Source organism: Electrona antarctica (assembly GCF_951216825.1).
Source record: "Electrona antarctica genome assembly, chromosome: 23".
Lineage (NCBI taxonomy): Eukaryota > Metazoa > Chordata > Actinopteri > Myctophiformes > Myctophidae > Electrona > Electrona antarctica.
The window spans coordinates 2,606,719-2,720,709 of NC_136804.1; the positions used below are offsets into that span (position 1 = coordinate 2,606,719).

Here is a 113,991-nt window from a genome sequence, read left to right on the forward strand (position 1 = left end):
ACCAATGCCTTAACTGATTGGTCAAGCTTTGCATACATTTGTGCTGCATAGCAGTGCGACTACAACTTGCAACGTTCCTGGTCATTAGACGGGCACCAGTCTATAGTTTTAACTTCTTTTGCCGATTGGACAATCTGGAAACTCCTCAAGGACTCCTGGCGGTCCCAAGCCCCCAGTGAGGCTCTCCAACGTTGAACCACTCGGCCCTACTGGTCAAAGGAGGGACTGCAGGCGGACCCGTGGAGTTATGAGACGAGGAAACCCCGTGCAGCTGGGGTTTAACATTGAGCGACGCTCGTTTGCACTTCCGCATAAAAAAAAATGCGGAAGTAGACGGTTCTTCCGGGTGCTTCAAAACGCCACTGAGCAACTTCCACCGAAATGAATAGGGGGGGTGGGGGGGGGGGCTATCGCTTACTCATTACTCCTCCCTTCTATTCACTTCCTCTCTGTTCTCCTCCCCATTGGCCCTGAGAGCATAGATGAACCATTGGAATGAAATGATTGATTTTCAAAAATAGCTCAAATAACACACTAGTACAATTCTACATAGAGCGCACGCACGCACGCAAAACACACACACACACACACACACACACACACACACACACACACACACACACACACACACACACACACACACACACACACACACACACACACACACACACACACACACACACACACACACAATGCAGAGTGCCCTCTCTGCTCTCTCCCATAAACATATTACACTCTCCCAGCCTCTGTCATCAGAGACAACAGGAGGGAGTCATGATGGGGGGGCCCTGTGTGCTGTGTTGCAGTCCGTTCAATAGCGGCTCAGATTGGGAGGAAATGGCTTCTGAAATTACATTTTCTCCAGAGTGGTATTTGTGAGAGCTCGGAGTGCAGCTTCACATTCATTTCCTCGAGGGTCGTCCGGTCAGACAGGCGTAGAATCATCATCGCATCAGTCAGGCACACATTATGGGCCTCTCCTTTTCAGCCCTATTCATTCACAACTCATAATGGGCTTAAACCGCTCTATTCTTAGTAAGGCGGAGTTGAGTTACAACTGTACTTGGACCACTTTCTTGCATCTACACACATCTCTTCATCAAAAAATTGCCAATACAAGCCATATGTTGGGGCGCCCTGTGTCCCTTTTATTCCCATACTGTAAATGGAGTTGTGTTAACCATGCCCAAGTTCAGGTGGCGTTAGTATTATGATGACTGTCTTGCGTCATAATGAAGTGCACTGTGCATGAAGTTGGATTCAACATGAATGAATCCAACATCAATGCAAATTACGTCCAACACAACATGGCCGGAGCGTGACGATCTGGTCAAAACGATCAAAGTAGACCGTGTTGATCAAATATGATTCAAGATTCTGTTCCTACACTGCCTACTTCTTGCCTCAAATGTCTTCAGAGTCAGATGCATATTTATTGCACTATGTTGATATCAAATTAGATTGTGTAGGCCTACGTTTTGTGTCAGCCATGACAGTTCATCGCCAACACTAGGCATACGTAACATACGATCGAGCACAGAGCACCGCCTGTAGCATTGTCAACGTATTTGGCGTGAATGCACCATTATAGGCTACACTACAAGATTCATGACAACATTTTGGAAAGATTTTTAAAAGACTACATTCTAGTCTACTGTAAATAAAAATAAATAAAAAAGAATCTTTCCAAAATCGTGTTAAAATCTTGTAGTGTATTATGGGAGGCTTTAACCCATTTTGGTGTTTAAAAGCATTATGTTTTACTTTAGCTATTGAAAAATGTGGTGCAAATCTTTGAATATATATTCTTTCAGAGTGAACGTTTTTAACTCGAATCTTTTCTTCTGGGGAGGTCCCTGGAACAACATATTTTCAGATGGGGGTCGGTGGCATATTAAATAAATTTGTTGGGGTCCTTGACATGAAATATTGAGAACCACTGAGAAATGTTAAAAAGATTTTTTTTGAATTTCGACGTCAGGCCTAAATGGTCAGGACTCTTCTTCCCAGACTAAATGGATGTGGGTTAACATTCTGTGCTGATTGATCCGAAAACGGCGCAGGAAATGAGCATCATTAACAATGGATAATCATCGTTCTTTGCCCCGTGGCGTGGCTGGTCATGTTCATCTTTTGGCAGGAGAGCGGAGGATAACCATTGTTCATTCAGGGTCTGTATTCAATTTAAAACACATGGCAACTTACTGATATAGGCTGCAACATCCCATTATCTTTAGGGTTAGGAAAATATAGCTACGCTCACAACACGGTGCGACATCTGCTATAGGCCTATCTCACAGCCCCCTTTCCACGCCCACTTCCGGTAGATAGTGGTGTCATTTAACATTAGGCATTTTTTTCTCTGGAGAATCTAAGTACATTTCCTAATGTTAAAATGTCAAAGACCGATAATAATATGAAGAAAACACAATGGTATAACAACTCAAATAAGTAGAATAAACCTTACCTTTACAAAACGGTAGTTTGTGGCTTGTGAAAAAAATAACACCACTATCTCCAAAAGGGGGCGTAAAAAGGGGGCGGGGAAATGCTGTGAGATAGGCCTATTTTCTGTATTTCTTTATTTTTTGAGGGGCCTACTATATGCATATAGCTTTGTGTGTTTGTGTGTATATGAGCACAGAATGAGCTGATTGGCTGTATGTGATGTATGATGTGATGTATGATGATAAGAGCGCCCGCCCCTCACTTCAGTATCACCCGTATTGCTTCCAAGATCATCGGACTTCCTACACCCACACTTTCTGATATGAACAATAATGCCATCACACGGCTAGCACTTTCGATATCAAATGACACTGATCATCCCCTGTATCGCTTCTTTAACCTCATGCCATCTGGACAAAGATACAGAACCTTGCCATGGAAAAAGGTCCGTTTTAGTAGGAGCTTTGTCCCCTCAGCCATCGCGGCTTTAAACAAACTGCCCCGCCGATAGGATGGTTCTGTACACAGTGGGGACTTCATGTTTTTGTTTTTGTATTGTCTTGGTGTTATGTGCTCTGTGTTGTTTTTGATGTGGGTGTTGAACAGATTGTGAAGACAAATATCCTTCGGGACAATAAAGATTATTATTTATTATTTCAGACGACTGTGATTTTTAACATTCATTGTGGGTTTTATAATCAACTTAATTTGTCTCTCTTGCAGAGCAGACATAGGAGATGGGGGGCATACTGTATGATGAAAGGGATTTGATACTATGCCAGCCCAGCAGGGGTTGTGGCTGCGGTTGCAGATGAAAGCAGCCCAAACACTGCACCCTCATGCAGGTCTTATCCTATTCTTTTCTTTTCAAAATCTTTTTATTTTCGTTTTATAACAGTATGGGTGTCAAGTCACAGGTTCATAGAAAAAATAAAAATAAAATATCAGATTTTAGTATCAGTGACTGAGGTAAACAAACATAGCCTACTGTATGAATCACAGAGATCGTGGGCAGACATAATGAAAAGACTGTTATTGTGCAAAACATGCCCCTTCAAGACAAAAGAAAAACATTTTCTCCCCTTCAAGTCCCAATTTAGTAAAGCCAATTCCCAATTCCCCAGCCTCTCTACAAGTACTCCATCTCTAGGTCTCATCCTATTCTAAAGATTGATTCCTAGCAATGCAGTAACTGCAATCCTCGTAATTCCTGCATTCCATTCTTCCATCACCCATTTTCAACTTCATATCTTCATATCCTCATCGTCATTACTTCATCAAAAGAAATGGGGTAAAAATAGTCCAAAAGTGAAGATTAGATTAGACGTCTCAACGGTCTATATTTAGATCTTGATTAGCCAGGCTATTAAATCAAGATCTAAATATAGACCGTATAGAAATATAGACTTTGCTACACAGGTGCCCTGCAGGATAATAGCTGTGTTTGGGGTTAGGATCACATTATTATCCAGCATGGACTGTTATTATTAAGGCCTTTGCTGTTCTATCAAGCACCTTGGAGTTGAATAGGTCTTATATTTGAGGACAGATTTCACCACATGAAGCAGTATTGTTGTATTTTGAGTCAGTGGTCCCACCCAAGAGTGTGTGCAATTCATAGTGAAATTATGACACACTGCTGCCATCTGCTGTCGGTGTCCTGTTACTGAAAAAACGTTCTTTGAGGCTACAGGTCCTTTTTGAGGTGGGTGGGTCTGGGTGAGTCAGTCAGTCAGTCAGTCAGTCAGTCAGTCAGTCAGTCAGTCAGTCTGTCTGTCTGTCTGTCTGTCTGTCTGTCTGTCTGTCTGTCTGTCTGTCTGTCTGTCTGTCTGTCTGTCTGTCTGTCTGTCTGTCAGTCAGTCAGTCAGTCATACGACCCATTGACCCCAGCAGCTGATATGGGGTCGCAGTCGGGTCACATACTGTTGAGCAGTGTTGTTTTTGGCAGCACATTTAGATTTTAGTTTTAGTCATAGTCTCTTGAATAGTTTTCATTTAGTTAATAGTCACATTTCACCTGGAATGTTTTAGTGTTAGTCTAGTTTTAGTCGACTAAATATCATAAGATTTTAGTCGACTAAAATGTATTTGAACAGCCTGCACCGCTCAGTTTGTAGTAAATTTTAAAAAATCACACCCGTGTGAACTGTGAAGTGAGGGGCACTCTTATCCTCATATATCATCTCATTCTGGCCAATCACAATTTGCATTCTCACTTTTGTCTTTGTGTTTACACTCTTTTGTCTTCAATGTTTGTGTTTACACAAACCCTCAAAGCTGGACATAGAAGGGGCTAGCACCCCTCAAAACGTAGATTCTTGTTAACTACAAATTGCGGCTGCAACCTACTTACACCCTGCATCGGATAAGATCAGTCAGAGATGTTATTTTTACATGAGAAAATAAACTCACTATACTAAAATATTTACGATAACAATGCCAGCAGTTGTGAACTGCCATACCAGTAAGAAATCTGTACAACTCAATATGGGCAAGTAATAGAATATACATAAATGAATAGGCCTATATGCACCATCAACCACATTGCAACTACATACACTGAGGATGTCTATTTATTTATTTAGGAATACATTGTAGTCAATGAGAGTCAGCTGGACCAGCTCCATTTCTATCCTTTCCATGCAGGGATAAGTCTGTCAAAACAGTTGCGAAACACCTTCGCCAAAGACTCCACTGCAAGTCCCAAATGAAGTGTGGTCAGACAGATCGACTCTGACCAAGAACAACAATTCACTGCCAAAGTGATTTGAGGAACTGTGCAGTGTTCTAAGTGTGCCTATACCTGAGAAGGTTGAGAAATAAAACAACAATAAAAGTCTGGTCAAACTGTATTGAAGCCCAGGGCCATTACTCTCTGTAATAATAATAATAATACATTGTATTTATTATTCTGTGTAGAGGCACAAGCGTGAGCACTTTCTGACCAACGTGCAGACCAAAGTGTTGTTTCCCCTGATAGCATATTTTAAAGTGGCTGTTTTATGAGTGACAGTGTGCTTACCCAGTGTTTATTTTTTTATGAAACGGTCTTTTATGTTTTTGGTTCTTCAAAAATAGCTGATTGCTTGTAGAGACATTTGAAATATTTGGACAAATATAGACCCACTTTCTATTGTGGTACTCTGGCACAAACTCTTATCAGATGGGGGTCGATATGCAGCCAAAATACAGTATGCTAATTTAAAACCTATACTGCCAAAGATACAAAATGATGCTCTCTATAGTCTAAAGTCCACCCACTCTCACACAGCTGCAGAGAGAGCGACAGTACACACAAGGTCCTTTTCAGGACACTCACAGCAAGCAGCCTGGACTCTGGAGCCAAGGTGGGACGTGTCATTTCCTGCCCTGCTGTCTCAACAAATTGTTCCGTGAGACATTGTCATATCCGCCACCCAAAGAGGAATTCTCACTGCAGGAAGGATTGAAATTGATCCTGTCCTTATTAGAGTAACACATAGGGTTGCCAACTAGTTCCCCAAATAGTCCCTTATTTGGAAACTAAAAGATGTGTTCCTTATTTAACTTATTAATATTGAACAAACACCGTTTGTTCCTATCTTTGGAAAGCAATAAGTGACACACAGGTTACAAGTTAGAACCGGTAATTTGCATATACTTTAATGCAGGTTGTTAAAGGACGACTTCAAACCTTTTCAAAGTATCTTAAATATAATTGGTTCTCACTAATGCTCATTATAATATGGTACCATTTTTAGTAGGCATGCTATAATGGAAACCATTGTCTAGTTTCCCAGCCAGTTGTTTTTGGAGTCTGCATTTTGTATTATTTCTAATGAATTCTTTTTTGTATTTTTCTTTAGTTTTTTGTTGCATTTATCGCCCCTTTTATTTGTTGTGGTCTGATAGCAAAAGCAATGTATAATATAATTTAAAGTGAAATCACATATCTGCTACTTGAGATGCTGCTACAAATCTCTTTGGCTAAAATAGCTGATCTACAAGTTCCCCACTATTAAATGGATGTTGACTATTAAATGGAACCGCAATGGGGAATCATTAGGAATATAGGGAATAGGGAATCGATAAGCAGAACCGGACTCATACAAACAATACCAATTCCTAATTAGGATACTTGGAGAGTATAATTTGAAACTATTTATAGTTTTTGTCCAATTTGCTACAACATATTATGGCTAGTTACATAGTGTACCATAACATAAAGTGCAACCCAATGTCACTATAGCACGGAGCCCTGGAGTGGCCATGGTGAGAAAAAGAACTTATCTCGACCGGTCGAGATATTATCTTGACCAGTCGAGATAATGTACTATGGTGCTATACCACTGGTGGTCACATACTCAAAGAGAACATTGGTGCCACCTACGGGTCAGAGTATGATACAACGTTGCAACATTGAAGATTTGGATCCAACTGGCTCGAGGGTGGAAAGACACTGCCAAGAAGAGTTCTGGGTAATGGGGAATACATATTAAATCCTAAGTTTGGGTAAATATACCTTGGGAACCAATGGTCTGGAGCATATCTCCTGTTTCTATAGTTGTATGTAACACAAGCTGATCTTGTTGAACTGCTATTCTCTGCAGTTCTTCCTGGCGATGCATAAATTAGGCTGGATGTACACACAAAACATACAAAGTACAACCTTAACCACACACACATGAAACACCCCACCTCCAGAACACACACACACACACACACACACACACACACACACACACACACACACACACACACACACACACACGCGCACATATTGTGTGCACACACACAATATGGAGATCTGAAGCCTGCTTTTAAGTACATATCCTGAGGCTGTACACAAACAACAGCTCTGACGTATACGACACTTTTAGCATGCAGTAGAGAAAACAAATAAATAGTAACAGCACAGAGCAACACACATTTCAAAGTGAACGTAGCAGCACAAAACCACTTTAAGGGGAAATAGACAAGTGAGTAGTGACTCTTCTTTCTGATGTGGCCCAGTGGTTCTCAACCTGTGGGTCAGGACACATGGTTTCGGGAGGTTCCCAGGTGACAGTGAAGGAGACCATTACTGCATCAAATGTCATCAACAAACTATACTTTAAAACTAGTCAGACATTGACCAAATTGCCAATAAAGGTGCAACATTCTTGGGGTTGGAGTTTGGGGGGGCATACGTTGGTCCGACGTACCAAAATAGCGACATGCGTGGCCAGTTAACACTCACCTGTGGCTTCCGTGTGCGGTTAGGGTTAGGTTAGGGTTGTGTCTCATTATTGTGAAGTCCGACTAACGTTACAGACCCGTGAGTTTGTTTGTAGTTCTGCTATTTTCACAATATATTTATCTATAATGCCTCTGCAGGTGCTTATTTGGGTCAGGGGTCCGCATACATAGTTAAAATGCACTGGTCGATGAAGATGAAAGAGGTGAAAAGTATTAACAAAGGCCTGTCTGTAACTGAAGAATAACTACAATGGATCCACTGGAACGCAGTGCATTCCTCTCCTTTTACTGAGAAGTAACCGTTTTGGAGTTTCTACCAGACAGCAACCTTGACACTGCTGCCGATGATAGAAAGATATTTGAAGCCATTTTAACACTGCTTCTAAAAGAGAATACATTGTTGTACCCGTCTTGATGACAACACCCTAACCCTTTATTTCTATCGCATCCAATTTAGTATTATTATTCTTATACTTGAACAATTCGTATTAGACCCTACCTTGTTATGTTAGCACAGTTCTGTAGAACAGGTCACATGTACTCAGTTTGTGCCAGGGACAATTCTTCAAACATTTCAAGATTGTTGGGAAAGAAATGTAGATCTACAAGCTCACAACGCATCATGATGCGACACTTTGTGTATAGTCCAACATTTTAAACATCAAACATTCAGAATCAATTTGTCACATCACATTACAAGTAAGGTGGGTGGAAAAACGTGGTTGTGCAGACTCATATTGGAGAAGAGAGCATAACATGACAATCTGGGGTTCCCCCTGGCATAGCATTTGAGAACCACTACTTTACTCCAATCCCCTGATGAAAGCTAGGCCATCATGTGCAACTGCATGCTTTCCCTCACAAACGATTTCTTCAGTGTGGTCGGCATCCCTCCCACATTGGGGTGCACTCTCCCCGTTTTCCTGTAAATACTCCTGATAGCTATCGTGTTTGTGAAAGACTTTCATTCCGTTTGCATCTCGTGACATTTGTAATGACAGCTAATGGGTTCCATGTGTTGTTAACAGTAACACAGCCCTGATGTCTGAGATGAAGACGCAACAGACTGGATGAGCCAACATGTGGAATGTGACCTTGGTTGTCCTCTCTCATATATTCACAACCAGGATTTGATTTATTTTATTTTTCATGTCAAGGACCTCCAAATTCATATGCATGAAGTACCCTTCTGAAAATATTTTGTGGCAGGGACCCCCAAGAGAGACGATTTCAGTTTCCTACAAGCTCCTACAATGCGATTCAAAATAATAAAAAGGTAGTGTTGGACATAGGCTACAGTAGATTGTGTTGATAAATTGTGTCATTGGATGAATCACAACCTTTACCTTTGATCCCCATGCTTTGATCACACATCTTCCGGTTGTGTAACAGTTTTAGACATACAAGGTTTCCACCGACAGCGGCGATATGTTTTTGATGTAGTACACATTGCTTACTCCACATTTTTCATGTTGCCCCACACTTAAAATGTCATCTCCACTTATTCATTAGACAGAAACGGCAATGAGGATGTGTAACTACAACAAAGACATACATGTCAGCATTTATTAGGCCTACTCTCCTGACACAACTGATGGTGTGTCTTGAATGCTGACTCATTGTTTACAGTATGCAATACTATGCATGTACAGTAAGTAACACGGTAACATGTATGGTCGCCCCTTTTCCATCTCGCCCCACTACTCTACCTAGCTGAAAATAACTCATAATAATTCATGTTGGTGATTATATAAAAGGTAATATCATATTAATTTATCATTGTTAAGTTCACTCTGTATATCCACGGGCATAATAGCATGATGATGCCATTACAAAACATGGGCTACATGGAAGTAATGTGTTTAATAAAAACGAAATGAACTGCTAGAAGGTCCTACATTGACTTAATTAAGCAGTCACCATCTCTGTGTCATGTTATTCTTTCTTAATTTCACAGAGTATAGAGATCGACTACTATACAATCAAATAAATCTGTATACAAGATCATTTCAGATTCCAGAGAGGGAGGGAAATACTAAATTAACTGTTAACTACATTAAAATAAATGCGGGGGTGTGTTGGTAAAGAGGCGAGTCGTTTGGTATTCAGTAACACTACTTATTTTGGGCATTTTCATTATTGTTCAATATGGTCGTAGTTCCAACCCTGGTCCTCGGGGAACTCTGGTACTAATGGTGTTCTATTCCGTCAAGAAGTTACTTTCATTTGTAGCCAGTCGGAAATGTCCCTCCTGGGCTACTGTTGAGATGGGTTGAGTGGGTTTTATCACTCCTTTGGTCCTGGTTGTGACAATGACAGGTTGCCGGCTGTGCAATGCCCCTGGTAGGTGAATATTGTATATATGAAAGTGCAGTATATTTGATTATTTTGCCTTGAGACTGACCTTTGTTTGTCACTTTAGGCACGGCTCCTAGTAACTCTGCTCCCCTGTGTGGAGCCTCCCCATTGTGTGTGCAATAGTCATGCAGACAGCGGTACAGTAAATGTCATATTTGTATAATGGATATGTCTGTATTTGTTTCCTTTGTAGACCTGACTGCCACTGCTGTTTTGTTATGTTTTGTTGTTTTACATTGATTTGAGTTTGTTTCTGTTCAACTTCATTATTTGGTGGCCCTAATAATAGCTCTACATTCTTATCTTATTTCCCCCAAGAATGATTGATGATTTAACAGGGCAGCGGTGGCCGAACGGTTTGCGGAGCGGTCTTGATACCGGAAGGTCGCCAGTTCGAATCCCCGGACCGGCACGTTAAAATTACCACCGTTGAAGTGCCCTTGAGCAAGGCATTGAACCCAAACCATGAAATGTTCTATGAGCAGGGCGTGGCTGTAAACAAGCATCTCGAGCTTAGTCCACTTACCCTGGGTAAACAAAGAACTTTGCTTTGCTTTGCTTTATATCTAAACTGTTGCTATGAACATACTGTAATCATCTTCTCTCCTCTGATGCAGGATAGGTGCAGTGACTTGGGTGGCTAGGCTCACAGCAGTGCTCCCTTCCCCCCCACTTACACTTTGGTATTGTGTATTGTGCATCCTCCTTGCATTCTACTCCGTGTAGGTCTTCTGTAGCTTGAATGTTTGATATACATTTTAGCTTCTCTTCTCTGTTTTATGACTTTTTCATTATACACACATTCACATGGTGCAATAGGTCTAATCAGTCCTCAATCAAGAATAGCGTCCCTATTTTGGGCATGTTAGGTGAACCTTTAGCTCAAATAGATGAGCGTATGACATTTTCTCAGAATATTCACCGTCAGAATAGGGGTGATACTTTTCATGTGCTTAAATGGACATTTATATGGCAATGCTGACTTATATTTCAACAAAATTAATTGTCAGCCGACACTTTTTTTCAGTTTTGTGGAGCAACACTTTGGGTCATGCGACAATGTATAAACATAGCTTTGGCAAAGGTTCCATGAGGATTCTTGAGGAAGATCTTTTCTTTCGTGCTTTCATTCCAGCTTTATTTTTTCTGGGGAATTTAACTGTTTTACTTTCCCATGCCGTCAATACCTTTCATTCACAATTATGACTATCAATTTGCAGTTAGCCAATCAGACAATGGTCTGCATTAAATATCACTTCTTCTGTACTGAACCTGAATTTTCAGGTGCAGTACAGAAGTTTCAGACTGACTGAGCGTTGCGCAACTGACTTCCTACCCAATCTCTGTTGAGGCCTCCATTGTTAAACAGGAAGGGGGTTTTGACTTTTTCCCTGTACAGTGTACACCAAACCTCTTCGAAAATTGCAGATCTACAAGCTCACAATGCGACTGCGTCACATTACAACACGTTGTGAGCTTGAGGAGCTGCAATTTCTTGCCAAATGTTTTCCAATCATGACTTGACCAGGATATGACCAGGGTTATGTTGTTAACTCCAGGCTATTTTTACAGATAAATTAGTAAATAAATACAGTTAGATAAATTAACACTTTCTTCTGTTTACAGTCCACTCCTTCTTGATGTCCAGGAACATTGAAGGATTATTATTAAGTTTAAGGTAACACAATCTATTACATGTGTTACACTGCTATATTGCATCTATATTGCATCTAAAGCATGATGAACATGATGAGCATTATTATTGCATGCATTATTTTTGCATGCATTACACTGTTATCAAATGCATGTGATGGCCTGCTTCGTATGCATGTGATGCAACTGCTTCAAATCAATGCATATTGCATGTGATGCAGAGCTACCTATTGCATGTGTTGCACTGCGTATTGCATGTGTTGCACTGCGTATTGCATGTGTTGCACTGCGTATTGCATGTGTTGCACTGCGTATTGCATGTGTTGCACTGCGTATTGCATGTGTTGCACTGCGTATTGCATGTGTTGCACTGCGTATTGCATGTGTTGCACTGCGTATTGCATGTGATGCAGAGCTACCTATTGCATGTGTTGCACTGCGTATTGCATGTGATGCAGAGCTACCTATTGCATGTGTTGCACTGCGTATTGCATGTGTTGCACTGCTATGTATTGCATGTGTTGCACTGCGTATTGGATGTGTTGCACTGCGTATTGGATGTGTTGCACTGCGTATTGGATGTGTTGCACTGCGTATTGCATGTGATGTAGAGCTACCTATTGCATGTGTTGCACTGCGTATTGCATGTGTTGCACTGCGTATTGCATGTGTTGCACTGCATATTGCATGTGATGCAGAGCTACCTATTGCATGTGTTGCACTGCGTATTGCATGTGTTGCACCGCTATGTATTGCATAATATGTTGCACTGTTATGTATTGCATGCATTACACTGTTGCACGTGCTTCCCACACACTGGATGTGACTGTAAGTTGTGTTGTGATTGTGATGTTTCTGCAATATCTGTGATCAAGTGAAATCCCTGCATGCATATGATATTAATTTGTCCTCATGGGCATTAAAGATGATCTGCTTTTGTGTTATAGGTGCCAAGATTCAGTGAACATTACACTACATAAAAGAGAAACACTGTAAGCTCTGCAAAAGAGGAGTATTATTACTCGGTTTGTGTTTGAACATTGAAGTGAAACAGTGTGGAGGGATAGGTTATCTGAGGTGAGGTACAATATCTCACATCCTCCACTATTCAGGAACGGAAACATGCCTCCCACCACACGCACACACACTTCCCGTTCCTGTCCCGTCTTAAACTTGAGAACACCGCGTTAAGTAGTCTATGCATGCACTGCCTTTAGTGTCGACGTTCCCTGAGCTTGCTGCTTGCTTGCAGAGCAGAGCAGTAATTCTCCTGAATGTCCATGTCACCGGTCACATGTCACATGTCACATGTCACCGGTCACCATCTTAAGATGATTAAAAAAAGCATCACAACAGAGGATTCTAAATCACAACAATAACAGTTGTACATAAATAACTACAGATCAACATATCCGCCTGGGTGACAGCAGACTGCTGGGCAAGCACTGGCGCTTTGGCATGGGGGGGTCAGATCAACATATGGAATGAATTGTGTACTGGCCATAAATGGAGCGTGTCTTGAGTGTACAGGGTTTGATGAGGTCAGATCAACATATGGAATGTCAGAACAGGTCCGCTCCATATATGGAGATCTAAGGGTGGCTGGTGGCAGTGGGGGCAGTGTCTTGAGTGTACAGGGTTTGATGAGGGCCCAGGTAGGGCTGGGCCTTAATTTTCAGGCCTATTGAGAATTCTAGTGTTCGCCAGCTGCCGGGCGCGGCTGCACTCATAACTTTGGGGCAGGCCCGTCTATAGAGTTTGAATGGAGCGGTATCAGTCAAAAGGGAGACATCGAAGAGGAAGGATAGATGAGGTAAGGATCAACATATGGAATGTCAGAACAGGTCAGCTCCATATATGGACATCTAAGGGTTTGAGGTGAGATGTAGAGTTGCGATGAATGCTCGCTGGTTTGAGCGCTTAGCTGTTAACTAAGTATTTGTAGGATCAAGGCCTTCTCATCTAGAGAGGCTTTAGCTTATTAAAGTGTCTGTTTTGCATGCAGGAGATGTGGGGTAGAGTCCCGTAAGACGAGTTTTACCGGCCCTTTTAACCGTAGCTAGGTCAAGTTTGCACTTATTGCCTAAGGTTTATTACTGCTGCGTTCCCTTGGGGGTGTGGCTTAGCAAGGCGTTATGCAGGGTAGAGTCCCGTAGGTCTTATCAGCAGGGGGAAAGGCCTGTGGACGTATTGGGGGAGATAGTAAGGGTCATAGCGTAGCAAATACGTAGGTAGAAGTAAAGGCTAAGGAGCGCAGTGAGGGCAGCGACTGTGGCGGTAAGGGGGAGGCCAATATTGATGACATCACGTGATGTCACAAGGCATGACCATATATGGCCATGCATGGGGTGATGGACGGAAAGGCACAATTTCATAGTTAACTGCGACCTGCGGTCACAGTATATATATAATATATTTATATTCCTAGACTGCGATGTGAAGCAAGGCCTACAGACAGTATGTGGGTGTTGAACAGATAATTACAGGACAAGTTGCAACACAATACTAAAGTGCCAGAGGGATTAATCAGTGTAGTGAAGTATGCTCTTTGTGATTTACAACTTACCTGAGAGACCGGTAAGCTGAATTTATTGTCTGGTTTGTTGGCAGAACTTCGACACTGGGACTCTTGTTAAATAAGCCTCCAGTATACACAACAGAACAGCTTGGCTCCTAGCCTTTTTCTTTGACTTCCCTTTATTACATCAATGTCGCTGTCGGGCAGAAATCTTATCTCCATATTTGAACTTGTGTCTTTTGTAAATGAATGCCCTACTTCGTTGTACAAGAGTGTGCTGCAAAAATAGCCGATCTATGAGATTGGCTATTTTTGCTACTTTCTGGCCTTGACAGCCTGATACAACCAAACAGAAATCGGATTGGATTAAACAACGTTAAACTCACTTTTCCACTCGATTTGCCATTCACTTTATGCATGCGCATAACCTCTACTGCTAGGTTGTACGTGGTTAAATGTAACTGCCTTATATACTGCCGTACTCCACAACGGTGTATACATATGGGAGTTAGTAAAGATTTGGAGAAGAACGTTTACAATTTGACTACATCAGACAGACAAGACAGACAACGCCTTCTCCCTAGGGGTAGCCCGGTTGGGAAACGGTGTTGTGTTGCTATTCTGCCTACACTGGTTTTACTGATACCATTGTACTTTTATAAAATGGTGTTGTGTGTAAATGTACAGTATGAGATGAGATCATATGTTTACAAAGAAGAACATATTACAATGTGACTTTTGGTGTGGGCATAATTTAATCTGAGCACTTGCGTAGGTACAGATTGGTCCCATCATCATAACAGCTGTAATTATCCCTAATTGACCTTAATTAAGCTGACTTCAGGACGTCATGGAGGGAACGTGAGACTGGAGTGTCACAGGGAGACATGGGGTACTTTATTGCCATGATTTAATATTGCAATTATACAGTTACCCTTATTGGCCTCATAACTATCCCTGCTCTCTGATGGTCATCGATCCCACCCAGCATACGTCACTTTGTTTTTGTTCTGTTTTTTGTGTGCGTGTGTGTGTGTCTCTTGTACAGTATGTACTGTTGTGTTGTGTTGTGTGTTGTGTGTTGTATTTGACAAAAATCTAAATAAAGTATGTTAAAAAAAACACCAAAACATGTCAAGTCAATTTCATTATAACTAAGATTGGATATTCGCTAAAAATAATAATATATATATTTTTTAATGACAGATGTAGCCACTATGCCCAAACAATGTTCCAAGAAAATCGCTAGCCTAGCAACCCAGTCGACTCCGCTCTGGGAGAGCAGCGAAACTCAGCAGTCAGCACAGCTGATTTTTATGTTTTGACCTGTGTTCCATCATGCTCGTTTGAAGCATGGCTAGATGGCTACTTCAACCAATCTGATTGCTTCCTAGAAACGACCCGTTATATAATGGTAAATGGTGCATTTATATGGCATCGACTGTGCGTATATCCACCTATTCACACACACATTCATACACCGATGGCGGTGTATGAATTGCTGCTGTCACAGCAATTCAGACAGCCAGCAATGGGTTAAACGCTCCCAAAAAAAAAGAAAATTATATATATATATATATATAGGAATACAACCACACCTCTGTCTGTGGATAAAGGACTTCCTGACCAACAGGCCCCAAAAGGTCAGGCTAGGTCAACACACATCCTCCACTATCACCCTCAACACCGGCGTCCCTCAAGGATGTGTCTGAAACGGAATGGACTCCCGCAGAACCTGCTCATCAACTTCTATCGCTCTACCATTGAGAGTATCCTGACCTACGCCTGCACAGCCTGGTACTCCAGCTGCACCGACGTGGAGAGGAAGGACCTACAGCGAGTGGTCAAGACAGCGCAGTGGATCATCGGCTCTCCATTACCACACCTGAGTGACATTTACTCAAGCCGTCTCCACAAGCGGGCCTTAAAGATCTCCAAGGACCCCTCACACCCGGACATCACCTGTTCGAGACCCTTCCATCCGGAAGGCTGAAGGTCATCAAGGCCAGAACCAACAGCTTTTTTCCAAAGGCTGTGAAAACACTGCTCAGTTCACATACACGCGCGGCCGCACGCACACACACCCGTGCACAGTGAAAACACTGCTCGGTTCACATACACGCACACACACACACACACTCGCATATGACTGTCCTAACTGGCAAGTGCAATAGCATATGGGCAAATGCAATGGGATATAGTAAATAATATGCAATGGCATATGGGCAATATATTCCCCCATGCCCCCCCCCCCCCCCCCCTACTGATGATGAATTGCACATGAACTTCAGACTCTGTTCCATCTATTTAAATGTGTGATTGTGTGGTCCCCCTTATTTTATAATTTTTTTTATTTTATTGGTGTATTTTACTACTATTTTAACGGTGCATTAGGATACTTATTAATGGATTAAGATGACTTGACTGGACTGGACTATGACGGACTAACAGTTTTATGCCATGAAGTTGCCCCATCGGTGTTTCTTTTTCTTTGTCCTTTGTGTTCTCTCTGTTGATACTGTTATATGTTGTGGTTGCACTAAACGGAATTTCGAGATTGTATATATATATATATATATATATATATATATATATATATATATATCCTTTGACATTATTGCTTATTATAGCTACTTTAACGGAGGCTACTGAAGGTATTACATTGTAGACCGGGATCCCAGAGATTAACACAAATATTTCTGTGACCTAAAATGCATATATCAAAGTGGGGGAGCTTGAACTAAAACATGTTGGGAAGCACTGACACACCCTATTCAGAAAAGTACCCATGCTACGCCAATAAGCTTTCTTATCTAGTAGCCTACAAGTAAACGAAACTAACTTAGACAATAACAGGGCAAAAATCTACCCTACGAGACTAACGAGAGACCAGACCGTAGTAGTGTCTGTTTGTCTGCCTGCCCACACTGCGTGTATCTCACCCCCCGTGTCCACAGTTCTCCAGTTTCCACTTCTCTAGACTCTGGCCATAAAAGATCACATACAAATACACCGACAGGTGATTCAAGGACTCTCGTGATCGGACATCGCTGCGTCGCTGTGGCGGATTTGCATTTTGCAGCGTCCCTGCACCGTTTGTCACACGGCCACACACGGAAACAAAGTCCCGGGAGAGCAGAGGATTGAGAATGCATCGGGACTTAGTTTGAAACCGGGAGTCGGAGAAGGGGATAAAGGGGTGACGACGAACTGATCAATCCGGACTCAGTCGGACCATGGCCTCCCGGTGTAGAGACGGCCCTCGGATCCGCTCAGGAGACACCGGCGTCGGGGCGAAAACGGCCAGGAAGCCCCGACAGCCCCGACCACCACCGGAGGAGCCGCTCGGCAGCAGCGGTGAGCCCGGCGAGGACGCCGTGGAGCCGGCGAGGGAGAGAGAGCTTCCCCGATGGATGAAGCTCTATTTCTACGGGATGCACGGCGTGACCCTGGACGTGTTCCTGTCCGCGCTCCGGAGCTTTTACTCCGACCGCGACCTCCAGCTGGTGGGCTTCTCCTCGCCGTACCTATGCGTCGTGCACGCGCTGACCCACTTCGCCCTGGAGAAGATCTACGCGCAGAAGAAGTGCTTCCGACACCGGCCCGCCGTGTTCCATCTGGTCTTCTACCCGTCCGTGTTCATCGGGCTGCAGATCCTCATCGGGAACATCGGCACCTCTCTGACCGACCGGGTGAGGGTGGTTTCGGCCACGCAGCTCGTCGTTCACTACGTCCTGGCGCTGTACTTCACCCAAGTGTTCCACCCCGGGCTGTCGAGGCTCCACTATAACCCGCACCCACAAGACCTCCTCCACCAGGTATAAGGTTTATTGTTGCGATCGTGATGCATGATTTGATTGTGTTTTCCGACTCTTTTTTTTTGCATTGGACGTTAATTGGTAACCTGTAAATTACCTAAAATAAAATGTGATCATGACGTGTTAGTGGTAGCATTTTTTTCTTTGCCATTATAAAAAGAAAAATGTTTTACCTTTTGATATGGCCAAACTAAGTGATTGTATGGTTGCAAAAAGAAAACAATTACAAGCAGGGACGAATAGTTTTCATAATCCTCATGGGGGCCGTGCCGCAGCCCCCCCCTCTCCCCCCGGGGGATTTTTTTTTTTCACACTAAACTCAAGCGTTTACGTTCTAAACACTTATTTGTAACACTTTTTAAACGTGTCAGTGTTTAGTTTATAAACAGAAGAGCATGTCTAAATGCCATGATTGCAGGCTAGTCCTGTCCGCCTCGGCAGGTTCTGTGTTTTGTCGCTGGGACGGCGGAAGGTTTCAACGGCAGGCTGGCAGCCAGTGTGTTCTTGCTGGTGGTGGACGTGGTTTCATTGTGAACAAGTTGCCTAAGAAGCAGAGTAGCCTAGCCTACTGTATGCATGCATGATACCCTTACCTACCTGGCAGGCTAAGCACCCAGATTAGCATTTCAATGCCTGATCTGCATGTGTACGGGGACAGGCAAGGCAACGCGGTCCACCCCCCACCACCCCCCGCCCCGGACAGTGAGGAAAACAGACGTGTTAAGGTGCCAGACTTGGATGGTTTATAGTGGCGCGATTATACAAAGTCAATGCAAGACGAGAATTGCGCGAACGGGCGCGACCTGATGCGGCACAAACGGGACGAACCGAGGCGAATATATATATATATATATATATTCAGGTCCAATTCCTCATGGGGGCCGAGATCCCTGGTCCAATTCCTCATGGGGGCCTTGGCCCCCCGGCCCCCACAGACTCTACGTCACTGATTACAAGTCTCTATAGTCTCTATAAGTCTTGGGTCTAAAATCAGATTAATCTGAGGTGGAGGAAATACCGCTATGAATAAAATACTGAGGTTAAATTAATGAAAGCTATTGGGTGGAAATCGCCATCCCCATGACCCCCAAATGACGCCCCTGCTGTAGGCCTACCCCCAGGTCAGTGGTGTAAAAAGTAGGAATTTATTTACTAAAAGTATCAATACCGCTGTTAATAAGAGTCCTTTATTCAACATTCACTTGAGTCTAAGAGTTCAAAAGTATATTAGTAGGCCTAAAAGTAGGCCTACTAATTATTTAGAATATCCCATGTCACAAGTTTATATCTAAATATGAAGTAGCTAAAGTGTTCCAATTGTAACGGAGTAAAAGTATAGGCCTACAACATTTGCCTCTGAGATGCTAGTGGAGTAGAAGTAAAAGTACTTAACCCATTTTGGGCGGGAACCCCTTTTGGTGTTAGCATTATGTTATGCTTTAGCTATTGAAAAATAGCAGAGTGGCGCGCTACGAGCTTGTAGGTCTGCTATTTTTGAAAAAATGACTGACATAGAAACATAGCTTTTTCAGAAAACTGTCAGGATGTAGAAGACATTTTTAGAATCTGATCTTTAATGGGTTAAAATTGGAAACATTTCCAGTAAAGTAAAAGTCACTCAATAATTATTGAATCTGCACCTCTGCTGCTCCAGGTCAAGATCACCCCGACGGGCAGCGTCAGTATCGGCAGCGGCTGCCTGCCCGGCGTCGTGCGCTTCCTGTTCTTCGGCATGCACGGCTTCCTGGACGAGGTGATCTTCACGTCCGCGTTCAACCTGGTGGAGCGGCGGGACGGGCGCATGAGCGGCCACACGTCGCTCTGGTCCTTCCTGGTGTACGGCACGTGCAGCGTGGCGGTGGAGAAGCTCTACCTGCGCCTGCACTTCGCCAGAGGGTGGAGCACGCTGCAGAGGCTCCCCGTCTACGCTGGGCTCATCTATCTGTGGGAGTTTTGCTGGGGACTGGCGCTGAGGCAGATCGGTGCCTGCTCGTGGGACTACTCGCACTATCCGCTCAACTTCATGGGACTGATAACGCTCCTCTACCTGCCCGGCTGGGTCTGCCTGAGTCTCTACCAGGACGGGCTGTTTAACATTTTGCTGAGGGTCCGATGCACCAAAGATGACGAGGGGGATGAGAGCGGGGCGAATGATGACCGGCACCACGACGCTGTCAATGGGAAAAAACATATCTAACAGGGATTTTTTAATCACTTTTATGTCATTTGTATTAGCTCAGTGGTTCTCAACGTGGGGTGCAGGGACCCATGAGGGGGTTCCAAATGTCCAGAACTCTTGAGAGTGTACAAACGGGAACTAAATGGACCCTTAAAAAGTTTGAGAACCACTGTATTGGCTTATTGCACTGGACGACAACTAATTAATAGTAGCCCAACAATTATGGGGGCATTTAATTTAATTAGTTATGAATTTGAATACACCTTATCATGATATATTAATTATGAAACCAAATGGGGCTAATAATAAAATAATATTAAAAATAATAAAACAGGCTTAAATCAAGAAGCTGTGATCGGGGCTTTTTATTTGGACTAAAGCAGGAGAGCACTGATTCCCAGTGAAATGTATCCAGAGAGCTGTCTGAAGCTGCTTTTAGCCGGGATTCTCTATAGACCTTGTTGGGTGGAATAGTGTTGCTAGGGAACAACGTGAGCTAGTCCAACTTTATTTCCCGTCGGCCAGGCCTACTGATTCTCACAAACACTGCAACAGGAAATCAACCTTTCCTGTTCAGCTACTGATATTCACAAACAGTGCAACAGGAAATAAACTTAGAAAGTTTAGGTTGTTAAAGTATGAAGGTTTTTTTTTTATTTTTTTTAAGCTTACTAGTCTAATACTAGGCCTCACCCAGGTAAAAAAAAATAAAAGCACCTTACTAACATATTAGGCAGAATAGAGTCGTATCCTCACTGTCGGCTGGAAAGCCAAGTATGTCCAAAACCGTTACTTTTCTGGAAATTGAAAATGTATGATTTAGTTACAAGCTCTTGCTAATACCTTTCATTGGTTAAATATTCATAAAATTGCACACACTTTATAACCACTTTCACTTTTAAAGTGTGCAACAATGTTGTGCGACGAAGTAGGGCACTAATATTTACGAAAGAAATCATCAAACGAAATACGGACAAATCGGACATACAAGGTTTCTGCCCGACAGTGACGATACAAGACAATGTAGCGGCCGGGCCACATAAGGGATGAAAGAAAGATCCACATCGCACTATTCTGAAAAACAAATTGACATAGATAGCTCAGACATTGATCAAGCTCAGAATTGCCAGCCATGGTGTAGGACCACGTCATGTGGTGAAGTGTAGAGTCCCTGCATTTAACCTGTGTGTCCATACCACACACAGTCCAGTTTAAAGCGGCAATACGTAACCTTTATGACCACATTTCTACTGCTCATCCAAAAATCAGTCCCTGCTTGGCCAAGGGGAGATGTTGAACTCATGAACCTCAGGCAGTACTACTTCACCAGGTGTCCTATACCGACACCAGAGTACCAACGGTCTCAATGGAAGAGTAGGGAGAGGGAGACCACCTCCCACCACTGTATGTGCTAGTTATGTTGTATAAACATATACGTCGCCATACAGTGGTTCAGTTACCGGTAATTTAACCGAGAGAGAGAGAGAGTAAAAATGGTCACCGAGTTAAATGAACAGTGCTTTCTAGTAAAGATATTGTGACCATAATATACATTTTCTTTTTAGATTTACCAAAAACATTTCAAAAGTAAGAAATAGCGGATCTACAAGCTCTCAATGCATTGGGATGGGACACGAGCTTTTAGATCTGCTATTTTTTTTTAAAAACATTTATGAAGTATAAAATAAGGCTTGAGTGATTTAAAAGAAAATACTTATGCCATATCACAATATTAATATCAATATGTCCATATAAAAGCGACACATTGTCCAACCCTACAATCCTAATGTAGTGAACAATGATGATTATTGCAGCCATTTAGATTTTTGGTTGGGATTGATTTCTCATATTTGCCAGGCCTGTTGAACCATTCAGATCATGATGGTTGAAATGAAAGCTGCTCTTTGTGGCGAGGGGAGAAGACTGTGATGTGAAAAGCTGCTGAACAGGATGTGGCAGATGGTTGATGCAGTTAAAACTACCCACATCAACTGGCATGATAAGACCTGTCGTCCCTGTTTTGGGCACATGGTTATAGGCACGCTTTAAATGTTCAAAGATTTTCAAAAACAGCACATTTCTAAGCTCTAAGCTCAAAACGCCTTGTGCTGTGACGTGAGCTTGTATATTGGCAATTTCTGTTTTAAAATGTTTGAATAAGGCTTAACCCCATATACACAACCCCACACATTCCACAATTAGCAAAAATAGCTGTTAAACAAGCTCACAATACATTTGGCACATTGTTACATAAACATAAAACATAAATGCTCAGAATAGGGACACCATGTTGAAAAGTGGTTAAAATGTATTAACTGGCATATTTAATTCTGGCAATGCCTACTATTATTGTCTTCTCTCTTATTAGAGGAAAACAAAAAAAGGAAAAATAAACCGTCATCTTGACTAGAGTGCAACTAGAGTAGGAAATGAACACCAGGCAAAGACTGCTGTCTATTTTGCTAGTCTATCTTATCCTCTTTGGCATGTGACCAGAAGGCCCTATCCTGTTCTGAAACCTGATTGGCTGTGACAGCATTGTGACCCGTCAATGTCGGTGTGTGTGTACAAACTACAAGCCACTGTTGTAGCCAGTCAAACAAAATCCATAGTTTCCTGCTCTGTGGTACAACACGTGTTTAGAAAATCCAAATGGTCAATGTCCCAGTTCACGCTCGAGTGACACCACAGTCCTCCCCTTTTGTGTTTCTCTTCTAATCTGGAGTTTTGGAAACGTGCCAGTTCTCAATTATCTCAATTATCATTCATACTCTCTACACCGGTGGTTCGCAGGAGATGAGGAACAGTTATAACCACTTTAACCCTATTTTTATTGCGACCGTAGGTCGCATTTACTATGATATGAAAACCTGCATCTCCCATTAGTTAGTCACCTACGCCATATATGGTCACGCCTTGTGACATCACGCCTCCATATATGGTCACGCCTCGTGACATCACGCCTCCATATATGGTCAAGCCTTGTGACATCACGCCTCGTGACATGTCACGCCACCATATATGGACTCCATATATGAAGATCACGACACTGACCTCATCTAACCCTGGATAACCATACATGGAGAAGACTGGATCATCACCTAGATCTGCATGTGAACCGGCCAGCAACTCTACATCTGACCTCAAACCCTTAGATCTCGATATATGGAGCTGACCTGTTCTGACATTCCATATGTTGATTCCTTCCCATCCGTCCTTCCTGTTATGACATTCCATATGTTGATCTGACCTCATCAAACCCTGTACACTCAAGACACGCTCCATTTATGGCCAGTACATAATTCATTCCATGATATGTTGATCTGACCCCCCCATGCCAAACGCCAGCGCTCGCCCAGCAGTCTGCCGTCACCCAGGCGGATGTGTGCACGCGACCTCGCCCTAAACCCTCAGGGCGTCTTACTGGTACTTGGGCTATTCGAAAATAGCTGAGCTACAAGCTCCGAACGTGTCACATCATGCGATATGTTGTGATCTTATAGATCGGCTATTTTCGGCAAAGCGATTTGGTCTGTAGAGGGAATATACTAGCTAGTACAAAGCCCTGGGGCACCCCAGTCAACTTGGGTTTAATTTAAGTGGTTAAGTTGGTGGTTAAAATGAGAAAATAACTTTGAAAATATTAATGCACAAATTATGGGTCCAACTGGCAACAACAATGGAGAATTAAATGTAAAACCAAGGGCCTCACGTACTGCCATTTCTAACTAGCTGATGTAAATTATCTAGTTAATAGTTCACATCTTCTCATGGATTTAGAGATATGAATACCATTCACTTATTACTTTTAAAAACTAAAAACTTAGGTTAACCAAAATGCATTGTGGTGTGTCTGATTTGGGTCAGACCTGTCTATTAGTATTTCAGCATGTTCTTTATTGTAAATCATAACTGCATGAAAACCATCCGGAAGGCGTTTCATTCATTCCAAAATGTCGTGTACCCATTTTTAGGGAACATCAATTTAATGAATTATTAAAAGGTAATTGTCCGTCGACAAATATGTTATTTTGTAATATTTTCAACCTGGTGAACGGGCATTATTATTATCGTTTGTAAAAAAATAAAAAATAAAAACAAACACTGGGTATGGGACATTTAGGAACGGAACTCTTCACTTGCACTCAAGCACTTATGACCTTTGAAAAATGCATGATGTGTCCAGTGATATCTATGTATATACTGTACTCTATGTAGCAAGTGCTTGCCACTAGCACAGTGCTTCCCGGGGGGGGCATGAGGCCTTAATCTGTTTGTTGCATAAAAATCATCATTGCAACATGGTTCATTACATATATTTTTAAAGTAAGAAACCAAGGAAGGAACCACTGCACTAGAGAACTGGGTCAGGACCCCATGTGTGGGTCCCTTTATTTGTTTTATGGCTTTACTACATTTTCAAAAAACATTCCCACCAAAAAAAGCTGCCTTTGTAACGAATTTAAAAAAAAAATCAATTGTTTTTTTTTTTAGTAATTTCATTAAGAAAAAAACAAAACAAAAACAAAGACATTTAGCACGGATCTGCTATTGTTATTAGCTTGGGTCCCGGGGAGACATCAAATTGCTCTTTTGGGTCACAGGCTAATACGTTTGGGGAATCACTGCACTAGAGGGATTGGACAAGCCACATCATGAGATTTTACTGTGACCTTTAATCAATCAATCAAAGCTATGCTGAAGTAGCCTGGCTTACATGCCTCTCTGGACTCTCCATCATGTTGTCGCTGTCAGCATTATAAGCCAGGCAGGGCTGCCTGGAGTGCCTTTCTGTCATGGGCAGCTCTCAACTCAAAAGAAAAGAGAGAATACCATTATAAGACCTGTCTTCATTCCTACTGGTGTTTTTCCAAAAACAAGAACGAGGATGAAAGAAGCCAGCTCTGTAAAGAGAGAGGCTTCCGTAATCGATGTGCTGGTTTCACATTAAATTAAACAGATTTTTAAATCTAGCCCTTAAATTAAAAACATTGTAACAACAATTTACTGGCATAAACATGTACCTACATTCTAACGAGGCTTTGGAATACCAGACTCACCAGAGAATAGCATCCCTAAGGCCATGTTCCCTAGCTGCCGATTCATTCATGTGCACTGAATGCGTCACTGTACTATACAAGTGAAGGCTGTGGTTAAAGTCTACACGTTTTGCAGATAAATAATGAACAATGTGCTAACATGACATAGAAACATAGCTTTTTCAGAAAACTGTCAGGATGTAGAAGACATTTATAGAATCTGATCTCAGGTCAAAATGGGTTAACTAACGCAATGTGATTTTCATAATGTTGATGATGTCTGAGGTGGGTGGGTCCTTCATGGCTACCTTCAGGATGTTCACTGACGTAGTGGACGTAGTTTTCCCTGCCGGCCTGCCCCCATCCCCGTTTTCTTCTACAGGCAGGGCACATTTTTCACAGATTTTGCCCCCCACCCCCCACGATATATGTTTTTCTTTTTTTTGGGGTGAACTTTCAGGTTGACATTAAAGAAGAGTACCGCAAATGTCCATGTATTGTTGTACTTTAATATATTTTGATGAAGAAATACTTTTCAGGGAATGTATTATTTCGGGTAAAATATACCCAATTGTGTGACAATTTTCAACACTGGTGTTCTAGGAGGACTAATAATTTGTACTCGGTTGCACAAGGCCATCACTTTCCGATAAGCTGATTTTACAGCTTCAGTAACATGCGACATGGATGTGATGCATCATTTAGCTTGAAAACCGTCATGCTAAATCATTAGGCATTAAAGCTAACCCCTATATACTTTTGGTAAATCTTGGCAGAATAGAAACGTAGATGTCCATTAATAGCAGCCTGATGACTACAACTGATATTACACTGCTATTGTTTCAGAGTTTGTTCACAAAACGAAACCTACTGTAGTGTCACCAAAACTATTGTTAAAGGACCACTTTTCAACATCTCTTCATATCATTGGTCCTCACTAATGTTCATGATAAAACACCACCATTTTTTCCTACTCAGTCTGTGTCTCATAGGAGGGCTTTGGGCAGTTCGGACACCCGTCCACCAGTGACATCATTAGGCAGATTCTTTTTCAAACAAGATTTGTTTTAAAATATATTTAGATTTGTATTATCGTGAGAACGATGGCTTCAACCTTTGCATTGCAACTTTTCAGGAAAAGAAAGCCTGCCGTTTCTATTAGCTTGGATTCACCATCGATGATGTCACTGGTGGACGGGTTTCTGAACTGCCCACAGCCCTCCTATGAGACACAGACTGAGTAGAAAAAAATTGTGGTATTTTATCATTAGTTAGGACCAATTATAGGAAGAGAAGTTGAAAAGTGGTGAACGTTTGTTGAGTCTAAAAAAAAGAATCAGAAAAATTACTGTAACTATTCCTGCTTTTCTTTGCATGGAGCATAACTTGAGTTGTTGAATGTTAACTTTGTTCAGTTTGGGCCCTTTTTTACAGCAACCATTTCGAAAGGTAATAACATTAATTTGCTACTGGTGTTTCTGTTGACTGTACAGGAGTACAGTAACTTACAGTAACTACATACATACCTACCTACATACATACCTACATACCTACAGTTACCTACAGTAACTTGAATAAACAGAAGCACAGTGCATTGTATTTACAGTAGCTGTATCACAATGTTTGCTGTGAAAGAAGTCTCTTTAAATATACTCTTATCTAAAACTAGTTTCATTACCAACAAAATAGACGTTCCACATTGCTTTGTTGCTTGCTTGTGATCAATGTATCTTTATTCACTTCCTGGTAAGGCTATATGCAAATAAGGAAAGGACAAGACTTTCCGTTTCCTTGGTTCTAAACCTGTTCTGGCTCTGGCATGTTAAGTGGTCAGTTGGGTGGGCCACATGCAATTTCAGAGTAGACCATTTTTTAATTTGAATGATCAATCAATCAATATTGTATTCCAGCTTGGATCAATGTAACTAATTTACTTTAAGTTCCTGTTTATTTGTATTACAATGAATTAAAGATTATATTTATTTGTAGTATCCTCACTGCCCACCAGTGAGGATACTACCACTTACCACTGTAATAGGAGGCAAACTGGACCCGGACGTTTGTTGGAATGCATTTCAGTCACTCAGAGCCGGCTGGACCAGCTTATGGAAATAAACAAGACTTGTTTTTTTTTTACTTCATAATCAGATCACGGAAATAAGACATTCCACACTTGTTTTCTGTTGCTTTTCTTTCCCCCGGATGTGCTCCCCATAATAATTATTGTATTGAGGGATCAAAATGAGCACAGCTGGGTAAGTTTACGACTGTCTCCTGAACTGACACAGGCAGTGTTGTCAAGACTGCTTATTATAAGGTAGTGCTTATTTGCTCGTTTCCAAAGTGAAGTTGCTTATTTGGACAAACCAGTTAAACCAGTGGTTCATTTTCATGTCATGTACACCCAACCTATTTGTCCACTGACCCAGATATACAAATATTTTGTGCCTAGGGAGCCCCCATACAAGATTTGTGTAATTAAAATGTTTCAAAGAATATATAATGTAAAAGTGCTGGGGGCCTCGTCCGACCTCCTGTGTGTGTGTGACCATGCAGACTAGTCGCTATTTTTAAGTATGGGTAACTGCAGGCGAGGAGTCATGGCGAAGATATTTACAGTAGGAGGTGCTGAACGTTTAGTAGGGGGTGTGCCCTAAAATGCATGTGCACGCGCATTTTCACGCATGACAAGTGGCTTTTACTTTCCCTCTCCACACGCATGAGCAAACTGACACAGCACAGGCAGTTAACCTGGATAAGGCGCAGATACTGTGATACAGCATATTTATTAGGCCTATAGTAACAGAAAGTGTTTCAAGATAGTTGCTCTGTTTGCATGTGCAGTCTCTCTCTCTCCAATCAGAACCATAATAATATAGCTGCAAGCAGCGATAAGGCGGGACCAAGAAAGAAGACAATACGCAATAAGAACAATATGCACAAATAAGAATCACAGGCTGAGTTGTCGTTACCCGGATTTGAACACACAACCTTGTGGTCTGAAGGTGAGAGCTCAACCGACTGAGCTATCTGGACAGTCAGTTGTTTCATTGTAAACTGTAACATCATTCAGTGTTTTGGTAACAAAACATCAAATAATAATGATAATTAACCAATAGCCTATATTCCCATTGTTATCACAAAGTATCTTTCTCTCCATTCTCATACGCCCTTTTAAAAGATTTTGTGTTATGGACCCCCATAAGAGAAGATTTGTTTTGTGATTATACAATTGTGGGTAGGTCAACATTGAACACTCACGTTTTTGCGGCCTGGAACCTCCCTCAGGGATCCCTGCACTTGAAAGCCAGGACCTTAGATCATTGACTAGGTGGAGTGACCTATATCCGCACATAACACTGGGGAAAGTCATGGGCATCACTTCCTGTTGTCAATCTATCTATTTGAGTGATCCGTGTCAGTCTACAATACAATACAAACACTGTGAGAACCCAACCTGACAGAAATGGTCATATTTGTCTGCCTACTTACCCTACAATATCTCCCTCTCTATGCATTTGATGTACCGGTATTTACCTTTCTTATTAATGCTTAATGTAAGTGACTCTGGAAAACGAGCGTCTGCTAAATGCCTAAATTGAAAATGGTAAAGTGTATTTCAAGGGACGGTGGGCAACCGTGTGAGTTATTATTCTACAGTTCAGACTAGAGCCTGCAGACAAACTGGATTGTGTAGAATCTACACAATCCAGTTTGTCTGCCGGGGCGGCGGTGGCTCAGGGGTAGAGTTTCCGGATGGTAACCGCAAGGTCGCCAGTTCCAACCCGGGCTCCCTCAGAGTTAGAGTCGAAGTGTCCTTGAGCAAGACACTGAACCCCTAATTGCTCCTGATGTGCTGGTTGGTGCCTTGCATGGTTTCCGCCGCCATTGGTGTGTGAATGGGTGAATGTAAAGCACCTTTATATAAATGCACCATTTACCATTAACTCTAGTCTGAACTGTGTTTGGCCTCCCTTACTGCAGGCAACTTGTTCACTATACCTACTGCACCAGATAAGATGACAATCATGAAAAAAGGACATGTTTTAAAGGCGCAGCTCAAACCTATGTGTTATTGAGACACACTATGACACCAATGTATTCATCCATAACATTGAAAAGAATCGCTTTAGGCATTAAACTGCCAGCCTTATTCCGACCTGTGCACATCGGTGTTGTGGTTCAGTTTATGTGTGTGTGTGTGTGAGCATGCTGTCACCTGACACCTGGGCTCTTACTACCTTCACTATGGAAACCATCCCGAAATGAACACAGGCACACAATCACACTTTGCACGTTTGTTTGCATACATTGTGTCCTCTGTGTGTGTGTGTGTGTGTGTGGGGGGGGGGGGGGTCGTAACTTTGGTAGCCTACTATGACACATGCACAAGTTGCTTGTGGGGCTTAGGCGCGATTCATACTCCTATTTTAGAGCCGAATAAAAGTCGGTTCGGCTCTGTAGAGCCTACAATGTGACGTCATTTGAGGTTCGGGGGGGGGGGCGGGTACCGTCCTAAAGTCGGCTCTTCGGTGCTACTGAAAATTTCTGACGAGCCGAAATCATTTCGGCACTACAGCGCCGAAACAGCGGTAAAATAGGAGTATGAATCGGCCCTTAGAAATGTCCGGCATCTCCAAAAGGAGGGCCAAGGAGTTACTAAGGCATCAGCTATTAGAGGAAGCCACTCGATTTGGAGGAGGCGTTTGCTTTTATCTGTGATTCTGCTGTATCTGACAAGTATGTCAACTGTAATGTTATGTAATGTTCTGCTGTCTGACAAGTATGTCAACTGTAATGTTATGTAATGTTCTGCTGTCTGACAAGTATGTCAACTGTAATGTTATGTAATGTTCTGCTGTCTATCTGGCTCTATGCATTTGTTCCATGTCTGACACTGCATTGGCGGTGTTAATGTTAATGCATTTGTGTGTGTGTTGAGGTTTAGAATACAGAGCCCAGGTGTCATCTAAAGTGCAACACACACACACACACACACACACACACACACACACACACACACACACACACACACACACACACACACACACACACACACACACACACACACACACACACACACACACACACACACACACACACACACACACACACACACACACACACACACACACACACCTCTCCAACAGTTGCTCTTTCACTCTGCTCATCTATTTCCAGGAACAGCATTGATGTTTGCGTGTGTGGTGTCAGTTACATAACCTGCTGAGACTCAAGGTCATAGTTATCCTAATACAAACACAACACTGACACTCCATGTTTTGGTGGTGCGTGTGTGTGTGTGCATAAGCGACAGAGGGAGTTTACATGATATTGATATGCATGTGTATTTTGCGAAGTACACTTTTCAAGCTATGTGCAGTTTGTCCGAGCACTCAGAGATCATAGCCTTAGGCCTATCTCACAGCCCTTCCCTTTTCTGAGCTAATGGTGTTGACGTGACGTCACTCCATAGACATTACATGTTAAAGGACCTACATTCAGAAGCCATAAACAACGTTTTTTCTGAAGGTAAACTTTATTCTATTTGTTTTAGCTGTCTTACCATCTTGTTTTCTTCATAATAATATTGGCCTTTTACATTTTAACATTTGGAAACGGCCTTAAATGGTGCAGAGGAAGCCGGTATAGGGATGTACTGTAGCTCTGGTCCATAGCCTTACTCATGGCTATTATTGTAAAATACCTCACGTGCAGTGGCGTGCACAGACATTTAGAGGGGCAGGTGCTCAAGTTAAAAAAGGGCACCTTGTGCAGCGCGTGGAACCGGCCGGTTGCCTTAATCTATTTTGGGCGGGAACCCCTTTTGGTGTTAGCATTATGTTATGCTTTAGCTATTGAAAAATAGCAGATCTACAAGCTCATAGCGCGCCACCGAGTGGCGCGCTACAAGCTTGTAGGTCTGCTATTTTTGAAAAATAAAAATAAAAAAAGAAGGAAAAACCCCCTTTTTTTTTTTCTTTTTTTTCCAAAAGGGCACATTGCCAAAAGGGCAGGGGGTGCTCTAGCACCCCCTAGTGTCTATCTGTGCACGCCACTGCTCACGTGTGGTTAACAATGACATGGCAATAAATGATTCATCCCACTGTAGCCACTTATCCAGATGATTGTACTATTTATAGACAGAGTTCAGCTTCAACCTTTTTGGTGAAGTGAAATACAGTGAAATACTGGTGCTCTGGCTCTCAATGCACTCATACAGTGTACATTATGTATACAATATATTGCAAAACCAAACTGCCAGGTCAAACGCCATCCCCGATTAAATATGTTACAGTCAAATAAGCCGGATGCTATGTGACAGGACAAGGAACCAGATTCTCAGTCACATGGACGGAAGCGTCATTTTCTAGATGATCAGATAAAGTCTCATTTTTAAGCGGTGCAACCACTTCCTTAAGTGACTATGTGTGTGGGTGGCTGGCTGGCTGGGTGGGTGGCTGGGTGCGGCACGAAAACAGCATGGTTGTTTTTCTCTACCTAACAACCTAACACACACACAAACACACGCACATATTAACTGCATATATGGTATATATATTTTGTGTGTGCCAGTACAGTACAGTACAGTACAGTGACAGTACAGTGGAGGGTACAGTAGAGGGACCCCCACACGGTAACTCTGTCATTTCTCAACCGTTTCGGACGCGGGGTGGCTCGCCGGAATCGGGCCGGCACCCTGGGTGCGATCCTGTGGGTCTGGCACTCAGGTATGATACCTGACGAAGACCCACAAGGGTTGAAAAGTTGTTCATTAATGAATTTTCCTGGGAGCAGAGAAACAGTGGACATCCCTTCCTTTTCATTTTTAAGATTCCCATTGAAAATGAACCAATTCAAACACAACGGTACTGTCTCTACACAACAGTACAACATTCTCCGGATCTAACACAAAGTAAAGCTATTAGATCATTTTGTATTTGAAGCAGTTAAATGAACAGGCCCCAGCATTCAGTCACCACCATACTCTCTTCCGTTTTCTTTGCAACTTAATAAAATGTCCTTATTTCCTGCTCAACCCTGCTGCATGCTGCTATTTCTGTTTCACCATGAAGACAAAGCAGAGATTAGATTAGAGATATGGCAACAATGGCATCTCGCCTGTGTGTGTGTGTGTGTGTGTCAGTCGTTTATTTACATACTCAGTCAAATGACTGTATACAAATGCCCTGTTGGTAGCCTTTGATTGATTGATTGAAGAATTTATTAACAGTTTGCAGAATTACAGTACATTTCAAGCACAAACTCAATACAAAGGCTGTTAACTGTGAGTGGACGACCCAATTAAGCATTACACTTGTTTCCAATAGGGTCCACCATGTTCAAATCATCAAAACATTTAGAGACGTACAAATAGACACTTCTATATAGACAAAGAACAGTACAGGAATTCATCATAATGGAGGTAAAAAGGGAAAAGAAACATATACAGTGAGGGGAAAAAAGGGGGGGCGGTGGGGGGGGATTCAGATTTTACGGGGGCCAGTTTCGAATTGCAGCCATCCGTAGGTGCCCTTTGAGAGCGGTTTTGAAAGAGTCAAGGGATTCGCATGTCTTAATGACTGTTGGTAGGGCGTTCCACATTTTGGTGGCATAGGAGCGAAAAGAATTTAGTCCCTTGTTTGTGCCGAATCTGGGTTGCACTCCCTCTGGTGTTGTGGGTGTGGGCCTTGCATAGCCACGCGATCACAGATCTCCACCTACCTTCATGTTGTCACGATGCAGACTGACGTGCGTAAAGAGTGTCAATGCTTACAAAAAGCTTCTATCCGTCAGCTGGCCATAAACAAGGACAACAAGAAAACAAATGCAAAACAGACTGACTGAGAAGCTGACGGATGTGCTTTCACTACTTTATTATTAATATATATAAATATGGTATGATACATTTTGACTTTAATAACTTTATTATTTTTATATGTAAAAATCATCGAGAAGTGAAAGCACACCAGTGACAAATATACGAGGGTCAATAATCTAATTTAATTTAAATTCCCAGGCAGATTTCTGTTTCCAGTCCGCCCATGCATGGCTGCATGGCAGTTATTTGAACCACTTAACCCCACAAAAATGCCGAAATTGTTAGAATCTTTATTTAGTTTTCACTTCGGCCTAGTTTGGAGGCCTAAAATTGGCATACCAGGGTTAAAGTGGTTAACGACTCTTCATGGAAGTGAATTCCATGACAGGCCTCCGTTTTTAAGTCAGTAAATGAGGAGGTCCTGTGAAATGTTGAAAACCATCCATCACACAGTCCCAGCTCTGTGGAATGATGTTGATCCAAATGATGATGATCCAAAAGGAAGACAACCACCGTCTTCCACCGAGTGTGCTGAGGAATTAATCTGTCTTTTTGCACAGAAATAGTATTATACCAAGGTTCCCGGTTCAAACCCTGGCTCGGCGGCCCCCACTAGGTTTAGTGCTCACGATACAGAAGTTTGTAACCAGCTCCAACCGTGAGAATCCTCCCATGGGTTTGGAAAAAGCTTCCAGTGGAAATGGTCAACGTTCTCATCTCGCACTACTACAGTGCCTTTGAGCAAGGCACTTAAACTTCGACGCACTCTCGAGTAGAACAGCTTTGTTATAGTAGGTTGTTCTAAAGGAGCGGCCACACTCACAGTGAGGTTTTACATTGACACAATCGCTCCCAAACCCAGACTACACTTTGAAGGTCCTTTTAACGTTCTCTTTAGCAAAGCTGGACTGCTCCATTATGGCGTCGAGAGAGGCTTTGTTCAGGGTCTGGGCCTTGCCGTACACGCCCTGTTTCACACGGAACGCCAGGGCTTTGACCAGCTCCCTGTACCTCCTGGGAGCGCAGGCCAGGCCCTCGTAGCACTGGCAGGTGAACCGCCGCGCGAACAGCTTCAGGTCGGCCAGGCCGGGCCTGCCCAGCGCCAGGAAGCGGCCCTGGACGCCGCGCGCGATCCGGAAGCGCCCGGGGCTCAGGTGGAGGTGGTGGTCCGAGTTGTAGTTCTTGCGGACGCACCGGCCGTTCCCCTGGCACAGGAGGTCAGAGCAGAGCTGGGCCGCCGCCGTCACGTTGACCACGTACGGGCTGAGGGTGGAGGAGAGGTAGGAGGACAGAGCCTCGCAAGAGGGCTGCGGGGGAGAGATGAGGGGAGAGATGAGGAAATGAGGATGACTGGGGAGGAGATTTCATTTTCATCGCTGCATGTCGGGCATCTCCATATTTGAACTTTTCAAGTACATGAGAGGTCAGACTCGGCATCCTATTTTTAAATGAAGTGCCATGTTTATTATTTTATCAGTCAGCCATGTCAGTGTGTTATACCAATATTAGAGAGAAGAGAGAGAGAGAGAGAGAGAGAGAGAGAGACTTAATTTAACTGACAATTTTTTGGGGGGGAATATTTAAAATGCCCTCTCTAACACCTCCCCTGTGCCAACGTTGGCACCCGTGCCTAAGGTTGCCAACCCCTGCTCTACATCATTATGCAATAGTGTCACATGAAAGTAGTGAAAATATATTTACAACGATTGGCTATTTAAAGAAAAAATGTAACGATAGCCAAATAATAAAGATACTGTTTTGGAGATACTGGAGAAACAAATGACTAACTATTTTATTGTGCAAAAAAACCCCAAATCATCAGACCAAAGCAGGTTTGCCTATTTCAGGGTAACTTTACTAGCTGCAGTGGTAACAGGTACGGTCGCCCCTTTTCCATCTCTCCCCACTACTCCACCTAGCTGTAAATAACAAACATAAAACATTTTGGTGATTATATAAAAGGTATTATGATCATATTAATCTATCATTGCTAAGTTCACTCTGTATATCCACGGGCATAATAGCATGATGATGCCATTACAAAACATGGGCTACATGGAAGAAATGTGTTTAATAAAAGGAAATTAACTGCTAGAAGGTCCTAAATTAACTGTTAACTAAATTAACACATTTCGCGGGGGCGAGTTGGTAAAGGGGCGAGTCGTCTGGTATATTCGCTGCAGTCAGGGTTGCAGGGGAACAGCCATGCGTCTGCTTTATGTCCGGTGGGGATGTTTTATTCCTGCTTCTGGTCAAACCCAATGAAATACAAGCAATTATGTTTTGCAGTAATGCATTCTGTCTGATTATATTTATATTATGTTTGATAATAGAGCACCGAAGTCTGACATCACTTTCAGTAGAGGGCACCAGTCCACAGGTTTGTGCATTTCAAAATCCCCATAGGGGGATTTTAGGCTGCTTCATATAAGAACTGTGTTCTTATATGAAATAAACCGATCATACCGGCCTTTCTGTCAGGGGGGTGGCTGTGCGTCGTTAATGATGTCCATTAATATTTGATACAGCCAGTTTCTGGAGAATTAATGTGGCTGCAAAAGCCTTGAAACTACAAGGGTATGCAAGCAATGTTGCTGCTAATATATGTCACGCCCAGCTGTCAACACATTGCGTTCCTGAGATTCCTCGTTGACGTAAGCTCAGCTGGCAGTGACTCGACTCGTAGTAAGTAAAAAAGATCCAAAAACGTAATTAACATGTCTTTAAACGTGTTTCTGTTGTGCGATGGGCAGCTTCAGCCACCCCGCCTACCCGGAAATGTAGTCTCTGGATTGTTTGACTCGTTTCTAGCGCTTATTGTGTCGCTCTTTGGGTATATTTGTACATTTCCACCTTCAGTCGATGCTTCATAACCATATGAGTGAAAAGACCGGGATGATCGGTTTATTTTTCAAGCACAGTTCTTATATGAAGATCTAAAATCCCCCTATCGGGATTGCAATGCAAATAAAAAGTGGACTGGCGCCCTCTACTGACAGTGACGTCAGGACTGCTCTATATCACAATTTGATAATACAAAAAACAATGTAATGTCATGTGATTAGCACATGACAGCGAATTCAAAATTTGTCAAAATGTTTCTTCACCCCAAAATAATGTAAACAGCAAATCTAGAAGCTCCTAAGTCATAATGTGCCACAATGTAAACTTGTATGTTACTTTCAAGTACTTGAAGGCTATTTTCACATACCTTTTTATAAAAGGTAATAATACAAAAAGGAACCGTTTGGACATATAAGGTTTCCACCCAACAGTGACAATACAGTAAACAAATTGAACCTTGACTGTAGCGAGCACTAGCCTAGCATCCATCAACATCCCCAGCCACTAAGCTGTGTGTCAGTCAGAGTGTATCTGTCTCCTGTACCAACTGATGGAAAAAGTCTTTGTTTAGCGCCCCCTGGTGCTGAGTGACGGTACAATGACCTGACCAAAGCTTTTGTATGACTGTGTTCCCTGCTAGTAGCCAGTACAGTAGCACGGTACCAGTGTTCATTTCGTCAACTAAAACCAAGGCGAAAAATGTTCGTCGACTACCTTTTTTCACTGACAAAAACTAAATGAAAACTAAGCTATGATGACTAAAACTGAGACTAAATATATTGACAATTTCGTCAACAAATAAAAACTAGAATAAAATGTTAGGAAGTGACTAGTGTAGCCTCGCGTTGCGATACTAATATACCACTGAGCTGCACTGTGGGCATATGCATATGCATTAGGGGGCGGATGAAGTCTGGCTGCGCCAGGCCAGGACTAGTGGACAAGAGATCCAGTATAAGTCATTTTACACTTGGTTTCATGCTGAAAATGGCAGATCTACAAGCTTGTGAGCTTGTAGATCGGCTATTTTCAGCAAGTGTAAAATCAGTCATTACGACGGCATCAAGGCCCGCCAAAATACATCTTAGTCGACTAAATCAACTGTAGATTTAGACGACTAAAATGATACTTATTATATATTATTTATAACTAAAACTAGACTAAAATGTGACTAAAACTAAGAGACTACGACTAAAACTAAAATAGAAATGTCCTGCCAAAAACAACACTGCACTGTACTGTACTGTACTGTACATGCTGAATGATGTGTATGTCACTGAGGGCAGAGCGTTGAGCGTATGCATGGTTTCCTTCCAAACACTGCACCAGATTCATAAAGACATGCATGACGTCACCACAGCTTGTTCCAAATCCACAAGACTCGTCCCACAGAGCGGCGCGCGTAATGAAATCATACTAGGCCGGGAAAGAGGAATGACATGATATGATATGAATGATATGAAGCAGAATAATCGTATAGCTTTCGTCCAGGACGCCAACAATTTGTCACTAAATGGGGGTCAGCAGAGGCTCTGTGCACACAAGTTGCGTGAGGAAAGCTGAGTGCAGCACTGTGTGTGTGTGTGTGTGTGTGTGTGTGTGTGTGTGTGTGTGTGTGTGACTGAGACCCTGTGTCTCTTGCTAAAGAGTGAGAGAAATGCATGTTGACTTTTCCACTATAGAGCGTCGCAGTCCCGCCTCCTACCCTGGACCAGGAAATGAAACCCAATGCATTATTCTCATAGACATTTCTTAAAGTATTTATTTAAAGACGGTTACGCCACGGACAAAGCCAACTCGAGTCGTGACAACTCATGACAACACAAACAATATTTTGGACCAAACAAATAATTACAAAGAAGAAAAAGAACAAAAAAAGTGTTGTAACCTGCCGTTTTTTTCTTCTTTCTAATTATTTGTTTGGTCCAAAATATTGTTTGTGTTGTCATGAGTTGTCACGACTCGAGTTGGCTTTGTCCGCGGCGTAACCGTCTTTAAATAAATACTTTAAGAAATGTCTATGAGAATAATGCATTGGGTTTCATTTCCTGGTCCAGGGTAGGAGGCGGGACTGCGACGCTCTATAGGCAAAGATGAGAAGAGTCAAAGAGAACAGTTCCCAAGGCTACGTTATACGTTGCATGCATGGAGTATTTACCATTGACAGTTAATTTCTTAGTCTTCAGGCTGATATGTACCGGTACCTCCTGTTGCTGATACAATAGCCGATCTATGAGATCTATAATTATAGCCTGGAAACCAGATTAATCTGCCACAGGGGGGGAAAAAAGAGATCCGGCACTCCTCAGTTTGAATTATTTCGCTCACCGAAACGGGTTGTGGGTGACCAATCAGAGCCCACTATTCAAAGTGAGACGTTTTTTTGTAACCTCCCCTTGAAAATAAATCTTCCACACCCAAGTTCCAGACTATTATCTACACAGGGTCAGGGATAATAGCATGGCCATGCCAGGCTACTATAATTATAGATGCTGCTATTTTCCGGTCCCTGTCGCTCTCATAATGATAAAGCCTAAATGTAGGCATTAGACATAACTGGCACTCCGGGAAATCCCACTGCACCCTGTATTCTCTCAGACCTGTGTGAGCACATGCCTGGCTACCCCTGGCCCCGAACAAAGTCTTTGCCTCACTGCTATCAGTCTCTATCAGAGAGATAAAGCCCCCCCCCCCCCAGCCGCAATAATAATAATATCTCAAACTTATATAGCGCTTTTCTGAGTACCCAAAGATGCTTTACATGGGGGGGGGGGGGGGGGGGGGGCTTTACAGAGGTAACAACAAAATAAAAACAACTTTATTAGAAAAAGGAAAAACACTAAAAGCTAAAAACATTAAAAAGAAAGACAGTGAAAGGGGTTAGCTAGGGAAGGCAATATTGAAGAGGTGGGTCTTGAAAGTTTGGAGGGTGGGGGCATCTCTGAGTGCCTTAGGGAGGGCATTCCACAGGGTTGGGGCAGCAAAGGCAAAAGCTCTGTCCCCCCACGTACGGAGTTTGGTTTTGGGGACGTCGAGGAGGTTTGCGTCACCAGACCTGAGGGAGCGGGAGGGGACATGACGTTTGAGGAGGTCACAGAGGTAAGGGGGTGCCAGGTTATTTAGTGCTTTGTAGGTGGTCAGGAGTGTTTTGAAGTGGATTCTTTGTTTAACCGGTAGCCAGTGAAGGTCACGGAGGACTGGTGTAATATGATCTCGGGTATTGGTGGGTAGACGGGCTCACCAATGAATTATAGAGACTCACTAGTGGTGGTGTTGTTTTTTAATAGATGTCTTTGTGTGTGTACCAGCTCAGTGGCCTTGTGGTTAGAGTGTCCGCCCTGAGACTGGGAGGTCGGGGTTCAATTCCCGGGCCTGCTTGACACTCAGCATCAAGGGTTGGATTGGGGGTATGCCCCTGTGACATACTAGCGTCATGTCCAGGGGGTGTACTTGTACATCAAGCTGCCTCACGCTACAGAAACAGGAGATCTGTAAGTTGCCTTGCCGAGGCTCGGCAAGGCAACTTACTTTGTGTGTGTGTGTGTGTGTGTGTGTGTGTGTGTGTAGTCCAGTGGAAGACGTCCGGTGTGGAGCTACCTTGTCGTCATAGTCTGCGCTGGCCCCCCACAGCACGGCCCCCGAGGCCCCCACTGCTGCACTCTCCCCTATGGTCCTGACCAGATCCCCCTGGAGGCACACACACACACACACACACACACACACACACACACACACACACACACACACACACACACACACACACACACACACACACACACACACACACACACACACACACACACACACACACACACACACACACACACACACACACACAGCATGTCTATATATTTCTGACATTTGTATACCTAGTACACTCTCATGAGTATGCAGTAATACAAGTACTCTCTCTCGCACACACACACACCACGGGAGGGCAAAAGTGAAGGATAAGGGTTTCTTTCTAAGGTGAAGGTTACACCACAGACTCCACAGTGTTCATTACACCTTGTAACCAAAACCTCTTCACAGTGGACCCCATGACACTCTGTAGCACCTCCTCCTCACTAACAACAAGGAGGAGACACGAAGTCTCACTGGTTCTCAACGTTGAGTCCGGGGAGCATCAGGGGTAACCTGACTCCGCCAGATGGGGCAGCAGAGAGTCCCCCCTCCTGGGGGGGAACCCAGTGTACTCTCTGCTGCCCCATCTGGCGGAGTCAGGTTACATCAGGGGTTCAAAACTCTGTACAAAAAGTCCCAGAGATTGTTTTTTTAAATGTATCAAATGGGGGTCATGCACATCAAACTGTAAATTCAAAAGCTTGAGAATGTTTGGATTTTCAACAAGGAAAACATTTTATATTTCAAAAAATGTTCAAAAAGAGCAGATCTATACAAGATCACAACAACGAAAATGTTGCACATCCTGCAACATTTTCGTTAAAATATGGACACAGCAGGTTCACTCGCTAGAAGTTATACTGATAACGTACTGTAGGTTTCTCTCTCCTCAGCCCCCACCAACAGTATCATAACTGTATCATTATGTACCAAATATAACAGCAAATGTCTTCTCTTAAGTACAATTTCCCTGGCACAAAATCTTTTAGATGGGTGTCCTTGGTCTAATATGAATGTGACTTGGTCCTTAACATGACATGACAATGTTTGAAAAGCTATAGTCAATATTCAGCCACTAGATGGTGCTCTAGTACTATCCACATGACAACACCTCTTGTTGATATGCAATGTGACATAGCTCTGTTTACAAAATGCTGTACTGAGTTCAGTTAGTATGTCTATAGAAGGCAGCACTCAAGCAGTTTGAACCATTATAACGTGGTGATTGCCTCCTTCTCTTTAAGGAGAAACTAGTCATGTGTAGTCACTAGTCAGACAACTATTTCTCAATCTCCAAATGCTAGAGTCTGGGACACAGACACCGGACACATCCCGAAAGCTGAGAAAATAAGCTGTCATCTGATCGTCATTTCTGTTCACAAAAATAATTAACAAATATTAATAATAATAAAAAAAAAAAAATGCATTTCCATTTTGAATAAACATTATTAATAATTTATATTAGGATAAATTAGCGCGACTGTATAGCCGAAACAGAAGCGGGGAGGATGCTTCACATCCACTTTATGCCAGGATCATTTTCAGAGCTTCCATGCACCAGACTGTATGCGCAGGACGTAAAAGGAGGTAAAGGTTTGTCGCAAAGCCGGCAGATTTGTCGCACTGGGTGGCAAACTGCAGCCGAAACTCTGGTGCAATACATTGGAGTCAATGGAGCCGAGTGGACGAGCATATGAACAAACACTATTTCTGAATGATTGAGACCATTATAAAATACTCGACTCAGGAAAATAAAAGAAGGCATATAGCACATTATGGTCTGCTATGTAATGTTGCTTTTCGATGTGTATACACTGTGTAATTTTATAGAGGTATCTAAAGAGCATGAAGAGCATGGGGCGGCGGTGGCTCAGGGGTAGAGCCTCCGGATGGTAACCGCAAGGTCGCCAGTTCGAACCCGGGCTCCCCCAGAGTTAGTGTCGAAGTGTCCTTGAGCAAGACACTGAACCCCTAATTGCTCCTGATGTGCTGGTTGGTACCTTGCATGGTTTCCGCCGCCATCGGTGTATGAATGTGTGTGTGAATGGGTGAATGTAATGCACAATCTATGTAAAGCGCCTTGGATAAAGGCGCTATATAAATATTACCAAGAAAGTATGTTTCTGAACGTGCCAAGTATCGTGAGTTACATATCGCGATACACCCATGACAGAAACGATACCTGCCGCCGTTTAGATGCCCCGAAAAGCAAGTTATTAGAAAACAAGCTGTGATATGTCTTCTTTTATACCCCGATGAGCGTCATGGCACATCTCCCCCGTCAAGCAACGTGACTCACGTCCCTTCCTTTCATTACGTCCCTCGACTGTATGACGGAAGTGTTTGAAAATCCTGTGAGGAAACAGCCTGACTCGTGAGAGACTAGCGAGAAAGAGACAACAACAGAAAGCAACATGGATAATGGCAGCCCATCAGATTACAAATGTAACTCCAACAATAGTTGTGGTGACTCTTCTCAAGTCCAGTTATCTGAGACTACAGTTAACCTGAGGTCGATTCTACAAATGTTTTCTGAAAACCCTATGTTTCTATATCAGTGATGCTCAAACTATTTCATGTCAAGGACCCCCAAAAATATATATGTAATTGGCCGCCGACCCCCATCTGGAACTATGTTGTTCCAGGGCCCTCCCAGAAGCAAAGATTTGAGTTAAAAAAACGTTCGCTCTGAAAGAATAGATCTGCTATTTTTCAATAGCTAAAGTACAACATAATGCTTCAAACACCAAAAGAAGTTCCCGCCCATAATGGGTTAAGAGGTTAAGTAACAAAGCACTGTTCTAGATTATCGCCTATAGATTCCAGCACGCGCATGCTGCCCTGGTTACTGTATATCTACCTGGCTGAGGAAGTGTCGGTTCTGGTCGATGAAGACCGGCCGCGCGTAGACGAACACCGGGGCGGCGGCCGTACCGTTGCGTCTGGGCAGAGACGACACCCTCAGCGCCTCCTTGACCCGGTTACGCACCATCAGCGCCGCCTTGTGGCTGTTTCTCAACGAGGCCTGAAAGGACATCACAACATTTTAGAAATATTTAGAAATCTTAATGTTTTTTTTTCTTTTATCGGATTCCCATTAGTTCTTTGTTGTTACGGTATTTTTCCATTTTGTTTTCTTGTTGCTCTATTATCTGCCTGTTGTAAATCTCGGCTCATTGAAAATGAGGGACCACTCCTCAACTTATTTGTAAAAAAAAAAACACGGGAACCCCTTTTGGTGTTTTAAACATTATGTTATAATTTAGCTAGTAGGTCTGCTATTTTTGAGAAATCGTGAAAATATTTATTTCAGAAAACTGGAGGATTTAGAAGAATTATTTAAAATTTCGAGGTCAGGCCTAAATGGGTTAAGTTTTAGTCGACGAAAGCAACAGTGTTCCTGAGCACACAGAGCAGGACACACACATGCAGGTATATGGAAGGGAAGAGGACACACCTGCAGGTATATGGAAGGGAAGAGGACACACCTGCAGGTATATGGAAGGGAAGAGGACACACACTGCAGGTATATGGAAGGGAAGAGGACACACACTGCAGGTATATGGAAGGGAAGAGGACACACCTGCAGGTATATGGAAGGGAAGAGGACACACCTGCAGGTATATGGAAGGGAAGAGGACACACACCTGCAGGTATATGGAAGGGAAGAGGACACACACCTGCAGGTATATGGAAGGGAAGAGGACACACACCTGCAGGTATATGGAAGGGAAGAGGACACATACCTGCAGGTATATGGAAGGGAAGAGGACACACACTGCAGGTATATGGAAGGGAAGAGGACACACACTGCAGGTATATGGAAGGGAAGAGGACACACCTGCAGGTATATGGAAGGGAAGAGGACACACCTGCAGGTATATGGAAGGGAAGAGGACACACACCTGCAGGTATATGGAAGGGAAGAGGACACACACCTGCAGGTATATGGAAGGGAAGAGGACACACACCTGCAGGTATATGGAAGGGAAGAGGACACATACCTGCAGGTATATGGAAGGGAAGAGGACACACCTGCAGGTATATGGAAGGGAAGAGGACACACACCTGCAGGTATATGGAAGGGAAGAGGACACACACCTGCAGGTATATGGAAGGGAAGAGGACACACACCTGCAGGTATATGGAAGGGAAGAGGACACACACCTGCAGGTATATGGAAGGGAAGAGGACACAAACCTGCAGGTATATGGAAGGGAAGAGGACACACACCTGCAGGTATATGGAAGGGAGGACACACACCTGCAGGTATATGGAAGAGAAGAGGACACACACTGCAGGTATATGGAAGGGAAGAGGACACATACCTGCAGGTATATGGAAGGGAAGAGGACACACACCTGCAGGTATATGGAAGGGAAGAGGACACACACCTGCAGGTATATGGAAGGGAAGAGGACACATACCTGCAGGTATATGGAAGGGAAGAGGACACACACCTGCAGGTATATGGAAGGGAAGAGGACACACACTGCAGGTATATGGAAGGGAAGAGGACACACCTGCAGGTATATGGAAGGGAAGAGGACACACACCTGCAGGTATATGGAAGGGAGGACACACACCTGCAGGTATATGGAAGGGAAGAGGACACACCTGCAGGTATATGGAAGGGAAGAGGACACATACCTGCAGGTATATGGAAGGGAGGACACACACCTGCAGGTATATGGAAGGGAAGAGGACACACCTGCAGGTATATGGAAGGGAAGAGGACACACCTGCAGGTATATGGAAGGGAAGAGGACACACCTGCAGGTATATGGAAGGGAAGAGGACACACCTGCAGGTATATGGAAGGGAGGAGGACACACCTGCAGGTATATGGAAGGGAAGAGGACACACACCTGCAGGTATATGGAAGGGAAGAGGACACACACCTGCAGGTATATGGAAGGGAAGAGGACACATACCTGCAGGTATATGGAAGGGAAGAGGACACACCTGCAGGTATATGGAAGGGAAGAGGACACACACCTGCAGGTATATGGAAGGGAAGAGGACACACCTGCAGGTATATGGAAGGGAAGAGGACACACACCTGCAGGTATATGGAAGGGAAGAGGACACACCTGCAGGTATATGGAAGGGAAGAGGACACACCTGCAGGTATATGGAAGGGAAGAGGACACACACCTGCAGGTATATGGAAGGGAAGAGGACACACACCTGCAGGTATATGGAAGGGAAGAGGACACACACCTGCAGGTATATGGAAGGGAAGAGGACACACCTGCAGGTATATGGAAGGGAAGAGGACACACACCTGCAGTAGGGCATTAAGCAACTAGTCGACTAGTTTACTAGTCAACTAGTAAATCCACTAGTCGACCTTGTCAACTAGTGGTATTAGTAGTATTTTTTTCCCGATTTTGTAGGCCTCAAGATCAGGTAGATTATAGTTATAGTCACCATGTACACAGTTTTTCAATGTACAAATATTTATTTGTTTATTTTTTTAATTTATTTTATTTTTTACATAATAGGTAGTTAAACAACTAGTCGACTAGTCGACTAGTAAACTAGGCAACTAGTCAACTAGTAAAAATGACTAGAAGTGAATGCCCTAACCTGCAGGTATATGGAAGGGAAGAGGGCGGTGCTGGTCTCCCACAGCCACAGGAGCTTATCGTTCTGCAGCCGGACCTCCTGGGAACAGCGGCCGTTGTAGCCGGGCTCCAGCCAGCCGTAGTTGTAGCAGTTGGGGAACAGGTAGAAGCCCCACAGGCGGTTGGGTCTCATGGCTCTGCCCAGAGACAAGGTGTCCGACATGAAACTCCTGGCCGCTTTCTGGGAGGGAGGGAGGGAGGGAGGGAGAGGGAGAGAGAGAGAGAGAGAGAGAGAGAGAGAGAGAGGGAGGGAGGGAGGGAGGGAGGGAGAGAGGGAGGGAGGGAGAGAGAGAGAGAGAGGGAGGGAGAGGGAGAGAGAGAGAGATAGAGAGGGAGAGAGAGAGAGAGAGAGAGAGAGAGGGAGAGAGAGAGAGAGAGAGAGAGGGAGGGAGGGAGGGAGGGAGGGAGGGAGGGAGGGAGGGAGAGAGGGAGGGAGGGAGGGAGGGAGAGAGAGAGAAATGAAACAAACAAACAAACACGAAGTGTTAGATGACTTATTTTTCACAGACCCAATTCTATGAAATAAATATTTTTCACGATTTTTCAAAAATAGCAGATCTACAAGCTCGTAGCGCGCCACTTGGTGCTATTTTTCAATAGCTAAAGCATAACATAATGCTAACACCAAAAGGGGTTCCCGCCCAAAATGGGTTAACCACTTGAACTTCAGCATCCTTATTCTGGGGCGGACCATTCGCCTCAAAATAGCTGATCCACAATCTCACAACCGTGTCACAAATTAAGCGACGTGTAGATCGGCTATTTTTGACGAAAAGATGTGTGTGTTTTTCACCAGCACTAGAGGGTTTAAGTGGTTACACAAAAGCAGGAAGCAGGGCATATAAGGGCTGTCAAACTGTCAAACCATGAAGTGCGTGTGGGCTCTGGCACAGCCCTTTAGAGTTTATTATAATGTTTTGGTCATAGACCAAAAAACATGTAATATTCTGACAGTAATCATTGTTATAGAGTGTTTGTTCCCCTGTCTCCCCGGCTCTTTGATAAAGACAAAATACAGTGTTCACAGTAAGTACGTTGAATTCATCGGAACCTGACAGACGACAGTGTTGGCCGACATGAAAGCACTCAGCAGCGACCATGAGGAATCCAGTCCGACCCAGCGCTGGAAAGCAGACTTTAAACCAATGATGATGATGATGATGATTGATGGATCACAGGTTATTTTTTTCAATTCAACTGAAAGGTAACAGCTTTGGAGATGAAAGGTTTCCACCGACAGTGACATAACGGTTAACACTAACCTGGAAGTGGTGTTTAGCCAGCGCCGCGGCCTGTCGGGCAGACATGAAGGGGTACCTCTACAGCACCAGGCCCACGGACAGGCTCTGGTACATCCTCTTAGAACCCCAGTTCCTGTCCCACAGGGGGCGCCATTCCTCCCAGTCCACGACAGCCAGACCTCGACTGGTTCTATGAAGGTATAGAGGGGAGATAGGAGAGATTTAGGACTGCCACCGTCATGACAATTTTACTTGACGATTAATGGTCATACGAATAATTGCGATTGACCATTTAGTTGTATTTTTTTGGCATTGAACATTATTTGGAACATATAAATGTAAATCAAATTTTGGTTTGGCTTTGGCCGATTCTAAAAAAATAAAATAAAAGTCTTCTAAATCCTAACAGTTTTCTGAAAAACCCTATGTTTCTATGTCAGTGGAGCTGAACCTTTCTCATGTCAAGGACCACCAGAATTATCTGCATTTGGCTGCGGACCCACATCTGAAAAATATGTTGTTCCAGGGCCGGACCCCTCCCCCAGAAGCAAAGATTTGAGTTAAAAACGTTTGCACTGAAAGAATATATATATATATATTCAAAGATTTGCAACACATTTTCACGATTTTTCTAAAATAGCTAAACTATAACATAATCCTTAAAACACCAAAAGGGGTTCCCGTCCTGAATGGGTTAATTGTACGATATATGGTAAAAAAAAAAAGAAGAAGAAAACAAACCAAAAAAGAAAATAAAGTCCATTAATCTATGCCCCAGCTCCTCCTGGCGGCCTGACCTGGAGGGGATGTAGTATGTGATGTAGTATGTGATGTAGTATGTGATGTAGTATGTGATGTAGTATGTGTAGTATGTGATGTAGTATGTGACGGTCTGACCTGGAGGGGATGTAGTATGTGATGTCTGCTCTGGCCTTGGACATGGTCTGACCTGGAGGGGATGTAGTATGTGATGTCTGCTCTGGCCTTGGACATGTAACCCTAACCCTCTAACCCTAACCCTGACCTGGAGGGGATGTAGTATGTGATGTCTGCTCTGGCCTTGGACATGCTGGCCTTCAGGTTGCCTTGCTGAGGGATTCCGCCATTCAAACGTTTGGTGCCGGTGCGATCCACATGGGGGTACAGACCCAGTCTGTCTGTGTAGAACAGAGACAGGAACTGACCTGGAACCTGCGAGGGAGATGAGGCTCAATCATTCAATCAATCAATCAACAAGTAAGACGCGCGAACGCGGGAAGCGAACGCAGCTCGTAAATTGCAATAACAACAATTAGAATAAATTACGTACTTTAAGGTTTTTTTTAAGTTCTCTTTTTTTAAATTATTTTATTTTGTAAGTGTTTTTTTTAAGATTTGTGTGTATGTGTGCGTGCGTGTGTGTTTTTTTTTAAAAGTTTTCTTTAAGTTTTTTTTAAAGTTTATTTTTAAAGGTATATTCAGTGATTTCACTTCATTCAAATATCACTTATTTTTTTTTATTTTTTTTATAATCCTCCCTACTATAGAGTGTGCTGACCATATAAGGAGATCCTCCCTGTCCCCAGTGAGCCCCTGGGGTCAAAAAACCATAGTTTCAGTTTTGGTGGCGGGTGGCAAAGCCTTCATCCAATCAGGATGAGAGGGGCCTTCCTCCAATCATGATCGAGTGGGGGCGGGCCTTGGTGCACATGCTGTTGGCCTGTTGCACTTCCCCCCACTGTAGAGCGTGTGCATGTGCACATTTTGTTACCGGGGCAGACTGGGTGGTTTTCCAAATTACCCAAATCACTGAATGCTCCTTTAAAGTTTTTTTGTACGTTTTTTTGTAAAGTTTTTTTTTTAAGTTACGTTTTTTTTTTAAGTTAAGTTTTGTGTGTGTGTGTGTGTGTGTGTGTGTGTTTTGTGTGTGATACAGCTGCGCCCTCTGGTGGCGGGCGGGTGGTGTTACAGCGTGACACACAGACACACACACACACACACACACACATGTTCTGCTAGGTCTCATAGTAAGTGCTCACTGCGTTCGCAATCAATCAATCAATCAATCAATCAATCAATCAATCAATCAATCAATCAATCAATCCCTCCCTCCTACCTTTGCAGGTGTGGCCACTCCTCTGAAGGTGGAGGTGTCCAGGGAGATGTTGTACCTGTTGCACACCAGGTCAGGGATGTTCCACGTGACGATGAACGGCTGACGGTCAAACAGCGGACGAGTGGTGTGCGGGAGGCGAGGGGGCGGTCTGGCGTGGCAGGGGGGCAGCCTTTTAGGAGGAGGAGATGCGACGGTTCGAGGGTGAGGAGGAGGAGAAGAGGAGGTTTGTGTGGGAAGGGAGGAAGAAGAAGAGGAAATGGAAGAAACGGGAGTCGAGGTTGTGGAAAGGGAAGTGGGGAGACCGCGGGGAGTTTGTGTAGGTCTTGAAGAGAGAGGGAGAGCAGTTTCAGAGGTAGAACTTGTGGAGAAAGGAAGTTGGGAGGTTGTGAGAGAAGGAGGAGGGTTTGAGGGTGGCGATGGCGAAAGCAATGATTTGCTGACAAGTTTAGTGTGAGGAGGAGTCTGTGAGCTTTTGGGAAGCGGGGACCTTGAAGGAGGAAGAGAGGTTAAATCGGACCGGGAAGTTGAGGGTAACATGTTGAAAAACCTGCCAAGACGTTTAGCCGGTTTGCCTGTTCCGGGGAACAACAAAAGAAACGTTTTGGAGGTTGACCGTGAAGTTGGGGTCAGGTATGGAGCTGTGACGGAGGTTTCCAGTGAAGTTGGGGTCAGGTATGGAGCTGTGACGGAGGTTTCCAGTGAAGTTGGGGTCAGGTATGGAGCCGTGACGGAGGTTTCCAGTGAAGTTGGGGTCAGGTATGGAGCCGTGACGGAGGTTTCCAGTGAAGACGTCAGGGACATTGTTGAAACAGAAATAACCGGGGCACGGGTAGAGCTCCGTGGAGACAAAGGCGTTTGTAGCACTGTAGGACTATAGGTAAGAGTTACGGGAGGAATAGTTGTGTGGGGCATTGACTGTGTGGCTGCGAGGGTGGAAATGGTGGCCGTAGAGACAGCGGCAGTAGACCAGAGAGAGGACGTGAGCGCCGGCAGGACAGAGAATATGAGAGTGGAGAGGAAGGACAGCGTCAGAGACGGGAGGAGGAGATGCCGGCTGAACGCCAGAAGCATCAGTGGACAGCCTTCGCTCTTGTGAGTGATGCAAACCATCCTTTCCCCTGAAGGAGAGGAAAAGCATATATACAGTCAAACGTGAATGAGAAGTTAGGGACCCAGAACACGAAAGCACAGTATCAAAACAAAACACTCTCACATTAGACCTGTAAAGGTCTAATGTGAGAGGGATTCATTATACTAGCTATTGTCCTTTCCGTTGAGGAAGAAAGATATTTAGTTGATTGGTATGAGCATTATTTTACACATTATGATATAGGCTTCATCACGGTCATGCATTTAAAGTGCAGATGATTGGCACGTTTATTTTACTGAAACATTCTGTAGTATAGCACCTTTATACAGCGCAAAATGTAGACACTAAGTAACAGTACAGCCACACAGATTTCTACTGTACAAAACCTTGATATCAATCCACACAGTGGAATCATCATGTCCCTAGACATCATGCCATTAAACTCCATTCTACCATCTATACACCCTGGTGCCATTTCTTTCATTTAAACCCTAGCGTCAACGTTCTGGGCGTGTCTTTATAGGCAAACATTCTGCAAAAGTACAAGCAAAATAACAAGAACACGTCACACCGCGATGCGTTGAGTGCCTGTAGGCCAGCTATTTTCAGTGAAGGGGTTTGGTTTAGAGTGAGCTGACCGATATAGACCCCTGGGGAACCCCGTCAAACAAAGAGTTCAAGTCGTTAATGCTAAGTGAAGACAGGTGTTACCATGAATGGTCCGGCAGCAGACAGGCTTCTTTTGTTCATTGGCCTAAAATATTGTCTACATACATTCATGAATCCACTTGCTGACCGGCTGTCGGCATTGAGCAAATTTTCCTATATAAAATTAAGGCAAGATTTTCACATTTTCATTATGCTTTATGTAGCATGTGACATGTCAAACTAGGGGGTTGCCATGATTCTGAATCCATTTCAAGCATTAGTTTTGCACGAAAAACAGTCCTTGGGCTAAAAACGGCCATAGCCTTACGGCTATAAAAACGGCCATAGCCAATTTGGGCACCAAATGTGCCCAAATTCTCCAAAATGTGCTGACCTCATCACATTTGTGATGATTGCAATGTTTTTAGCCCAAGGAGTGTTTTTTTGTGCAAAAATAGTTTGACATGTCGCATGCTACTTAAAGCATAATGAAACTTACATTTTTGCCTTATAGGATGTCAATGGTACAGTATGGTCACATATAAACGCATATTTAAAAAAATTGCTCAATACCGACAGCAAGTGGATTCATGAATGTATGTACATGTATATAGACAATATTTTAGGCCAAAACGCCACTAAAGAAAAATCTACCTCGCCACGCCTAAACGGACATCAATCCAACGTGCCAACACCAAAGAGATTCTCCACCGCCGGCGCCAACTCAAACTCACAGATTCATCCTACTGTCAAGGTCACGGGCCAACTCAATCCCACAGGCGCACTCTGTCATGCGCTTGGTGGCAAGGTTAAAAAAGCTGCATATTACCTGGACATCCCTTCTAGAGCCACCGTCTCGCCTCCTGATGGCCCCTGATGCTACGACGACGACGACGTGTTGTTGGATTAGGAGCAAAACTCACAACCTCAGGCAAGGAAAAGTGCTCTTCAGAGTGTGACTGGGGCGAGAAGGCAGCCTTCGTCTGGTCGTCTCTACTGAGGATGAGAGGGAAGACAGAGAGAGAGAGAGAGAGAGAGAGACAGCATGCAGGGATGCATTCTGCTGTCCGTACACATCTAAGAGCGCCATGTTATGATCACTCCCGGTGCCAAGTTTGTCTTGGAACGGAGGAGGAAGCCTCACCTGGGTGCGAGGTTCGGGAACGTGCACGTGGAACAGCAGAATGCCTTGGGAGTGGGACACTGACCCACCCCGGGTATGAGGATCAGACTGTTATTGCAGCGCTTGCTTGGCGCGCCGTGACCTCTCGGTGTGCCTGTGTGGACTGGGATGGCATTTTGACTATAGGGGGCGTGACCGTTTTGTTTAGTTTTTGCCCCACACGGGAAATTCCGTTTCAACTTCAACCAGTTGATGAGCGCTCCGGGGAGAGCTGTGGATTAAGCTTGTATAGGTGTACTAGGCCAGGAGGGGAACTGGTGACCTTCTGGTTACTGGACTGCCTCTCTAACCACTACCCAGTACCCACTAAGCTACAGGCGCATCCCTAATTGAGCTAATCGGGAGGCATCCTTTGGTTAGACATAGCATTGGTTAGATATAAGGTTGGTGAGGGGTGCGTTAAAACGACCGGATTAAGGTTGGTGAGGGGTGCGTTAAAACGACCGGATTAAGGTTGGTGAGGGGTGCGTTAAAACAACCGGATTAAGGTTGGTGAGGGGTCGGTTAAGGGTTGGGAGAGGGTTAAGGTTAGGTTTAGGTGTGCTGCCCCGTGGGAGGTTAGGTTTCTGGTTTAAGGACTTCAGTGTTTTGTACCAAACTATTGTATGAGTACTGAACAAAGAATGTTTGCTTTCGCCATCTTTGTTGAAGAAGAGTCTGGGCAATTAAGTTTTAGTCTTACTAGAAGTACTAAAAATGTCTCAATCTTATATTTAGTTTTAGTCTGGCTTAATCTAGTTGTATACCTCTGAGGTCAATGATTAAAGTGTTGATTGATGATTAAACCTTGATGATTAAACCTTTGAGGGGATTAAGTCCACCCATCAAGCCTATTAGTGTCAACCTTAGACCAAGATGGTCTGATTTTGATGACTGGTCTAACCAATGACTAGTCTAAACTAAATACTTCTTTAAAAAAAAGAATTGCCCACAATTGTGTAACCCATTATTCACCCCTGTGTCAATTATCTAATGTGATCCTGGGCTCTACACACCCTCCGCCAACCTGGGGAGAGCAACGGACTTGAACTCATGCTTCCTTCATGCCTGAGTGTCCAAGTTGCCCCTTTACACCTGACAGGGGGGGAGTTTCCCTGGTTGGACGTAGAGCGTGGAAGGAACACGTTATTCCAACCAGTGCCTTTCCCCTCCATCAGGTGCCCCAGCTGATGGAAGTGTGTGGGGGGGGGGGGGGGGGGGCAGTTTAGAGACCAGGATTACTGCATGTGTTTTGTAAGGTAATCACCTTTAAATGAACGATCATGAAAATATAATTATTGATACGCACGCAAACACAATATCATTGTATTGGAAGGACATCAAAGTTTTAGGACAGCAATTGTATAAATGCCATTTCTACCTTTGTTTTCCATTAAGATAAGATAAGATCTTTATTGTCACTGTATGAGACATATAACAAAATTCCGTTTAGTGCAACCATAACATATAACAGTATCAACAGAGAGAACACAAAGGACAAAAGAAAAAAACAATATATTGTCTGTGTGCCGTCCTCTATGGCTACACCTCAAACCTGACCTCGAAATCAATTGAACCATAAAACAGCTATTTCTCACATTCTACTATACTTTCAAGTACATACACACTCGCGCACAGCGCCACACACACACACACACACACACACACACACACACACACACACACACACACACACACACACACACACACACACACACACACACACACACACACACACACACACACACACACACACACACACACACACACACACACACACACACACACACACACACACACACACGAAAATATGAAGATCTGAATCCTGCCTTTAACCCTTTTGATGTTTTAAACATTATGTTATAATTTAGCTATTGGAAAATAGCAGATCTACAAGCTCATAGCGCGCCACCGAGTGGCGCGCTACGAGCTTGTAGGTCTGCTATTTTTTTTTTTTTTTAGAAGATTTTTTTTTTTTTTAGAAGATTTTTTTAAAATGTTGAGGTCAGGCCAAAATGGGTTAAGTGTCCTGATGCTGTACACAAACATCAGCTCTGACGTATACACTCAGAGTATAGAGAAAACAAATAAATAGAAGGAGCAGAGCAGCACAAAAACACTTTGAACACACACACACACACCTCTATTTGAGAACATTTTGTACAGCAGTGTCATGAATCATTTCTGAATGCGTTTGCTGTTAATAACTTTGGTTGCGATATGCTCACCGTGAATGACTCAAAGCCTCTGTAATGCTGGATTTATGCTCCCGTCATACGACGGTGTCACACACCAAAATATTGACCCAACACTGAAGTGCAACAGTCCTGCACGCAGCCACAGTAAACCTTTTTAGGATGTGGGATGTGTGATGGGGACAGCAATACGGGTCTACAATCCCAAAGGATTCATAATATTGACATGGTTCGTTTTTTCAAAAATAATCATCCAATTTAGAAAATGTTTGATTCATCATATTACATCCAATAAGACTTGATAATTTTACTATGCAGTTTTTTCTCATGGAGTATTGGGTAAAGCAAGGCACTAACAATGCCAGGTGTAGAGGTTCCATTCCCTAATGCAAGTCACTGTAAGGCACTATACTGTACATTGCAAGGGTTAGGGGTTACGAGAGTTGTTGTAACCAACAAGCATCGGTTGGGGGGCTAGCAAGGGTGAGTGGGTTCCAGCCAATATGGCATAACAATTAGTTTAACTACTTTGTCTATTTGAAAATAGCTGCTGTACAAGTTCACAACAAAGAACTTTTTTTCAAATGGAAGGGTCCCTGGCGCCAAATCTTTCAAATGGGGGTCTATAAATGTGAATGTGCTTTCCAGAGACTATTTAGTATCTGTATACCTTTGTTATCCCATAGGGAAATTCTATTCTCATCGCAGGCTAAGAGAGAGTGAGTCACGCTTATATTGGGAAGGTATTATATTCTTCTGGTTTGAGGGAAAGGAAGTTCTGGTTTGAGGGTTCCGGCCTGATGACTACAAAACAATGACTACAACATGACATAAGATACCATCCGCTCCCGACCGGATCCAAAAAGGAATGCTGCCCAGGCTAGGTGTAATCTAGTAAGAGATTTGCTATGGGCTATAGTTCCAAACATTGGAACTATCCCATTGAGATGGAATGAGCACTTCCGCATTCCATTGCTACAATGGGAGTCACCGCTAGTGTCGCCACTCTCTTACTAGATTACTCTGGTGGTGATGAAGTCCTTAAGCCCCGCCCACATGTTCACAGACTAAAGTTAGGACACAATGGTTTCACACCCAAGTGACACGAGAGAGAGAGGCTGCATAATACCGTAAAGAGGGAGTACATTTATTACATGATGCTCTTAGGTATTTAGCATCCAGCGTAACAGTAGAAGGCAGTGGTTCTCAAACATTCAACAAGTCAACAACCCCCAAATTTGAAAATATTTGGTGCCAGCGGAGGCCCTCCATAAGATAAGATGCCTGTTGTTAGATGAATATTAGTACAGAATTCAACTGTCTAAAAAAATAGGGGGGGGGGGAACCTATTTACAATCTCCAAACTAATGACGTTGTGAGCTTATAGATGGGCTATTTTTCACCATTTCTGAAATAGTGTTCAAATGTTGAACCATTTTGCTGGGGAGTGGGGAGCCCATAAAAACCCCTGTGGGCCCCACTTTCAGGAGCACATGTGGGGATGAGGTTCAGTCCTTTATCCCCATGGTGTTCCTAGAAGTGATATAAGGTCACTGGCTGGCCCATGTTTTCACTCTGCACTCTCACCAGTCTGTGAACTCTGGAATACCACCAAATGGGTGTAACATCTGCCTGTCCATACATACTGTACACTATACTGTACAGTGTACTGTACACCCACTCTATTCAACAAACACCGCCACAATGCAGACATTCTTAACCACTTGAACCTCATAGGGTCCATATTCCGGGGGGGCGAAGATTAGCCAAACATAGCCGATCTACAAGCTCACAACGTGTCATCATGTTGGACGCAAAAAAGCGGTCCAAATACAGAGCCAACTCGTGTCCAACCCATTTTGGGGCGGGAAACCCTTTTGGTTATGGCATTATGTTATGCTTTGGCTATTGAAAAATAGCAGATCTACAAGCTCATAGCGCGCCACCGAGTGGCGCGCTACGAGCTTGTAGGTCTGCTATTTTTGAAAAATCGAAGAACGACTGACATAGAAACATAGCTTTTTCAGAAAACTGTCAGGATGTAGAAGACATTTTTAGAATCTGATCTCAGGTCAAAATGGGTTAATAAGTGCCAGGAAACCCGTGCTGCCTGTCAAAGCCAAGAGGGCATGCTGATTATCAATGCTGCCTTTGGCATCGGCATGCTACCCAACAGCCAAGTAGTTATGTTAGGCTCATCAAAGCAGACTGACCAGCGAGTCCCCGGTGCGATTCCCAACCGAGCCGGACCATCTGTCTCTCCGTACCATCACTGTCGAATAAAGGCTCACGAATGCTCCTCCCCTCACCTCTTCCCAAATTCAAAATCTAAAATAACTTTAGTTGTTAACACCCTTTCAGCTCTCCTGTTACATGGGCTGTTCGTGGTGGTGCCTACAGGGGAGACCAGAATGTGGTGCCATGTTGTTTATTATCCCAGACTTGTGTTTATGTATGTGGTCGGGACAAACACGCTGCGTACCATTTGGTGATGACTAGTTCACGGGCTGGCGAGAGGCTGTGTGAAGACTGGGATTGTACAGTCACCTTTGACCCCCGTGTTTTTTGATTAGAGTCGCTTACGACGCCAAGTGTGAGTGTGTGTTCTGGAGGGTACGGCCTGGTGACCCAGACATGGCCCCATATTGCATGCCGTGGGAGATATCGCCTCAAACCACTGTCTGCAACCAGCAGGTCGACTTGCTACTGCCATTGCCGTTGGGTGAAAACGACAATTGCCAAAACTTTTCTATAATTATTTTATTCTAAACTTTAAAGGAGTGAAAATAGCTGTAGATCGCTTGTAGATCTGCTATTGTTGCAATTATTTAACCCATTAAATTCTACAAATGCTTTCTATCGTAAATCTGTCATTCTGAAATTATTTGAGCCAAATGATATATATGACCACATCTGAAACTATGTCGTGCCATGGACACCCAAAAGAGAAGATTTGTGTTTTAATCACATTTCAACAAATTTCACGATTTTTTTCAAAAATGCTCAAAAATAGCAGCATGCCGCTGTGAGCTTGTTATCTGCTATTTTGGAAAACCACTGTTCACAGCTGCTTTAAAAACAATGAAGTTCAAGTGATTAAGTGTGTGTGTGTGTGTGTGTTTTCTAAATACTGAACCAATGAAACAAGAGCTTGTGACCAGGCTTGTGACCCCTGAGAGCCAAGTGTCCCTGGGCCACGGCCTCACCGGCCCAATGGCTAATTTGACCCCGACTAATTGATCTATGGGAACACAGGTTATTTTTATTTTTTTTACATTTCCTGAAAAGTTTCCACTTGACGGCGACGACATATTATGTCGTCGGGTGGAAACGTTTTACTTTGTTTCCACAAAGAATAAGCATGCTAGTGACTATAGGGAGATAACTGCCTTACACAGGATTACAGCAGACAGATTGTTCGAAAATTGTTCGTCGACTACCTTTTTTCACTGACAAAAACTAACTATGGAAACTAAACTAAAAGCTATGGTGACTAAAACTAAGACTAAATATATTGACAATTTCGTCAACAAATACAAACTAGACTAAAATGTCTACAAGCCCACAACGCGTCGCAGCGCAACGCGTTGTGGGCTTGTAGATCGGCTGCATCAAGGCCCGCCAAAATACATTTTGTTCGACTAAATCAACTGTAAATTTAGTCGACTAAAATATGACATTTAGTCGACTAAAACGAAATGAAAACTATTCAAGAGACTATGACTAAAACTAAAATCAAAATGTGCTGCCAAAAACGACACTGATCCAGGTGTATGTTGCGTACTACTCACCCAATACTTTAACTGCAGTGAGTCGGGGTCAGCTCTCGTCATATTGGGGGGTGGGGGAGGGGGGCTAGTGGATCAGGAGGCAGAGCGGCCGCTTGAGAATCGGAAAGGTTCCCACTCGACGCCAGGCTCTCGCCGAGTTGGCGTAAAAGTGTCCTTGAGCAAGACGGTGACCGGCCTATCCTGATGAGCTGCAGGCTGGTGCCTCGCATGGTTTCTCCGTCGGCTGTCGGGTAAGTGAATGTGTGTGTGTGTTTGTGAATGTATTGCACATTGCAATGCGCTTTGTATAAAGGGTGCTACATACATGCACCATTTACCATGTAGTATATTTGTCATATAATATCATTTGTCACATAATATCAAATCGATTTGCAAGTTTTTGCAGAAAACATGTATTTAGTAAAATATCTCCGCTTCTCTATGAGATTCATACAGACCCACAACCTGTGTATGTGAGCAGCACTAAACACATGAACTTCCTTTAATCAAAGAGAAAATATGTAATCGCAAATTGCCAGATGTGGTTACAACCATGGTTTGACCTTGATTTTGCATGATGAGTGTAATAAAAATGTATTAGCCATAAAATAATTATTAATTTTGAACAGAAAAAGAAAATAGCAACTATATTTTCAACATAAACAGAACCATTTACATGCGGATTTAGCACCAACAATAGGTGCAAGCTAGAGTTCGGGCCACTATGTGGCCCTCACACTCAGTGCCGATCCTGAAAAGAAAAGAAAAGTCATACATTCCCACTCATTTTATAGCAGATAATACAAACTCTAAAAAACACAGTAAACATACATACACAAGAACAGAGAGACAGTAAACATACATACACAAGAACAGACGGACATGTACATTGTCACAAGATCCAGAAAACAGTATTAAATATAAAGTGCAACTAGAACCATCCACCCACCCACCCCTGAAACTAAACAGCAGCTATACCTCCTCCTGCTTCTATAGAGCGCCGAAGTCCTGACGTCACTCGCTCGTCCCCTCGATTCCCCTGGTTCACGGAAGTAATTTCTCCATGGAGAATAACATGGTCTAATCTTAAAATCGTTTCATATAAGCGCTGTGGTCCAAAAATAAACGAGCTGTCTCTGCGTTATTGTCCGGGAGTGGCAGCGGTGGCCGAACGGATTGCGGAGCGGTCTTGATACCGGAAGGTCGCCAGTTCGAATCAGCGGTCCGACACGTTAAAATTACCACCGCTGAAGTGCCCTTGAACAAGGCATTGAACCACTACGATGAAATGTTCTATGAGCAGGGCCTGGCTGGAAACAAGTTCTTGAGCTTAGCCCAGATACCCTGGGTAAATATAGTAATCATTTCATTTCATTTCAGGTGTCTCTGTATCGTTTGCGACAGTCAGTCACTCATACAGTATTACGATACAGTCTGTTTCTAGCAAAAATGTAACTAATTCAGTAGCAGTATTCTCTCAGTCAGTTGATTCTTCATATCCAGCGGCCAGGATGATTTGTTTATTTTACAAAACACAGTTCTCATATGAGGCGATCTAAAATCCCCCTATGGGGATTACAATGCAAATAAAAAGTACATGAACCTGTGGATTTGCGCCCTCTACCGATATTGACCTCAGACTTGACTTGTGCTCTATTGTTGATGGGACGAATTGAAGGGGATATGAATGAGAATTTGTACCTATTTTTTTTTTGTTGCAAGGGCCTCTAACCATTAGCCAGAAGGCAAGAGTAGTAGTAGTAGTAGTTTCGCACAGCTTGACTTTCAGAGATCTGTCTACTGGTGCCGTCTTAATTCTGTAGGTCAGAGTCAGAGGTGACAATTCAGAGATAACAAAAATAAAATAAAAACAGCATTGCAGAACCAATGCGAGGGACGGAGGAGGGCGGTCCTTCGGAATATGGGTGGAGGTATGAAATTGTTGTAGTAAAGGTGTCTTTGCAGTGGAATTAAAAGGTATCCACACCGTACGATTGGTAGGCGGAGAGATATCCGACCGTCTGGCTGTGCAATACTATAGTGGTATTATAGTACATTTACTTGTTCGCATGTGCATTTTCCAATAGTATGATTCCACAAACCCCTTGCCGCATTTGACACACTTGAAAGGTTTTTTGTCATTGTGAATTAACACGTGTCTTTTGAGGTATTTGCTTGCATTGAAGGCTCTGGGGCAGAGACTACAAACGAAAGGTTTTTCCCCAGTGTGAATCCGCGTGTGAACCGTAAGGTAGCGACTGGCAACGAAGCCCTTCCCACACAGCTTGCATTTGTATGGCCTTTCACCAGTGTGGGTTCTCGTGTGCAGCATCAGCTCTCCGGATGTCAAAAACGCCTTCCCACACTCTGTGCACAAGTAGTTCTTTTCTCCCTTGTGCATGAGCATGTGTCTCCTACTACTGGAGTGCTTGAGAAACATCTTCCCACAGATGTTGCACGAGTAACACTGTCCGTTGTGTTCAGTGCCGGGCTCTCCGCCGATGTGCTTCTGTCTAATGTGTTTCAGAAGACCGTCTTCTTGGCTGTGAGAGAACGGACACAGAGAGCATGTGTGCAGCCCGGCCGGTGGTGTGAGGTGAGCAACTCCTGAAAGACATTACATGAAAAGAAAAATAACACCTCTGGCATCAGTGGCGTATCCAGGAATTAAGTTTTGGGCAGGCAAGATATGTGTTAATTGTCGTCTCCCCGCGCACAATCGTAGCACTAAAGGTTTTCAAAGAGATATACCTGCCAGACGAGTAGGATACAAAGGCTGAAAGGCATGCATTTACAAATTACATTCCAATGGGTGATTGAGGGTCGCGCTCTACCGCAACGGCCAATCAGCTGTCCATTAATAGTTCTCAGGTCTTGTTTTTGTCCTCTTTTTTTCTCATTGTATGGATTTTGGCCAGGCCAGAAATGGATTTGGACAGGCGGACGCCTGCCCTTGCCTTATTGTAGATACGCCTCTGTCTGGCATTTAGTGTTAATAATGGTACCAGAAGTGACAAAGGTTACATGAACTTTGATGCATGCCTCACTAGTTTTAAACAACACATCTTCAAAAAACTCTACATGTATCCGGATGTATGACATTGCAGTGAATATTTGTACAACAGATTAATATCTTCAAAGGCCCTCCTCTAGTCACAGTCAATCATGGGGTCAGAGATCATGTTTCCCCGAAGAATGAAAGCCTGGGTATCGAGGCTAGAGATCATGTGATAGCTTCACATCACAACACGTGGGTGTTACCCCTGCTGTCCACAGAGTGGCGCCCTAACCACAGCTACCAGTCAGTCACAGTCACACACACACACACACAGTCTGGTTGACCTGACTATACACATGCTTTGACATAATTACACACTTCATGTCAAAATAAATGGTTTGGCTGAAGAGAGACAGGAAAGAAAGAAAGCAAGCCCTGAAACATGACTGTCATAGAAGTACGAGCTTCTATGGTTCATGTGAACCATGGCTAACGCATAGTGTATAATAATTGCGGTATGTGTACCTTCATCACCCCCGGCATCAACGTGTCCTCCTCCTTTGGGGTCGGCAGACTCGGCACAGGCGCTTCCATTCAGAATAATGTCCAGTTCTTCATAGAATGGGCATGTGTCTTTGATGTCCGCGGCCGATTCCCCTGAGCTTCTTCTCACTTTATCGCGCGTAGAAGCGTATTTTTGACGCAGTTTCTTGACCTTCCTGGTGCACTGCTGTGGGGTCCTAATGAAGCCCCTCGTTTTCATTTCATCCGAGACCTGGAGGAAAACCTTGGCGTTTCTATGAGTTTTAGCCAGTTGCCGTAGGATGCAATCTCCACTCCATACCTGGATAAGTGCAGCCGCTTCTTCGTCGGACCAAATGACTCGTCCGCTTGACGTGTTGGCTTTCTTCTTCTTGCCATCCATAACCATAACGCTCTTGTATGGTGTTTTATATAGTACAAGTACAATAATATGATTTTGGCTGCAGGCAGCAGCCAAAGTTTATTATTTTGAGCGTCCCAGGCCAGTCATTGGTCCCAGTACAGCATGTGATGATCTGTCGACGGGAAGCTCGAGGGCAAAAAAAAGACAAAAGGCGAACTATTTTACAGTAGGCTACTCAGTCATTTTGATCTATTTTACAGTAGGCTACTATTTATCTCAATTAGTTTCTATTTTCTTTTCTAGTGTACTGTTAGCTATAGCCTATGTTCTATCCTGCTCTATCCTAACATTGATCTTTTTTTTTTTTTTTTTTTTTAGCATTTTCTGGTAGCCTTGTTATTTTCCAAATGTGTTTTATTTATTTTTAACAGTACCTCTATATTGTACTTTGAAACTCCCTTATAATGTACTATTGATTTCGTTTTTTAAACGAAATCTTAAAACACACCTTTTTAGCATTGCTTTTAACTAGATCATTGCATGTCCTTTTCCTGTTTTAGTCGCTCCTTTTGTTTTTGTTATTACTATGTAGTTGTTGTGTTTTGCTCTTTCTTGTTTTATTTTTGCTCTTACTGTAAAGCACTTTGAACTGCACTCGTTGTATGAAATGTGCTATATAAATAAAGATTGATTGATTGATTGACTCAACTCAAATACCGTACCGCCGTACCGGCTCGCCCGGTTCCAGCGAGCCGCCCCGTGTCCGAAACTGTCGAGAAATGACAGTTAGGCCTACTGTGTGGGGGTCCCCGGAACATCCAGATCACCAGGAACGTGGCCAGGGGGGTGGGCTGGTTCCCGCGAGCTGCCTCACGTCCGAAACGGTTGAGAAATGATGACAGAGTTTCCGTGTGGGGTCCCTCTACTTTGCTGTACTGTCACACCCGAAATCATCATATATATACAGTGTGTGTGTGTGTGTGTGTTAGGCTGCACAACAGTGTGTGTGTTAGGCTGCGCAACAGTGACACTTGGTGGTGAAAACCAGCCAAACGCTATTTTCGTGCTCGGACGTGCTCTAGCCAGCCAGCCAGCCAGGGACAGGCCCAGCCAGGGACACACATAGCTCCGCAATAGAGCACCAAAGTCTGACGTCAATATCGGTAGAGGGCGCAAATCCACGGGTTCATGTACTTTGGGACGAGCGAGTGACGTCAGGACTTCGGCGCTCTATGGAGTGGCTGCACCACTCAAAAAGGGGGAAAACGTGTACAGTATGGAAAAGTATGGGTCAAGAGATTTAAAATGTATGGGGGTCCATGGTCTAATGCCTATCAAAGTAAGGGTCCTTGAAAGTAAAAAGGTTGAGTATTTATTTTCTTAAAAAAACATGAACCAGATATTTACTCAACACCTTTACGTTTTCTTTTGATGTTAATTGTCATTTGTGACCAGATTTGACTGAGAGCCTGTCATTGTGCAACCTCCAGCTTTTCACCAGAGGAGAAAAACTGTTTTTTTAATCCAAAATGAGTTAATAGCATAGGCAGACTCTTCACATACTAGAGCATGTCTGAAATAAATGTCTGAAATCAACATGTACATTTTAAATAAATGCTTATATACATGTAGCTATAGTTAGAGTCCACAGAAGCTGTTTTCTCAACTTGCTGTTTTCTGCTTTTTAATTGTGAATAAATATATGATCATAGTTTCAGAGTTTCAAGAGGGATTTATTTGTCACTTATAATGACATTATTGAAATGTTTACGCCATGTTTCGCAGAGACTGCAAATACAACACAATACCAAAACACCAGAACATACCAAAACACCAGAACATACCAGAACACCATCAGCAATCAAACACAAATGTTTGGTCAAACCATGTGACTCCCATTGGAAAAGCATTGTGGTGGCCTAAAAAACAAAAACAAATACCTAACATGTGTTTGATGGTGTTTGATACGTGTGAATGAGGCCTCACAGCGCCACAGACATACACTATAGTATACTATACACAGTGGCCAAGCAAGGTATCGCAGCCATAGTGATTTGACACTACCATAGACTGTGAATGGGAAAAGTTAATGGCCAGTTGAGCTTACTTATAAACAGACCTTGCACGCCGTTGTAGGATCGAATCCTGGTATAAGCAACTCAGTCAGCATATGAACAATCTTGCTCCCTGGGCTCCACAATCTGGCTTACAAGAGCATTGTAAAAGATATAGACTTGTGTACTTTGCTGTTTGCTATACGCTTTAAATGGCCTGGCCATTGACAATGCATTGGGTCACGGGTGCTTGAAGTTATATATTTAAAAAACTGCAAATCAGGGACGTCGCTGACGATTTGGTTGCCCTACTCGCATATTATGTGTACTGCCTCCCCTCCCGAAGAGAGCGCGGCGTTATCTCATGCAGATCAGCTACTTTCGTCGTTTGCGAGGACGTACACATGGGTGTGAGAAAATGGTTATTATGAAGGTCGGCTTGGCACTTTTTGGCACATTTTGTTGCCCCCCCCCCCCCGCGCTCAGCGTTCTGCCCTACTTGCATACACTTGCAGTACTTAGCGACGGCGCTGCTGCAAATTATTTCAAAGTAATAATCTCAAGCGCATGCATGTCCACAGTAAGGTGGATTTTTTTAAACTGTGAATTGAGTTTCTCTGTGTAAGTATGAAGGAATAGGGAGGGTCCAAAGTTTTATCACGTAAAGTCAAGTATCAAAAGAACGACAAAACATTTCAAATATTCATGCACACCCGCAGGATTCCACAGTAAGCTGAACATGTCAAAGTTTGAATGGAGTTTCTAAGTAAAAGTGTGTAGGAGTGGTTACAGTAGGTGCCAAACTTTACACCGTAAGATATTACGGAGGTGTCGCTTCAGCGACCAATAAGGTGAAGAAAGTCACCACTCCCCACACATACTGTACGTACTTTAGGTACTTCGGTACCTAAGGGTGTTAATGTCTTTCAAACTGCTGCAGAACAGTGACCAACTTTCTTTATAGTAGTAGTAGTAGTACTAATTTTATAGTAGGCTATACTAATTTTTACATTTGCCTGTCCGAATGTGCAATTTCATTGGGTATGCTTGGGCGAACCCCTTGCCACATTTAAAACATTCAAAAGGTTTTTTGTCAAAGTGAATGAACAGTGTTCAGTGTTTTTTTCCCCAGTGTGACTCCTCATGTGAACAGTAAGGAGACAACAGGCAATGAAGCCCTTCCCACACAGCTTGCATTTGTATGGCCTTTCACCAGTGTGGGTTCTCGTGTGCAGCATCAGCTCTCCAGACGTCAAAAATGCCTTCCCACACACTGAGCATAAGTAGTTATTTTCTCCCTTGTGCATGCGCATGTGTCTCTGGTGAGTGTGATTCTGGATCGACGTCTTCCCACAGATGTAACACGTGTAACACGGTTCACCCGTGTGTGTGTGCACGTGTACCTTCAGCGTTTTCTTGGAGCGGAACGCGCGCCCACAGAATGTGCACATGAAGGGCCGCTCACCCGTGTGCAAGCGCAGGTGGTCAACCAGATTTTCTTTGCTTTTGTATCTCTTGTCACAATGGTCGCAGGGGAAGGACCGTGGTCTCTTCGGGGCTGTGATGTGGGAATGTAGGAGATCGTCGTGTTTGGGCGCTGAGTCGGCTGCAGTGCTGGGCTCTCTGGTGATGTGCTCCTGTCTGATGTGTTTCAGACAGTCTTCTTGGCTGTGAGAGAACGAACACAGAGAGCATGTGTGCAGACCCGGTGGTGTGTAGAGACCAATGCCTGAAAGACAATGTAAAAAAGAAATGGACAAAGTGACACCATTGGTTTCTACAGACAGTAAATTAAGCCTATTTTGTAGCTATTTCAAATCCGCCATCTTTCTTTATCCAGTCCAAAATGCAACCGACGGCCATCTTGCAAATCAAATTAATGAAATGCCACACCGTTGCAAATTTGCAACCGTGGATATTAAAATAGATGCCTCATTTGCCGCTGGAGCTACATGTATGTGTGTCGCACAATTTACACTCTGGGGCGGAAGTGCGCCGGAAGTGCCGAAGGCATGCTACACCTTGCTGACAATTGAGTGACTACTGGCCAATCCCTGCGCTTCTTGTCAGAGCCGGACATCCGCTCTGTGACGCACAAGGAAGATCCTGTGAAGCAACATCACGGAAGCTTTTCTTTTTTTTCCAAGCTTAAACAGATACAGGCTTTGAGGAAAAACATATTCAATGAGCCTATCAATGATCTGCAGCTACTCAGTCTGGGGTAAATAAAAAGTGAAGGTTGGATGAATAAAAGTCGGGGTGTGGGATAAGAGTCACATACTGACTACTGAGGTGGTGTTTGTTCAGTGTCTTTTTGAAAGCATGAACACGGCTTGATGTATATATGTCTCCAACAGCCGCAGGGGGAAGGCTGCTCCATATTGCTTTAGCAAGCTTGCCCTCTCTTGAAAGCATTCACCCCAGAGCTTTTCTATGTCTACGGATGCAACCCAGCCTTTTCAATGCAAAATGTCAACATACGACTTGTCGTGCCGTCACTGCCGTGCGAATATGGTCTATTGGCACAAAAAGCTCTGGTCAGTCTCAACCAGAGTACCTAATAAGTCCCCTCACCTGCACAATTCCCAGGTTCCCAGGCCTCAGCCATTGCAACATGGTTCAAACGGCTGCTATGACAACGGGTATTGCATACAAGGTTCCCAACTTGCATCGTTCCCAAGTATGCTGGTGGCCGACGGGCACAGATCTAAGTATTCTATAACTTACTTAGCCATTGAGTTTCCTAGTTATTCTAGGCTATTATTATACAACCTGTATAATCCATGTTCTGTCGCCCCACCGCTCAATGTGTTTGGTACCCCTAAAAAAAACCTAATTTGCGAAATATATCGGTATATTTTCTTTGCCCCCCCAACCCCTGCTAGCAGAGGCAAACATCGCCTATGGCTGCCACCCCAGCGAGGGCGGGTCTTCACTTGGTAGAACCACTAGAAACCATATAGAAACATACCCTACACCAGGGTTCCCCAATAGGCGGCCCACGGAGTGCCCCCTTGTGGCCCCTGGAAGAATTTGGGGTCCCAGATATAAATGGCATTAAATGGGGGTCAGTAGCCTATGCATGTCAAACTGGGCATCCTTTTCAATTGGGGTCTTGGCCTGAAAATGAATTTTCAGGGCAAGACCTCGACCTCGCACGTGCAGACTCGGCCCCCAGCCTGGTACCTATAGTCAAAATATGGCCCTTGAGGAAAATGAATTGGGGAACCCTGCCCTACACCTACATTATCAATTTAAAAATTAATGGGACCATAATTTACTGAACGAATATGATCATTTTAAAAAGAAACGAGCGATTGAAAATAGTGTTTATGAAAATGTTTACTATGGTAATAAAATCAAGTGTAAAGTTTGCCCCAAACCTCATTGAGATACATGGAGATTATAATGTATTTGCAAACGGTACATGGTGAAATTGTGACTTTTGCTGGGCTAGGAACAGCAGGCCGAATGAGAAAATGGGTTCGTCCTTTGGTTCTGACGCAGCATGCCAACAAGTGATGTAATATATGGTTTGTTCAACTCTTCATCCATTGCAGGGGTGTGTGTAAATGGTAAAAAATGGTAAATGGTGCATTTATATAGCGCCTTTATCCAAGGCGCTTTACATAGATTGTGCATTACATTCACCCATTCACACACACATTCATACACCGATTGCGGCGGAAGCCATGCAAGGTACCAACCAGCACATCGGGAGCAATTTGGGGTTCAGTGTCTTGCCCAAGGACACTTCGACATGTAGCCAGGAGGAGCCGGGATTCGAACCGCCGACCCATGGATCATTGGACGACCTGCTCTACCTCTTGAGCCACAGTGTGTGTGTGTGTGTGTGTGTGTGTGTGTGTGTGTGCGCGCGTGCATGTGTGTAGGTGGCTGCATGCACACACATGTTGACAGAAAATGAAATGTATGTTTCTCTATGTGACAGAATGCCAATCACAGCAGCACTAAACACATTCATTCAAATGTATTTTAATTAAATGTGAGGCAGACGTGATTATAATTACATTGCATCATGTCAGGAACATGATTTTGCATCACTGTAAAGTTATAAGAACAAAAATAATACAACTTGGAAAACAAATCTATTATATATATTAAAAAAAAATCAGACCCGTCTGAAGTGAGTGGTGCTGTACTGTACTGTACAAGCCCTCCTCCCTGGCCTGTGTGTGTCTGTGTGTTAGGCTGTGCAACAGTGACACTTGGTGGTGAACAAAGGATATAACGCTATTTTCGTGCTCGGGCACATTTCCGTGCTCGGACCCAGGGACAGTGACGCGCGCGTCACTGTATCAGAGCACGAAAATAGCGTTATAGCTTTTGTTCACTAGTGTCACTGTTGCACAGCCTAACACACAGACACGCAGGCCAGGGAGGAGGGCTAGTACAGTACAGTACAGCCCAAGTACACCACCACTCACTTAGTTTTATATATATTTAGATTTTTAATATTGTATCGCATTGCAACTTTTCAGTGATAGATAGCCTGCAGTTTCTATTAGCTTGGATTCCCCATGGATGATGTCACTGGTGGACGGGTTTCTGAACATCCCACAGCCCTCCTATATGAGACACAGACTGAGTAGAAATAAATTGTGGCATTTCATCATGAACATTAGTGAGGACCAATTATATGAAGGTAGGTTGAAAAGTGGTGAAGTGGTCCTTTAACATTCGTTTGATGCTTATATCACCACTAAACACACAGATATTTGGTGCATCCTCCACAGATCTACCCACAGACAGATGTAGCCGGGGAGCCACAGGCCCTAAAGCTCAACGGTTAAGGATTAACCTGTGATGTCATGACATACTTTTTATTTGTGTTTTTTCTATTCACTTGGTCATTAAGGTCAACAGAATGAGAGGTCTGTTCTGCCGGAAACACAGCGAAAAAAAAGATATGTCAATTTTTGTATACCACACCATACATAGACAACCAATATAAAGCAAAATGTCATCATACTTTAAGTAGAATGCTGCATGTGACATGTCAAACTAGGGGGTTTTCATGATTCTGAATCCATTCAAAGCATTAGTTTTGCACGAAAAACACTCCTTGGCCTAAAAACGGCCATAGCCGTCAAGTGGATATGGCCGAATTTAGGCCAAGGAGTGTTTTCCGTGCAAAACAAATGCTTGGAATGGATTCAGAATGATGAAAAACCCCTAGTTTTAAATGTCACATGCTACTTAAAGTATGATGAAAGCAGACCTCTCATTCTGTGAACCTTATTGACCAAGTGAACAGAAAAAATACAAATAAAAAGTATGTCATGACATCACAGGTCCTCTCAAATTTTGGATGGCTGGCCCCCCCCCCGGCTACATTCATGGATTTGCGGTATTCGGATTCCATTGGTCCGACCGAATTGGCACTGCACACCCTCTGCGTGTCAAGTTTGAGGTCAATTGACCTTATGCCAGGGCTGGACTGGCCACAGGTCATACCGGGCATTTTCCCGGTGGGCCGCGACTATAGGGGGCCGCCATGATAAAGGCAGGCAGGCCAATAGGCGGCAGGCCACCAGGAAAGGTCTGGGCGTGCTGCCATTCTGCAAGTACTATCATGATAATTTCACTGTACCTGTATCAGTGAGTGACAAATAAACCCTCTACAAAGGGTTTTGTAGTTGTCTGTTGGTTTGTATCATTTATGTTGTTCTGTAAAAGTGGTGGTATTAGGGCTTGTTTGTTTGTGTGTGCCTCGGCGGAGTGGGCGGTAGAGTTTCTGCTATCTGCGCGCTGGTTGTGGTGGGCCGGCCTGGGCCAAATTCACGCGAAAATGACCGGGCCGAATTTTTGTCCCAGTCCAGCCCTGCCTTATGCACACCGCTGCCACCTTACCAGCAAGGTGGTAACTAGGGGCAATGTACGGACAACTCCCATCCCCTCAGCACTGAGTTCAAGCTGCTTCCCTCTGGCCTTCGCCTAAAAGTTCCAGGGGCCAAAAGCAATAGGTATAAGTTCTCCTTCGTGCCTGTAGCTATCCAGGCTCTAAATGCCGATAGGAGGAGGAGGTAATTTGTCACCTGACTCGCCTGTATGAATTATTAATTATTTATACTGTTCTGAAAATGCTATGAATTACAATGTTACACTGATACCGTGACCTGCCATCCTGTTTTATTTGTTCTATGTGTACTATGTGCCTTTTTACTGTGTTTTTGTGTTTCATGTTACCTGCCTGTGTTATGCCTTGCTGTAAACCAAATCGCCCCACGGGGACAAACGAATAAATGAACCTGAACCTGAACCAATGTCCCATTTACAGCCCATACATCCAAACAGAAAAGTCCTATCCGATTGTATTAAACGTCACTCACCAACATTCCAGCTGTACGAAAAGCTTGAATTATCCTCTTATGTGCAAAGTGTTTGTTTCATAAAAATCCACTGTAGTCATGTCACGAGCGACTTCCTGTCAAGATATTCCTTGCAGGCGATTTCTTTCCTAAGTGTTAGAGTTTGGAAGTGCTCGTTGAATATCACTCAATGGCCCATGCGCACCACCTGTTTTGAATTTGTACATAATGTAGGAGGCAGCAGGAGGTGGCTTTAGCGATAACGAGTTTCCAAACTCTGACACTTTGAAGTAATCTGCAAGGAATTTATTGACAGGAAGTAGCGCATAACATGCAAGCCCTCAGAATGGCTGGGTAACGCTGAAGTCGTCTCCCTACTGGTGAAAACTGGTACTGCAGTTCATGGGCCCAGGTTAAATTTATGAGGGCGTACTATGATAGGAGCCAACCAATCATATCAACGCTCGTACCACTCGAGCAGAAGTCGTTCTTCCGGGTTCTTCAAAATGAAGTGAATAGCTGTCGCTCCTCAATCCGTTCTCTAGATATATTATAGCTCTATGATAACATGTAGATCTTTATGAAACAAACACTTAGCAGATAGAGTATAATTCAAGATTTTCGTACAGCTGCAATGTTGGTGAGTTTGACGTTGTTTAGTACAATCAGATGGGACTTTTCTGTTTGGATGAATGGGCTGTCAAAGGGAAATTGCACCCCTTTGCTGGCAAGATGGCAGCGGTGTGCATAAGGTCAATTGGTCGTACAGTGTCTGAATTATAATCGACAGAGATTTTGTTAATTTAGGTTTAGATTATTAGTAGCAGTAGTTTATACTACTTATTTTTTACATTTGCCACTCTGTACCCTTGTGCAAAACCCTTGCCACATTTAGAACACTCAAAGGGCTTTTTGTCGAAGTGAGTGTACATGTGTGTCTTGCGTGCAGCACTGGTGGCGAAGGCTTTGGGACAGTGAATGCAACTGTAAGGTTTTTCCCCGGTGTGACTCCTCATGTGAACAGTAAGTGAGCTTGTGACAGGGAACCTCTTCCCACACAGCTTGCATGGGTACGGCTTTTCACCAGTGTGGAATCTTGTGTGCCGTATTAGTTCTCCCCTGTTCGCATATACCTTCCCACACTCCGTGCACAAGTATTGCTTTTCACCCTCGTGCGTGAGCATGTGTCTCTTGTGAGTGTGATGCTGGACCGACGTCTTCCCACAGATGCGGCACGTGTAACACTGTTCGCGCGTGTGCGTGCGTACGTGTGTCAACAGTGTGCTTGCGTGGTTGAACCCACGCCCGCAGTATGTGCATTGGTAGGGCCGCTCGTCCGTGTGCATGCGCATGTGCTGGACCAGATTGGATTTGTTTGGGAAGCGCTTGTCACAATGGTCGCAGGGGAAGGGCCGCGTGTGGGTTCTCATGTGACGTATCAGGTCGGCAGTTGGTCTCCTCCTGGCGGTAACGTGTGCTGCAAGGAAAAAGGACTCAGATTAACTTGGCTGTGGGAAATATGTTAAATCTCCTCTTGGTGCTAAGTCATCATGAACTGGCTTTTTTGCAGCCTTTTTTTCTCTTCTTGAAAACCATGTCAAACAGAGGCTGCTGGTGTCGCAGCCATCCGGGATGTAAAACGACTTGTGTCCGACTCCGCAGCATGCACACTGCGAGGCAGAGAGAGGAAGTGCAAATCATGTTTATGGCCTCTGTCTCATCTCAAATATTTTCATAAATAAAAACGTTCAAGAAGTATTGAAAATTGCAGATCTACAAGTTCGCAACGTGGCGATAAAAGCGATGCGTGACCTTGTAGATCTGCTATTTTAACTTGTTCGGGTCCTGGGCAAACGTCGAAATTTCGGGGTCTTGAGCTAAAAGATTTGGGAAACACTGATGTAAAGGTAACCTGACTCCGCCAGCTGGGGGCAGCAGTGAGTTACTCCTCCTACGAAGCCCTGCAAACTGGGGTGGCGGGGTCCCTTTTCGTAAATGCAAAAGAGGTGGTACTTGCAGTAAAAGGTGCATTTATGTGGCGCATTTATCCAAGGCACTTTACATAGATTGTGCATTACATTCACCCAGACCCCATGGTATTAGTGCTGCATGCTTGCTCAAAATGCAGACGTGTGTGTTTTGATAGAAATTTAGTTAAATATCTCCAGTTTTCCTTGGCATTCACAGCAGGACTAAACACAAATTGCCAGACATGATCACAATTACTTTGCACCAACATGATGTTTCATGTTATTTATTTGCATCATTGTAATTGTAAGAAAAAATAAATAAATTGGAATGCAAATCAAAATCCAGAATGTATCAAAATATATTAGCTGCATAATAATGTATTTGGCATATATACCGTATACAAACTGTGGCAAATGCATGCTAATGGTAAAGCCTAAAGGGAACATCTAAAAGAAAAAGAAATTATCACAGTGATATTTGTCAGGTGAAAGAAGCACTGGTTTCTGTATTTAGTAACGAACTCTCCTCTCCTCTCAACCGGCCGGTCAAAATCATAACATTACGTCACATATCATTGGGTGTCTCTAAAGATTTCTGTTACCTGCTTCATGTTACCGGTTTCCTGGTCATGTGACCCAAGTAAACAATACATGACAGCAGTGTGTGTGGCAGCCAATAAGGACTAGATCCCGACTAGGAGCCAAAGTCGTCATTAAATTTGACTAATTCATACGTCAGGTTTCACCTGACAAAAAAAGAAGAAAGCAAACTAACCACAGCTACAAGTTTCACCCACCCAGACACTACGATTATATCTCTATTTTAATTTAACTATCCAGCACAAAAGGTGCAAGGTCCTGATCATTAGTCCTGCAACAATGAATTACCCTTTTGAATCTTATACCAACCCCTAAACACACAAAGATTTGGTGCACACTCCACAGATACACAGACAAACAGAGGCGCCGAGTTAGGGGTTGCTCTGGTGCCAGAGCACCCTTGGTAAATTCACGGCACCCTTGACGATGCAGACTAGTTCATTCACGTTAAACCGGTTTGGGTGGGGACTCGGGAGCGCCCCCAGCCGTGTTGTAGAGGTTTCAGTTTCAGCACCCTTGACGATACAGACTAGTCCATTCATGTTAAACCGGTTTGGGTGGGGACTCGGGAGCACCCCCCGGCCGTGTTGTAGAGGTTTCAGTCTCAGCACCCTTGACGATACAGACTAGTCCATTCACGTTAAACCGATTTGGGTGGGGACTCGGGAGCGCCCCCAGCCGTGTGGTAGAGGTTTCAGTTTCAGCACCCTTGGCCGTGACCATAGATCGGTGCCCCTGCAGATAGTTGCAGACAAAGTTGGTTTTGAAGTTCTGAAGATACCGTTGGTCGGTCAATTGGTGGTTGCACACATTATGCTCAGCACAGAGATTTTGTTAATGTATGGGTAGATTATCAGTAGCAGCATTATACTACTAGTACTTTTTACATTTGCCACTCTTAATGTGCATATTCCTTAGGTATCGTTGTGCAAAACCCTTGCCACATTTAGAACACTCAAAAGGCTTTTTGTCGAAGTGAGTGTACATGTGTAGCTTGCGTCCATTACTGGTGGCGAAGGCTTTGGGACAGTGAATGCAACTGTAAGGTTTTTCCCCGGTGTGACTCCTCATGTGAACAGTAAGTGAGCTTGTGACAGTGAACCTCTTCTCACACAGCTTGCATGGGTACGGCTTTTCACCGGTGTGGAATCTTGTGTGCCGTATTAGTTCTCCCCTGTTCGCATATACCTTCCCACACTCCGTGCACAAGTATTGCTTTTCACCCTCGTGCGTGAACATGTGTCTCTTGTGAGTTGCCCACTGGACCGACGTCTTCCCACAGATGTGGCACGTGAAACACTGTTCGCGCGTGTGCGTGCGTACGTGTGTCACCAGCGTGCTCGCCTGGTTGAACCCACGCCCGCAGTGTGTGCATTTGTAGGGCCGCTCGTCCGTGTGCATGAGCATGTGCTGGACCAGATTGTATTTGTGTGGGAAGCGCTTGTCGCAATGGTCGCAGGGGTAGGGCCGTGTGTGGCGTTTCAGGTCGGCAGTACTTCTAAGCCCAGAGAAGCGGCCCCTGCGGATTGGTCTCCTCCTGGCGGTAACGTGTGCTGCAAGGAAAAAGGACTCAGATTAACTTGCTGTAGGAAATATGTTAGATCTCCTCTTGGTGCTAAGTCTTAAAGATATCATGAACTGGCTTTTTTGCAGCCTTATGTCAAACAGAGGCTGCTGGTGTCGCAGCCATCCGGGATGTAAAACGACTTGTGTCCGACTCCGCAGCATGCACACTGCGAGGCAAGGAGAGGAAGTGCAAAGCATGTTTATGGTACTGCATAGCCAATGTCTTATCTCACCTAAAATATTTTCAGATTTCCATAAATAAAAACAACGTTCAAGAAGTAGTGAAAATAGCAGATCTACAAGTTCGCAATGTGGCGATAAAAGCGATGCGTGATCTTGTAGATCTGCTATTTTAACTAGTTCGGGTCCTGGGCAAAAGTCGAAATTTCTCTTCGGGGTCTTGAGCTAAAAGATTTGGGAACCACTGATGTAAAGGTAACCTGACTCCGCCAGCTGGGCGGAGTCAGATGCACTCCGATCAAATGCTGATCGTAGCGATATGCGGCCGCATGAGACCGCTAGAGGCGGGATCAACGCGAGACTGGTATTGTAGCTGTGCCACAGCGCAAATGTAAACACAACCTAACAGGACTACAACTCGAAATTATTATGGATATATCAGATTTTTTTCCCGCTGCTTCCGGTTCATCGTTTCGGCTTGAGAGAGACCAGATTGAGGTAGGAGGAAACTTGTGAACTCAATACTGCCGCAATCTGGCGGAGTCAGGTTAATGTAAAGGACTCAACAAACCAAACCAAGCCCTGCAAGCTGGGGTGGCGGGGTCCCTTTCGTACATGAAAAGGAGGTGGTACTTGCAGTAAAGTGTGCATTTATATGGCGCATTTATCCAAGGCACTTTACATAAATTGGAATACAAATCAAAATCCAGAATGTATCAAAATATATTAGCTGCATAATAATGTATTTGGCATATATATATATATATATATATATATATATATATATATATATATATATATACTGTATACCAGGGTTCCCCAATACATTTTCCTCAAGGGCCATATTTTGACTAGGGTACCAGGCTGGGGGCCGAGTCCGCACACACGAGGTCGAGGTCTTTCCCTGAAAATTCGTTTTCAGGGCAAGACCCCATTTGAAAAGGATGCCCAGTTTGACATGCATAGGCATTAATTCTTCCAGGGGCCACAAGGGGGCGCTCCGCGGGCCGCAAATGGCCCGTGGGCCGCCTATTGGGGAACCCTGCCGTATACAAACTGTGGCAAATGCATGCTAATGGTAAAGGGAACATCTAAAAAAAAGAAATGATCACATAGTGATATTTGTTAGGTGAAAGAAGCACTGGTTTCTTTATTTAGTAACGAACTCTCCTCTCCTCTCAACCGGCCGGTCAAAATCATAACATTACGTCACATATCATTGGGTGTCTCTAAAGATTTCTGTTACCTGCTTCCTGTTACCAGTTTCCTGGTCATGTGACCCGAGTAACCAATACATGACAACAGTGTGTGTGTGGCAGCCAGTAAGGACTAGATCCCGACTAGGAGCCAAAGTCGTCATTAAATTTGACTAATTCATATGTCAGGTTTCACCTGACAACAAAAGAAGAAAGCAAACTAACCACAGCTACAAGTTTCACCCACCCAGACACTACGATTATATCTCTATTTTAATTTAACTGTCCAGATGTGCACAAAGGTGCAAGGTCCTGATCATTAGTCCTGCAACAATGAAATACCCTTTTGAATCTTACACCAACCCCTAAACACACAAAGATTTGGTGCACTCTCCACAGACACAGACAAAAAGAAGCGCCGAGTTAGGGGTTGCTCTGGTGCCAGAGCACCATTGGTAAATTCACGGCACCCTTGACGATACAGACTAGTCCATTCATGTTACACCGGTTTGGGTGGGGACTCGGGAGCGCCCCCAGCCGTGTTGTAGAGGTTTCAGTTTCAGCACCCTTGGCCGTGACCATAGATCGGCGCCCCTTCAGACAGTTGCAGACAAACTTGGTTTTGAAGTTCTGAAGATACCGTTGGTCGGTCAATTGGTGGTTGCACACATTATGCTCAGCAGATTTTGTTAATGTATGGGTAGATTATCAGTAGCAGCATTAGTAGTATTATACTACTAGTACTTTTTACATTTGCCACTCTTAATGTGCATATTCCTTAGGTATCGTTCTGCAAACCCCTTGCCACATTTACACTCAAAAGGCTTTTTGTCGAAGTGAGTCCACATGTGTCTTGTGCGTGCATTACTGGAGGGGAAGGCTTTGGGACAGTGAGTGCAACTGTAAGGTTTTTCCCGGGTGTGAGTCCTCATGTGAATAGTAAGTGTGTCTAAGACACGGAACCTCTTCCCACACAGCTTGCATGGGTACGGCCTTTCACCAGTGTGGCCTCTTGTGTGCCGCAGTAGCTCTCCGCTGTTCGCAAATACCTTCCCACACTCCGTGCACAAGTATTGCTTTTCACCCTCGTGCGTGAGCATGTGTCTCTTGTGAGTTGGCCGCTGGACTGACGTCTTCCCACAGATGTGGCACGTGTAACACTGTTCGCGCGTGTGCGTGCGCACGTGTGTCACCAGTATGCTTTGGCAGGTGAACCCACGCCCGCAGTGTGTGCATTTGTAGGGCCGCTCGTCCGTGTGCATGCGCATGTGCTGGACCAGCCTGGATTTGGATGGGAAGCGCTTGTCGCAATGGTCGCAGGGGAAGGGCCGTGTGTGGGTTCCCATGTGACGTATCAGGTCGGCAGTTCTAAGCCCACAGAAGGTGCACCTGCGGATTGGTCTCCTCCTGGCGGTAACGTGTGCTGCAAGGAAAAAGGACTCAGATTAACTTGCTGTTTCTTCTTCTTGAAAATCCATGTAAAACAGAGGCTGCTGGTGTCGCAGCCATCCGGGATGTAAAACGACTTGTGTCCGACTCCACAGCATGCACACTGCGAGGCAGAGATAGGAAGTGCGAAGCATGTTTATGGTACTGCATAGCCAATGTCTCATCTCCCCTCAAATATTTTCAGATTTTCATTAAAAAAAAACAACGTTCAAGAAGTAGTGAAAATAGCAGATCTACAAGTTCGCAACGTGGTGATAAAAGTGATGCGTTGTGACCTTGTAGATCTGCCATTTTAACTAGTTCTGGTCCTGGGCAAACGTCGAAACTTCAAGTATATCCAGTCTCACCTAGGGTTAGGAATCGGGATCCGGAACCAGAGGAACCAGAACATTGAATAAACAGAATCGGTTCCATCACATTTTGGAACCATTTCCGGAACCGGGTTTATCACACCATCAGAGATGGGATGTGGAGTTGTGGACTTCATGTGGACTTCCTGTGCCGCCTTATCCCTAAACCTTCTTGCTATTTTTTTTACTATTTTGAAAAACATTTTAAAATTGTTCAACCACAGTAGCCAATCTAGATTGGCTATAGAGGGTATGCGCGTGACATCATCATCATCATACCCGGAAGTTATGCAGGAAAGCCTACCAAGTGGCAAAAAACTACTTTCTGGCCTTCACAGCCCATACATCCAAACAGAAAATCTGATTGCATTAAACAACATTAAACTCACTTTGCCACTCACTTTATGTATGCGCATACCCTCGATTTGAACTATTTTAAAATGTTTTTCTAATAGGTTTAGCCATAAGGGGTAGGGCGGCGTGCAAGATCAATGTCTTCTATAAAATTACAATAGCAGTGGTTCCAGACCTGTAAGGGAACCCCAAATCCAGCTGTCGTTGAGCTGCAGCGAACGAAAATAAAAGCCTGGATACTGAGGCTAATGTCCACTACGTTGATAATTAATTACAGTTCCTTTCAATGGGTGTCAGCGCAAAAAAGGCGACTCAAACGGCATGCCATTCCTTTGTCATTCCTCATAGAAAATCCCATAATGGCCGACCAGGAATGGCTCTATCCAGGAGAGAGGCAGTGGGCACGGGCACATACAGTTGGGTGCCACCGATATTGTCCTTTTCTTTTTGCTGAGGTTTGCGTGATCTGCGCAAAAGGACAGTTAACCCATTTTGGGCGGGAACCCCTTTTGGTGTTTTAAACATTATGTTATAATTTAGCTATTGAAAAATAGCAGATCTACAAGCTCATAGCGCGCTACGAGCTTGTAGGTCTGCTACTTTTGAAAAATCGTGAAAATATTTATTTCAGAAAACTGGAGGATTTAGAAGGATTTTTTAAAATTTTGAGGTCAGGCCTAAATGGGTCAAATGATGAGGGACAATATCGGTGGCACCCAACTGTATATATACGATTCAAGTTGAGCGAGCAAAACGTGCGCCCAGGCAGCATTTCAGCCGTTCCATTGATATCTTCTGGCCTTTGAGCAGGCTGTGCCATCAAAGTGCCGCTTCAAAGAGATTTTCCGGTTTTCCAGACGTGTAGTAGATGCATCTATCCCATTGGTTATTGCCCATCACTGCCGGGTGATAGTTCACCAATGCTGGACCTGATGAGTCATTCTTCACGCTAGTGAGCTGCTTCAACGCGTTGTGTGTGGACCTTCTTTCCGTTTATCCCCCTTTTAAAATCGGGAAAAAATTCCAAAGGATCCCAACTAGTCATGGGTCGCGACTCGTTCGTTCAAAAGAACTGGGTTCTTTTCTGTGACCATGAAGGAACTAGTTCATTTCCTGAAACGGAAATGTTCACGATGTAGTTCATACCCTGTGCAAATTAGAAAATGGACAGTGCTGTGTTTGGGATGCACACAGATGCATGCGTACAGTAGCTTATGTGCTCCGCTGGGACCAGACGAATGGTGAACGTTTTTGCCCACCACTAATCCCAACTGTAGTCTCTACACTTGCTGCCATTTGTTGATAATGAAACAATGCGTGCGTATCCAGTGCATCATGGCGTTTCACGCTCTGTTGTCTCGTTAGTATGGAAATCACTTTGAGTAGCTCTTCTCAGAACACCCCCCCCCCCCCCCCCAAACACACACACACACAAATTACACAGATGACGTTGCATTATAAAATGGCGATTATGGCCAAAAAAACAACACGTTTGCATGCCTACATACATTTTTCTTCACCAGCTGTAGCAGGAGATGATGGTTCTGGTTGGGTCGTCACTGCAGCTGGGTCAGGCTCAGCTTGAGTAGAAGGACATAAGAGCATTACAACTTGGTCACAATCCTCTCAAACTTCTAAGTCTTAACCCATTTAGACCTGACCTGAGCTCGATTCTACAAATGTCTTCTAAATCCTGACAGTTTTCAGAAAAACTATGTCAAGGAGCACCAAAAACTATATGTAATTGGCCACCGACCACCATCTGAAAATATGTTGTTCCAGGGACCCCCCCAGAAACAAAGATTTGAGTTAAAAATGTTCGCTCTGAAAGAATATATTCATAGATTTGCACCACATTTTCACGATTTTTCAAAAATAGCAGATCTACAAGCTCGTATCGCGGCACTCGGTGCCGCGCTATGAGCCTGTAGATCTACTATTATTCAATAGCTAGTATAAGTATAATATGTTAAGTATAACATAATGCTTAAAACACCAAAAGGGGTTCTTGTCCAGAATGGGTTAAAACCAATAACATCAATATACAAACAGGCTATAAATCGATGGATCCATGACTTCACCACAGGCGGTAAAAGCCGGAAGACATATTTCATCAACCATGACCCTCAACACAGGTGCACCACAAGGCAGACAAAATAGCAGACCTACAAGCTCATAGTGCGGCACCGAGTGCCGCACTATGAGCTTGTAGGTCTGCTATTTTTGAAAAAAATGGTTAAAACACCAAAAGGGGTTCCCGCCCGAAATGGGTTAAACAATGTGTATTGGTGCAGATATGCAGGAGATTTCTGACCTGTTGTGACTTCGTCTTCCTCAGTCGTGTGTGGCAGCAGCTTCCTCCCAAAGAAGTGATTAATGTACGGTTTCAACCAATTCAGGTGTCGGATCATTGCTAGATCACTAGCACTCTGCTTCACCGGCTCTTTGGTGTGGGCTGACCGGAAACGAAGCCGTATGTTCCGCCATCTTTTCTTACACAGTTTCACACTTAATTTTAAAGTTCTGGCGATCTCATCCCAGCTGTCCTGGCATTTTTTGCTGTGCAGTGGCTCTATGACATCATACAGAGGCGCTGAACCGTCATACAGATGTGGACAGTTCCTGATCAACTCGCATCCTGGCCAACTCCCATCTTCAAATGGTTTTGCATTGTATCTCTTGAAAACTGCAAATGATACAAAGTCAAGTATAACAAGTGTTATGTTATGTCTCGTTGATAAAGTGCTGGGTGTGTTTAAAAATGCAGGTTAAATTGATTTTGCAGACGTGTTATCACTCCAATTGCCCGGGGTTATTTAATCCATTAAATCATAGCGCCCAGCGATTTATAGCAGCAGAGCACTTTTCCCGACAGACCGGATGTTATCCCGGATGTGGATGTAGCAGCAAAATGTAGCCAAAACACTCTAGAACCGATCGACAACAACGGGAGGTTTTATTAATTCTATCGCGATTAGCGAAGGATGGATTAGATTAATCTAGGGTTTCACAAACCATAAAAAGCAACTGAGAATTTTGTTAAATGCTACATAAATTGCATGTATCATTATTATATATATTTAAAGAATAGAGCACCGGAGTCTGATGACAATATCGGTAGAGGGCGCAAATCCACAGGTTCGTGTACTTTTTATTTGCATTGTAATCCCCATAGGGGGATTTTAGACCGCCTCATAAGAACTGTGTTTGAAAAATAAACAAATCATCCAGGCCGTTACGCTCATATGGATATGAAGAATCAACCGACTGAGAGAAAACGCTATTGTTACTGCTACTGAATTAGTTACATTTTCGCTAGAAACAGATCATCATATATGATTGTCTGACTGTCGCAAACGATACAGAGACACCTCCCTGACAATAACGCAGAGACAGCTTGTTTATTTTTGGACCACAATGCTTATAGTAGACAATATTAAGATCACCCCATGTTATTCTCCATAGAGAAATGACTTCCGTGAACCAGGGGAATCGAGGGGATGAGCGAGTGACGTCAGGACTTCGGCGCTCTATTGGTAAACAAAATAAACGTCCCTCACCAGCAGCAGCAACTTGAGAATGCGATGATGGTTCTGGTTGGCTCATCAGTGCAGCTGGCTCAGGCGCTTGAGTAGAAGAACCTAAGCAGACATAACAGATACAACAAGATACAATAAATAATAATGAAGGTCCAATATAATGAAAATATCCAACACTGATTAGATGTCCTTTTACATTATCCCGTTTAGACCTGAGGTCGATTCTACATAATGTCTTCTAAATCACGACAGTTTTCTGAAAAACTGGTTTTTCTATGGCAGTGGTTCTCAAACATTTTCATGTCAAGGAGCAGCATGATTGTATTCGGCTGCCGACCCCCCATCTGAAAATATGTTGTTCCAGGAACCTCCCAGAAGCAACGATTTGAGTTAAAAAAAAAAACATTCGTTCTGAAAGAATATATATTCAAAGATTTGCGCCACATTCTCACGATTTTTCTAAAATAGCAGACCTACAAGCTCGTAGCGCAGCACTCGGTGCCGTGCTATGAGCTTGTAGATCTGCTATTTTTCAATAACTAAAGTATAACATAATGCTTAAAACACCAAAATGGGTTAATTTAACCCAATCCAAGGAACGACAGGTTACGTTTTAAGCACTATAACCCCCTGTGCCAGGACGTCATTTTGCGACGTTTCCTTTTTTTTCTCCTCAAAACCTCTGCATTTCTATTGTAATGTACTGGCATGGATTGTGTTAATATATACTGTATATCACCTAGAATAGTTAATTCAGGAATCAGAATCAAATTTATTGTCACATCACAAGTGTGCATAGTTCCCATCGTGCAATTTGTTCCAAGAAATACAGGAAGGGAAGAAGAGGGGGGGGGGGGGGGGGGAGATCAAGGCAGGAAATAAGAAAGTTTGAGCGCTTTTACCACAAAAAGTACAAGGGTTTCAGACCATTTAAAAGCATATTGCACAAACTGCATAGCTGTTGGGTTTCTCTTATCACAGTGAGGGGTGCTAGCCTCTCCTATGTACAGCTTTAAACATTGAAGACAAAAGTGTGTAAACACAAACATTGAAGACAAAAGTGTGTAAACACAAACATTGAAGACAAAAGTGAAGACGCAGATTGTGATTGGCCAGAATGAGATGATGTATGATGACGTATGATAAGAGCGAACCCCCCACTTCACACAGGTGTGATTTTTTTTACAGGCTGTACAGCTGTACAAACAAGGGGTCTCTTTTCCACAAATACATTTACACATAGTACCTGAAAATGTACATATAGTGCCTGACATTTACACGTGGAGCAGTTCTGCTATGCTTTGAGGAGATAACACTGTGGATGGATTAGATCCATCTAGAACAGGCAGTTCTTAGGGTTTCACAAACCATTAAAAGTGACTTTGAGATATATATATATATATATATATATATATATATATATATATATATATATCACACCCGTGTGAAGTGACGGGCGCTCTTATCATAGTACATCATCATATATCATCTCACCTCACCTTCGTCTTCAATGTTTGTGTTACGCAATGTTTGCGTTTAAACAAACACTAAAAGCTGGACATAGAAAAACCTCAAAAAAGGTAAACAAAATAAACATGCACATTGTCCCTCACCAGCAGTAGCAACTTCAGAATGCGAAGGTTCCGTTTGGCTCATCAATGCAGCCAGTGCAGCTCCAAGCTCAGGCGCTTGAGTAGAAGAACCTAAGCAGACATAGCAGACAACAAGATGCAATAAATAATAACCGTTGCCTTTTGCCTTTTAATACTGAATATCAGCATTGACTTTGCATTCTGGCTCTGGGGCCTCAAGCAGCCCACTGATAGAAATTTATGCAGAGTACGGACAAAGTCTGTCTGTATCTGTATCCGGATCCATATGAATGGCCCATTTATACTCGGTGTAAAGTATGGCTATGGTTCACGGACACCGACTCTCCGTCCATACAGTGTGCATGCATGCAAAAATGTCAACTTGTCGGCTGCATGAAGCCACAGAGCTTAGGAATACATATTCCTAAACTAGAAAAAGTGCCCCTCGGGGCACAGGTCTCCACCAGGCCAGGTCAGGTTGTGGCCTCCTGGTGGCGCTATAACAGGACAATGTGAAAAGGGTGGGATATATTCCTCAGCCTAGTATAGGAAAGTGCGTGAAAGATTTCACGTAAATTGCATGCTGCGTTCATGATTTAAGTCTTTTTGTCCAAAACGGGACAATCCTGCAAACTTTGAAAGCCAATGTTAGCCAATTAAATGGTAAATGGTAAATGGTGCATTTATATTGCGCCTTTATCCAAGGCGCTTTACATAGATTGTGAATTACATTCACCCATTCACACACATTCATACACCGAACCGCCGACCCATGGATCATTGGACGACCTGCTCTACCTCCTGAGCCACAGTCGCCCCCGAATTAGGATGGAATATGAAATATCGGACAGATCCGTCTTGAGCACATGACTATAGAGATACTGCGAAACGATTTGCGGGATATTTGGACAGAATCTGGAGGAGTAATATAAAAAGAAATTGGTTTTCAAAAGTCGGCCTGCTGGTGGCGCTATAACAGGCCGTTCTGGAAATGTTGGGGCAGAAATTCATCGTTGGCATCCAGGGAGTGTGTGTGCACAAATTTTGGCATCGACCGGGTTAACGGTGCCGGAGATTAGCCGTTCATAGACGGACGGACACACAGACGGACGGAGTGCAAAACCTACTCTCTCCCCATGCCTTCGGCCTGGTGGAGACAACAACCCGTAGAAACTTTGGGGCCAGCCCTTTCGATATGGCCCCATCCCATGCATTTAAAGGAACAGTCCTTACTGTCACGATACATCAGTCAAATGACAGTTACAATTTGAAATAAAAATAATATTCACAGAGTTAGAAGCAGACTGTGGGCCAGAACAGACAGGAGTGGAGATCCTATGTTGCTGCCCTACATGCCAGCCGGCATAAAAGGCATTACGTAAGTGAGTAAGCAGTTAGAAGCAGAAGTGGCTGAATAAATATACTGAAGTCATCAGGATTTGGGTCATTATTTAACAGGTAAGTATTGTATGGGAAATGGGTTTATCTACAGCAGGCAGCTCTTCGGGTTACACAGACCAATAAAACAAACATATGTTGTCCCTCACCACCAGCGGGTTCTGGTTGTGTTATCCATGCAGCTGTGTCAGGCTCAACTTGAGTAGAAGGACCTGAAATAGACAATAAGAGACAATAAGACACAATAAACAACAACAACAAGAAAACTATTGCCATATAATATTGGCATACTGTGTATCAGCGTTGACAACATACCGCAGTTCTCCGGAAGCCATTCCTCGTCACTTTGCTTCCCCTCGGCACCATCCTCTTCCTCAATGCTGTGATCATCAGACTGTCCATCGTCGTCCTCCTCGGCCCCCTGTGGTAACAGCTTGCTCCCAGACCTCGTCCACTTCTTGATATCGGAGTAGTCCTGCTGTGGTTTGCTTTGAGGTAGTCTCTCAAGACAGACTGTTGCCTCGCGCCCCTGTTGTTCGAGGAACAACAGCCGCTGTTTTCCAGAATATTTGACGATGGGATTCTCAGATTGGCTTTGAGGAGACGATGCTGTGGATGGATTCGTACGCTGACTCTGAACCCAAGAACCTGGGAGGGTGGAACATTAAAGAATGCATGAATAAGTAGTAGTTAGTAGTTAGATAGTTCCTTATCTGTACAGACCATTGTTGTGGGTTTCTTCTAAATTAAGTCTTTACTTACTTACTACAGTCTCCAGGAGAGAGGTTTTAGCACTGGGCAACTCTGGTGCCTGAAATGAAACAAGGGGAACCCATTTGTACAAATAAAAGTGGAAATACAGTACATCAAATTGTGCTACAAGCTCATAACTATTTTAATAATCGAATCAAAGCGATACAGGGGGGTTTAAGCGAATAAATGGTGCATTTATATAGCGCCTTTATCCAAGGCGCTGTACATAGATTGTGCATTACCATTCACCCATCCACAAACATATTCATACGCCGATGGCGGAGGTACCAACCTGCTTATCAGGAGCAATTAGGGGATCAGAGTCTTGCTCAAGGACACTTCGACACTAACTCTGGGGGAGCCCGGGCCCAAACTGGGAACCTTCCGGTTCCCAAACGGCCACTCTACCCCTGAGCCAATGGCGCCAAATACAACATCATCAACAAATTAATAATACATAATAATAAAGTTCTCAAAACGGTTGTCTTTTTAGGCAGAGGTATTTGCGACCGTACCGTAGGTCGCATTTACTATGAAAACCTGCATTTCCTGTTAGTTCCCTGTTGCGTTACCCACGCCTCCATATATGGTCACGCCTCATGACAACACGCTTCCATATATGGCATCAATATTAAGCGGCCCATACATGGGAATATCAATATATGGCCATATCGTGACAGTGTCATGATAACCAGTGTGGTTGCCGCGACGTGAGTCACACTTGCAAATGAACCAAGTTGGTACAACACATGGATCTCCAAATGTGGAGCTGACTATCATCACCTGGATCTCCATATATGGAGATCACGACACTGACCCCATCAAACACTATGGAGCCGGCCAGCAACTCTACATCTGACCTCACTGACACCAGATTCCTGAACTCCTGTTTCTCTGCCGAATTAAGAAGCTCTGTTGTTTCAGCACGACCTTGCAAGGTCTCGCCCACAGGGCGTCTTACTGGCAGTAGAAAGCAGTTGTGGTGACTGTCATTTAGGCCTTTTTCTTACATTCTGAATGACACAGTATTATACAGAAGAGGTAGGTTCACTACTAGGAGTAGGAGGACACACTCAGTCAATAAGCAAAGATGAACCAGAAGTTCAGAACTAGCAAAAAAAAGCACCCGGTCCCTCCGGGCATTTGGCCTCTTCCTAGGCATGTAACGATACACTAAACTCACGAATCGATACAATACGTACAGTATCACGATGAGGTTCATGATACGATTTTTCACGATATTTTAAACACAAAATTATTTTCCAGACAAATTATTTATCCCCCCCCCCCCCCCCCCCAAGCTTTTCTCACATTTTTTATTTAACTACATTGCAAAAGTAGCATTACTTTTCATGTAAAATTACTTAGGTTCTGTGCAACAACTGTAAACATGCTTTCTTGTTTAGAACCTAGCTCGAGTTAACATGTAAAACAAAGATTTCTTTGATGGCATCTTAGGATAGATGTAGACCTATTTGACAGTGCAGAAACATAATTGCCTTCCTTGATGTATTGAGTATCAACGACCATCACCTGGGCACAGTCACAGACACACACAGCTCCCCTCTGCAGTATTCTACTACTGAAAGTGACTCATTTCTCTCCAAAAGCACTTGAATATGATGGAATATAATTAAAGCTCACATTTCCTATCACACACACCATAATTCACTAGCCCCCCTAGAAGAAAAAACGTTTTTTATTTTGTATTAAATCGATTCATATCGTCGGGATTCATATCAATTTAAATCGATATACGATATATCGTTACATGCCTAAATTGAGCCGAAATCAAGTGTCTTGTTTGGACTAATAGCCCGTTATTCAGCTCATTCTGCTAGAAAGTCCCTGACGCCCACCCATCTTCAAAGCCCCCCAATACAGCGCGTCACTAAGTGCTGCACTATTGATTTAGAAGGCATTTTGTAGAATCGGGCTCAGGTCTCGGGTCAGAGAGCCAGCGGTGTTGTTGAGCACAATGAGCAGCCTGCACCGCTCCGTTCACACAGGTGTGATTTTTGCAGTTTGGAGGCAAATGGTGCTTTGAGGTAACCTGACTCCGCCAGATGGGGCAGCAGGGGGGACCCTGTGTAGTGTGTACTCTCTGCTGCCCCATCTGGCGGAGTCAGGTTAGCTTTGAGGAAACCTGAACACAAACAGGGCTCTCCAATTCTAGATGTAAGATAAGATGCAAGATATGACACTTACCACATCGTCCTTTGGAACGTTTGTCACAGTAGATTGGTGGTTTTTAATGTATGGTTTCAACCATGCCAGGCGTTGGATCGTTGCCAGATCACGACCATTCTTCTTCGGTTTCCTACTGACCCGTACAAAATGGTCACGTATGGCCTTCCATTTACGCCTACACTCTTCTCCACTTAGGTTGAAAGCTCTGCCGACCTCCTTCCAGGTGGTGTGGCAATGTTGTAGTGTGTGTAGTGGCGATGCAGTATCATGCAGATGTGGTTGGTTCCTGACCAACTCGCAGAGTGAATCTGAAAAACCTGGTCCCATGATGCAATTCTTCCCCTTCTTCGCCGTCAAAGTTCTGTTCTTGGAAACTGTAAATGATAAAAGTTAGTTAAAAGTTTAGTTTCAATCTTGATCTCCTTTCCAGTGAGCTATATAGTGTCGCAGTCCCGCCCTCTTTCATGACGACGCCAGGCCCAGGAAATGAATCCCAATGCATTTTTCCCATAGACATTTCAAAAAGTATTTATTTAAAGACGGTTACGCCGCAGACAAAGCCAACTCAAGTCGTGACAACTCATGACAACAAACACAACATTTTGGACCAAACAAATAATTACAATTATTCTTTCTAATTATTTGTTCGGCCCAAAAAATTGTGTTTGTTGTCATGATTTGTCACGACTCGAGTTGGCTTTGTCCGCGGCGTAAACGTCTTTAAATAAATACTTTTTGAAATGTCTATGAGGAATCATTTCCTGGGCCCTGGTAGGGGGCGGGACTGCGACGCTCTATAGTGTCTGTCCTTTGCCGTGTTCCGTTTGCTGTGTCCATCTTTCAATGGATCAACACAACGCCCTGTACAGTATGACTCTATGGGCAGTATTATGCGTGTCTTAAGTACCAGGTCTCATGACTTAACTTAAGACCTGGAGGCGTGGTCAATGCTGTTTGGCCACTCAGAATAGCCAAATGGCATTGATCACGCCTCCAGGTCTTACGTTAAGTAATAAGACCTGGTACTTAAGACACGCATAATACTGCCCCAAATGTGGGCAAGGTTTAACCCATTTTGGACATTTTTCTGAAAAACATATGTTTCTGTGTCAGTGGTGCTCAACCTTTTTCATGTCAAGGACCCCTAGAATTATCTCTTTTTGGGCCACAGACCCCCCCATCTCAAAATATGTAGTTCCAGGGACCCCCCAGAAGCCAATATTGTAGTTAAAAATGTTCGCTCTGAAATATATATTCAAAGATTTGCGCCACATTTTCACGACTTTTCAAAAATAGCAGACCTACAAGCTCGTAGCGCGCGCTATGAGCTTGTAGGTATGCTATTTTTCAATAGCTAAAGTATAACATAATGCTTAAAACACACAAGTACCGAACAAAACTACCATACTGTATTATACTAGCATACTGTACTGTATATCAGAAAACTACGGTGTGTGATGCTCCAACAGTTTCTTTACTTACTTCCTACTCTCTCCAGGAGAGAGGGTTTAGCACTGGGCAACTCTGGTGCCTGAAAGGAAACAAGCAGAACCCATTTAATAAAAGTGGTAATACAGTGCATCAAATTGTGCTCTATACACAAGCTCATAACTGTTTGAATCATCAAATCAAAGCGATACAGGCCGATTTAAGCTAATATCAACAAATTAATACAAAATTATAATTATAATAATTTAATAATACAATTCTCAACTGAATTTCTTTTGTTAGGCAGAGGTATTAGTAGAAAGCAGTTGAGGTCATTTAAGCCTATTTCTTCCATTCTGAATGACAGTATTATACAGAAGAGGTATGTTCACTACTAGGACACACTTAGTCAATAAGCAAAGATAAATGGTACATTTATATAGCACCTTTATCCAAGCCACTTTACATAGATTGTGCATTACATTCACACACACATTCACACACCGATGCCGGAGTAAACCATGCAAGGCACCAACCTGCATATCGGGAGCAATTAGGGGTTCAGTGTCTTGCTCAAGGACACTTCGACACTCACTATGGGGGAGCCCGGGTTCGAACTGAGAACCTTGCGGTTTCCATCCGGTCACTCTACCCCTGAGCCACTGTCGCCCAGATGAACCAGAACTAGCAAAAAAAAAGCACCCGGTCGCTTTGGGCATTTGGCCTCTTCCTGCTAGAAAGTCCCCGATGCCCACCCATCTCCAAAGCCCCCCAATACAGCGCGTCACTTCGTGCTGCACTGCAAGCTTGTAAATCTGCTTTTTTATTTTTTTTTTAATGAAAGAAATCTTGAAAGTGTGAGAACTATTGATTTAGAAGGCATTTTGTAGAATCGGCCTCAGGTCTTTAAGGGTTAAGAACGGTGCCCACATGTGCCCAGCTCAGGTCCTTGCTGATGTGGACCAGAGAACGTCCGCCCCCCGCGGGCTATAACTGCAGGGAGCCAGCGGTGTCGTTGAGCAGCTCAGTTCACACGGGTGTGATTTTTGCAGTTTGGAGGCAATTTAAGGTGCTTTGAGGAAACCTGAACACAAACAGGGCTCTCCAATTCTAGATGTAAGATAAGATGCAAGATATGACACCTACCATATCATCATTTGGAACGTTTGTCACCGGAGGTCGGTATAGTTGAAGGTGTGGTATCAACCATGCCAGGCGTTGGACGAGTGCCAGATCACGACCACTCTGCTCCTCCGGATCCTTCTTAATGGCCTTTACAAAACGGTCACGTATGTACTTCCATTTAAGCCTGCACTCCTGTCCACCTAGTTGTAACTCTCTGCCGACGTCATTCCAGGTGGTGTAGGAATATTGTGTGTTGTGTTCTGGCGTTGTAGCATCGTACAGATTCGGATGGTTTCTGACCAACTCACAGAGTGTATCTAAGAAACCTTGTCCCATGATGAAATACTTCTTCTTTCTGTCCTTGGAAACTGCAAATGATAAAAGAGTTAGAGTTAAAAGTTTAGTTTGAATCTTGATCTCCCACACATCCTTTCCAGTGAGCTATATAGTGCCTGTCCTTGGCCGTGTTCCGTGTGCTGTGTCCATCTTTCAATGGATCAATACAACCCCCCCTGTACAGTATGACTCCAAATGTGGGCAAGGTTTAAGCCTGATCAGAGCAACATGACTTCCATTATAAAAATGTAAGTGAAATATTTCAATAAAGTACCAAACAAAACTACCCCTGGTGGCGGTACTTTTGTTGGCACAGATGGGTGGAGTGTTTTGAGGGATTAGCTTCCGGGGGGGGGGGGGGGGGTTGAGAGAGCTTATCGATCAATAAGCCTATCTCACAGAATTTCCCCGCCCCCCTTAATACGCCCCCTTTTGGGGTTAGTGGTGATAGTGTGACGTCACTCCATAGACGCTACATGTTAACAGGGGTAATTTAAGAAGTCTACAACTTTTGTTTTCTCAAGGTAAGATTTGTTCTATCTGTTCGAGCTGATTTACCATCTTGTTTGCTTCATAATAATATTGGTCTGTCACATTTTTACATTAGAAAATGTACTTAGATTCTCCAGAGAAAAAAACGTGTAAATGCTAATGTTAAAGTCACCACTATTTACCGGAAGTGGGCGTGGAAAGCGGGCTGTGAGATAGGCCTATTAACCAGTTAGTTGATAAGCAGCGTTTTTTTGTTTTTGATTTTTATTTGAGAATCTTAATTTCCTTCGATAATTAATGTCTAACATAAAAATCAACATTTTGCTGATATACAGAAAGAATACATTCCTTAATCAAATATGTATTTGATCATTTGAGATACAGGACCAGGCAATGGCATCTTTTATGAGGAATGAAATGAAAAGTGCACTGTCTTGTCTGTCACATCACATGCAAATGCAGAGAGATGTTTCTCTGGCTACCAAGGTGGGGGGGGGGGGGGGACTTTTTTAACCGGCCCACATGTGCGTTCCTCGGCCACGTGCGTGGGCAGACAGCATTACATTCACAGAAAACCACCCAATGATAGGATAGAATTTGTAATTCATTGTTATGTTTAATTGAAGAATTGGTTGTAAGAGCCATTTCTTTTCTGTTCATTTTCTGTTTTTTTGATGACGTCATTCCAAGGGCTTGGTCAAGACCAAGGTTGGCCAGGTTATTTAATGACACCTGATGGAATGCTCTGTTGTTGTCCTGATGTGAAGGCAAGCAGTTTTTTGACTGTGAGACATAGGCTGGTGATTTATATGGTTTTGAAATATTTTTTTGCCTTATTTAATACAATACTAAGTTACAGTGAATAAATGTTGAACTTTAAGTCAACGTTTGGACATCAGTCTTAATATATCACATGTCTAGACTAGATCCTCGGCGTTGGGCAACCAAAGTAATAGGAATTTGACGCTACAACGGTGATTCATTGATTAATGATTAATTGTTATCATCCTTAGTAATTCCATAAAGACCCATTTGAGCACTCGCTTAGGGGAAAAGGTGTTTGTGTCAATACAAACACCATATTCAGGGGAGGGAAGTGGGACGGGCAGGCTGATATTTGTCACTGAAAGTACTCCTACGGAACCGGCACATGTCAGTGGAGAATGATGAATGGCAGGAGTAGGACAGAGGCGCTACATCCTCATGGTGGCGGTTTACTCACTGGCAGGAGAGCCAGTAGGGTAACACAGAAACGTGCGGGCAGGAATTAACTGGCTTAATGACTAATTTCGGAAGAATAAAGTGTAAAAACAATTGGCTAAAAGGCGGAAAAAAAGTCTCCAGGCTTTAGTTTAGACATACAATTGGTCCGACTGTCATTTAGACTGACAACCTACCTCAATCCCTAACCTAAAACTAACCGCATGCACGGAGCAGCGCATGTTCCACCGCATGTCCGGCCGTCGGTCCGTTGGTGTGTCTAATCTGCGTGTGCATTCCTCTCTAAAGCCCATATCCGTACTATAAATCAAGTATGAACTAGCCTTAAACGCCAATTTATACTTGATGTAAAGTACAGAAAAAGATACCGACTGGGTGCCTTCATCCAAACTCTGTCTGCATACATTTCTATGCGTTGGCTGCACGAAGCCCCAGAGCTTAGGAATACGTATGTAAAAGCATGTAAAAGTCCGTTGCTCTCCCCATGTCCCCCATATATGGGGACTAGGTTGGCGGAGGGTGTGTAGAGCCCAGGATCACATTAGATAATTGACACAGGGGTGAAAAATGGGTTACAAAATCGTGGGATATATATATATATTTTCAAAGGAATACGTATGTAAGGAGCAATACCATCCTGGTGGCGCTATAACAGGCCATTCTGGAAGATTTGGGGCAGAGGTTCATCGTGTGTGTGCAAAGTTTGGCATCGACCGGGTTAACGGTGCCGGAGATTAGCTGGTAACGGACGGACGGACGGACAGACACACACATGGACGGAGTTCATAAACATACTCTCTCCCCATGCCTTAGGCCTGGTGGAGACAATGATCCTTTGGTTGGAAGCATTTGTAAAGGTAAGTGCAATGTTTAAAATGTCCCTCACCAGCAGCAGCTGTAGCAACTTGGGCATGTGATGATGGTTCTGCTTGGGCACTGGGCAACTCTGGTGCCTGAAATGAAACAAGCAGAGTTAATACAGTGCATCAAATTGTGCTCTATACACAAGCTCATAACTGTTTGAATTATCGAATCAAAGTAATACAGGGGGATTTAAGCTAATAATGTCAACAAATTAATAATTAATAATAATTAGAATTATAATAATACAATTCTCACAGCTGAATTTCTTTTGTTAGGCAGAGGTATTAGTAGAAAGCAGTTGAGGTGCCTTTTTCTTCCATTCTGGATGACACACAGTATTATACAGGAGGACACACTCAGTCAATAAGCAAAGGTGAACCAGAACTAGCAAAGAAAAGCACCCGGTCGCTTTGGGCATTTGGCCTCTTCCTGCTAGAAAGTCCCCGATGCCCACCCTTCTTCGAAGCCCCCCAATACAGCGTGTCACTTCGTGCTGTACCGCAAGCTTGTAAATCTGCTATTAAAACATAAACGGATAAATCTTGAAAGAGAGAGAACTATTGATTTAGAAGGCATTTTGTAGAATCTGCCTCAGGTCTGTAAGGGTTAAGAACATGTTGTGACCAGCTCAGGTCCTTGCTGATGTGCACCAGAGAACTTCTGCCCGCCCGCCCGCCACCAGCTATAGAGCGCCACAGTCCCGCCCCTTTTCATGACGATGGCCGGAAAAGCATTTCCCATGCATTTTTCCCCATAGACGTTTCAGAAAGTATTTATTTAACCCATTTTGACCTGAGATCAGATTCTACAAATGTCTTCTACATCCTGACAGTTTTCTGAAAAAGCTATGTTTCTATGTCAGTGGTTCTTTGATTTTTCAAAAATAGCAGACCTACAAGCTCGTAGCGCGCCACTCGGTGGCGCGCTATGAGCTTGTAGATCTGCTATTTTTCAATAGCTAAAGCATAACATAATGCTGACACCAAAAGGGGTTCTCGCCCATTAAAGACCTTTTAAGCCTCGAACAAAGCCAACTCGGATCTTGACAACTCATGGGCCGAACAAATAATTAGAAAGAAGAAGAAAAAAGGCAGGGGTACAACACTTTTTTTTAATTATTTGTTCGGTCCGAGTTGGCTTTGTCCAAGGCTTAAAAGGTATTTTTTGGTTCCTGTCCATAAATGTACTTGTGTATTTGTGTGCCAAATTTCTTGTACCCGGTTATTGTTAGTGTACTGAGTTGACATGTACAACATAGCGTCAAAAGTGTAATTATGTATTCTGCCGCTTGGTCAGTTCCCACTTGAAAAAGAGACGCAGTCTCAATGTGCTTTTACTGGTTAAATAAATACATTTAAAATTAAATAAATACTTTCGGAAAAGTCTGTGGGAGAAATGCATGGGAAATGCTTTTCCGGGCCCGTCGTCGTCATGAAAGGGGGCGGGACAGTGACGCTCTATAACTATTGTATTAATGTACTGGGGCTTCACTTCCTTCATCCAGTGTTGCCATGTCTGCTTATTATAAGCGACCTTTGGCTTGTTTTTCTGTAAAGTCGCTTGTAAATAAATTATTGGTAGTTGCTGGTTGTGTTTTTGGGGCTTTTTCTAAAGTGTATAGTAGTTTCTTATTTGGGATTACTTAATGTTGAATAAACCAGTGGTTCCCACATTTCTTCACGTCAAGGAACCCCAGATTAATATGCAATTGTCCACGGACATCCATTTGAAAATATTTTGTGCCATTTTTGTTCAAATAAAGTGAAAAAATATTCAAAAGATTTAAATTTATTATCAATATTTTTTTAAACAACAGATGTACAACCTCACAATATGTCGCTGTGAGCTTGTAGATCTGCTATTTTCATTTGTGCTTGTTTTCATAGACCTAGCCACTTGTTTCTCTGGGCAAATCTGGCAACACAGCAAGAGGAAGAGGAAGTTATGCACACAAAACGCAAAGACTTATGGGGAATAGGAAACCAGGTCAATAACTGCAGGGAGCCAGCGGTGTTGTTGAGCAGCCTGCACCGCTCAGTTCACACAGGTGTGATTTTTGCAGTTTGGAGGCAAATGGTGCTTTGAGGAAACTTGAACACAAACAGGGCTCTCCAATTCTAGATGTAAGATAAGATGTAAGATATGACACTTACCATATCATCATTTGGAACGTTTGTCACCATAGATTGGTTTTTTTTAAGGTATGGTATCAACCATGCCAGGCGTTGGATGTTTGCCAGATCATGACGACTCCGCTTCTCCGGATCCTTCTTATTGGCCTTTACAAAACGGTCACGTATGGCCTTCCATTTAAGCCTGCACTCTTTTTGACCTAGTTTTAAAGCTCTGCTGATGTCATTCCAGGTGGTGAGGAGATGCGTTTTGCGTAGTGGCGATGCTTCATCATACAGATGTGGATGGTTCCTGACCAACTCACAAAGTGTATCTCCAAAATGTCGTCCCATGTACGACGTCTTCTTCTTATTTCGTGTAAAGTTACAGGTCCACCATGTCATGGAGTTGTTCTTGGAAACTGCAAATGATAAAGTTAAGAGTTAAAAGTTTAGTTTGAATCTTGATCTCCCACACATCCTTTCCAGTGAGCTATATAGTGCCTGTCCTTTGCCGTGTTCCGTTTGCTGTGTCCATCTTTCAATGGTTCAACACAACGCCCTGTACAGTATGACTCCAAATGTGGGCAAGGTTTAAGCCTGATCAGAGCAACATGACTTCCATTATAAACTTTAGTACCAAACAAAACTACCCTGGTGGCGGTACTTTTGTTGGCAGTCGGAACAGATCAGTGGAGTGGTTTGGGGGGGGGGGGGGGGGGGGGGAGAGAGACACGCACGCACGCTTATCGATTAACCAGTTAGTTAAGCAGCCTTTTTTTGTTTTATCTGAGAATCTTAATTTCCCTCAATAATATAAAAATCTACATTTTGCTGATATAAAATAATTCCTTTAATCAAATATTTATTTGGCCTTTTGAGATACAGGGCCAGGCAATGGCATCTTTTATGAGGAATAAAAATGAAATGAAAATTGTCTTCGTCCATAGTCTGCATACATTTCTATGCGTTGGCTTCACGAAGCCCCAGAGCATAGGAATACGTACAGAGCAATACCCAAGGAAACCTTAGAGTGACAGTAGTGAATCCATGCAAGAAGCATATGGCAAAATGGAGAGTACGTGAATAAATACACGTCACGTGTAATTGAATATCAAATTAACCTTTGGTGGGAAGCATTTGTAAAGGTATGTGCAATACCTTAAATTAAAATTTAGTTTAAATTTTCCCTCACCAGCAGTAGCAACTTGGGCATGTGGTGATGATGGTTCTTCTTGGGTCATCAATGCAGCTGGGTCAGGCTCAACTCGAGTAGGACCTAAACAGACCATGAGTGACAATAAATAATAACCAGAAAACCATTGTTTTATACTAGCATACTATACTGTATAGCAGCCACCTACTGCAGTTCTCTGGAAATGGAAGCCATTCTTCATCACTTTGGTTTCCCATGGCATCATCCTCTTCCTCAATGTTGTATGTATGATCAGACTGTCCATCTTTGTCCTCCTCGGTCCTTTGTGGTTCCAGCTTCCTCCCAGACCTCGTCTTTCTGTTGGAGCAGTCCTGCTGTGCTTTGCTTTGAGGAGATGATGCCGTGGATGGAATGATGCCCAGACTCTGAGCCAAGGAACCTTGGGAGGATAGATCATTAAAGAGTTATTCTTAAATACAATACTTCCTCCTGTGTACACATCATTGCTGTGGCTTTTTATCTACTCCCCCTAGCGTTGTGAGCTTATAGATCTGCTATTGTCGGCCCAAGAAATAGCCCTTCTACAAACTCACTACTACTACTACTACTACTACTACTAACAGTGGGGAAATTCAGTCATCATTGTAAAGTAACGTTCATTGCAAATCTTGCATTTATGCAATCGTTTTGTGCCTTTTATTATTTATCAGATACCGGCACCATTTAAAAGTACTGGTTTAGCATACCAAATATCGGATAAAACCCAAACGCTATACAACGGCAATCCTATGCATACAAAATATCCAGTAGGATTTCACAACGTACATTCTATGGCATTATCTTGTTGTGTATGATGGTCTAACAGTGTCTTTAGTTGGGCTGGTTCAAACTCCAGTTGTCCACATTCTTCCAGAAGAGAGGGGGCAGCACCGAGCAACTCTGCAGTCTGAAATGAACAAGGGGAACCCATTTGAATTTACAAAAGATAATAATAATACATCAAATTGTGCTCTATATACACTAGCTCACAACTCTGTCCCATAATGCTGCAGCTTCTATTCCCAAAGTGCCCATGAAAAAGTAATTTGTAATTAGGGCCGATTCATACTCCTATTTTAGAGCCGAATAAAAGTCGGTTCGGCGCTGTTAGAGCCTACAATGAGACGTCATTTGAGGTTCGGGGGGCGGGTACCGTCCTAAAGTCGGCTCTTCGGTGCTACTGAAAATTTCTGACGAGCCGAAATCATTTCGGCACTACAGCGCCGAAAGAGCGGTAAAATAGGAGTATGAATCGGCCCTTAGACCCTCATTCTGGCTAAACCCACCAATCAAATAACATCCCTGATGGAACAGCGAGCTTGATAGCTCAGTAATTAAAGACAACGGGTTCATGTTTCAACAACGATGGTTTCAAATCCCACCACGACGCACGTGTACTTTTTTTCCTTTCTTTTTTCATGTTAGTGCAAGTATGAGGTTAAGCCTAGTTTTTTGTGAGGTTACGGTTAGGGTTAAACTTAGGTTTAGGCAAGATATTGTGAGGTTACGGGCAGTTACGGCTATGCATATTGCAAAAGTGCAAGGAAGAAGTTGAACACAAAAAAGAACAAGGAACAACCGCCAAATAATCACAATGGTTCTTACCAGAATGAGGTCGCGTCGCAAGAAAGGCATAACGCAGTTGCAAACAAGACACTCTCACTGACCACTGTATATTCATTCTGAACCAAAAGGCCGGTAAATAAGTCAGGTCTACAGTATAATTCATTATGGTACCTGTTTGATGTCTGGTAAAGGCAGCAGTTTATCCAGTCTGGAGATGAATTCCCACACCAGTGTCTGTAAGTCTGTTGCAGACACTGGACCCCTGGTTGCAGGCTGAAAATGGCCACATTGTGAGTGTGAGTATGGTCAACAACAGGAATAAGTCTTCATCATCTACTAAATCAGTGGTTCCTAAAGTGGGGTCCTTGAGGGAGTTCCAGGGAGTCCCCAGCTAAACGATAGTTAGGAACCAAATGGACCCTTGTGTCTGTAACTCTGAGTGTACAAATGGAACCAAATGGGCCTGTTAGTTCCATTTGTTAAATTAACTTTGATTTTACACATTGGCGTCCCAGAGATAGAAATGCCATTAAATGGGGGTCTGTAGACTGGGGGGGTCCTTGAAATTAAACAGGTGGAGAATCACTACTAGAGCCGTAAAAATCTTCTCTTATGGGGGTGGGGGTCCCTGGCATATCATTTCAAATGGGGGTCCGCAGGGCTAATTAGTGTCAATTTGGGGGCCCTTGACATGAAAAGGTCTGGGAACCACTGTACTAAATCACTTTTTTAAACAAAACGTCCATCTCACCATTGCTCTCAGTCCGAGCAGAAGGTCAACCTTCTCTCTGAGACTCAGGAGGTCTGGAACCACCTCCGTCACCAACTGCACCAGCTCCTCCACCTTCCCATAATGCATCACATTACAATGCTGAACCACCTGCCAGGCAAACGCTGACATCAGACGCAAGGTTGGAACCATAAGAGACAAGGTGGAGCAGGTCAGTTGGCCTCCTGGAAGTGGGGATGAAGGAGAAGTTGTCAGGGAGGGACAACGCGAAACTCTCAACATGATTACTGCAAATATTGTTGGATGGAGTGAAACTATAAATATGTTCCAGTGCAGGCCAGGGGTCTTCAATGTTTTTTTAGGCCAAGGAAGGACCACTAAGCTGAGAGAGAAAGATGAAGTAGGGAAACCTATATTGTGTTGCAGTTTGGGGTGGCACAGTGGTAAAGAGCCTTCCCAGTGCGCACCAGCATGGAAGTTGTGGGTTTCGGATGCACCGTAGTGGAACCGGCTTTGTCAGCCGTCTATGTTTGTGAACACATTTCTTTTTACAATGGGATGAATCTAGAGTTGCAAATGCAATACCCTCCATTGACAGCCCATTGATCCAAATAATTTCCGATCTTGTATTAAACAACAACTCACCAACATTGCAGCTGTAGGGCAAGCTTGAATTATCCTTTTTCAAGATGCAAAGCCTTTGTTTCATTAAACAAAAGTCCCCCCTAAAACATAATCACCAGGTAGGTACTACTATGATGATTATACTAGGAGAAAGATTGATTTTCAAGTGTACAGAATCTGTTAAAATGATGTTTTTATGGGCCACACCCACCAGTTCAGTTAATTGTCAGTGTTTCCACACTTGGGCAGACAGGCACGGCCATTTTCCACTGTCTCGTCCTGTTTTTTAGACAGCTGGTGGATGGAAATGAAGCTCCACCCATGCGGCAGAATGCTGCGGGGGCAAGCTTTTCCTGGAATCTGGCCGACCGGCATCCTGCCGCGTGGGTGGAGCTTCTATTCCATCCACCAGCTGTCTAAAAACCCAGAAGAGTGGCTCGGTGACTCGGCCACGAGTGGCTTTTGTCCACGCATGGAATCCTAGATGTGCTTACACCCAGAACACAGTAGTCTACTTCATACATGGGTAACTGGCTACCCGGGGGCCACATGAGGGCCCCCACCATCACTTACTGTGGCCCTTAGGTTAATATCAGAATAGTGAAATATTATTGATTTCAGCTGTTACAATTCCAAACATGCAAACATGACCCGCTTTAATTACTTCAGTCTATATAGCAGCTTAATGACTACTATGTCCAATGTATTTGTGTTTAGTTAATAAACATATTATAACTAAATGCATTTGAAATTAAATAAAAAGGTTACTTTTCAGGATTCCAATAAAAAAAAAATCAGGATTTCAATTCAACTATAGCAAAAATAGCTGACCTACAAGCTCAAAACGCATAATATGCAATGTGGCCCATCATCAAAGTTGCCCATCTATTCTCTGGTTCACTTGACATTACTGATATTTTCCAAAGCAATGAAGCAAACTGCATTTTATTTTTGAGGAAGCCACTGAGCTGATAATTACAGAAGCCTGTCATTTTAGAAGAAAACAAAACACTGCCATCATCACAGATCACACGAAAAAGGTTGGAACGATAATTGACACGGTTGAGGTGAGCTTGTAGATCAGCTATATTTTCTCACAGTCACAATAAAACGTTATATATGTATGGCATAGGGCCGGCCCGGAAATAGTCTACTAGTCGCGTCACTATATTGATTGATTGAAATATTTATTAACAGTTTGCAGAATTACAGTACATTTCAAGCACAAACTCAATACAAAGACTGTTAACTGTGAGTGGACAACCCAATTAAGCATTACACTTGTTTACAAGAGGGTCCACCTTGTTCAATTCATCAAAACATTTAGAGACGTACAAATAGACACTTCTATATATAGTCAAAGAACAGAACAGGAATTCATCATAAGGGAGGTAAAAAGGGAAAAGAAACATATACAGTGAGGGGGGAAAAGGGGTGGGCGGTGGATATCTCTGCTGAAACTCCAAAATGTTCATATTTCAGGAAATGAAGAAAACTTTGTATTCTGCCTCAGTCATCAACGTTGGTGTTGTGACTATATATTGGCAATTACTTGCATGAGCGGGGGAGAGCCTAGGCGGTGGTGGAGTTAGCTGTTTTAGCAGACAGTTTGAGGGTCCAATGGAGTTAAGAGGTTTTGTCCAAAGCGTTTTTACTACTTTCCATTGGTTCAATATTTTCGAAACAACACACAGACGTAAAGGGTGTTCAATAGCACTGATTTATGGAATAAAATCCAAAAACGTAAAAAATGGAGTTAGGCGGTTTCCTCCCGACAGCAACGAAGCTTTAAGTTACTATTATTATCACTATAGGATAGAATTTAAAGATATTTAGGCAGTTTCTTACCAGCAGGCGTGTTTGACCTTTGTTGCTCCATATTCCTCGTTCAAATGACACTTTTTATATATGTATTATTTACAGTAGAATCTGTTGGTGGCAGCTAGCAGCTTAGCCATGTTAGCCAGTTAGCCATGCTGCTAATGTCTGTCACACTGAAGTTTCCTTGGTTAGTCACACAACTCACATCTGTAATGTTATCAAAATGTTGTTTGTGTCTTTGATTTAAAAAAGAAAGGGGAAAAAGGTAATATTTAGCTTGCCACGTGGAGGGGTATATAATTTAAACATTCGTTGTTTACATCTCCAGCCAGCTGAACGGAACTGAAGCGCCCTTTGCCGCTCGGCGATCGCTCGCATAATCGCTCGGCTGAATTTGCACTTTGTCCCTGGAAGTGGAAACACTTCCGGGTCTTATTTTTCAAAATAAATGTTCTGTATAAAAAGATCATATCTTTAGTTTTATGCTATGGTTTTATGGTGGAAAGCCTGGTGACGCGAGGTTAGTTTTATGGTGGTTGACAACCACTGAAGTGCAGTGCATACCGCCACCTACTGTAATAATAATAATACTGGCAAGTTTTTTTTATGTTTCCAAATCAGACTCTGGGCCCATTTTGGGTTGTGACGTGAGTAAAACATTTACCTTTCCAACTGGTGTATACCCATATGCCTTGATATGACACCAATAATAATAATAATGAGACAGGTAGATCAATCCCATTAGTAAACAATAGACTGCAGGTACAAGGAAGTAGAACATAGCACAAGAGGTAGCTTAAAAAGGAACAAACTATGGACAGTTTGGACACCTACAAAAATTATAACACAAGTTAAGATATTTTTTCAGATCTGATATTTTTGAAATGGGGTATAAGTGATTAGTTCTCTAATAAGTAATTACTAATTACTTATTAGAGAACTAATCACTTATACCCCATTTCAAAAATGTACCTCCCTTTTAGCATAATACAGCTTTACTTTATTTACAATTATAATACTAAAACACATTATTGTCTATTGGCAATAAGTCTATTAGACTAATGTAACAAAACTTAACAAAATGAAAATACTTTTGTAACCATCACTGCTACACTCAATAGGCCTAGTATAAAACAGGGAGGGGTCTTCAACAGTATTACACTCACCATCACATGGCTTATCTGAGGGTGACAGTCGAACACACACACACACACACACAAAAGTTCTCTCCATAGATTGCTCTCTCTCCCGTCCCCCCCACCCAACACACACACACACACACACACACACACACACGTTCTCTCCATAGATCGGCTCTCTCTCCAGTGAGTCCCCGTCCCACCACACACACACACACACACACTTTCTGTCTCTCAGCTGTCGGAGCATGTTAACTTAATAGCTAGTAAATAATATAAAATGCTACTCACCCAAACCACTCGCCTTCCTGCTTTTGTGCTTTAAGGAGTTGAGATGCTCGACAATCGTCTGTTTCCTTATGTAATTTACGGAATGATGGCAAACTTTACAGTACAGCACTCCACCGTCCGCATAAAAGTCATTGGCAAATTCATTTGCCCTGTCTCTCGCTGTGATTCGGGTCGCTAAATGTCGACGCTTCAGCTCCTCTGGCGTATAGCGGGCTTTCGACATATTTTAGTTGATTTAAATTACTTTTCTCCTGTTTGTTCCAACATTAGCAGCTAGGCTACAACAACAACACGACATTTAATAGTCAGTCACTCAAGCTGTTGCCACACTGTCGAAAGAGCTGCGCAAATTCTCGGCTGCGCGCAGCTTAAAGCTTGAGTTTTTAGACAGCTGGTGGATGGAAATTAAGCTCCACCTCCGCGGAATACTTGCGCGACGGCCAGATTCCCGGAAAGCTTCTTTTCCATCCACCAGCTGTCTAAAAACTCAGAATTTAAGCTGCGCGCAGCTTAAGAAGTGCGCAGCTTAAGACCGTTTTGCGCTAAGGTGTGGAGACGGTGACACACAGACAATGGGGGGAGGGGGCGTGTGTTCATGTTAACCGCTGCCCTGGATAGTGGTTAAAGTTAACTAAAACATGACAGTGTTCAGATTCCGCGCTAATTCCGCGGAGTTTTTGTCGGAACACCGCGGCCGCGTATTCCGTTCGGGCCTGGTAATTACATTGGGTCGCTAATTAAAATGGTTCATGTTACTAAAATTATTTGGGAGACACCAACCTGTATAATGCAGCTTCACCACCGAACACCAGGGTTTGTTCACCAACGGCTAGATTGACTATCAGTAGCTAAAGATCGGACAGGGAGGCCATGCTGTTCGTGTTACAAAACTCAATTTATTTCTTCAGATATCCCATTTCCAACAAACAATAAATAAATCATCAATTTACTTTTTGAGTGGTGCAACCACTCCAAGGAACAGCAATGTCCCTGTGGGACTATGTCCCAATGTTTAGAGTACCAGTAGGGGCAAAAGTGGTGATTTTTTCATTGCATCTAAACTTCAGGTTCTGTCACAATGAATATTGGAAAAAAAATGACTTACAGAATTAATTCAGTTTAGCTTTCCGTATTTTTTCTTTTTCATCCTTCCATCTTTTCCATCATACACTGCTAGTTCAAACAATGAATCATTTCCAGATACAGATGATGTTAATTCTTGGCTGCCTGTAACTTCTTTTACTGTGCGTTCTTATATCCACATCATAGTTTAGCCAATATGAGTCATAATAAATCAAAACATAAACAAAGCAGATGGTCCTGATAATTGCCAAATATTTGCTTAATGAATTGCATGAATTCCGCTTCAATGCAACGGACAACGCAACATCCAAAAAAGCTTTGAAGTTCAGCCCTAGTCTTCTTCGTAATACCGAGCTACTATTTAAACTACCGTAGGAATATACAGCTGTGCCTATAAGATCCAAATAAAAGCCTCAACACGTAATGCAATGGCTCCCACACTGGGGTTCAGGCCCCCCTCAGGCGGATCTATGATAGATCAGCATTTTTTGCTATTTGTTGTATGAGGACTGAACTTAAATATATAGGAAGGGGTTATGTCTCCTTAGTGTGAAGTGTGCGTGCACGTATGGAGAGTCTCATCAGATGTAATAAGGGAAAAAAAGGTTGTGAACCAGTGAGTGGACTTAATGATGCTCTTTTGACCGGTGACAAGAAGGTCATAGGAACATGCTGGAGGATGGCATGAATGTTGAATAAAAGCTAAACTAAAATGCACGTTGAATAAAAGCTAACCTAAGAAAAGCATATTTGGAGAACATCAATAATCATCATAGTCATCATACTTCCTTTTCGGGGAATGTTTCTTATGCTTGCTCTTGCGTCGCCGTTTTTTGGAGAATCCTGGAGTGGTCTCCTTGGAGTGCAACAGCTTGTGATTCCTCAAACTACTAGAGGAGGTATACGCCTTCTCGCAAAGGTTACACTTGTAGGGCTGCTTGCATGTGTGTAACTTCTTATGCTCGCGCAAGTGGGATGAAGACTTGTAGGTTTTCCCGCAGATGTCACAAGTGTAGGGTCGCATGTTGGAGTGTAGCCTCTTGTGCATCGTTAATGTACCCGGAGTGCGGAAGGCCTTTTCACAGATAGGGCAACGGTAGGGTTTCTCCGTGCTGTGAATTACCATGTGAACCTTCAGGCAGTATTTGGTGAATGTCTTCCCGCAGACGGGGCATGGCATCTTGACAATTGGTGTGTTATGTTGCTTCTGGTGCCTCTTTAAGTCCCACATGTAGACGAAGGCCTTGCCACACTGCGAGCACAGGTACTGCTTCTCGCCGATATGGTAGCCCGTGTGGACTCTCAGCGAGCTGGGGGTCATGAACCTCATGCCGCAGCGCTCGCACATGTGCGGGCGGTCCCTCGTGTGCCAGCGGTCATGGTTTTCCAGTTTGAACTCTGTTGGGAAAGTCTTATCGCAATGCTTGCAGGGGAAGCTCGTCTGGCTGGTGTGGCACTCCATGTGCCTCCTGAAGTGCGTTGCCTGTGTGTAGCCCTTGTGGCAGATCTTACAGTAGAAGGGCTTCTCGGCGAGATGGACCAGGTTGTGCCTCCTTAGGCGTGTCACACTGATGAAACCACGGGCGCAGTGGCCGCAGGTGTACGGCATAATGCTACTGTGGATCTTCTGATGGTTGGTCAGACAGCGCTGCGTCCGGAACATCCCTCCGCATTCTGTGCACAGGTACGGCTTCTCACCCGTGTGCATGTGCTCGTGGTCTAGCATCAGACACTGCTTCCGGAAGTGCCTGTTGCAAGTTTTACATGCAAACTTTTGTAGTGGAGTCTTACGTTTCTTAATCACTATTTGTCTCATCTTCTCGGAGCCTGCTGGGGTCTTGGGTTTCACTTTCTCCTGCACCTTTTGTCCCTGCTTCACAGGGCCTCCACGGGGCCTTCCCCGGGGCCTTTTCTCCGAAAGCTTGACTGGGGGAATAGGCGGAAGAGCTGGGAGTGACAGGGAGTTAGTAGCAATTTGGGTGACCCATTGCTGCAGCGTGACCCGCCGAGTCTGTAGGCCGCTGGATTTTGCGCTTGTCACATTCGGCGAGGCAGAAACATTCTGGATCGGCATGTGGACAATCTTGAAAGGAATCGACCTTAAAAGAGATTTCTGCAGCTCTTTAGTCTGAACTCTGTCCTGGATACGTATGTACTCTTTAGTTCCGGAGACCTCTTGAGTCTTCTCCTGACTTGTGCTAGCTCCCGGTGTGGCTGCCGCAGTACGTATGTACTCTTTAGTTCCGGAGACCTCTTGAGTCTTCTCCTGACTTGTGCTGGCTCCCGGTGTGGCTGCCGCAGTGTTTGTCTCAAAAGTGTTCTCCTGATTTCTCTGCCCCGCAGGGTCAGTTGATCTAGTATAGGTGCTTCTCGTAGGAGTAGCGGGGGTTTCCGTCACCTGGTGGTCGTCCGAGTCTCCGGACATCTCTCCCGCGTCGTCTGTGTCGCTGAAAGAGGCGGGGCTTGCTGCACTCGCGGCGGCGGTCTCGAACCTTTCTGGTGACTTCGGTGGTTCCACATTGGATGAGATGGCTGTGGTGCAGAAAGACATGAGGGACGCAATAAGTTAACATGCTTGTAATGTGATTTTTAAGAAGTGCATTTGTATTTAATGAAATGACTTTTAATGTTTTATTATTAATTTTAACCCATTTAGACTTGAGTTCTACAAACATCTTCTAAAACCTAATCCAAGTTTTCTGAAAACTTAAATTTTAATACATTTTAAATAGCAACAACACAGAGATAGCTCTGTGGTATAACAACGTATAGGTTACACTTACAACAGGTGGGTTAAATGGGACCATGTTAGTGGCATGTTTACAGTATGGCTCACAGTATACTTCTGACGGTTGGTCAGCAAGCCCTGCATCCGGAAACAGTGTGCTCTGAGACCCCTTTTACACGAGAACGGTGTTCATAGAAAACAGCACAATAAAGTATCGTTCGCGGGTGTCCTTTTAGATGAGAGCGCCGTTTTCGGGGGGTGAAAACGCAACAAAGTGAAACCACCTTCCAGAGTGGAAATCTTTGAAAACGCCGTTTCCTCCAGTCTCCATGTAAACAGGCAAAACAGTGAATGTTGCAATCAGGCTCACGTCCGCTCACAACGCACATGTTAAAATTGATGCAGAGCCATATGTGATATATTTGGAGTTCCTACAATGAGCAAGCGCTCCCTCCTCGCCTACAAAACGCAGCTCATCAGCGATGGTGAATGTAAAACCATGACGTAAATAAAAAGCCGGCGGCAGCAACGTTTATGTAGCGGTATGTATAAAATATAACCATCCTGTGGCACGCCCTGCCTGCATGCCTCTGGGCTGCCTGTCAGCCTGTGTGTCACACGGTCACTCGATGCGGTTAGTAGAAAGCAGGCAGAGACGGCCACAACTTTGTTATGGTCTGGAAGCGTTATTCAAAAGAAAAATCCAGATAGGATTGCGTGAAGGGGGGAGCTACCTGGTTCTTCTTCTCGTACGTGGGTGAGTGGTCTATCTGGCATTCCGTTACCGCCACCTAGCGACATTATAGCGTTTTCATAAAGTGTGCGTTCTCGTGTAAAGGGTCAATAAAAATGAGAACGCAACGGGACTTTTACCGTTTTCTCTGGCGACCGCTCTCGTGTAAAGGTGGTCTGGGTCTAGCAGCAGAGACAGCGGTAGGGGAGGCACTTGAAGTAAGACTCACCTGTAAACTTGTCTACTGGAGGCTTGGGTTTCTTCTTCACTTTTTGTCCCTGCTTCTCTGGGCCTGCCCTCCCACCTCTCATCTTGAGTCGTTGCAAAGTGACCCGTAGCTCACGTGGCTTCCATTGGCTGCTGGCTTTTGTGGTCCCTGCATTCTGCCAGCGTAGTGCCGTGGGAGTAGCAGGGGTTTCTGTCACCTGATCGTCCGAGTCTATGAACATCTCTCCCACGTCGTCATCGTCGCTGAAGGAGGCGGGGCTTGCTGTGCTCGCAGCGGCGGTCGCTACCATTTCTGGTGAATGGGGTGGTTCCACAACGGCGGGACAGTAGGACAGTGAAGAGAAGACGCAGTCGCCCACATTCGACGAGAGGTCTGTGGTGCAGAGGGACCAGAGGGACGCAATAAGTTAACATTCTATGTAGTATTATTTTTAACCCGTAACCCGCCGGGATTAATTAATAACATGCCAGGAAATCGCCCCGTTCAACCCTTATTTTGAAGATCCAAAACACTGCGACCGGACGTTGTGTCAGCTTAATGGTGTGTGTGTTGTCGGATCGATTGTTATTGTTTCACAGGCCGAGGAGAAGCATAGGCCGGCGCCATTACTGCGACCGCTAGGCTCCGTGCAATAAGCGCCGTTTTGACCAGAACTGAATAAACGTAGGCTACGTATTTTGGCAGCGTCGCTTCCCGACAAATAACGCAGGCTACATTTTCTGGCGGGGAAACGGTTAAGTGCATTTGTATTTAAAATAATAAAATGACTTTTAATGTTTTATTATTCATTTTAAAGGACCACGATAGTGGCATGTTTAGAGTAATGACTATGAGTTTGTTACAGAATACTTGAAATGACTCATATGACATGATTTACGCTCCTCTCATTTTCCTGAAATGCAGGCAAGAGTTTAAACTCAGCTTAATGTCCAATTATCATTACAAAAAAAGGTGTAAAATAAATAATGTAATAATTGTATTAAATTAACTTAATGTATACAATTTTCATGTTAAAGGGATAGTTCAGATTTTTTGAACTTAAGTTGTATGAAATACTTCCCATTAATATAGTGGTTGCAACTGTATTAATTGATTGCCCGAGTCCTGTGGTGGGAGTTCTGCTCTGGTTTTGGTGAAATATCAAGTAGTTCCGGTCATTTTGTGGGGGGCACTGGGGGCCACGCAGTAAAAGTAAATTAATCCACAAAACTAACGTAATTTGTATTGTTGACCTATTTCTAAAATATTAGTGCAACTTTCGTTATTTTTTTACCCCTCTATCACACAGAACTATGTTTTTTGTGTCCATATCACTACGCCCAAAAAATAGTTCCATGTGATAGAGGGGTCTAAGTTGAACGAAAGTCGCGCTAATATTTTAGAAATAGGTCAACAATACAAATTACGTTCGTTTTGTGGATTAATTTACTTTTACTGCGTGGCCCCAGTGCCCCCCACAAAATGACCGGAACTACTTAATATTGACCAAAACCAGAGCAGAACTCCCACCATGGGACTCGGGCAATCAATTAATACAGTTGCAACCACTATATTAATGGCAAGTATTTCATACAACTTAAGTTCAAAAAATCTGAACTATCCCTTTAAACAAAATATACCATATACGCCTTTCGGCATTGCGTTGGGTGCCTGGTGCTTGAGGAGGGTGTTCAGGTCACTGGGGTCAGGGATGAACTGTGCATATGCCTCCATAGAGGTAGAGATCATGGCACCAAGCTGCGAGATGGAAGGAGACAGAGAGAGACAATGAATAGTGGGTATGACGTTAGTTATTCATTTAAAACAGTGATTAGCAACCTTTTTCTAATTTCAAGAGACAATGGGACCCCAATCTACAGTAAAATCCTCAGTTTGATAATTTAACAAATGGAACGAAATAGACCCAACAGGTTCATTTGGTTCCATTTGTACACAAGAGTTAAAGAACCGTAAGGCTTCATTTGGACCCCTGGTGGTCCGCGGACCAGACATGGAGAACCAAACAGTGCTTTAAAATGACGGTAGGTAACTAGTAATATGCAAAGTATTACATTTTGCACCTACCTGGGTCAGGTTGGGTACAGGCAGCAGTTGTTCCAGTTTACACACCAGGCCTCCTATCATGGTCTGTAGAGCTGCATCAAACTTAGGACCATACTGCACCGGGAAGACATCCTAAAACAACAACAATGAAATATCCAGGACAATCTAACAGTGTCATGTACAGTGTGTGTGTGTGTGTGTGTGTGTGTGTGTGTGTGTGTGTGTGTGTGTGTGTGTGTGTGTGTGTGTGTGTGTGTGTGTGTGTGTGTGAGTGAGAGTGACAACTGTGACACACCACCGGAATTAATTCTTTTTTTTCCTGATGGGTTCCCAGATTGCTAAAGACTAGACTAGATGATTAAATGTATATTCATTACATGATTAGGTGACTTCCTTCCTTCAGATTGACTTCATCATTTTACCTGGAAGAATTGTTTCCTCTGTGCTAGGTTTTTAAGCAGCATTTGCACCAGATCCGTGAAGTTAGTCTGACATTGCTGCACCTCTGCATCCATCTGCAAAAAACGCACAGTGATATTGTATTAAATAACACAACACATAGTGCTATTTTATTAAGTAACAACACACAGTAGTAATGTATTATTAAACACACTTATAATGTCCCCAAAACGACGGTGCAAACTCAATTTCATACGCAAATTATTCTTTTTTTGATCATCTATCCATTTATCCATCCATCTGGGATTTTTAGAGCCGATAAGCCATAAGCCACATCATCCTATGTGATCACCGATTTTGAAGGAGGTCTATAATTCCGTTTAACCCATTCTGGGCGGGAACCCCTTTTGGTGTTTTAACTAAGCATTATGTAATACTTTAGCTATGAGCTTGTAGGTCTGCTATTTTTGAAAATAGAATATATATTCTTTCAGAAGACATCAGGCCTAAATGGGTTAAAGAATATATTCATACAAATCCAGTTGCATGCAGCACTTGGTACTGTGGATTGTTTGTGTTGGGAAGCTACCAGATTTGAATGAGTCTACTTGTATAAATGGGATGCAGTGCATTTCTGAAAAAAAACAAAAACAAAAAATAAAGTGTCTATTCTCAATCAACTTTCTCAATCAAGTATAAATTAAATCCCATATTCATAATGTTACCTTGGTGCGACAGACGTTGAGCTTGTTGATGAGAGTCTGAATGGTTTTGGAGTCAGGAGTAGCCTCTGGTTGGAGCAACTCCAAAATTATCTATAACAGAGATTCAATGACCCGTTATAATTTTCAGACAAACACGTCAATGTTGGAATGTCACTAAAGTTAGCCTGGTACAGTAAGTTCAGCCTATAAGTTCTGCCCTACGTAGGGCACTAGGTGTGGACCTCTATGGGGACCTACCACGGGTCACGGACAAAGTCAGAGAGAGAAGGATGAGGCTGGCAGGGCACTGCGTCAGGCACCCAGAAGAAAAGAAGCGTACCACCTATGTAGACGTGCTGCGGCAGCGCGACAGCTTGGCTGACAACACTGCAGAGCTCAAGAACCTGATGTTGGATAGGAAATTGTGGAGGGCAGCGATCCAGGAATCCCGAGTTGGTGTTGGCTAAAACTCACTCTCGCAGCAACAAAACTGAGGAACAATTTCCCCTTCTGGCTTTAAACCCATTTTGGGCGGGAACCCCTTTTGGTGTTTTGAACATTATGTTATAATTTAGCTATTGAAAAATACCAGATCTACAAGCTCATAGCGCGCCACCGAGTGGCGCGCTACAAGCTTTTTTCAAGCTTTTTGAAAAATCATTAAAATGTGGTGCAAATCATTGAATATATATTTCAGAGCGAACATTTTTAACTAAAATATTTGCTTCTGGGGGGGTCCCTGGAACTACATATTTTGAGATGGGGGTCCGTGGCCCAATAGAGATAATTCTGGGGGTCCTTGACATGAAAAAGGTTGAGCACCACTGACATAGAAACAGGTTTTTCAGAAAAATCGACCTCAGTCCAAAATGGGTTAACATAACTAACATACATAGAGGACTTCCATGCCCCAGTCTCCCACTCATGTTGGGTACACTTGTTTATGGATGCCACTGCCAGTGCCCTACCGTTATGATGAGTGCAGAACAGTGGCAAGAAAAACCCACCTCCTTTTATGTTTGGTGGGACCTCATTGACCTCATTGACTTTGAACAAGAGAATCTGCCTTTTTAGGCTAGTTTTATAGCCGGCATGTTAATGTCTATCTAGCACTAGCAGCCCTTAAATCAGTGCACCCACTCCCCATTGGTGACAATGGTGGTATGTACTTGGACTTAATGTAACTTTAGAAAGTAATAAATAAAATAAAAACACTTTCTGTGGAGGACACGGCCCCTAACACATTCCTGCACTCACAAATGAATGCAGCGCATGCACCCCCCCCCCCCCCTTTTCCCTCACTGTATATGTTTCTTTTCCCTTTTTACCTCCTTTATGATGAATTCCTGTTCTGTCCTTTGTCTATATAGAAGTGTCTATTTGTACGTCTCTAAATGTTTTTGATGAATTGAACATGGTGGACCCTATTGGAAACAAGTGTAATGCTTAATTGGGTCATCCACTCACAGTTAACAGCCTTTGTATTGAGTTTGTGCTTGAAATGTACTGTAATTCTGCAAACTGTTAATACATTTTTCAATCAATCAATCAATGCAGTGGTTGCATGGCAAAGAGCTCTCACCCGTGCTCTGAGTCCCAGGAGGAGTTGAGCGGTCTGCTTGAATGTCAGGAGATCTTGACACCCAGTGTCTAACACTGTGGTAACAAACTCCTCCACCTTGCTGTACTGTCTGACGTCCCTCTGCTGGATGACCTGCCAGATGTAGGCATAGGTCAGCTGGAGGGGCGAGGCCAGCAGCCTCAGAGAGGCCAGAGGAACAACAGGTGCGGCAGACACACCTGTAGTATGGATGATATATAGATTATATATGATATATAGAAGTATTATATAAATAAGTGCAGTGCAGGCAAATATAAAGTAGCAATGGTCACATAATCAAAAACATTTTGTCCATCATTCATGATCCATCACTTCATACGTGTTGCACAAGAACGCTTTTTGAGCATGTTAAAAGGATCCATGGCTAATACGACAAATATGTCTTAAAACATTATACTCTATTACTAAAATTATACTCCATTACTATTCTATTTATTTTCAAATCGGGGCCTGTGGGTGTGATTGACCCTAACCCTTGGCCTAGCATTCATAGGCTACCAGAATTATTACCAATTACCATTATTACTGAACGACGCCGTGCCATGGTAGCAGACGTCTGCCACTATGCAGAGGATTATTTTATGTATCAAAGGTACTACCTTTGATACATAAAATAATCCTTTAAGGTAGGACTCGAATTAAATTAAAAATCAGACCAGTCTGAAGCGAGTGGTGCAACAGCACCCCCTATTGGTACTCTAAACATCGGGACATAGCTAGGGACATCGGTTGGGGGGGGGGGGGGGGGGGGGATTTAATGCATATTGTAACGAAATATTATAGTATCTAGACTAGTAGTAGGCCTATAGTATAGTAGCCTATAGTATAGTATAGTATAGTAACGAAATACATGCATATTGTAACGTTTAGCACCCTGAGCTGGAGTCGAACCCGGATCGACCAACTCAGTAGACAAGGCAAGCAACAAGCCGCGAGATCATGGCTTAGCGCAACGGCATTAGAGCTATGGATCAGAACTAGATCAGTGCTTAGCTCTGCAACGGCATTAGAGCTATGGACCAGACCAGAGCTATGAGAGAGTGAGACATTATGAGGTGGTTTCTTATTCTTACCAGCAGAATTCTTCTTAGACCTTTGTTGATCCATATTCCTCGACCACCCTCGTTCAAATTAAACTTACTATATTTGTATTTACAGACAGTAGAAACTGTTGGACGTAACAGCAGCAACAAGTTAGCCATGCATGCTGCAAATGTCTGTCACGTCCTGGTGACCGGGGTTAATCAGTAATCACAACACAGTATCCGTAATGTTGATTGTGTCTTCTTTGATGAAATAAAAGGTATAGTTTGGAGTGATCAGAAGAACTTAAGTCTTTAGTCTTATATCTGCCAGTGTTATTAGCCTCGTAACCGTTCCCAGGCCGGAGACGCCAGTGTCAACGCAGCAAATATAAGACTTCCGGTGCCCGCCTGTCAGCGGCGAGAACTTCCGGGTCTTAATTTTCAAAATAAGGTTTGATTGGTTGAAATATTTATTAACAGTTTGCAGAATTACAGTACAATTCAAGCACAACTCAACTCAATCTCTTGTTTCGGCGGGTTAATAACCTAACCACTGCGGTGCATACCGCCACCTATTGTTAAAAAAATATATAAAAAATGAATTGGTGACCCAAACAAAACATCAACAAGGGTTTGATGGAAGTCTGTTTCGGTTTCCCGACTCCCGAGCATCGGGAGTAATTTATATAAAATGTATTTTTATTTTGTTTTACCTTTCCTACTGTTGTATAGCCATATGCCTTGAATAGTACTAATAATGAGACAAGACCATTGCACTGTAGCTTCACTTTAGTGTAAATCAGGGTCTTCAAACCCTAGAGGGTCCTCAGAGATACTGCAGGGGGGCCACCAAATCTTTGTTGATTGATTGAATACTTTATTGGCAGAAATATAATCAGTACAGGGCACAGTCAAACAGAAATGTAATAAGTACAGGGTAGCAGAGACGAAATGTTTTCATTTCATTTCTTGAGACAGTGGCTCAAGAGGTAGAGCAGGTCGTCCAATGATCCATGGGTCAGCGGTTCGAATCCCGGCTCCTCCTGTCTACATGTCGAAGTGTCCTTGGGCAAGACACTGAACCCCAAATTGCTCCCGATGTGCTGGTTGGTACCTTGCATGGCTTCCGCCGCAATCGGTGTATGAATGTGTGTGTGAATGGGTGAATGTAATGCACAATCTATGTAAACTATATAAATGCACCATTTACCATTTATAATTGTCGTGGGGGCCCACCGGCCCCCACAGACTCTACGTCGTTGCAGGGTAGTCAAACACACTTCCAAAGGGATCACCGAAAAAAGTCCCTGCGGTCTGGTTTCCATTCAGGTCCTGGGTATATTCAATTCATAATCACTTGTGTGATTGGATGTTTGGTGTAGAGCAGGGAAAAGACCAGACAAAGTACAGAGGGAGCCAAACGTCAAATGTACTGTGTATTTTAACAGTAACATGAATCAAATTGATACTGGAGAAGTCACCCCAATATGTGGTGAGGGTCCCTGCTTTTCTCTCTCTCGCTCAGCTAAGTAATTAAGAAGGGATCCATGACATGGCCTGAAAAAAAGAAACGTTCAAGACCTCTGATGAAAACAATAGACTACAGGTACAAAGAGGTAGAACATAGGACAGGAGGCTCAAAAGGGACACGTACAAAATGAATAACTCGTAATGTCAAGTGAAGAAGATATTTTCTAAAATAGCAAAAACAAACAAGATTTACAA

General features: G+C 43.5%; 4 protein-coding genes across 8 annotated transcripts; 1 reads left to right on the forward strand and 3 right to left on the reverse strand.

Moving 5' to 3' along the window:
- The first annotated feature begins 16,943 nt into the window (after nt 1-16,943).
- Nucleotides 16,944-25,708, forward strand: tmem229a (transmembrane protein 229A). The gene is made up of 2 exons (XM_079494560.1): nt 16,944-18,012; nt 19,667-25,708. The coding sequence occupies exons 1-2, from the start codon at nt 17,431-17,433 to the stop codon at nt 20,207-20,209; spliced, it is 1,125 nt and encodes a 374-aa protein (XP_079350686.1). The 5' UTR covers nt 16,944-17,430; the 3' UTR covers nt 20,210-25,708.
- Nucleotides 25,709-58,347: 32,639 nt separating this feature from the next.
- On the reverse strand, nt 58,348-61,351 carry LOC306916256 (uncharacterized protein). The gene is made up of 2 exons (XM_079494075.1): nt 60,875-61,351; nt 58,348-59,958 (listed from the first exon to the last, which is right to left on the reverse strand). The coding sequence occupies exons 1-2, from the start codon at nt 61,278-61,280 to the stop codon at nt 59,387-59,389; spliced, it is 978 nt and encodes a 325-aa protein (XP_079350201.1). The 5' UTR covers nt 61,281-61,351; the 3' UTR covers nt 58,348-59,386.
- Nucleotides 61,352-67,562: 6,211 nt separating this feature from the next.
- LOC306916798 (uncharacterized protein) lies at nt 67,563-102,005 on the reverse strand. Of its 4 annotated transcripts, none has more exons than XM_079494827.1 (19): nt 101,702-102,005; nt 97,848-98,050; nt 97,268-97,369; nt 96,317-96,437; nt 95,700-95,930; nt 95,531-95,614; nt 94,378-94,757; nt 92,247-92,313; nt 89,333-89,679; nt 88,241-88,289; nt 86,777-87,132; nt 84,578-84,626; nt 84,131-84,463; nt 83,965-84,027; nt 82,439-82,528; nt 80,847-80,927; nt 79,601-79,972; nt 78,795-78,866; nt 67,563-71,098 (listed from the first exon to the last, which is right to left on the reverse strand). In XM_079494827.1, the coding sequence occupies exons 1-19, from the start codon at nt 101,922-101,924 to the stop codon at nt 70,458-70,460; spliced, it is 3,864 nt and encodes a 1,287-aa protein (XP_079350953.1). In that variant the 5' UTR covers nt 101,925-102,005; the 3' UTR covers nt 67,563-70,457. The 4 variants fall into 4 exon arrangements, with proteins under 4 accessions (XP_079350953.1, XP_079350952.1, XP_079350951.1 ...); XM_079494826.1 differs by lacking the exon at nt 67,563-71,098 and adding an exon at nt 71,844-73,744 and having other exon boundaries at nt 101,702-102,003; XM_079494825.1 differs by lacking the exon at nt 67,563-71,098 and adding an exon at nt 74,995-76,556 and having other exon boundaries at nt 101,702-102,004.
- A 570-nt stretch (nt 102,006-102,575) lies between these two features.
- LOC306916857 (uncharacterized protein) lies at nt 102,576-112,680 on the reverse strand. Of its 2 annotated transcripts, XM_079494926.1 has the most exons (9): nt 112,315-112,680; nt 111,203-111,420; nt 109,642-109,731; nt 108,940-109,032; nt 108,539-108,649; nt 108,094-108,211; nt 106,475-106,846; nt 105,036-105,316; nt 102,576-104,957 (listed from the first exon to the last, which is right to left on the reverse strand). In XM_079494926.1, the coding sequence occupies exons 1-9, from the start codon at nt 112,346-112,348 to the stop codon at nt 103,545-103,547; spliced, it is 2,730 nt and encodes a 909-aa protein (XP_079351052.1). In that variant the 5' UTR covers nt 112,349-112,680; the 3' UTR covers nt 102,576-103,544. The 2 variants fall into 2 exon arrangements, with proteins under 2 accessions (XP_079351052.1, XP_079351051.1); XM_079494925.1 differs by having other exon boundaries at nt 102,576-105,316.
- Between the last annotated feature and the right edge of the window lie 1,311 nt (nt 112,681-113,991).

Coding starts and splice junctions, on each gene's coding strand:
- tmem229a (XM_079494560.1), top strand. CDS start 17,431: ATGGCCTCCCGGTGTAGAGACGGCCCTCGGATCCGCTCAGGAGACACC. Junction 18,013..19,666: donor CACAAGACCTCCTCCACCAG/GTATAAGGTTTA, acceptor CTGCTGCTCCAG/GTCAAGATCACCCCGACGGG.
- LOC306916256 (XM_079494075.1), bottom strand. CDS start 61,280: ATGGTTATGGATGGCAAGAAGAAGAAAGCCAACACGTCAAGCGGACGA. Junction 59,959..60,874: donor TGATGCCGGGGGTGATGAAG/GTACACATACCG, acceptor AATGTCTTTCAG/GAGTTGCTCACCTCACACCA.
- LOC306916798 (XM_079494825.1), bottom strand. CDS start 101,924: ATGTCGAAAGCCCGCTATACGCCAGAGGAGCTGAAGCGTCGACATTTA. Junction 92,314..94,377: donor ACGTTCCAAATGATGATATG/GTAAGTGTCATA, acceptor GTTTCATTTCAG/GCACCAGAGTTGCCCAGTGC. Junction 78,867..79,600: donor GGAAGACGAAGTCACAACAG/GTCAGAAATCTC, acceptor CTTCTACTCAAG/CTGAGCCTGACCCAGCTGCA.
- LOC306916857 (XM_079494925.1), bottom strand. CDS start 112,348: ATGGATCAACAAAGGTCTAAGAAGAATTCTGCTG. Junction 111,421..112,314: donor GTCTAAGAAGAATTCTGCTG/GTAAGAATAAGA, acceptor TCCATACTACAG/GTGTGTCTGCCGCACCTGTT. Junction 109,732..111,202: donor TCCTGGGACTCAGAGCACGG/GTGAGAGCTCTT, acceptor TCTCTGTTATAG/ATAATTTTGGAGTTGCTCCA.